Here is a 144,179-nt window from a genome sequence, read left to right as displayed (position 1 = left end):
TTTAATATTGCGTACAATGAAACTTTTAGATACCTTCAGTGGTGACTGGCTTCCCAAAAACTTTGGAACTTAAACAATAGAAGTTGAGCCTAATATACCAGTTATAATAACGAAAAGTAGTTTCCCTTCATGGAAGGACTAGTAAATATAAACTCTTATGTTCCTGACTGACTGATGAAAAGTTCATAAAGCATAAAGATAGATATTCTTGGGCATATTAAGCTAAAGATTTTTATATTTTCGTAGTGAGTATAGATTTGAAATCGGTCATTCTGAGCTGCGGGCGAAGCTTTTCATTAAACTAACTGCGCTGACGCATCGATATCATCGAAACGGCACTTGTATCCGAATAGCGAGATTGAATTCAGAACTAGGAAATATGTTAACTAAACTTTGTATGAACCAGTCAAGTTAAGCCGTTTCAAAGCATGGGCAACTTTATCCCGTTGATTTGATTGACCCGTGACTGTATTGGTACTTGGTCGATTTTGCTCTAAAATGCAAATGAATGTATCATGTAATGGAAATCGGGGCACGTACTAGCATTAGTTATTCATTGGAGTTCGGCCACATCATCATAGTCGTCTCCATGCATGTTTAGAATACTACAGAGATTGATGATTAATCGCTTTTTCTATTAGTGTCATTAAAAAATGTGGTAAATATCGAATATGATTAATATGTAAAACATAGCTTGATCTCGGTGCCAAAGGGATGCAAAGATAAGTTTGATCTTAAAGCTTAATTTTAAAAAAAGAAGACATAATGACAACACGGTTGACTGTAGATAAATATAAGTCCAAAAAAGTATTTGCTTACGCCTGCGGGGAAAGAGGCTTCACTGTATATTTGCATAACGGTAAATTTTCAAGCTGTCAATCAGCGGCAGTCCAAGTTCCTAAATTACGTCCATCCCGTCGGCCGCTTCTCTGCAAATTGTAGCTTTAATGGTTCCTAATCCGATATTTATATGTCCTAAAGAGTTTCATACAAACAATTCAATAGTTTTTTCTATATAACAAACAGATGCTTAATCACAAACTTTCGCATTTGTAACAACAGTGAGAATTAAGTATAAAGTAAAATTGTCTGCCAATTTTCTAAGAAATTAAGTACCTACATACCAAAGAATGTTCTAGAAAATCCGTACTTTTTTTTACTTAATAAACTTTATGAATATAGGTACTGAGTCTAACATCAAAGTTCATTACCTACTCGTACAAGAGATGCGAAAACTCATTTCTATTTATTTTCTTTATAACGAGTTTGTGGCTTCATTTGAATAATTAGAATGCGGTGGTAAAAATTAGCCCTACCTGTTGACTTCAAAGTAAAATGTGAATTCAGAAACATCCAAGTATGTAAATTGTGATTGATTTCCGTAAAATAATATATTAATTAAGTGTCATGGATATTCGCATGAACTTAGGTATTTTTTAAGAAATATGTATTGGTTGCAATTATAATTCCTAACGTTAACAACGTTATTCCGGTTGACAATTCAAGGATGGTATTAATTCATTTTTAAATTACCATCATTTATTAAAATGAATAAGTTATAATTCTTATTCGGTTCAAAAATCTTCAAATTTATTACATAATATTTTAATTTTTAAAAAGATTATACTTAAATAACTGCTGGCGTGTGGCTAAAAACTATTTCTATCATATTGAATAGAAAAACTGATCTTATCTCATAATAATTGTTATATCGTTATTTAAATTTCATAAGAACGACAATTATCAATTTCATTAATATTATATTGCATAAAAATTTGCAATTGTTTGATCAATGGCACCGACGGAGAAATCTTATTAATGTTACAATAGAAGATTAGCTCTATATCGGTAAATGACTCCCAAGGGCCCAAAGGGCTAAAGCATGCCTGTGATAAATTTCCACCGTGACCAGCATCAATGCCTCAAAATAAACTCTCGATTTTATCTTTTTCATCTTATTTTCTTCGTAAAGAATTTTTACAAGAAACACGTAGTAAAAATATCAAGAGACTGTTAAAAGGTAAATTTAAAGAACGTGTTTGAAATTATGAACGGAGTTCCTTGCGATATTTGCATATCGCCGTGGGAGGCGGCAGTTTTTACGCCGACCGAACTGCCAAGGTGTTACGTCTGTTTTCGCATTTTTTGGAACTATAACACACTTCGTAGTCATAAATTTTTGTATATTTTATATATACTTATATATATACATATAGAAATTTCCACTCCCATTTTTTTGTTTATAAGGATATCATTTTCTCATCAACCTACATACTTATCTACCTACAATACAATATATATAATAAGCAAATTGGTAATCAAAGTTCAATCGTGAAACAAAATATAAACCAATTCATATCCATATTTTGTTTCTTCAATGTCCAATTTTATAAAGGTTAATCGGAGAGAGTAGCATTACAAAATTTCTGAGTTGAGATTGAAACTTTACGGCGCCACAGTCATCAATTGCCACGTCACATTCATCAGTACTTTTTACCACTTCTCTAGTCCTACATTTTTATACCTAGCCTGAAACAACTAAATATATATCCATGTGACAATATTTATCAATTCATAGTAGATGGTTATAATCACATTCTACGTCTCAGCCATAATAGGTTTAGTGACCGAGTGCAATGTAACCGCATGGCTGCAGTGCTGCCATCTAGTTATTTACTACTTATTTCGTTTGAATACACCCCAATTTATCGTGTTCCTCTATTTATGAAATTCAGTCATTTACGCTGCTGCTTTTTTATACATATACAATATCATGTACACGTTAAATCTTCAAAACTTTCAACATTCACATCTTCATTTTTGTTTGCAAGTGATCATGAAGAGAGAGTTTTGTTAAATTATCCGATGATTTGTAAGCAATTCATTCCAAACTGCCCAGGATCGAATCACGTGGCGGCCGTATTCTCATGTATCAGATTATTTATTGGTTTGTAAATAGGTAAGACCAACAACGTGTAAATTATGACAATTTACTTCTTTTTCCTAGAAAATAGGTTAGATAGAAAACTGGTTACACATTCAGTTGTTGTAATGTGGTTGGTTTTCTCACAATGGTTTCCCTCACCCTTTGACACTCATTCATGGAATTTGCTTCATATTATTCAAACCACTCACAGTATATATAACATTTCTTATAAAGTATTTAGTCCATGTGCCGTGTAGTTCCCGGCACTAATAGAAAAAAGAATAGGACCACTCCATTTCTTTCCCATTAATGTCGTAAAAGGCGACTAAGGGATAGGCTTATAAACTTGAGATTCTTCTTTTAGGCGATGGGCTAGCAACCTATCACTATTTGAGTCTCAATTCTATCTTAAAGCCAAATAGCTGAACGTGGCCTATCCGTATTTTCAAGACTGTTGGCTCTGTCCACCCCGCAAGGGATATAGACGTGATTATATGCATGTAGTCCATATAATTATGGAAACGAACAGCAGACACCGAGCCGTTTTATCACAATTTGCAGCGCAGTCGCGCTCAATTGTATCACTTGTTTCAGCGACATATGCCGGGTGGCCCAATGCGTATAGTATATGTATTTCATGTATGTGCATTCTAGTCATCGAAATAATAACATAGATGATCAATGTTACGATGATTTAATATCAGTGTTATGCCTCTGAGACGCAAAATCCCGGGTTCGCATCACGACGAAGACTAAATCATCAATTAACTTTTGCTGATTTGGATGTCCATATCGTTCAGTACCTATGACTGTATTATTATACTATAATAAAATTCTCGAACTTTTTTTCAACCTATATATATATAACTAGCTGTGCCCGCGACTTCGTCCGCGTGGAATAGTTATTTTGGGCATCATTGAAGCCGGACTGAACTGAAGAAAAAACGGGACAAATTGTTCATCCTTGAGATGAACAATTTGTCCCGTTTTTTCACATTTTCCATTATTTCTTCGCTCCTAATAGTTGCAGCGTGATGTTGTATAGCCTTAAGTCTTTCTCGATAAATGGTCTACATACATACATAAAATCACGCTTCTTTCCCGGCAGAGACTACCTCTTTCCACTTGCCACGATCTCTGCATACTTCCTTCGCTTCATCCACATTCATAACTCTCTTCATACAAGCTCGGCGGTTTCGGGTACTTTTGACCTGACCCTTGGTCAATCAATCAATGGTCTATACAACACAAAAATAATTTTTCAATTCGAACCAGTTAGTTCCTAAGATTAGTGCGTTCAAACAAACAAACTCTTCAGCTTTATAATATAAATATAGATTTCTTTCTGAGAATCAGGTTTTTTGACAACCGCCATACTTAACATGACTGACTAAATTAAAAAATATTAAAATCATCGGTCCTTTTTGAAGAAGAATAGTTTTTGAGTAGCAAATGGACTTAAACTGAGGATACTAAAGACCAGCCGAACAATCGTCTAGTTGACCACTGATGGTTATACGAGAGAGGGAGAAAGGAATCTTCTGAAGATTCAAATACATAATTACCGGAGTTTGTGAGTCCTTCAAAAATTCGAACTTTCAATTAGTTTTTGATGAGAAATTAAGATTTTAATGAAAAATATTTTTATCAAATGCTAAAGGTTGGATAAAAGGAGACGATAATTATTGAGTTTCACGACCAACTGATTTCTCAAAAGAATCAGTTTTTTTTTACTTTTAGAGAGTTTAATTGCGTGAAGCGACATAATGCGGTCATTAGTCATTCAGATTTGGCGAGAATTCTTCAAGAAGAAGCATAACCACTGTATTCGTCTTTCTAAGACTTATTTTTCACGTTGGAAAATATTCGTTTATCATCGCACATTTTATATGAGTGTGTTTGACCTCAATTTAGGTACATGATGTTTATCAAGGCCAATTGGTATATAACGTGGTGTACACAAAGTTATATAAAGCCTATTAATTCTTGCTTTAACAATCTTTAAATTGTAACTACGATTACTTACAATATACCAGTTAAACATAAAATTACATGCGATGGAAATAGATATGGCTATAGAACTTCTATGAATCAAGTTTAGTAAACAATTTCGATCACGTACGCGTTTGAGTCTCAATCGCGGTTCGAAACTGAATTTTGATGAAATACACATACCTACCTACAAGTTGCAAGTTCGAGTAACAAGCGCTAAGTAGATAAAGTATGCAGTGATGCACAATTTGAAAGAATAGAATCGGAGCGTCGATGTATGAATGGATGAGCTACCTGAATAAATACAAATTGTAATTGCACAGGTTCAAATCGTTGTGCAATGACTATTGAAATAAGTAGATTTATACAATATTCACCATCTCTCTGAGGTTCGTCCCAGTAACGTTACAGAAGACTGATAAGAATTCCAAGTGGTTAATCAAGTAATTACAAGAAGCAACTCCCTACGTGTGTCTGTTAATATGAGAACCTGAAACATTTAAAATTTCATAAGACTAACATGAAATTAATTTGTAAAAAGGCTCTTTATTGGCCGTTGCACTAAGTAAAAGTCCAATTAATTACTAATTGAAAAATATCTATAGAAGGAATACACAAAGCATCAGCGGGAACTGATAAAATCGGAATTATTTTCATTCAATATCAACGACTATTCAGACGGATTCTACGGAAGCAAAAAGTGAGGGTAGGACTGGGATCAAGAGTCAATTACAGTGGACAATGGAGTGGACTGTCATAGTAGAAGCCGTGGCGAAATTTTTTTAAAACTATCATCAAATCCGGACTGCTGAGCTTAAGAAATTTGTTTGAACGAATTTAGTTATAAAATCGGAAAAAGGGCCGGTCGCTTTCTTTCCAAACAATTTTTTGATTGCTTCCTTATCTGTGTAACTTTGTAAAACGAAGAATAATTTGAAACTGTTAAGTTATAACGCTCTTCTATCAACTAACTATTTCTTATACTTAGTTATCTATGAGCATCAGTAGTTGAACGGTGTAGGAGCCAGAATTAAAAAGCGTTAAAATCTTACACTATGTAACAATAACTAGAGATGCAACGAATAGTGATTTCACCGAATACCGAGTACCGAATATCCGGCCGTATCCCTGGCCGAAGCGTCGAATATTCGGCGAGAGAAACACGCGTAACACGCAGCGACATGTCGCGGGACGGACGTGATCACGTGGTGGGAAGTGAGTGTTTGCTTCATTTGCTAGTAAATCGAGTCACAACATGCATAATTTACATTATAATTACCGAATTTGTGATTTCTTTAATAAATACATACTTAATTTTTTTCTTGCAGAAATCATTTTTCGTTTTTAGTTTTAACCGTTGGGCCGAATACCAAATAGTAGAGTACTATTCGGCCGAATACCGAATACTTGAAAATATGACCGAATAGTCCGAAAACCGAATAGTTGCCGAATATTCGTTTCATGTCTAACAATAACAACTTTCTATATTTTAACTTTGATTACTAACCGATGCTCTTACAGTAAAAAAACACATCGTAAGAAAACCTGCACATTCAGGCAACTAGATGTGATCCAACACGGGTTAGGTTTACCTGCAAAGGTTGCAGAGGTCAGACGGGATTCGGTTCGTGTAAAAACTTGACTTACCCAATTCAGAATCCATGGTCAAAGGGATACCCCGGGCTCCTCAACAGAGTGGTAAGGATGAAACCGGGACTAAAGCCAGGATGAAGCAGTTTGATTACTAACCGACCCTGACGTACGGTGACGTAAAGCAAATGTACGTAACTCAGAAATAATCTTTAGTAAAATAGCCGCGGCAGGATTAGCAGTTAGACCCATGTGCACCTTTTAACGGCCACGCTTTTTTGCCTCAGAAACTACTCCGCCTGAATATGTAGTGCATTTAAAATATCTCAACGTAGATGTGGATAAAACATCGATTATATAGAAATGTCTCACGCGCCGCATGCCGCCTTGTATTCCTTCAAAGTTTACAGACGTTAATTCGCTTTTTGTTCAAGTTTCTACCGAGCGCAGTGGGTTTGAATAAGATAAAGTTTAAGGAGTCGTCTTAAAATAATTAACTTGCATCCTTTGTTAGGTAACACGTAGATAAATGAACTTTATCGCAAGGCATACCTGTTTTATATTTCACGAACTTATAATATAAGTATGTTCGAAATTATAATACACTTTCGGACCTTACAGAAGACGACTCACAAAAGAGTTAGTCTACACTGGGGAGTATTTACATTGGCCTCCATTCGGCATAACAACGGAGCATATGAGAACCTGGTTACACATCCATGGACGTGGTAAGAATTTTGAACCGTAAACTCTTTTTCAATAACGAACATAACCAATTGCTCATCGATATAAGTTCTGAGTAATAAGAAGAATATTGTGTAACTTTTATTCTGGAAACAAGTACTTTGTGAAAATAGAAGAAATATTTTATAAATTAGTGAATACAACCTTAATGCGTCCGCGAAGCCGCGGGTAATACTAGTAGGTAATTTACATTTGCTCATTAATTGAGATTAAATTACTTGCAAAGTAATAACTCGAAATCTACGGAAGCTGTGCACCTGATGATATTCAGTATAAAAGGTTTTTTATTTAGTAAGCATTCATACAAAAACAGGTCCCTCCTACGCAATAGTATCCTAAGGAATTTATAAAAGTGTATAAAAAATAAACCTACATACAGTGTTTATCATATAACGTATCACATCTCTATCTCTTACGGAGTAAACAAAGTCGAGGCTTGATGACATCACAACAATCAGCGCGGGAAAAGAAATAGCCGTATTTTTAGGAAACAATTTAAAAGACGCCGAAAGACGCGCATGGGAGTTGAATTTCTAATCTCATTTAATTTTTGTTGATACATACATACAACCACGACTTTATCCCTTACGGGAAAAATACAGCCAATTTTAAAAAGACCACCACGTTCAGCTGTAAAACTAGAAGTTTGATTCAGATGGTAACAAGTTGATAGATCACTTGATAGGTTGATATTAACAAATAAAGAATTCCTACTTTCTTATCCTTTCTCTCAATGGATAAGAGGAATATATTTAAATATATCACAAGTATTTATAAAGATAACATTAATGCACAAACACTGACAACTCATTTTATTGATTGACTGGGTTTCTCATGCAGTTTGTCTGCATAAAAGCGATTTTTATACCTCTCTTTCCTCAATCTTTTTGACCAGGAGCTTAAAGTTTAGTCAGCCAGCTTTGTCATTCTTCTGAACTTTTATCCAATATCACTAATGAGTTTTTGGGCAAAGACTGGCTGTGTATGGAAAAGCGCTGGCAGCAGCCTAAATTACATGCAAAAAGCGAAATAGGCGCTGCTAGATGGCACGTCGAACACAAAATTGCAACGAGGGTGGAATAAATAAGAACATAATATTATATATTAAGGTTTATCCTAAAAAAAACTGTTTAAAGCGGTTATTTATGAATCTCAATTCCATTACTAAGCCATACAGATCGTGGTCTTTCAATATTTTTAAAATAGTCGGCTCTGCCTACCCCGTAAGGAAAAAATACATAATTATGTATGCATTTTAGAAATCTGCATTTGAAACAGAATTCTGTGATCTTAATAGGATCATCGGACTGTCTAGTATGTGGTTTTCCTTTGATACGCTTGCCGTTAGGCGCAATAGATATCACGTATACCACAATACCACAGACTAAATCTAGCTAGATTCCGTAAGTGGTAAAAGGTCAATTATTTACTGTTTTGGCACGTGTATTAATGTATCTATGTATATTACTAATATACATTAGTATATTACACATACTTGCTATGTTCTGAGAGCGAAGATAAAATATACTGTGTGCTAAATGCTTCTGCTTCTCTTCCCGTGCAGATTGTAAATGTCAATCAAGGGAAACACAAAAACTTAGGATGTTTATTTTAGGCGATAGGCCAGCGACCTCTCACTGCAACTGAACTTTAGTTTTTAACAGATCAAACCGACTGTATCTAGTCAAATCTAAGTCTGTGAATAAAACCGGTCTGTACAAATCTGATCAATTGATGGATTTCTAGTAATATCGCGTAAATTGGTGTAGACAATTCCATCATGGAAGTACAGCACTTAATTAATTAGTGCAACGCTTATAATTGTTCTCATCCAGTTTTGTTTATTTTACAACAATGAACAGGTCATTCAATATTTTGAATTAATTGCAATGTAAGGTAATAATTTACATAGATATTATTAACAATATTCAGAAAGGATGGGGAATAACTAGACTAATCGGGGACTTTTGGTGAAAAAGTGAGGTCAGGAGTCCAACAACTCTTACAATATATTCCATAAACTAGTACAATAGTGATAGCATGTTCCATTAAGTATATATTATCAAAACCCAGTGCCGACCGTCATATACATACATATATACCTATAATCACGTCTATATCCTTGGCGGGGCAGACCGAGCCAACAGTCTTGAAAAGACTAAAAGACTAATAGGGCTACATGAACTTAATAAGCATGTTTACACATAAGCCGCTTTTGACCTCCTTACCTTATGTACATAATATGTAGGTATAAAGAAAAATATACTGAAAATTGTTACTTACTTAAAAACTCAAAACAAAGCAGTTTACCGTTGCACCGTATCAAATGAGTTCATTTTCGTGTTGCCGGTTCATTTTTAACAACTTTCTACCTCCGTATATTTTGTGCCCGGTCATAAATATAGGCGGTATTCGCCATACACAACGTACCGAAATAAAGCGTCGTAATAGATTTTGCCGTAATGCGTCAAACAACAATAATTTATGGCTAGATATTTGGCAAGACCGCCCCGGAAAAGCGCGATAATTCTGTTGAGTGGTTGCAATGCTGAAGGCAGTGCATGCCTTTGTATACTTACATTGTTTAAGGAATATATTTACGTTAAGACCGCATTGTAAGCGATTAGAAATTAGCACTTTATAAACAACGTAGTTAGTTTAACTTAATTTTATTTTATATTTATATTTCACACTATCTTAATAAGATACATTCCCAAAAGGTAAAACTTATTGATATTGTCTAGAAAGTCGGCTTTGGGATAATACAAGAGTGTTATCGAAACAAATACATATAAAGTTTATATACCGAATATCAAAAGTATACTTACTTAAATTTCGGTAAAATTTGCCAAAATTGAGAAATGACTTAACTAGTTTTAAAATGAGCACTTTCATAAATTAATGAAATGTCAAAAGAAATCTAACACTCAATAATTATTTTTACTTTAAAAGTTTTATCAGTTTTTAATCATAACATTGCCAAAAGTGGCAATTGGTCTACAATTAATTGCAAACCTTATAGTTTTTCCAAAGAGTAATATTGACTAATATTTAATATTAGCTATGATTAAGTTGTTGTTTTAATCATCACAGTCTATCTATCATCCCTTTCAATGCCGTGTGGTTCCTGACCCCATACAATACAATCAAACTACTTTACTTAAATTTTTTCCATAGACGCCAAAATTATGACCAAAATATTAAGCATGAACAATCTAGTCTGGAAACGAACAAAAAACATAGTGTTTGAGAGTTGCTTCACCTTTTTGAGGCTTTTGTCTCTGTCTTTCTCGTCACGGATACAGACGTAATATTTAGATGTATGTATGTATCACTTTCCAATATTTTTTTGCCATGACGGAGATGTCGATATTCTACGCAAATCAGCGTCTATACAATGGAATCACACATCAATGATAAAGGCATTTTCATTTTCCATTAAAGGATATAGACTTCCGTTTTCTATGTTGTACGAGTATGATTTGATTGTATTGTGTTAGAGCCTACCAAATTATTTATTTATTAAAATATTCATGTAAAATCACTTTGATCTCATTTCATAGACTTTAGAAGAAATGCAAATTTTAATTCCAATCGTATGTTGCGTTTTTGTTTATTAATTTCCAGTCTCCAATTTCTCTTCGAACGCGTTCATAACAAAATGAAGGCGACTTTCTCTATTGAAATCTTCTCAAAACAATTGCTATAAAACCCGAAAGCAAATAGTACAAACTTCAATGGAAGTGCCATTTGATTTTGCAGCGCTCCCAAGCTCATTTAAAATCAAAGCCAGTCGGTGGAAACTAAAAAGTGATTCAAAACATTATCACGAATGCAGAGGCAAGTCGCAATGTAAACCAAATATTTGGGACAGCGAATTCACGGCGACCGAAAAGGAAATTTAAGAACTTTCATTGAACAACGAAATAGACCATTAAGCAAGATTATTAAAGAAAAATAAAAGTAATAAAACAAGTCGTGCGTATCATGTAGAAAAGAGAGGATGTTACAGGGTAGGGCGGGAAGGGCGGAGCGAGGGTTGGCCGCCAGTCGCTAGTCGACGTTCGCGGAGTCACTACGGCTTTCCCGAGGCTGAGCTTTCAAACTTTCCCTCGAAGCCTGTGCGCGGTATTTCAGTGTCGTTTGAAAATGTGATGGTCTCAAATTGAATGAACTTTGAATAGAGTGCCGAAAATGTCGCCACTCAAGTTATTGTTTAAAATATATCAGATTGTGTTTCTAACTTTGTTTATTATGTACTTTGACACAATTGTGAAGGGTCAAGCTAATAGCGAGAAAATACCCATCGGTAAGTGGATACCTGATAATTAAGTTAATTTTCGGAACGAACTTGAAGAAGCGCTTTCTGCAAAGTTACTTAAGACGGCTTAAAGGCTTTTGTTTTGTTATTACGATGAAAATACTCTTCGTTAGTTACTCCGACGGAAAAGTGGGCAGCGATTATAATTTTTTTTTATATATTAGTAAGACTTATTCAAGGAAACTTGATTTCTAGACTTTCAATTTCCCTAACGTTATGACTATTACTATTTATGATAATATTATGATATTATTAAGTTTGTTTATAACATACTTTTTAAAAATAATGCAAGAACTAAAAATAAATAAATGTAAATGCAAAAAAAGAATATTGACACCTCTTAAACAATAAAAAAATATTAATTGTATGCCACTTTTTATGTATATGGTACATTTGAGTAGTATTAAATGTGTAAGGTTTTTTTTTTATTTTTTGTAAAGACAGAACACAAAACCAACTAGACCAATTGATAAAAAAATTGTCACGACGATGGATTTATCTTTCATAAATAACAGGCTATTTTCTTCCCAAAATTCCTAGGAAGTGACATCTCGGAAAATTTATAAAAGTTTAAAACTGCTGAACTAATTGCTGTATTGTTAGAAATATACGAGCACAACAGCATTTCCAAACATTCGGTACTTTATATCAGCAATAACGGGTTCGATGAAACAGATTTAATTACCTACCTATTTCAACATTCCATTCATACTTAGTTGCGGTTGTTTTTTATTCCTACTTGAACTCAGATTCTGTACTAAATTATGAAATCAGGAATATTACATACCTACATACATAACATTTTTTACATACGCCTTTCTTCCGGAGGGGTAGGCAGAGAATAATTTTTTCCGCTTTCCACGGTCCCAGCATACTTCTTTTGCTTCATCCACATTCATATCTTTCTTCATACAAGGTTTTGGGTACACTTGACCTGACCTTTTGCCAGGATGTCCTTAGTTTCACTAAGGTGCGTTCGCTTGGCCTGCCCACTCCTACCTTTTCATCCACACTCTCCTTGTATTTTGTATCAGGAATAACCCATGAAAATAATTAGATTTTTTAATATACAAAACCTTATAACAAAATATCTTGATAATTCCATAAAAATATTGGGACAGATCGCTCGGCTTTGTCTATTCCTAAGCCCAATACTAACCATAACTAAAAAGGAAAATTGTTATTCCATTGACTGGTTAGGGCACGAACCCAGATCTTGCGACTCAGAGGCAAGCACTACACCACTACGCCTCTGCGACAGGGGCTTTTCCGAGAGAAATCACCGGAGGCGGATTAGTAGCACAGACTCCTTGGGTTCGATGCCAAGCATACCAAACCAAGCTTTCTGTCGCTACGTCGGGGATAAACGGTAATCTGGAGCGTTTATCCCCGGGATGAGGGCGTCAAATTGACACCGGCAATTTTTATGCTATCGAGTTTACACAAAGAGATGTAACGATTTGATTTAATCGTGAGAAGGAAGCCATTTGGAGTGTAACTCCTGTGGAGGAGCATTTGGACCAATTACTGTTCGTGTATGTGTATCGTCATCGTGTAGGTACGTGTACGTACGTACGTATCGCAATCTGTCTGATTCGCATGTGGTCCAACATGCCATTGGTCAAATTTGCGATTGACCAAATGCGCGGTCGGTCCAATTCGCGATTGGTCCAATTAACGATTGGTTATAACATAAATAATTATAGGTAAATTCGATATCTTGTGACTAAAACATTAACCAGCGAGCGATGCAGCGAGTGACTGAAAATAAGGCGAAAGTAAAAATGACAATTTTAGATCCATTGCAAACAGGACTAATAGCGAATTGACCTATTTGTGATTTGGACTTAATGCGTTTTGCACCAATCGCAAATTGATCCAATTGCGAATTGCCCTTTTTTATATGGCCAACGCGAATTAGTCCTTCCACGCTTAAACAGTTACCAGCACTTTAAATTGGGCTACTCTCAGCATACCTATGCCATAAGAAAGAATACATTTCACCTAGAGAATCTTCCTCCTGACAGAACCACGAAAGTTAGACGCAAATTGCTACCCAAGCTATCCACTTCTGTATCGTAATCAATGTGATACCTGGTTCCTAAAATGATGATTACCAAACAGACTATCTTATGTAGAGATTCTTTCTAATTACTAGAAAAAGAGTGCAGCAAAAAAGTAATATTTATGTATTAAGGATTTATTTCTAGTGCTATGACTGCAATGTCATAATAAAAGTTTATATACATACAAAATCTCTTACGTGGTAGACAAAATCCACTTTCAGTGCCTATTCTATTAAAAGTTCATAGAAACATAAATCTCAAAAAAACGCATAAAATATACTTTGCTGGCAAACTGTTGATTAACTAACTGCGACAAGGTTGCATTTTTTGTAGCATTTATGAAGTAGCTAGTTGAAGAATAAAGTTTCTAAAATTACAAGAATTCTCAGTAGTAATGAACCAATAAAGTACACAAATATTATTTCAATTAAACATTGGATTAATTCAAATATTTCAAGTTCGCATAATAAGACGTCGGCTTTGATTTCCTCGTGGCGACGCCAAATGAAACCGTGGGAGGATCAAAAGTATACAGTCCCTTTATACTTGCCAAATCTCTCTTCCTGATAGACACAGGGTTAGAAATCGTTTCCATATTATATGAGGCAAAGTAAATAAAATATTAGCGGCGATAAATCCATGTTTTGTGATATCTCGGGGGATATTATACAAATACTATGAACTGTCAATACTTAATGCGCCCATATACTGAACCGAGATCAAAAGTAAAAAATATAATCGAATTTTTTGTTCAACACGAGGATTTGTGCGGTATAATACCCTTATGTTTCGTTAAAATGTTTCGGATTATTTAATGCTTTTTATATATAAAAAAAATATATCTAATCACTTTTTGGTCTGAATATTCAGTAGAAATACCTATTCGTAAAACTGGGAGTTTTAATATGAATGCCGATCGAATATTTTCGTGTGCTATTCAAAAACGTTTTCGATGAGCATTGCACAATAGGTTTATCTTCTTGCAAAATAATCTATTTACAATTTCATAAGTAATATATAAATTTCTTCCAGAACTTTCATATATATGTATATACATTTATACGCTTGATCTATGACAGTGAATTTCCCGGGTTCGATTACCGGTCAGGGCATCATGAGAAACAAACTTTCTCTGATTAATCTTGGTCTTGGTTGTTTATCTATTATTATACATTATAGTATCGTTGAGTTAGTATTTCGTAACACAAGTTTCGAACTTATTTCGACGCTAATTCAATCTGTGTAATTTGTGCCATATTCATTTATATTCATTTATTTTTATACCACATTCACCATAAACAATAAAATTAATCACGTACACAACATTACCTAATCTCAAAGCTATAATTTAAGGAAGTTCGACAAGATTTGTGCTAACTGCGACACGTGTACTCGATAGTTGAGCAGAGAGATTAATGATACCGAAAACTTGTTGCGACTAACTAGGGAAGGGTCAGTTCAACTGAAGGGATTCTATTATTGCCCAAGCCTTAAGTATTATTTGGTAACCCTTTCGCAGAGTTTTTAAGATTGTACATTTATTTAATAAAAGCGTCCATGTCTCGTGGCGAAAAAAAAACCATATTGTTACTACGAACGTAAATCTGCCGAGTAGATTGTAAAAGTAAACCAAAGAAAAGCTTCTAAACTAAAGATTCTTCTTTGAGGCGAGGAACCTGAAATGTTCTGATCTCAATTAATGATGTTCATGATTCCATCATTGAGTCAGCCGACTAAACGTGGTCTTGATATATTTTGAATAGGGAACTTTTTCATAACACTCTCGCATAGGTACTCTTTGGTCCTGTAAGGTAAGTATGAGTAAGTAAGATTTTAAACGTATTATTTATATTTGTAGTAATTCTAAGTTGAACCCTAATGTAGTACTAGGTATGTAATACACTTTAACTGTACATAAACCGAATTAATAAACAACTATATACATATCTATACATATAATAAAACAGTAAAAATAAATATTTTGTCTGTACATTTAGTATTTTAGACTGAAATGGATAGAGGGACACTTAAAATGAATAATAGAAAGCAAAAATATTTTTTTTTAATTTCTTGTCTGTCTTTCTGTATGTATGATCACGATCTTCGAAAGTGCTGAACCGATTTACTTAAAACTTTCACCAGTTGCTTTGTTTCAACTCAGAAAACATTTAAAGTTTGTTTCATCATAATCGGTTCGCTAAAAAAAAAGTTATCGACATTTGAATGAACTCAAGGCATGAGTTTGCCGAACGAAATTTAAAATTCAAAGTCATTTATCATTATGCGACAGCATTATATCTACCTATAACATATAAATATAGTGAATGGCGACTAAGGAATAGGCTTACAAACTTGGGATTCTTTTTTAGGCGATGGGGGAGCTGCCTGTAACAGAAACGGATAGAAATTTTTTTTTTACCATTTTTTGTCTGTCTGTCTGGATCTGACTGTATGATTAAGATTTAACTCGAAATTTACGCGGACGAAGTCGCGGACAACAGCTAGTATAATATAAAATCGCACAATAAACAAAAACAAACAGACGTAAACAAAACTGATTAAACTAAACTTATAAACTTATCTTAAATTAAAATCTATTCAAATTTCCAACTAAGTTTCTTCTGTTCTCTGTGTCTTATAGCACATCAAGGCAGTTGCTACTCTGAAATTTCTGGGTGAGTATCCTGGCACGGATAAATATACTTTTATCCAAAGATACTTCCCTCTTGTCTTGTATATTTAGGTGTATGTATCAGGAACCGCTGCCCTCTGCAATTTTTTTCTTTTGGTCTCAGACACGGAGTGAACTGGGGTGGTCATAAATTAATATCTTAGAAAAATTCTAAAAAGCCGGAAACCACATATCAAATTATGAATTTTTGCACATATACATCAAACAAGAACTTCAAAACCTACTGTAATTTTTATAGAATATAACAAATTCTAAGGTTAGGCCTACTACTACCAGGTTACTTCCTACATCTATAAATTTATCGGTAATTTTACCTACGATAAAAATTTTGTATGGACTATAATGTACACTTGATTCCTTATAAAAATATTTTCATATATATCTTATAGTACAACATGGGTATCTACTTTAAAACGTGAAAATTAAAAAAATCTCCATTACGTCGAATGCAGCTGGAAAATGGAGTCTAATCCGTGTAAATACAATAACGAGTATTCATGAATGTGTTTCAAAAGGCATTTTATGCAAAATGCATAAGTGTAAGTTTACACATGACAAATGCAGCTCGAACCTCAGAACATTGAGGAGAAAATATTCGTGTTATGAAAAAGTTCCCTCTTTCATACAATACAGTTCTGGTTTAGTTTGCCTGCGCCACTAAGGCATATTCACACTTGTTATTTGAACATTATTACATCATAATGCTTACGCTATGCCCTTTACGTATATGTAGATAAGATTGTACTTAGATATCTGCACAAAAGAGTTTTATTTATTTTGATAACTATCAATATTTAAACGAAACTAAGTTTTTTACTAGTGAATGAAACATAACGAACATAAGAAAAGACTTACCGTAGGAAGCTGATATTTAAGTGCTCTAGTGAAGGGAGGATTTCTAGAAATAGTTTTGTAATAGGTGGGAGTAAGAGATAGGTATCTAAGACTGACACAGTTTAGCAAATGTCACATTATCATAATGTCAATATCAATTTACGCCCACTTGGAATTAGCCTCTCTGTTTTGTACTTTTCACATCAATGTCAACCCACGATTCTATTAATCTCCTCAAACTATGATGTGGGGTGTAATCCAGCAAAAATCAAAACCACTGGTCAAACTTCGCTATGCATTAATGAAAGATTGTCAAAAAAAATGTAAACGTAACTTTATATGAAATTGTTCGCAAGTCAACTCACTATTATACTTGTTAAAGTGTAAATCGGTCTTTAGTTCCTGTGTCCTTGTTCTGAAATATCTAGCCTGCACTGTGTTCTTTGATATACGACCGGAATTATTTCGGGCGACAACTACCTACAATACGGGCGCAAAAAGACTGCATGGTCATATAAACTGAGTTGTTTCGTGTACAACAAATTTTTGGATTTATTCGCGACTCTTTTTACTGGCTGTTTTTGACTTCTGTGGCTCTATACTGTTCCTTTTGGTTTTAATTTAATTGTTGAAATATTTTGTGTAAATGTTTGCATCATTTTTTAAATAATTTGGACAGTAAATTTGAATAAGGCTAAGAGCAATGTTGGTTTACATAGAAAACAAACAACTTGTAATTATTTCTGAATCTCACTCTTAGCTAAACGTGGCCTTCTTTTCACTATCGACTTAGTCTATGCCTGGGGGTTTATAAGCGTGTTATATTAATGCGCCTAAGTGTAGTTGATAACTTATTTGTTAAGAAACAAGAAGCAGGAGCAAGGTTGCTCTATTACTCTATTAGTTGCAATTAACCGGGTTCAAATCCCGGCCGGCAAATTCTAATTGACTTAGATTAAAATATGGTTGGTATAAACCAACTTTAATAGTTAAATTAATATCTTGCAACACAAATCTCGAACGTACTTTGGGGCTAGCTCGATCTGTGTAAATTTTCCCATACATATATACTCGTATTTATATTTATAACTCTGCATGCAGCTAACGAGCACGGCTGTCATTGCCATCGATTCCATAAACAAAGTGCGAAGTTATATAAGTGGAAATATCACCCAGATACCTGTTTAAGCTTCGGTTGATTCCAAACTTTTAATGGGAATTAGCAGTCGGACGTAGTGAATAAAATTATGTTCTATACCAGGTTTGTTGTCTCTTCACATATTATCTAATGAACAAAATTATATAAATTATTAACCGGTAAAAATATAGTTACCGTGGAATTCAGGTGCGCGTGTAGGTGGCACTTAATTCGCACGTGTAGTGAAGGTGGCGTTAAATCCACGAGGGTGAAACTGAGAGTTAGAGCTAATAAAATATAATAGAACTGGCTATGCCCGCGACTTCGCTCGCCGTAAAACGAAATCTGTTCACTGACAATCTCAATAATAATTTAAAAGCTGACTCCTTCGCCCTATAAATAGGGGAGGAATTTATGTTTTTTAAGTTAACCAAGCTAGAAAACAGATCTGAGAAAACTGAAAAGTAGAAACAACCAGACAGAAAATAATTCTAGAAATCACATTCATATTGTAGATATCAATATTGTTAAAGTACAGACATCAGTCAATTACAATTTTATTAAAATAAGCCTCAGCAAATATGAGATTCCTTGGACAACAAACCACAAAATTTTCTATGCGTTGTTTATCACAGTAGATGTTCTTTGAAGTGGAACTACATCTTACTAATTCAGTACACATACGAGTAGCATACAACACCGGTATGGGCTTACGTACGTTTGAAAAGTGCCTTAAAACCCAGGCAACCGTAACAAAATGCGTGAACTGCCAGCACAAATGTTTATTTGTTAGTTTCGATAATCCAAGCAGAATTTTATTTTACGGCCTCGCCTCGGTCGGAATATCGCACAGGGCATCGCGTAATTACAACGACTGCAGCCGGCTTTTACCAGTCTGTTCTCAATTCTCTCTGTACTTTTTTATCATCACCCTTTTTATACAGTGTAAAGTTAACCACTGTGTGGTACTACGCCGAGAGGGATGGAAAAGAGTTGATATAACTCATGATTGTGATAATAGAGTGCGCAATCAGAGAAGGAAGATAAATATAAAAAGTCTTAAACATAACATATTCTATTTCTGATTGTTGAGTGTTCTAACTTCGATGAAATTGTACCAAACTAGACAATCAAAATTTTAAATGAAAATCCCAAAGAACAATTTGGTTTTTATTACAATGTAAAAACCCGTTACAACACCATAATATTGATCAATAAAACAGAAATATTTTGCTCAAGATTAATTGGAAATAATTTTTCACTTGAGAAAATGTTTGCTTTCAAAATCCACCTTTTATTTTTTGACATTCGCATGGAAGAGTGTCCGCACTCTGTAATCTCAATTCTCTGAGGTATGTTGCGTTATTCATTTTCCAATCCAACTATATGTTTTTAGAAGAATGCTACGAATGCGTACATTAACTTTTTTTTTATTTGATAATAATTTTTGATGTAAATTAGTTAGGCCTTTAAATTTTATGTATTCCCTCATTGTTCAGAATCGTCGAGAACGTGAACATGACTGAATAATTAATGAAATCCGAGCTTAACGTTTAACGTGAGCATCGCGAAACACTTTTTATTCATTTCGTAGAGTCCGCACTGTAGGCTATTTACTGCTGAAAAAGTTCAATATTCTTTGTTTCAATTAGTTACAGATTGTAATTCTTCTAAAAAAGGAGTATATTTTTGGTTATAAACATACTAGCTGTACCCGCGACTCCGTCCGCGAGGAATAGTTATTTTGGACATCAATGAAGCCCTCAAGGATGAATAATTTTTCCCGTTTTTTTTTTCTCTTTCCATTTTTTCTACGCTCCTAATAATTGCAGCATGATGTAGTATACCCTAAAGCCTTCCTTGATAAATGGTCTATTCAACACAAAAATATTTTTTTAATTCTAACCAGTACTTCCTGAGATAAGCGCGTTCAAACAAACAAACAAACAAAATTCTCAGCTTTATAATATTAGTATAGATATAAAACTGTTCTACCCGGATTTACAACCTCAAGTTTATCTTCAACCATGTGACAAAACAAATAAAATAGTGACTTTAAGATTAAATTCAGGGTTCGAAGCCTTTGCGACTAATCCAGGAAAAAACCCATATCCAGACAACCAAATGCTAATCGTGAACCACGGTGGACAGAATCATGTAATACGAACTTTTTGTTCGGATTACATGATTCTGTCCACCATTCAGTCACCCACTACTTCCTAACTTTCCACTTCTGGACTGTAGTCTGAACTGACTCTTGTCTTCGTAAGTACAATGCAACCAGGACATTCAACGCCGGAATCGTGATGTATATACTCTGACAGCTTTATACTTATTTTTAACTTAATTGCTCTTATATGAATGAATGATGAATTCAAAGTTATTTATGTGTATGAAGTGAAAGAAGTGTGCAAAGACCGCGGCAAGTGGAAAGGTGTAGTCTGCCTGCTCCTTCAGGAAAGAATTTTTATTACAGATATAGTAGTAATTTTAAAGATCTAAAATTAGCATTGTAATTGAAACAAATCCAATATTTTCACAGATTACCAAACGACACTTTTTGGCATTTATCAAAACGTTCATTATTACGTTATTTGATATTGCCACAGAAAATATTACTGTTGTAAGTTATAGTTATATTTATTAATTATGTAATTACATCCTAAATATTAATTTTCCTCGGTGTAATATGTTAAAATTACACATGAAAAGTATTCATACAAAACTAGGATGCCATTTGTTTTCAACGAATATATTCATTTATTTCATTTGAGAGCTTTAAAGAACTGGTTATCCTACAAGAAATTACAATTTTCCGAGGTAAAAATGCAGGTCCGTTCATATCTCGGTTCAGCGTAGGTCAGCAACAAGCGGCTTTCAATGGCTTATAACAACCACTGGGCTACCTTATATTTTTTCTAGTTTACACAAAGAAAACACTGAAATTTTAACGTGGAAAATGTTTTAAGCAGTACTCACTCGGAGGAAATTAGTATTATTTTTAGAGCTTCGCTGTTTCTAGTTTACACTTAAGTTGCACTGATCATAACTCAGCATTAATATTTCGCACAGTAATCGGGTTATTGTAAGACAAGTATACTTATCTCTTCCCGTCTCTCTAATTTTAGGGTTTCCCTAGTAAGCCTTGATGTTTCGGGTAATAGACTTCGTTTAAATTTATTTTGTTCACCATAAATATTTTTTATTCAAAACACATATACATACCTATAATACGAAACATAAAGTTGTGTTATATGTGTGTGTGTTTTAATACCACCATATAAAAAAAAATATATGGTAAAAATAGAGCCTGTTCGCAAGACCCATTTTGGTGATGAAATTGAGAATTAGAAAAAGCATTTAAAATATTCAGACATACATATGTTCGCTACTTTAATCTGCGTAGCTAGTTAGCAAAAGTTAACCTTAACTACAAAGTTCAATATGCACCATTGAGAAATACGGGTTGAATCGGGGTAGGAAAATGTCGCTTCAAACTAGACGCCGCGAAAGACAAATACCGAATGCTGAGATACGTGGAAATCTCAATTGTTATAATATAATAGTTAGTAGTCTTTTAAAGTAGATATTGCATTTACTGACGGCCTCTTGGGCGCAATAGTAGTGAGCGTGTCTGATTGATCCCGGTCTAAGTACTAAAGGAACTTTTTCCTAATTGACCTGGGTCTTGGATGTTCGTTTATGTTTATAAAAAATTATACAAACTTTTCATCAACCTGAAAATTAATCATTTAAATCGACCTGGCCTCGATTGTTTTAAATAACGATCTTCCTGCATTTAATTTTATTAATTAAGGTTTCGTGCTTATTGGGCAGTTAAAATAACACATAAAATTAAAACAAACAAAGGTAATGAAAAACAAACACCAGATGGTTTTTATATAGACCAATTAATGAACAATATCACTTACCTGAAAGTGCCATTGACGCCTGAGTTAATGTACAAGTTCGTTATTGCAGCGATACCAAAATATTGTACTTTTTTCTTCTAAAGTACTAACTTCTACACACTCCTCCTTATGTAAGAACTAATTTTTACTAAAATGTTATATTTTCTTTTTAATTAAAGTAGTATATTGTAGATTGTTTACAAAGAGTAAAACTTAGCGCTAATGCCATGTCTACCAGTTCACTTTTGGGATATTGCGAATGTATTCGAAGGATATACAAAGTATTTTCTGGTTTCTATTACTTACCTTGATTTTTACTATTTTATACATTATAAATAGAAAACTTAAATAAAATGAACTCAATACAATTTGTAAATTAAATTTAAGTTTGTAATCATCTTTTTACTCTTTCTTTTTTATAAATAGTTTTAGTTTTACCTTTAGTTATAATTTGAGTTCATTTAAATTTAGTTTTATATTTATAATGTATATACAAACTAAATAGATTGGCTTTATATTAGTAATTCAAATAGATACAATTGTGGCTTACTAATAGCTGCTTAATATGAGAATTCAATTCGGAAATCATTACAACATTTTCGGCAAGTTATATCAGTACTATAAATAGAACATATTAATTCTATGTTGCTTTCCAATTACTTTTGACAATATGAAATATAACTAGCCAGAAAAAAACCTAAACCATTTCTATCTGTAACCTGTTGCTTAATTCAAATAGGCAATGCTTATCATGTTATTTCCTAAATAAATGATATATTTGGGAATTTCACAGATTGAGTTAGCCTCGAAGTAAGTTCGAAACTTGTGTTACTAATCAATCAATAAAAAAAGAGTACTGAAATTCAGCAGACTCCAATCTCTCAATCTCTTCAATAATTCTCAATGTTTACACTCACTCGATTTTAAATTATTAAAGAATAATATTGAAATTTTTTTATTTTGCTTACGCGACAGAAATATGTAAAACATAACAGTGAAATTGCGGCTTAACAACTTGGCTGCTAATAGGTTCTTAAATTCATTCGCAAGATTAAGAGTGAATGATTGCATTAAGCACGTTAACGTCACAAATTTAATAATGCAGTCAGGCTAACCTCCTTGTTCTTTTTATTAACCGGTGGATTACGACGCGGTCTTATGCTACTTTGAAACTATTATTTTTATGCTGATTAAGAAGCAAATGAAAATATAACCTGGCAGATATTTTATACCCACGCAACAGATAATTAAGATTTTTTAACAACAAAAAGTGTGTCATGTGTTACCCAATTATTTTACGTAGAATTTACGATTTCGATAAAGATATCTTCTTCTTCCTTACCTCTCTGGTAAGAAGCCTAAGATGCGCCTTTTAACCAGATATTTTGACATAGATATTATATTAACGTTACTAGCTAACATACAGCTCCATCCACGTGTACGTAAAATAGTATTTCACGTACCTGTGGATTTTTTTTTTGCAATAATTGGGGAAGTTAACTATGATTAACTATGATATTACAAAATTCCATAAAAAATTTACAGACTTATGCATGTTAATACATTATTATAATCTCCTTTTAAATAATTAATTCCACTTATATTCATACTACTTATTTCACAAAAAAAGCAGCTTAAAACATAATACGGAAATACTCGAATCTTTTCGTGTAATGCCTTTTGGGATCTTAAATAATGGAGTGAGTTATAAGTGAACGAACGCACTTCATCTCACCGTGTGAACACACCTGTTATTTTATTTTAGTGCTCCCCTGTTACCGAGGGGCATGTTCATAATACCAAACGTCATTCATACTACGGCAACTTTTATAAGGTATACATAAAAGAATTACATTTTTACAGTAGCTCAGTGGTTTTGGCAAAATAATTACGAAAACGGAACTATTTTTAAGTTGTTTTTGTTTAGTATTTGAAAAATTAAGTGATTTTAGTTTTAATTTAGTTGTAGTAATTAAGCAAGAATTGCTTTCATGATAAACAAGGGTATCGATAACTGCCGTGATGATTTGTGACGTGTGGTTCCCGGCAATTTAGAAAATAACCACTCTTTCTCTCCATTCCCATAAATGTCATTAGCGATTAAGGATATAGGCACATTAAAAAAAAAAAATTAAAATTCTTTATTGTCTTGAAAAAAATTACATTTTTAGAACCAAGGTTGGGCCTTTCTTTTAAGTTATATAAACCTGTGTTAGAAAGACCCGCTCTTAAATAATTAAATGTGTGTTATTTGTTCAACACATATTTAATTATTTAACATTGATCAACGAAATTTTAATTTAAAAATTATAATTTATACTTTTATCAAATAAGTAAATAATTAAACATTGAAAACATGACTTCGTCATTTTTGATGTCCACACAGAACAGCACACTGATATGACGCAAATAGAAACATTCAACTAAATTCTGTTAGAACCTAGAGCTGCTGTTTTCACCCTTTTTGCCGATTTAAATAAAAAAAATTGGTTTATGCGCCGAATGTAAGGATGGTTGTCAATATTGCATGACTCACTATGGGATCACCCATAGTGAGTGGAATAATCATATTTGACGTATATTTGCCACGGACGATAGTTAGTACATTCATTTAAGAATCATGTTTTATTTTTTATATGGAGCAGATAGAGCCAACGCTCTAGGAAAGACTCGAAAACCACATTTAGCGAGATGGCTTAATGATCAAGTTGAGATTCAGACAGTCACAGGTTAGTGGCTCACTGCTTGAAATAACGATTGCAAGTAAAAATCCTTTCCCTTAACGGACTTTTACAACTTCCGCGGGAAGAGAAGCATAAATACAATGTGAACGGGGTACCTTATTATTTACGTCACAAGTAAAAATTTTACTCTCAATTGAATAGAAGTTGATTCTGCACTCAAATCACCAGGAACAAGAGTACCTTTTTTATTGAGGATGTTTTATTCAACAATGCTCAACACAAAGAATAAAATTACATGAGTTTATGTAAATTTGGAGTTTAGTTTTTCTACCACAACTTCAAACGTTTATATTGCATACAATGTTTTCTTGAAATTAAGACAGATATTATTTACTATCAACAAACAAGCAAATTATATAAAAAATATCTCAAAACAAAATAAAACTACAACTTAATCTATAAGTTACAAAAATGAATAAACAAAGTTAAATATTGTCATACAATTTACATATTACTTATTTGCAAAACCACAAAGAGAGATGCAAAGAAAATTTAGGTGTCAGCAACGCACATGCTGGCTCACAATGCGCGTAATCTTCTAAGCAATTCCAGAATATAGATTTCAGAGAATGGACACAAATTCTTGTTATCATATCATATGTTCTTGTCTCATATATAAACAATAAATAAAATATATTTTTTTTAGTTAGCTGTTTGGAAGTCAATAAGTATAAATGATAAACAAATGAACGAAATCAATAAGTTTCAAAAACAAATAAGAGCATAGTTATCGTAGCGCATTACGTTTTATTTACACATATTTATACATAAAATTATTATTTAAAATTTGGGTGCGTAAAAATATATATTTTCCAATTTAATGGGGCCAGATTCACAAATATAAGACGAAGTCAGTTTACCATAATCACCATAAGGTAATACAGTATAAATCAAAAATATGGTTTATCTTTTGACGATAGGCTAGCAACCTGTCATTTTCACAACCTCAATCACATCATTAACCATGTCTACAGCTACAGCTGAACGTGGCCTTCAATCTTTTTAAGGTTCTGTTTACCCAGATAAGCGAAAAACGTGATTATGTACCTAAATTAAAAAAAAAAACTTCTATAATTTCATTATTTCCAGAGTTAAGCTATGCTATACACCCCTTATTGTGATTTAGAATGCGGCGCTGTGAATGCCCGTCGATAAATTAGATCTCAATCACGCAGCATGCATTACTTCGAACAACGGGCGTATCATTTTATCGTGGATTGCAAAGCTTTGTAAGTTTAAGTGACTTGTAATTTGGTTAATGAGGATATTAACGCATTCTGGGAATATTCTAAGAGAAAAGATTTGTGTTTTTTTTTTGTTCGTAACGAGTAAACTCAAAAAATACTTGACTGATTGATTTAATGATATTTGTCACAGAAGGGTACAGAATAAACCCCTGAAACAATTTTAATGTAATTTCGTATCTTTCGCAGGCAAAAGCTTATTCTTCAGAACTATTTGCACTCTTGTAAAAATGTGTTTAGAAATTTATAAATTCAACAATAATTTTAATCGCTTGCTTTGAATATATCATATAGGTTTTATTGTTTAAAGCCATCCAGGTGAAGGTGACCTTACCTAAGACCTCTGTCTATTCCGTCAAGGGTGAGGACGTTATGTGATGAGAGTATATTTTACCTTCTATCTCAACTTTTTGACCACATACGTCAATTGGTCTAAATGAATGATAATATATCTGCCCAATATCACTTTAGCCGGTGGATATGTTTCACTGCTATTATTAATGGGTGTCCTCCGTGGAAACGAAGGAGCGTAGGTTAGGGGATAGCGTCCATTGTTTATGCATGAAGTTGTTATTTATGACCAAATACCTCGGCCTCGCCACCGAGTCTGGGCGAAAGTCTAGAGCTAGGTTAACACCTAACTTTTTTGATGTATTAAACAGTTTAACACAATTCTGACCTTTTTTCCCTTATAGTGGCGCACTTTCGATTGAATTTTCAACTGTTTACCAAAAACATCACTACAAAGATTAGTCAGGAATACTCTTTATCGACATTGCATGAATAGAGAATGTTGATGAAGCGAAAGAAGTATGCAGGGATTATGACATATGAATAGGTGTAGTGTCTGCCAACCCCTCCGAGAGAGGGCATGTTTGTTTTGTTGCGTTGTTGAGCATTCTCTCTCACGCAATTTTCTTGAGGTTGCTTGAAAAAGGTTACGTATTTCAATAAGGCTGCCTTTTATGCATCACATAAGTTATAGAATATTTAATGCATTTATACTAATTGTTATGTGTAATTAAATGGAATTTAGTTAACTGCTTTCTTTAAATATTCACAAAATCTCTAAGGATAACAACACTTATTTGAAGTTATTTATACTTAGGCTAACTCCTACCACACCCACATGCGAAATGCTTCTATTCCACTGCAATGAATTTAGACCAAACCTAATGGGAAGACTAGGACTAGTTAAAATATGACTCATAGCCAAGAACAATCCAAATACGAATTAAAGTGACAGTATGAAAAACATAAAAATAACTAGCCAAATTCGCGGAGGGGTAGGTAGATATCCCTTACTCTTTTCCGACGTCAACATAAATCTACCTTTTTTATGCAATCTTGTCTGTTAAGATGTTCATAATTATGTCACTTTTGTAGCCTTTACCCACCAATCACTAAAAGACTGAATCGCCACTTCCAAGTAAGATGGCTTATAATGATTAAATTGAGATTGAGATAGTAACAGGTTGAGACCCGTGACCTAAAAGTTAATTATCATACTATATACATACATAAAATCACTCCTAGAGAACCAAGAACTAAGAGACTACATCTTCCTATGTACCATGATCCCTAGGTGTAACATGGGTGTAATTATATTCGTTTCTATCACAGGCACAGGTAGCCATCAATTTTGCATACATCAATCAGAAGGCGTATGCACGTGTAGGCTATCTTTGAATAAACAGAAATCTCCTACGCTATCAGTCCGATGTATGAAAAAATCTATTTTTTCATTGCTTTGTAAACCCACATAAAAAGAACTGACATAATCCAATATCTACATTTTCCTTTTTTTGCGTGTAACTAGTTTTCCTCACGCTTAACTTACTAAGATAAAAGATGCGTTTATTATAAAATTGAAGATTCTTACAAAATGACAGGTTGATAGCGTGATTTTATGTAGTATGTATATAACTTTATATTTTTCCCTTGACAGACTTTTACAATCTGCGCTTGAAAATAAGTAGCTAGCACGCCAGGCCGGAAAAAGAATTAAATGTTAAAATTTATAACTAAAAAAAGTATATAACAATTTGAATGATATACTTACAGCAAAAATATTTCCATTGGGGATTACGTTTGCTCGGAGTTGCTTCAATATTTATACCTTGTTTAACGTTTCTATCACGTTCTGGATTAAATTGTTTGATTTCAAGTTTCTCATTTGGATTATTATACAAATACTTATATTCTTCCGTATACAATTATTCCGTTGCTTTTTTCCGGTTGCGTCCTCCCTGGAGAGAGAACTGGATTCATCGATTAAGTTTGATCACTAAAAATTATCAAAATTGCCGTACGGTTTCCCAGCACTTTAGAATTTTTTGAACCCTTTCGAGTTTGTAATTTGAAAAATCCTTTCCTTTCTCCGCACAACGTTGTAACATAAAGCTGATGACTTAATTTAAAGTTTGTAGCTTCTATAGTTGAGTTCATATAAATAAGTTATTTTTATGATACAAATCGTAACAACATGCTAGATTTAGTATTTTTCGCTGTGACATTAATCCCTGTACCATTTCGAAATGAATAAGCTACCTTTATTGCTTTTACAGGAATTACGAATGTCATCAACACAGTCCATTTACTATATTATCTTGTATCCGACTGTCCATTTGTTTGAAAGGATTATAAATCCTTTATAGATTTCAATGGGCATAGTATGATTGTACATTTTTATTTTCTATTTAATATAAAAACGCTGAAATTATAAAAACCTCATTGAAGGGTACCTTTACTTACATAACACTGTATATAATCAAAGCAAGTTTACACGTAGTTAGGACGTAGTTTGAAAACCGAGCATCGCGCATGTATATTATACACAAAATGATAGAAGTTAGCATGTACATTGTACAACACACAATCTCAATTTTGCAGGCAATTAAAATTAATGATGTTCGCTTCTGAGAGCACACAACCTTTTCCAAAAAAGAAGTTATCTGTGATATTAGAATGTTCCTTAGAGCAGCTGTGTCTTCTTTATGACTTCTCTTAGCTGATATGATTTGTTGCCCTGAGTCGGCTGTCAGAAATGATCTCCCGTTACCCAGAAGATCAAATGTAGCGATGCTATCATTAATATCCTAAAAAGGAGCGAGCCCGAGGCCACCATAAACCATGGTCATTCCGTTCACCACTAAATACGATCGTTCGCGACAGCATAAAGCCATGCTTTCTGCAATTCTTTTACGACATAAAACAACCTATATGAAGTCACTGGAAAGTGTTTACCATTAAAGAATAGTTTTTCGTTTTTGCTATCTCTCGAGAGTACTACTTTCAGTCTTTGCAAAGATACCACTGCAGGAATATTACGGCTATCATCCACCAAAAATACATCAATTAGTTCCATCGCGCCTCTATTATGAGTCTCTTTTCCTTCTAGCTATAGTATTGGTTACTTCCTCGCCCCTCTGGAGCGGAGCCCGGAGTACGTCCTTGATCATGGATCCTGAATTGGGTGAGTCAGGTGTTTACACAAAGCGACTTCATGACCTTTGCAAGGGATCCTAAACCCTTATACGGTCATGGTTACATATCCAGTTTCCTAAACGTGCAAGTTTTCTCACAATATTTTCCCTCACCATAACATGCCATTCATTATGCGTGGAATACTTTCAATAATCGCATCATTGATCTTAACAGAGCACATTCGATATATAAGTTAATATATGCCAGACATAAAAAACCCAGACCCACGGGGCATGCCAATGGAAAAGCGCTTTCTTCCTAAATCATTTTCACTCCAAAGGACCACTTGTCTCAGGAGTCGGGCAATGCTCCTGCCCACCCTTATTCAGAACTTTATTTTATTTAGTTGTGATTTTACAACCTTCCTAACATCTATTTCTCTGTGAAAAAACTTTAGACAATCAAAGCATTGTATCTTTGAGTTACCTTTTACGATATCACAAAAGAAGTAGAGTGATTCTATATTTGTGCCCGAACTATGCACCGAATTACCACTAAATATAGTGTTTCGATCAATACTATAAATATTTTTTTCTTCTAAAAACTCGCTTATTGCTCGAAGTTATACCAGCTGTATGATTATATCCGACTACGAATATTAAATGCATCTTTTCACCCCCTGCAAGCGAGGGATGTAACTTCATGGCATTGTATTCATCGCTATTGTACAAGCCGTGTTCAATCCTGGTACGTTCATTGAAACATGAAAGCAACTTTATTTAATGCGCCGCAGTGTTTAAGTATACGAGTGATTCGCTGTTGCATGAACGAATAATCGTTAAAGGCAAATGCATCGTGCTAAAACAGCTCCCATTCGCCTCCAAACTAAATACACCGTCGATTTTTTAGTGAGCGCCAACCTACGCATTACTTATTGAGTTATTTTATTTGAAATTCTTACTTTTCATATTATTAATGGCTTTATAATACGGTTTATTAGGGCCACTCACGGTTTTGTCTATTCGCACGACGCTGTGCTTTAGTAAAATATTTCACATCCATTAAAAATAGATAACCTTAACACTTAAACGACAATTTTTTCGGTTGTTAATTTAATTTTCGATAAAAATGGCATAATTATACATTTACTATTTTTCTATTCAGAGATCCGTTTAAATAATGTCGAACCCGATCAAAATACCATACCATATACCTTTAAAGTGCCAATATAATGAGAATGAATAATTTTTATCTATTTGTGTTAAGAATAAGCTCTTTCCATATTAAAAGGTAGGTAAGAATAGTAGAAACAATTCGCTGGTGTATTCTCCTACAGACGGCTCATAAAAATACTAGTGTTGGATACAAAGCGCTTCAATATCGCGGGCACGGGATGATGCCTACGTGCCCTTTGAGTTTCTACAGGAGAACGGGGACTGGCTGCAAGGAAAATTTTAGCTTTAAAATATTCTTTGATATCACTTCTGAGGCTGTGATATTTGGTAACATATCTAGTGCGTTGTCATTTGTTTTCGTAATAGAGCGTTCTTTTATACATTTATATTTGGTAACAATCAAAATAATAAATTGAAATTTTATTTTTAATGAAGTTTGATAACAGTTTTAAAGTCTATCTGAGTATATGGCCAACACGGTTCTTCACCTGGTGTAGACTCCTAGAGTGTAAGACTCCTAGCACCTAATACATATTCCAGCTTACCCAATACCCAGTAAACCACTACGATTCCCGGACGTCTGTGCCAACAATCTTGCTGTTAAGGGCGACCAGTAAGTTGCTAACCACCCTTGCCACAAGGTCGGTATATAACCCTAGTGAGGCACTGCTTCATTAGTAAGTAATTCCATTTAAAATCTGGCCTAACTAAAATACACCAAGCACGTGAAACGTGAAAGTATACACCACAAAATGTACAGTTAAAAATGTAAATGTGGTAATAAAACACACGTAGAAAAAACAGCGTACGGTTTACAAAAAAAACCTGTGAGAACCCTCCGACTGTACTATCTGTTGGTGAAACTGGCAAAAGTGGGCTTGGAGTGGTCGCAACCTCGTTACGCAACACCACTCACCACTGAATAAATATAGATACGTTTCGGAAAAATCTTTGCCCGTTTACAAGATTATTTTTTACTTTTAGACTACATTTTTTCGCTTCAATTTTTTTTTCGTTTGAAAGTTATAAATCTGAATCTGAATGAATAAAAATTATTTTTTTATAAATCTAAACCTAGACCAAATAAGATTTATCAGAAAATAATTAAAAGTGACGTCAAATTAACTTGGAATAAAAAATTCCCGTAGCAAACATAAGCAATAATGACAGAAATTGTTTTGATACTGTTGATGTGTAACAAATTGTTGTTGTTGTAATATCTAAATGTTTTGCTGACATGGAAAATATTGGAATAAACCTTAACTTATTCTTCTTGGCGTGTCTGTGTAAATAATTCCTCCAACGATAGTAATTTTTTCCACTATAATAGTCTACCATTTTAACAGACTCATTAAATTATTAAACTTAAAATATCGCTCCAATAACTCAATTCGTTACACATTTAAGTTGCCCAACAATCTTATTTCCTTCCTTAACAAAATATACAACGGCTGTGAAGAACAAATATTTCAGTTTATCTTGTTATAGATATGTATTGCATTATATTTCTTTGTTTCGTGCACGCCTCTCGTTACTATTACGGAGGAAAATAACCAGGTATAGCGCGAAACGTTTCCCTTTTCGTTACACCTCCATTGTTCCTACTTAATTTTATACCTTATTTGAATAAGCGTGTCATTTTAAGCTTGTCAACAAAATCTTCAGCATTTCCTTTATTTGTACATACTTACGTATTTATAATCACGTACTTATCCCTTATATTGTAGAGCCAACAGTTATTGTATTTGACATTAATTGACAATGATTTGGAACATTGATCTTTACCGTTAATAAATGTGTGGTAACAATCTTGTAATATATTACAAGAAAATATAATTAACGCATATCGTATAAACTCGTGTCGTATTTTTTCTCAGATAGGATTTTCACTGTGGAACGTTATTGAAAATAAGTTTAAACATTGTCATTTAAAAAGACAAAAAATTGCTTTCATTAAAGATTAATTGGTTTTAAAATCATTTGGAAGATTAAAATCGAACACAGTAACGAACGAACGAACCGGTTAATACAGCTTGTACGTATAAATTATTCCAAAAATATTTGACTGCTCTTTTTAAGAGCTCTCTTTCGGAATGAACTAGGTTTAACCCATCGTAAATGTTTTACGTACAGGTATTTCATTAAATTTGAATTGGGAACCATGCGAATATTGAAAAGCATTTTTAAGTGGCAACACCAGAAGTAGTTAGTCGAATAATTGTTTTGCTAGTTGTCGACTACTACTATCTTACTACACACACCATAAATACTCTCTACTAATATTTAATGACTTTGATTAAACTAATTTTAATATGAAAAAAGAAATGATTCAATGTTCAGCGTTATACTCGTAGTGTAAGCGAAAAAATAATAATATCTGTTTATGCCTTTGTACCATCTCTGTCTCCTTTAAGCTGTTTTGTACATATGTTTTACTCTTATGATGTAAGGAAGAGTTTATCTATCTGGCTATCATTTATTTTCTTGCACAGATTGTTCATCTGTAAAATGTCATGGGCTAGCCACCTCTCACTATCTGAATCTCAATTCGATCATTAAGATTTGACCTTCAATTTCTTGTGAAACAATTAAGAATAGCTCAATCTCTTTTCCGTAGATTTCGCTTAAGCGACTTAGGGAATGCCTTTTGCATTTGTGCAGTTTTCATGGTCCAATCCAAGGTTATGGTTAAAAGGCGCACCCCGGGCTCCAGAGGGGAGCGGGGAAACCGCGACTAACGCCAGGAGGAAGGGAATATGTTTACTTATATTATTCTGGAATTCTTTCCATAATGGAATAGACAAGGAATACAAACGACCATGATTAGTTTTACTCAGGTTTTAAATTATAAAAAATATCGTACAACAGTTCGTGTTCTCATTCCAAAGATTTCTCTTTGTGAATATTTTCAATCAACAACTCAACTATAGAGCTGTTTTCTATTATCGAGCTAAAAATGCTTCTAGTCCGTAGATAAAATTAAATATTTCTAGTTAGTTGAATGTAAAAAAATATACAAATTCCATTCTATCTGTGTCAATATCAAAATCAAAGGATTTTTTTATTAAAGTTATACTTTTATTGACTTGCATACCAGTATGCCATACGTCAATTTAGGAAAATATCCATATAATATTTTAATTATAGTATCATTTCTTAGAGATATTTCCCTTCGTGTTGAAAGGGTCGGAAAAAAAACCATTCGTTTTGTTAAGGCATTTTAATTGTGATATATGTATGTCACGAATTCTTCCCACTGTATTTATTCTTATATATTTATAAACAAAAAAATATGTATTTTTTAAACGCCCGTCGCCTTTTCCATTTATATTTTAGAACCTAGAGCAATTTTACCGTTGCAGACAGCGATGCAAACCACGGTACAGCACCTAACCTCAAGCAAGACAGATGATAGCTCCGAAACGAGATAAAATGTCAGAAACACGAAAACCGTGGAGCGGATATTTGAGTACAATCATAAATTAATTTATGCCAGAATTATCTGATCCCCAGCCTTTAAGGAAATAGCAGCGTTTCGTGAAATGTCAGTTCGAAAATACCTTTTAAATAAGGTTTGTGTTTTCATCAAAAGATGCGGAGCAGCGATATAGAATGATGAAATAATATAACCTCAGTTGTTATTCCACGTACTTTAGAAATTCTACCATTTGGCATTTCTTTGAATGTATTCAAAGGGTAGGTTGTCTACCTCCTTCTACCTACCTCTTTATTTTAACTACTAGATAACTGTTCACTATTATGAAACCCGAATGTTAACGTAACAAGTTCTAAGATGAATATAATAACATGTGAAATTATACTGGTAATAATTAAGGTAGGTAATTTGGAGAAATATCATATATCATTATACTCAACAAGCGAGAAAACTTGATGTACCCGATTCTATATACTCCTCTCTAGAAACGAGTAGAGGCTGTTTCTGTGGCTATGATCCTAGATTGGGATTCAGGCTAGATATTTAAAGGAAGCAATGCAGCCTGACCTCCGCGCAATCTTTGCAGGGGAACCTAACCCATCATGGATCATGACTACAGTTGTATGCTTTACTGATCCCATTTCAGCTGTAGGTTTCTTCACGATGTTTTTCCTCACTGCCTACCGCACCGATATAATATATCTACATAATATTTAACTGTGTTCAATTTTATTGCACACATTCTTAAGTGGCAAAAGGTTACAAAATCAGAATAGTGCCACTTAATATCAAGGTATAATCCTACCAAAAAAAAAGAAACATCACTTTATGAGGTCTTCCCTCGCAATGTTAACGTATTACCATGTCAAATGCAAACAGGGTCAGTGAAGGGCTATCGTCACCGACCTGACCTTTGTCCCCGCCGCTACTTCAAGTCCGCGGTGACATTTTTTAAAGCGGTTTTTTCTTCCCAAGTTGGATTATTTTCTTTGATATATTCTTCATTAATTTGACATTCGTGTTTTATAATGAACCTTTTTGTTTTTTATTTGTATTTATATTTACATAAATGTAAGCAATAGAATTCATGCCGTCGGGTTTTTGGCACTTTAGAATTGAACCACTCCATATCTTTCAATTTGCCGTTTTACAATTGATGCCGTGTGGTTCCACTGGAACACTCCATCTTTTTTCCATGTATGCCGCTATAGGGTGACAAAGGGACATACACTTGGTATCCCTCTTGTAGGCGATGGACTGACAACCAGTCACTATTTAAATATTAATTCCATCTTGAAGCCATACAGCTGAACGTGGCCTTTCAGTATTTTCGAGACTATAGGCTTTGTCTTCCTCGCAAGGGATATAGTCATGACTATATGTATGTTTTTATCTGCACATATTTAGTATTTAAAAAAGAAAAGTAAATATTTATATTTTCGTCCAAATTATTCCATAGTTCAAAAATCACTTGGTTGATTTTGTTGAAAGCAATTTTTAAACAAATCTCCAAACATTAAAAAAAAAACATTTCATAGGTTTAATATAAAACATTTCATAAATAGTATGTAAGAGAAACCTGTTGATAAATTAGCAATAATTTCAATGAAATGTCTGCCTACACCTTTAACCTTTCGGAATTATAAATGTTCAGTTGTTACCTAAACAGTTTAGAATTAGAATAAGATTAATAGTGGAAAGTAGTCTAAAGTTTGCCTTGGCCCAGGTGGCACCAGGAATGTCCTCAAGAATATTTCATCTTTTTTATTTTCCAGGCTGAAAAAGTAAAATAATATAAACAAACCAAAAGATCGAGCTTCATCATATTTCAAATATGAAGTCACTCGTTTTGTAAACAACTCGTTATTTGTTCAAAACTAATTAATATTTCACTACATAATCATAATTTATAATTGTAGTCTATTTAATTGCTTTAAATTGTAACAACTTTTCTGAAAGCACCCAAAACATAACAAGCAATAAACTAATTTAACTATCCTTCCAACTTTAGCTCGTACATATCCAAAGTTATTTATTCCTACTAATGAAAACTGATTGGAATGGTCTGGTCACATTATCGGTTATATATATCGACAAGACATAAAAAAATGTAGATATATGTACATGCTGTGCAAGTAAATTCTTTAATGTTTATTCAATATAACTTAGGAAATACTAAACTGCTTAGAGTATAGCACTAAACAGGATTACCCAGATGTTTTTCTTACCTACTAATAGTCTACTGTATCGAATCATTTTTGTAAGGACTACTGCGTTATCTCCACAGAAATAGCATCAGCAGGGTTATAAAACAGATCTTCATTGTGTAAGTTGAAGTCTGTTCAACTGGTAAGAATGTAGGATGTGGTTTTGTTACGTCTTGTAATATGACATATTCTGTGGTTTTGACTGGAACTATTCCCAATACTTCCTCATATGCCTATAACTCTATATTACTTGTAACTCATACTTAATCAGACTTCATACTAACTAACTTTTGACGTAGAATCTTAGTTAAAGGAATGTTCCAACAATACACAGCATACCTGCACGGTATCTAAATTATCTAACTAAAGGCGGAACTTGAACTAATTTCGATCAAATGTACGGTATACTTGCTCCGTATAGACTATCATCAACCAAAGTAGAGATTCATGGAACTCGAAACTCTGAAACACGGTAATAAATTCCAGATGATTAGCTGCAGAACTGTGTTGGCTTTGGTGCTGCATAGTAAGAAAATTATTTACCTTTGAGTATTGGTGTTCTGATTATGATGCCAATGTAGTAACTTTCTAGCGTTTCATTGCAACGATACGTACAACAAACGTGGTCATAGATATTTTTTGGCAAAACTAAATCGAATTTATAACACTACATAAAAGTGATGAATAGTTAATTTCCCTTTTAAAGGTAAGTTTCACATTACTTTTATACATCGATTTCAAACATCTATTAAAGTCGGTTATTGTTTTCTTTTTTCTTAAACTATTATTTAGGAAGAAGTTTATAGATGATTTTTTAATTGTTGAAGTATATTCGTCTCAAAACTCTCTATGGGATATTATACCCTATTTTTTCTTCTATTAAAAAGATACGGCAATTAAGTAATGAATACCTAATGAAAATCATTATAGAAGAACATATGGGCCGAATGCAGCCTCCTTTTCGAAATTGATAAATAATAAAGACTTAGTATTTGTTTTGATTGCCAACCTTTGTAAAGTCAACGAACCGAAAGCAAATAGGAGAAAACTTTGCAATATAGTTTTCCTGCTGTTCTCTCAATTTCAGTGGAATGTTTCAATTTGAGCCACTTTTTTTCTTGGAAAAGTCACCTTCTACAAAACTTTATTTAACGTTTTCTAATCTCATTTTCTGAAAATACTTACGTGACCCAAGTTTTTGTGCTGACAAAGTAAAAATACGAAAAATTTCTTAAAACTTACGTACAAGTCGTAAAACTTTATTACTCTCGCGATGACACTATCGATAATACTACATATCTGTACGTATTTCGCATCTGGTATATAAAAATATTCTTTACGTGTTACTATTACGTTCATGTCATAAAAGTATGGGACAAAATATTATTGGTTGGAACTCTAGAAATAAATTCCAACAAAATTGTAAGTTCCTTATTATTTCTCATGAGAGTAACCTGTTGTTATTTAGAAACATCCTGGAAGATTAAAAATAAACAATGGTGTCTTATTTCTAACTAGATTAATATTAAAAGATAATCGATATGGTTGATAAACACAACATCTTGGATGCAAGTGTGTAAATATATATTCTAAGATTAGATATAATATTCCTTGAATACAAATCAAATCCAAATTGAAATACCATTCTCGTATTGATAAATCCGATGGTTAAGATTGAAAGACTATTGTGACATCATGTAGTCCTGGCCGATATGGAGCGAGACCTGTCTGGTGGGACTCTTAACTAATCAAGGTGATGGACGTGCGGTGCTAGCCTGCATTGCACGTGAACCGATTAATCCCGAGCAATACTAGGCGCGTCGCTACAGTTCGATTGTATTTAATTGATGACACTGCTCTACTCATTCCTTTGTGTCCGCTCAGTATTAATCTGGACGAGAAATGCCTATTATACGTAATGATCGCTATTTGGTACCATTGCAATGGACATTATTATCAAATTGCAATCGTTACAAACGTGTATATTTCAAATCCGACATTGTATTAATTTCGTAGGAAATTAATATAGTGCCTAAGTTACCTAAATTGCATTATTTTCGGGTACATATCTCATATGTTCATAAAGAGAATTGAAATCTTTATTTTTTTCAAATGCCCAACGATCTTCAGTGAAATACTATTTACTAAAAATAATCACATATTACCTTAACTTGATAAAACTAAAATTTCTCAAATCACCCTTTACCAAGAAAAATCTTTCAAAGTAGCCCACAAAGTTTGTTAGTTTTCCGCAGTATCAATTTTATTCTGATTTCGGCTATATAAGTACCCACGGACTATAAAGGAACCGAGACCAGCTCAATTGGACCTTATTATCTATACTAATATTATAAAGCTGAAGAGTTTGTTTGTTTGAACGCGCTAATCTTAGGAACTAAAAAAATATTTTTGCGTTGTGTGGCGACATCTCTACGCCACTCGCCACAACATCAAATCACACAACAACTGTCAATCGTCGCGAAGAAATTGACGCGCTCAACCAATAGCAGCGAAGAATCTAAATCGCGATTTCAGAAATCTCACGGATTGGAGCTATATATACAACCTCCGACACAACATGGTCGGAGCCGCGGTTCCCCAGGCATAACACCTAGCCTGGCGGAAGATCTTCCCTTTGGTGGCGGTCGAGCCGAATACAGTTGAATAGACCATTTATCGAGGAAAGATTTAGGCTACAACTTTTAACTTTTTTTTTTAAAAAAAAGGGGAAATTTCTTTCTATTATTCATCCTTGAGGGCTTTAATAATGTCCAAAATAACTATTCCACGCGGACGAAATCGCGGGCACAGCTAGTTTATAATAAAAGAAAACATCATGTTTGTTTTTGCGTTGAAATGTGAGAAGCTACTTGAGTTTCAAGTTCGTTAATAATGTTTCAGTACTTATTGTACTCATTTGAAAGTTAAGCTTTGATTCTAAAGTCTTTAATATGACCTTTTTTATCAGAATATATACAAGACTAACAATAAACAGGGCAGCTTTATTTTGGCGTTTATTAAACATACACAAAGTATCGATCCAAATGTTTTGCAATCAATGAAAAAAATTAATGTAGCAATGATTTAAAAAATCCCAGACTAATAAATAAAAAGCCTGAAATTTAAAGAAGAGTACTCGCCACAAGAAAGATATGCGTAAAAATATTAACAATATGGTTAACAATAAAAGATCCGTAAATCCGTTTTCAATATTTGTTTGTATTTCCTCTGAATTTAAACTCCACGGGATTATTTTTCATTTGGTATTTACGTAATATTTTGCTGTAAGTTTCCTATAATCGGATTTTAAGAGAGCTTAATTGAATTAAAAACAATACCTATAATGCACTATATCGGCGCAGCATCAGTCGAATATTTTGCCTATAAATTTTCCAGTTTAATTATACGAATTAATTAAGATATTAAATGACTATTAACAAACTCATTTGTATGGATAACCTAGGATAAAATTTTCATCAAAATATTCAAACTGAAATGAAGACAAGTAAATAGATGCTATGCTTAAAATAATAATGGCTATACATCCAGTAGCCTGAATTTACAAGTTTCTCAGAATGTTTTCCTTGGCGTAAGTTTTCTTATCGGTCAGCCATCATACTCATACATACATACATACATAAAATCACGCCTCTTTCCCGGAGGGGTAGGCAAAGACTACCTCTTTCCACTTGCCACGATCTCTACATATTTCCTTCGCTTCATCCACATTCATTACTCTCTTCATGCAAACTCGGCGGTTTCGGGTACTTTTGACCATACTATCATACTCATGTATACATTATTTTAGTACCTTAACCTCGACCATCGTCGCTAAAGATGACGAAAAATAATATTGCTCAGAAATCACTTTGCAGAACAGTAAATCCCTCACAAGTATCTTCACTCTGGCTGGCGTCATAAATTTTTGTCTGGCACATGCTCGGAAGTCCAATTTTGATTTAACTTTTACTTTAGGCGTTAAAGTGTAAAATAAATCCAGGAAAAGACCTGACACGTTTGAGATTATATAAATGTGATGTTCAAATTCCAAGTGCCGTGTGGTTCCCGGAACTAAAGAAACTTGGAAAAAACTTGGAAAGGAGACGGAGTGGTCCTACCACTCCGTCTCGTTTCCAAGTGGACTGTTGGATTTGTCTACTTAATTATATGTACGCATGTATTTTCAAATTATTCTTTTAAGAAACTCCATAAAAGCAGATTGTATAAAAGACCCAAAAAATTATGTCAATATATTATTTGGGTTACCGCAATTTACACAAACTTCTAATCTTCAGTATTGTTTGTATAATTGCGTAATACATGTCTTCAGAAATATTATATGGGGTTGTATATATCTGATGAAGATCTACACCTATCTGGGGTCGATTCCCAGCAAGGGATACTTTTTTTGCGATATTTTGGTGGTTTTTGATGTTGTTCTTGTTTATACTATTTTTTATAGTTTTTGTTCTGAGGTCCACGAATATTGCACAGAATATATACTTTTTTTATTATATTTTATTGCTTTCGAAAATTTACTATTAACTCCATTTTAGGAAACTATATAGTACGATGGTTTATCCGTTTGCCTTCCGTACTCAGCTTCGCAGCATTTGAGTTTGATATAATAATAAAATGGAAAATCAGCTCTTAAATTTATGAAGAAGATGATTATTATTGGTTGCTTTTTCATGGTATTTCTATTTTTACTACTTTATAAGGTTTTTTTGACGTCCACTGAGCACTACTCGGTCAACCAGGTATTGATCTTAATCAATTCAAACACTATTTGCTTTTGAGCTTTGGGCCTCCTTGCGTCTAAGACCCATAGTTCCTATGTCCGTGCGTGTCAGTGCAGCTAATAAGGGCTTGTGTGCCACATCCGCAAACAATCGCCACTTATTGGATCAAAGGCGTGTTAACTGAATATTGACTACGCTCTTGGCTATTACTAATGACCAATAGCAAGCGGAGAAGCTTAATACAATGTGCAAGGAAAGTACGAGATAAAGAATTACTTTGTATGTTTGATACTGAAAAACTTATAAATGCCAAGCGAGTTTGTATATTATTTGCTTGTTTGTTAATAAGGGCTTTATTCTTTATCTTTACTATTAAAATTTCACGGAATTAGCAAAATGTACTGTTTTCGTGGGATTTGGAAATAACCACTTAAATACAGTAGAAATAAGTAAAAGTTGGTGCGATTCACTGAGATATATCAGTCAGCATTGCCGTAAAAGTCAAATTGTTTGTCGAATAAACCAAGAGTCATATCAATAAAGATACCAGACCAAAGATACAGAAAAAGAATTAAATAATTCTAAAGTGGTTGGATCATAACAAGGTATTCCGGGTCGCCGTGGCATATTCATTCATTCATTCAAATCTCATCACTCGACCCCGCGTTGGCAGCATGATATGTCGTCCGAAGGGAAAAATGTCAGTGGGCATTGAAACCTCTTCCCACGTTACATTTTCTCTTTGCTTTGTTTTAATTTTAAACATTTTAATCCCCCAATGAAAACACGACAGGGTGTCAAAAGTTTGACGTGTCTGCCTGTAGCATCGTATTTCCCGAATGGATGAACCGATTTTGATTGCGTTTTTATTATTTTGTTTGAAAGGTGAATTATAGTCGGGTTGATGGAAAGTAATATAAGATTGGCAGCCTCATGCAAATAACGGATTGCACATTTTGTCACAACTATTTCAATCTAGACTCATTCAAAAAGCTGTGGAGTAAGTTGTAGAAACATTTATTTTTGAAACATAAAACTTGCTGAGAAACTCATATATAAAGTACCAGATTATATGTTTCATTTTCTAAACAAAGTGAACTAACAGTATTTAAACAAAAACTAGCCACTTTACTTTTAACAAGTACCAACCTCCATTGAGAGAACTTTCACCAATATGGATTAAAATCATGCAATCAAACTATGACAACGCTCTATGAATCAGAATAGATAATGTGGCACCGTATGTGTTTGTTGATTCCAATACGGAATTATTCATAGTATGAAAATAGGAAACCACGCATTATTTGATCCAATATTCCTTAATAATATTCATCACTATCCTGAATTGTGTTCCAGTTATGTTCTCTTTGAGAAGGCTCCATGTGTGATCATGATCTAGGAATTTAAAGATCAGGACTACCCTGACTTGCACCATTCTATTATAAGGAAAATCTAGCAAGTTTGGATAATGGGTTACATTGAATACTTGAACATGCAGGTTTCCTCATGCTGTTTTCCATCATTGCAAAATCAAATACTTATCTAATATATTCACGCTAATAATTTATATGTAATTTTAAAAAAAAGTTATTAATACATAGCAGAAATCCATTGATAATAGACACATTGTCTTAATTGACGCTAGGTCTGACAAAAAAAATTTTCTACATTTATATTATTTAAACAAAAATTTAGTCAGGACAACCAATTTCATTTGGCGTAACATTTTGAAAAATCGAGCCCAAGTGTTATTCCCAACTATATTTGTTTACACAAACCAGCCATCTGTTGATTGGATTCATCTCTTTATAACCTAGCCCTACAGTCCAAATGAATCTCCTACTATGAATTCAAAGCTGCATTCAATCAATTTGTGACAATATCAGTTCATTTAGAATCATTAATGTGTAACATATGAGCATGTTGGTTCTATCTAGAGTTTCCGAAATTCAATCTAATCTCTAAAGAAAAGAGGAAGTTAATTATTTTAGACGTGATTTGAGATTGAGAAGGTCATGTAACAGAACCAAAATGCTGGCTTAGCTTCGATGTACAGATTTGATTGTTAAACAAGATGAACGGCTTATTTTCATGTCATAAAAGAAGGACTTAATGAAATGAATAAACAAAAATTTAATGAAAAGTCAAAGAACAATTATACAAAGAAAAAAAAAGTTACCAAAATGAAGAACCACTTTTGGACTTTATTGTTTCATAATAGATAACCAACGCCCATTATAAATTACACAACACTACCTATAAGCAAAATCGATGTCATCATCATTTGTATCCAATGTATCGAAATTATTTTGACCTAAAACGGAAGCCCAAGGGAGATTATGAATTAGACTATTAAATGCACTATTGTTGGTGGCGATGATATCTAGTTCGCCTTTGGAATTATTGATATTCAACAAAGTTTCCATTTCAGCCGGGGAGCTAGATTGGCTATGGGTAATTGAATTTTGAATGAGTTTGCGTCGATGCCTGCTGTATTTCTTTACATCAGACTAGTTTGTTCTGATAGCTTTATTCACAAATATTGCTTACTTCTTAATCTTAATCATACAAAATACAGTCTGTTTGACACGATAGATGGACTTAATACCCTTTGCCATTTGTGTCATCAGTCAACCATTGGGTGAAGCATATAATTTCTATGTAATTTTAATTTTAATTAATGTAAACTATGAAATGGAATAAAACAATTTTATTTAAGTAATTTATTGTACCTAGTTCATATAAATAATCATTAACTCCGCTAATAAGTTTAAAACGTGCTGCATCTTTTCTTTTTTGACTTTCAACAAGTGAGTCATCATTTTCATGTAATCACCAGATTCTCTTAACGCTTTTATCGCGGCTTGTCTCGTTTTTGTATCATAGCCTATGTAAACCTTGGTCCAAAGCATTTTTATGATCATGCCGTCAAGTGTTTGCGGGTCGATTGTCTCTGATTTTACCTGAAAAGGTAAACAAAAAAAATAATTAAAACATGTTATTAAGATATTTTTATGATCTATTTAGAAATTTATCTCCAAATAACAAACGTTCGTGCCTTACGCGACTTACAAGAGAATTTCCGGAAATTGATTTTATAGAATCACATGTACAATTTTCTGCTTTCCCCACTGGACAATATAAAGTCAAAATTCAAAAGTTGAAAACGTCGAATCTTCACATAGTAAAATTTGCTTACCGTAACTGTATTCCATAATATGAAACATGGTATTAAAAATACAAAAATAACTTTACGGTCCATGTGTCACGTACCGTCCACACAAGTTAGAAAGAAACTGTCAGAAGAACAGAAGTTAAAATTTCATGAATTCACTAACATCCGTCTATTTGATGTCATTCTTCTTTCTATCGCCATTTGTTTGTTTGTATAATTTTCTTGGCAAACCATAACAACAATATGGTTTTTACGCAGAAGTTAACCAGTAACTGTTTATTTAGTAGGAACACGTAAGTAATTTCTAAGAAATGTACCATATGTCTCGGTATGGAAATATCCATCCTCCATCCATAATCCTTAAAAAACATTTGAATGTGTAATATCAAAGTCTAAGTAAATAAAATGCTCTTTATAAAGATATAGAATAAGATATAGTAAAAAGGATTGCTTCAAAACCTAACTGGTCCGTGGTAAATGTATTTAAAGCTAAAATAAGTGAATTCACATCATAATCTATACATACATATAAATCTGTAGAAGGGTTAATTCTGTACATTGAAAATAATGAAAAAATAAAAAGCAGTGGGTATTACTGAATCAATACCTACCAAACACAAATATGTGATAAAAAAAATTTTTGTCTGTCTGTCTTTCAGTATGTTCAGGCATCACGTGAAAACTAACGATTCGATTTCTATGAAACTTGGAATAATAAATATATAAATACGTAGAAAAAAAAAAATATTTTACAATTTATCCATAGACTGGTTGATCTGTAGAACCGCGAACACACGTTGCGTTACCCGTATTTGGGTCCAATATATATTTATAAGATGTCATTGTCAGTACATATCTACATATAATCACGTCTATATCCCTTCCGGGGTAGGCAGAGCCAACAGTCTTCAAAAGACTGATAGGCCACGTTCAGCCGTTTGGCTTAATGAATTGAGATTCAAATAGTGACAGGATGCTAGCCTTTCCCTTAGTCGCCTTTAACGACATCCATAGAAACAAGAGTGGTCCTAATAATAATAATTTAACTAACAACTTTCAATATCCATTGTCAACATACCTACAAAGCTCGCGCCTTGAAAATATTTGTTTGAATTCCGTAAATCACTACATAGTACAAAAGAAAGTCACTTTCTCTGTCCCTATGTCCCTTTGTATGCTTTAATCTTTAAAACTACGCACCGCATTACTAATTATTTGTACACATTGATAAGGTCTACACAAAACTCCGCGATGGTATATGTGTAATGGATAAACCATGGATAAACCACAACAACATTTTTTTTTTTGTCATTTTCACTCACTTTTTACGACAATGGCAAAGTTTGAAGCGATTTTAACCAATAAAGCATTATATTGCAAATATAAGCAAATATATTGTTGATTTAATATAGATCTAGGAGATCTAAAAGGTCCGTTACAGTACAAGATTTAAATGAGTATTTTCAAAGATATAACAGATTTAAAATTGCGGGAAGTAGCGCTTGCGGCGGTACTTGCCGACCGGGGCGGCGGCAGCGTGCCTATAAAAAGCTGTGAACCTTGTATATAAAGACATTCTATAATGTAATATTTGTTGTAAAAATAAAATACATAGTCACCGATTCTGTAGTATCAGCGTTGCACCCGTGCGAAGCCGGGGCGGGTCGCTAGTAGGTAATATAACTAAAGTTACAGGTACTATCGTGACCACAATGAATACGTAAACAAAAAGAATTGTGTTTTCATCTCAGGTTTCCGTCACAAAATTCTGTTTCTATTTTTCAGTAAATATGTGACATTATTGTTGAAAATTTTTCGTTTTAGATGCGTCCCTGGTCACGACAGTCAAAAGCATAATCGTATTTCCTATACCTGAAGCCTGCGTCATAAATCTGGTGCGAGCTTGGCCTGTGCTGTGTGACTTCAATTTCGAGTAAAATGATTTACATGAAGCTCTGCGCGTGACTAGCGCTGTACGAATAATGTTTGAAAAAGCTTTTTCAGTTGCATAGTGTTAGAGAATTGTCTTATGCTGTAGTGTAGAGCTCGTGAGAAAAGGTTCTGGCAAATTTTTACTCTAGCAAAATTCAAATCAGCCTTAGAAGGAATAGAAAAGGAGTTCCTCAAATACCTACTCGTTTATTACATAAAATATAATATTTTTTACTTAACTTCAAACTCAAACTTGAAACATAAAATATACACTTACATATCCAAGGCTATTTGCAAGGTAGTCGTAAAAATTATATTCGAAGCCAAACCTTCTGGCTCTTCTTGGAAGTAACTCGTAAAGCCGAAATAAAACAATTGGCCGAAAGCTCGAGTGGGGTTAACGAAATAAAACGTTTAATATTGCTGGTGAGCTCACTCCAATTGTTATTATAGAATCTAAAGTTAGTTTGACGAAATGTAATATTTTTTTATAAACTCACATTCTGCCTGTAACCACAGTGTTCCCGATTGTATTCTCAACAGTTATCTTTACTTATCGTTATCATTGTATGCAGAAAGGTTATTATTATATTCGATGAATATTGAAGGAATAACCTTATACGTACCAAAATTTTATACTTTTTAGTTTCAAATAAGTATGATTGAAAAATATTTATTTTAAAACGGTCTATGTCAATAATATTATATAGAAAAAAAGATTTGATTTTTATTGTGAACAAACCCAAAAAGGAAGTACTAGACCGTTTTTGATAATATTTGGTATAGACACAAACATAACACACAATAAGGTAAGTATTTTTTCTCGAAATTATTTCGGTAGCGAAGGAAAGGCTAGTCATAAATATTTTTCATCACTTTCAGATATTCAGGTCAAGTGTTATGTTATCAATTTACAATGTATAAAAGCAGTTATTTTACTTAGTTGATCCCTTCATCTTGACAACGCGACGTAACTCAATTTTGTCAAGACTTTCGTCAACAAACCCGTTTTATTAACACCCCAACCTACCAATTTTTGCCTCAGAAATTGTCACTTAGACCTGAAATATAGAATTTTAGGAATAATTCACACTTGCAATTCACACTTTTAACGACTAATATGGGTATCGATGTAGTGAATTTAATCTTAATTTGCACATGATTGGAACCTTTATTAATGTTTCTCATGTAAGTATTTTTACGTCTTTTGATATAATTTATTTTATATGTGTAACTACGCTACTTTATTTGAAACATCTTTGTGAAATAATTTGTTTGCAAACGAAAGGAAATAGGTAACATCAAATTATACCTTTAATGGTAATTTGAATTGATGTTGATTTCTCGGTACAGAAGATAATTAATTTCATAAGAAAATATTTGAATGATGAATAAATTTCATTTGATGTACACGTGTCTTACTTTACTCTTTGGCAGGATAAAGAACAGTAATAGAAACGATGTGATGTGAAAGAAGATTGTATTGTCAAGAACAAAAAAAAGGAATGCTTAAATAGTTTGGTTATTTGGAGAGGATGACTGTAAAAAATTGGATAAACAAATATACAAGGAGTGTGACTGGTAACGTTGGAGCAGGAAGAACTAGACGAAGGTACCTCAATTCCAAAAATAAAGGCCAAGAGTACTTTAACAAAAAAAAATAAGTAAAAGGATCTTAGCAAGTGTAAGGGTATCTGCCTACCCCATGAGGAAAGAGGCTTGATTTTTATGTAGGTGAAAGGCACATCGAAAGTAAGATATACATACATAACAATGTATGTATATCTTACTTTCGATGTGCCCTCCACTTTATCCGGTTCCCCGTGACGTCACTTAGCGGTAATGTTATTGACAGGTAAAAAAGTTGCTAAGTATTTCCGCCAAGAAAGTAGTATTTTCAGCAATATTTGTGTACAAAAAATGTTTAACATGACACTTTTTTTACACAAAATATAATTGCACAATAATAATATTTATTTTTTACAAGTGTTTTCTCTTAATAATATTGTAAGCAGTTATAAATAGTATAAATGTAGGTATACTTTAGTATAAATTTGACAACTTTAGACCTAATTTACTCTTAATTATGAAAAATCATACTTTATTTTCTCCTCCACTTGTATTGATCCCTTCATGATGGAAAATTAAGTTTTTACCGACTGGATAGGGGTTTATCTATAAAATTATGTACCTAGGTTATGATTTATATAGTAAAATAAATTTAGTATCAAACTTAATAAAGGGATAAATAATAATAAATATGTATAAGACAAATTATACAGATTGAGTTTATTTCGAATAAGTTCGAAACATATGTTGTCAAAAAAAAAATTTCACCATACGAACCAGGGACCTCCGTTGCCATTGACAAGTGCACTACCACTGCACCACAGAGGATAGGTTCTCGTATATATGTATTAGTTGAAAGTATTTCTATCTGCAATTAAACCTAACATTAAATGAAACAATAGCACTAATTGATACAGATAACACAGATAACGATCAGCTAGACTTCATTTGTAGAAATTTGAGGTTTCAGAGTTTTCAAAGAGTTAAAGGCTGGCTTTGATTAACGATACACCAAAGAGTAGGTAACTAATGACCACTTTACGTGTACGCTTCAGTTAATCACCACAAAACGGCCATTTGAAAATTCTGACCAGTGACCACCTTAATATGAACCTAGAAATTTTTGATTAGTTCAATTATATACGCTCTTTATAAAACCTAAAAGTATTGAGTACAACTTTTTTTGCAAAAAAAATTTTATTTCATTCTCCTGCCGTTGATCCCGGTTACATCCTCAGCTCTCTAGACAGAAGTCTGGGTACGTCTTTTTACACAAAACAACTCCCGTCTGACCTCCGTAACCTCGCAAGAGAACCTAACCAATGTGTGACCATGGTAAATACTGCATTAGATAAATGTGTCTATTTTCTTTGTCGTGTCGTAAAGACATTCGTGGGGAAAAGATGGAGCGATCTTATTCTATTAAAGTGTCGGCAAACATTGTATAGTACTTCTTTTCTAGAACAATTCTTTGGCACATGTTTTCTTTTATGTCAAATTTTAAAAAACTTTGTATTTCGAGTTTTATTAAGAGTTCTATAGAGTTTCAGATGTGTAGAAAACGCCAAGCTGGCGTTACTACGCAAAACATTATTGAATTGATCGTGGCAAGACGACTTAAGTAACCTGCCTATTCCTCGCGAGGAAAAAGCGTAAAATTATCTAAATGTTTATGTTGATTTGTTGTATGGCATAAAAATTAATCTACATCTGTTAAATCTAGAATCTCACCTAAGTAAAATGTTCATTTAACCAAAGGAAAATTTGAAGGCTGAATTATTACCATACTTCAAGCCGTTCTTGACGTCAAAATATTTTACCTACTGAATTCTATTTCCATCATCTTTTGATGCTCAATAAAACTTAATTGAAGCCTTCTTGGTGAGCTTAATTAAAATTTCGACGAAAATCATTGAACATTCGTACTTAAGACGATTGCGGTCATGACGCTAAAAATAAATAAATATATACAGGATTAATCACACAGATTGAGCCAGCTCCGAAGTATTCGTGTGTTCAAAGCTTTTGTTATGAAATACTATCTTTAAGAAACTATATGCCATAAGAAATAAATTTAAAACCTAACTAAATCACAAAAAGTTATTTTTCCACCATGATCAGGTTTCTTACTCAGGGTCTTTATTTCAGAGGCAAGAACTTAGGATTCCACTTTTGGGCGATGAGCTAGCAACCTGTCACTATTTCATTCTCAATTCTATCATAAAGCCAAACAACTGAACGTGGCCTTTCAGTCTTTTGATTACTGTTAGCTCTAGCAAGGGATATAGACGTGATTATATATGTTAATGTTGAAAATTATAAATATGCGAACATCTGCTTGTATATTTCTTTTTCATGAATATAGTTAATTATTTGAGAGAAAATATACATATATTGCTAATTTTTCTGAGAACACCTGCGGGAAAGGGATTTTTTCGGGCGGCGTTTATTTATTTGTATTATTTTTAAGTACTTCTGCACTAGTTTAAGTCCTCATTGTTATCCTACACACTGTCGTCACATCCGAGCACCTGGATATTTACCAAAGGCTTTGGACTCAATTCAAAGACACTTTGGAATCGCCAACATCAGATTACAAACGATAAAGTCCGAGAAGAGAAGAGAGAAATTCAGTGTCATGTATATGATTTAACAATGTACTCGTATCCTTTTATACCAGTCCTTGTTTGAAAAATCGCATCTTTTATGGTAAAAAATATTTATAAAATTTAGATAGATCTTTTTCTATGAATGCGCTTGAATAAGTAAATTCATTTAAAGAGATTACTACATATTTATTAAGATAAACTTAACTGCACAAAATAAACATACATATGTATAAAACGATAAATATATAAAATCTATGACAAATACATAAAATACAAAATTCAAAAAAATTCAAATTCAAAATTTTTATTCATTATTATAGGATATTATTATATCGCTTAATAATTGTCGTATGGTTTAACAACTTGGTTGACGTCAAATAAATTACTTAAAAACTAAGTTTACTGCCGCTTCCAAGGCGTCAGTGCAGAAGAAGCGGTAACAAACTGCACTGCAGCATTTTCATCAACAACGTCAACTTCACAATATTAAATTATACTTAGAATAGAATGTGGACGGGAGAATACATTGTTCACGGGAGATTTATATATTTATGAGATTTAATATTGAAAAAAGAAAAATATATATATATATATAATATGGATTGCCAATTTTAAAAAGATTTATGTACAGAGTGTACTGAAATTTTGATTTAAGTTCAAATTAAACTACAATTAATTACGAGGTTCCTGTGCCAAGCTCGAGCCAGATGTTTTTATCATTAAGATAATCATCAGTCCTATAATAAGCCTTCCCACAAAGTACTTTCTTTACATACTCTTTGAATTTTCGGTTGGGCATATCAAGAACAGACTCCGGCAACCTATTATAAAATCGTATACAGTTCCCCATAAATACACAATACACAAATATATATATATATATATATTAAGGTTACCAGCTCACTGTTTTTGCTTTTTTTTAAATTATTTATACAAATCTTGAATTGTAATTAATTAATCATATAATCCGAGCGTGCGTTTACGAAGCAGAGTGGCGTAAGGGAGACAAATGCACGGTTCTAAATAGAAGCAAGATGTGTCACATCAAACACACCTCACGCCAGTCGGGATTTCACGCAAATTTCAGATTTAACCATGACGACTGCTTACGAACGCGGTCACAGAAATGTCATCGCCGCTCTCAACATTATGCTTGTTACAAATAAACTTTGGCCTGTAATGAACGGTGTTACAGGTCGTGTTGTCGACGGCTCATTTAATTAGTACCTATGTTTTCGGCATATGTAGGTACGCTTTATTTACTGACTGCGCCCCGATGTGACACACAACCAAATTAAAATGATTGTTACAATGATTTTTTTCAGCCATTATCGGTGACTTGAACGAAAAGTTACTTTACATTATGAGCTAGTTTTTCAATAAATAGGGCGATTAGGTACTTGTGTCACAACAATTTTGTCACTGCAACACACACTACTACTTTAGTTATATTGAGATTTTACTGAAAAACTAGCCTTTAAAAAGTAACTTGGGAAAAGCTTTGTAACCCACTTAGACATTCAGTGACTTCGTTGCAACGTATCGCTCCATGCGTTCAAAGATTTACAAGCAGCGTCATTTATTGACCCGTAAATCTCAACAGAGTGGAACAGAGTTAAGAAGAAATGTTTTCCTTTGTTTGAAAAAAAAGTGACTCTAGACTTTTGAATACACTATGTGCTAGTATAAGCATGGAAGCATCGACTTTTTGCTTTAATTAAACTAGTTTTAAGACGTTGAAGCATAAAAATATCTTTTTAATTCTATAACACAACCCAGTTTGACAAGCGAATAGAAGCTCTAGAAGAACATAAAAGTTTAGACATAACAATATTAAAAATCTCGGCTTATAGCAAATGTCAACTTGCAATTAAATCTCATTATAAAATCCAAACTATTCCCTCTAAAATTTACGTTTTTCATTTTCAATAAAAAATCCCAGTTTATTAGCATGTTGTTTTGAGATTTGGTTATTAAACGTTGTATTTTTATTTGAGTTCTTATATATAAAAAATAAAGTAACCATACTAAAGCGTACTTTAAATTCATTAACATACAATTTTCAAAAAAATATTTCCTAGTTTTACAGTATAATATCACGTATCCGAGCTAACAGGATAAGCACATTAGTTTAATGTTCCCACGTATTATTACTACCCCATTGCGCCACCTCATTCAGGGTGAGAGACGTAATCTTAATCTCGCTACTACACCCTAGTCTCAAGTGTTCTGAAATAAGTTTCGATAAACAGATTTTAATAAGAAATTTTTTAAAGATGTCTCTAAGAAATTATGCCTTTAAGAATGTACTTTAATCGTAACCTAGTAGCTTTTAGAGCATCTTTATTTAAACCTGCACGACCAGTGTAACAATGAGGAATGAGTCGCGTCGATTAAAAATCTGACTTACTCAAGCCTAGGATCGTAGTCATAGGCGTCCTCCTCCTTATCAGAGAGGTGAGATTCAACTGGACTAGCGCCAGGAGAGTGCCGTTCGTCAAGCGACTATGTAGTATCTTTTATTCTATTAAGAAATATTGTCCTTCATTACGTACTCAAACAATGTTAATGTCCCATGAATAATATAACATCTTAGTGATGTGACGTCTATCTGTCATCTGTGACCGCAATCACATATATTCCCTGTTGCACCTGTCTGTCTCATATCCAAATACATGATTTATCATCTTTAATATAGCGTAATTAACAGCATTGCAATTCTCGGTGACATTTGCTCAATCACGCAATATAGGACTAGGTCAGTGATTGCTTTACCGGCTTGGTGATGCGTGAATATTGTAACAAGGAAATGAATACTCCTTATCCACTCCGGTCCATTTAGTAAAAACATCCATGCTTGTCTAAAAAATCAAGGGAAAGGCTAGCCACCTGTCACTTTTTAAATCTCAGTTCCATCATCAAGCGATGCAGCTGGTGTAGTAGTGTGGTCTTCTTTACCGCTGAGATATACCCCATAAGGGAAAATCAATCAGTAGAGATAACAGCCCTGGTATCATTTTTAGTGAAGTTCATGGAATCTAACTTTAAACAAATTGATATACTCGTACCATCTGTCAACCTGTCACTATTTGAATCTCAATTCCATCTTTAAGCCATACAGCTACACGTGGTATTTCAGTCTTTGTGAACTTGTTGGCCCTGTCTACCTTGTAAGGCATAAAGGCGCGATTATATGTATGTATGTGTTTAAATAGGTATGCAGTACAAACTAGAACGACGCTTCTATAAATTACATTAACGCGTTTTATTTTAATGCCGGACAATTATAATCTCTCTGTAATGCCATAAAGACATAATTTTAACTTATGTTTAAATCATCGTAAAGGGGATTAATTAAATTCAAACCCCTCGTTTAGGCATAAAGATGGCGGGGTGACATTCAGGACTTCGCGCCATAAAGTTAAATGGAATGTGACCGCAGCAACAAAATAGCGATGAAACAGAAAAAACTTATCGTGATAATGTAATACGTACAATATGAACCAAATATTTTTATAAAACAAGCTTTTGCCTGCAGTATCGTTATGCTATGCGAACCGTCATATTTCAGGGATGAAAGGTATCATATACCGTTAGTTCAAATAGGCATAATTTTAAAGTATTTATAATCATGCGGGTGTAATACTTTAAAAGTTGCTTTTTCGCATTGACAAGGAAAAGAAGGCAGAAACTACGTCTGAATCGAGAACATAACGTGCATTTGTACTCGTAACTGGTCAAGCGTACGCAAGAAAAAACTTATTATTTTACATACCATAAAATGCATAATTATCCTTTTGTACTGTTATTATTTTTAAACCATGGTTGGTAATGGGTTTTACCTCAGATCGGGCAACGGAATATAACATTTATTAGCCATGATTCGTACGTAACTAATACATAATCAAAGTATATTTTACTTGTAACGTGATGGTAATAACAAGTAGGAGTCGCTTAGAAATAAAAGCGACTTTTAACTTCTGGAAAAAAATTTAAATCTTAAAATGAAAATATGCGTGAGAGAGATGATTTACTTTACTTTTAATATCAAATTCTTTATTTTTTACTTACTGTCGTCAAATATTAGCAATAGGTAGGTATTTAAAACTACCTACTACCGCTCCCAAATCTAAAAGTGTAGAAAACGTACGGAGTGAACAACACTGCGGCATTTCCTTGAGCGACGTCAACTTATAAATAATTATATAATAAAAATAAATCAGGCTAGTGTGTGTTTCGTCCCTTTGATAAAAGCAAAAGCGATATTGTGAGCATGATTGATTCCAGACCCCTACTATTCAGTCATTAATGAGAAACCATTCGCTATCACTTTTCGGTTTCAGCCATGACAGATGATCGACTTGCCGATCAAAATCAATCTCGATTATTGACAGAGTAAAAACACATTAACGTAATACGTTGCGGTTAAAAATTTATTGCGAGGATAAACAGCTTTGATAAAGGTGAAAAGGGTTGGTGCTGGAATATGAAATCGCTTCCATTGCAGTTTTTAACACACTAATTAGGCTCATAATTCATTAAAAATTAAACTTTTCATGGCACACAAAAATTTTTAATGCACGTTTTTATAGTAATTTTAAGTGACAATATTAAAGCCCTTATATTCTCTGTTAGATGTATGCGTTAATCACGAAAAGTATTTTTTTCTCGTTTGAAATGTTGGAAAGACGATTATCTGAGGAAGGTTTATATCTAAATGCTAGCTGTGCGACGCAAGAGCGGGTCGCTAGTTCAATGTTCAATTTTAGGTTTTAGTTCATACTTGGTGTCAAAGAAATGTCGTGAGAATACATAATATAGTTTCACAATAGCGGGGAACTATGCGAGCGTTAATATGTTAAAAATTGAATATCTTTCAAGCAATAATATTGGTTTCTTTGCCATTTTTCTCTACCCGTAGCCATCCTCGTGAGTACGGCAGAGGCCTATTCCTCCGGAAAAAAGGTGTGGTTTAATGTATTTATGTTCGAAATATAAAATTCCATATTGAGAAATTTTTATAATAGAGGTAAAATAAGTATGGAAAATTATCAAATCACAAAAAATTAAACATATAAGTACTCGTATTACTTAGGGCAAAGTACGATAAAGAAACGTTAGTAAATTTATTGAAATCGAAATGTGTATTTATTGTATTCCATAATTCTATTACTTCAGATTTAGTATTCACCGTAAGGAGATTAGGGCCGTACAATATCGTTAGGGTAACTGAATCTATAGTTTAGTTAGTCAGAGCGTTACTGAGTCTAGACATATAATATGGCAGATAGTGGGCTTAAAGTTAACAGCTGCCTTTGTGACATATTCGCACCTGACAGCCTGGTCGTATTAATAATAACATAAACTCATTCGACTTAACTATGTTTTCGTTGACTGTGACGATTTTTTAATTGAAAAGGCAAAATCAGTACAGTATCAGAATTCGGAAGAATATATCTATACTTATAATAAATCTGTAGAGAGGTCAATTCGGTACATGGAATATATTTTCAAAATAACTATCAGGGGGTGATTAGTGATCGATACTGATGCCAAAAATGCAATCAGTAAAATTTTTGTCTGTCTGTCTGTCTGTCTGTCTGTCTGTATGTTCTTTATAGAAACAAAAACTACTTGACGGATTTTAACGAAACTTGGTACAGTTATTCTTCATACTCCTGAGCAGGTTATAGTATACTTTTCATTACGCTACAATTACTAGGAGAAGAGCAGTGAAAGGAAATGTTGGGAAAACGGGAGAAGTTACTTGATTTTTAAGCTTCCGTCGCGTGTGCAGCCTTAATGGTTAAAGATACAGCAAAACTATGTATAACGGAAATATTCTACATAAAATTATTAAAAAAATATCCCACGACAGCATAAGTCTATCTTTTATGGTTGACTCACAATAACACGTGTAATTCCTAATAGCTTAGCAGTTCGGAGATTTCTGATTATATTTCTTTACTCTGATGTTTATAATACCAATAACACTCACACTCATTCATAATTCTCAAAAATTAATATAAGTACCTATTCAATAAAAAAAGAATCATCGAAATCGGTATAGAAACACCAAACTTATACATGAATTAAAATACCTACCCTAACAAGCCATCGCGCGTAAATACTGAATCATGCTATAAGGATTATTTTTGCGTAACGGTTGCCGCGCTCGACGCGGCTAGCGGCGGCAGGGTATACCCTGGGCAGGAGGAGAGCGCAAGCTTCATGACCAAGGCAGCCAGGGGGAGACTTCACGCAGTTCTCTCTTCCAGCCTCCCCCTGAGGACGAAGCTCGGGCCCAAACGTACGTCAGATCCCGCCTCACGTTCGCGGCCCCGGCGTGGTACGCATTCTGCTCTGAGACCAACAGGAGAAGACTCAGAGCCCAAGAGAACCAAAGTCTCAGAGCAGTCGTCGGAGCCCCGCGCTACGTGAGGAACTCGACGATGCTCAGGGACTTGAAGTGGGAGAACCTAGATATTCGAGAGGGCGGACGCGTCATCACACAGCCACCTGCGCGGCATCGCGCCGCTGCACTCCGCTCCCTCCGGGCCGTCGGGTGAAACCCTCCCCTCGCTTCCTTGCGGCTGACGTCGTCAACCAGTGACGACGCCGCCTCTGATGGGAACTCCGAGTGTATGAAGACGTGAAGATCCAGGCCGTTACGGCCGCCCCATCGACCTGCCTACAGTCGTAGGCAGCGATGATGCCATTGAAGAGGGCCAAAAGCCCTGACCAATCTACTCCGACTCCACTAAGGGCGTATGGGAAGACCCGACGACGGCATGACAGTATTGCACAGGCGTTTCAACTTTATTTTCATTTCTTTTTCTTTTGTAAGTTGTAGGTACATATTTCTGGTTATAATTCTATTAGAATATTTTTTTTAGTTTAAATAGGCACTTAGATTTATCTATACTAATATTATAAAACTGAAGAGTTTGTTTGTTTTTTTTAATGTGCTAATCTCAAGAACTACTGGTTCGATTTGAAAGATTATGTTTGTATTGAATAGATCATTTATCGAGGAAGGCTTTAGGCTATATAACGACTAGATGCAACTATTAAACTATTAGGAGTGAAGAAATAATGGAAAATGTGAAAAAAATCGTGGAAGGAGCATCCTTGAGGGCTTCAATAATGCCCAAAACAACTATTCCACGCGGACGAAGTCGCAGGCACAGCTAGTAGATAATAATTTCGGTTTCTTTAATGCAGTAGTCCATTTTTATTATTCGGGGCTTTGATAACACAGACAATCTAAAAATACTTAGTCGCTTGCGCACAATTATTTTGTAAACAATCTTTGAACAGAACGTTAAACTGAGTTTTGGTTTTAATTGAAATGTTTTCCATTGAACGTCGTCGAGGCTATATACAAAGTAAGCCGCAAGCGAGAGGTTTGTATAAAATAATACGACCCGGTTCAAAATGGAATTGTTTCGAGCGGTCAGACCAACACGTGCGCCAACATTACATGCTGATAGCGTAAAATAATCCCTCAATCCGTAAAATAAACCATTCATTGCCGGCAGATTAATTTGAAACCCCGCTTTTGGTGCAAGGAACCAAATAAGGTTAAATTAAGTTTACGAGCCTATTACAATTTTGGTTAAATCAAATGCGTAGAATATTCAAAAAGTCTTGCCGTAAGATAAGTCTTATATTGAGAAAATTGTAGACTGTGCAAATCTCATAAGGTCTCGTGAGGGAAAATAGTATAAATTCACATAATTTAACCGTTTGGTTATATGTTTTATTATACAATTTTCCCCACGATAAATAGATATTTATCTATTTGATAGAAATTTCCTATCTGACATATCTAATGAAATTTGACTAAATCAATTTCTAGAGATTAAGTGATATCTTTAGACATTTTATAGTCTTAAATAAGTAATTAGAGTCAACTTTATCATATAAAAGAAACAGCAATATATAGTCATATAAAATATAGAGCTTTTATTTAAATAATACAATTTGAGAATAAACTAGGTTTCACCTGCGGCTCTTGTTTATCTGTTAAGAGGTAACAAATAAACATACTCATTTTTTTATTTATAATATAACATTAAATCTGACTCTGGCTAAAATATCCACCGACATCTGAGTAATTACAAACAATAACTCATTAATCAAAGTTCTATTCTGTAGTTCTAATAGTAATCGATATATAGAACAAAGGGAAACAATCCGGGCAGATCTATTTGAGGATAGACAGACGATGATGGAGCGGGTGTCGACTTCGAATGTGGTCGCTGTATTCCGTTATCATTCTATTCTCCCACGCTTATTTATTTTTATTAATCACTTGATGACTAGACGAACATACCTTGATCAGATTAAGGAAGTCAGGTCAAGAGAACCTGAAACCGCCGAACTTACATTAGTGCCAAGTGGGAAGATATAGACTTTACCTACTCCTCAGAGAAAGGGGCGAGAGTTTATGTATGTATGATGATTACATTCAGGTGATCGAGTACTTGATGACCTGAACGGAATTATCAGCCTAGTGTTGCTGTTGCTTAGCAGTTATAAGAAACAAAAAACTACTATCGTAGACATAAAAATTATTTTCTTATAAATAGGTATATAACAAAGGATACTAACATATTAAAACACAGTCCGAAGGGTAGGGACTAGAATTTTAAAATTTGGCATAATACTTTATAAGCAGCATAAAGATATTCCGATTTTTTTTACTATGATGAAAAACTCTTGTCCTCTGAATTTACTCGCTCTAGTGATATTTTTGATATGTTGAAATGTAACATCGTTTTAGACATTGCTAACGTTTTAGGTCAAACGGTATAAAGATAAATTGTGAATGTAAAGAAGACTAGGAAAACATTTTTCTGAAGTGTGCAATAAAATGAGTGTGTAATGAGGCGTGAGTATGTTACATTTGCTGCACATAATAAAATCCCCATATCCCGTCACGATATTCTAATAGGGTCGTCTTTAAGTTAACAGCCTATTATGTTATCCATAAACGCGTTATGCCTGCCTCTCAACGAAATCCCACTTTCCCAAGTCGTTACCAAACTCGAAAGTAACCGAACAACTCCCGAAAAATATCCATTTTACTTTAAGTATCTTCTCAAATTCTCTTAGTTAAATAACTCTGAAAGCAAAAATTAAAATATACATAAATTTGTAAACAAAAATCTTAATACATCCCTAGATATAAAAAAGAAAAGTGTTGCTCAAGAAAAAAACGATTTAAAGGATTTGCTGGATTTGCTTTTACCCTGGCGGCCCTTTTGGACTTAAGTTTTAAAATATATCTTGATGGTTAATCCTATTAAGTTTAAAACCCCCGTTTACCCGTCACTAAGTAAAGTTTCGATGAAGAATATTTATGTATGAAATATCTTTAAACTAGGTCGTTATACGAATAACAAACAAATATACCATTTTTATTTTAATACCTGTCTTTGTCAATATTACAATCATTACGTATTATAACGAGCAAGATACAGATGATCCCCTAATATTTTTATATCACGTCGAAAATGACGTTACCAGAAGCGTAAAACATCACCTACTCACACCAAACAATACTCGAGAGCGGCTCGCTCAAAAATATACACACACAAGCCATAATTTTCAATTTTCAAGGTGGATTTACTGGCGTCTATTACGCGGGATGATGAAAGCTTTGTTCATGTTTTAAGGGTAAAGAATAATTTGGCAAGCGTTACGATACACATAGTACTGTAATCTGTTGGAGTGAGCGCTCCTACGTCGGCGCCTTGCCGCCGCGTCGACGTATATCCCACATTTATTTACACGACAAAGATTAATTCTGCGTCATCCGACACATATCCAGTGGGCCCTGGACTCGCGTCCGTTCTCAATCTTCCTATACAAAACAACGGCGTATGACTACGCATTCTGTGTTCGCTAATAAACATCTAATGATCCTAATGCACTCGGCGGGTGAAGTCATTTATAACCACTCTTCTCTGTTACATAACTTGTGATTATGTTTTAGTATACAAGTTTACAATGACGTATATTTTGTGTTGTATTTTAATTGTCAGATTATTCCCATTACTAAAACGGAGGACAAGGTTTTAGTAATAAAGTATAAAATAACCACTTATAAAGTTTACTAAATTTCAAAATACTTTTTTATAATTAAGATACTACTTTTTATACGATAAAAGAATACTTAATAAAAGTTATAAGTTAATAATTTAATATTTAAGCCGCTTTACCCAGAAATTTCGGTTATGTAATTCGTCGGAATTGTTCAATCCAATCATCAAGTTCTTAATAAAATTATCAGGGTATTTCATGGCTATAAAGTTAGAAGTTATAAGGCATAGAGGCCCCTTTTTAAATAAAATTCTTATAGAGATCAATTAGGTATATAGATCTCTTCTCTCATACAGATCAGATATATAGATTCTTTTATGAAACTATGAGTGAGTAAGCAATCATTTTGGCATGTTTTTAATATCTAAACGCTCTTATGTGTTAACACGTTTGCGCTACATTATTCATAAAAAGACTATAAAATGTTCCAAACTACTTTAATACTCATACCAACAGAGGATAAAGATAATAATATCTATACGACACGCAATAATAAGATATCAATACAACGGAAGCTATACTCATTGTCGCTAGGGGTGCCTGAGGAAACAGGCACATTATTAATATAGCGATTGAGGGCGATACCAATAATTCAGTTGACATTAGACCTTGTCAGAACCACTGTTTAATCGCTTGTACCAATAAATAAGGGAGAGTAATAATTGTTTGATTGCCTTATTACGCGACGGCGAGAGTCGGCTTGTTTGCTCAGCGGATATCAATTACTCTGAGCTGGAAGGAATGTGCAAGTAATAATTTTTATTAGCTGGCTACTAAAGTTAACTATCTAGATGTGAAAGAATAACATTTCCAATAATGTCCCGAAAACACCTTTGTAATGTCTATGCAAATATGTTGTTTAATTTCAAAATATTATTTTAACCAACTAGATGGTGATCACTTTTACTCAAAAAAATACGATGCACATGCATATAATTTCCTGATAGGCACTCGAAGTCGCAAGCCACCCATTATAATATTACCATGAAAATTGTAAGGCGAAAATATTAGATTACATTTTTCAAAATAAAATAACAAGTGAATAGATAAATGACTTTTGTCTACAAATGAATTCACATAAATGAAGAGCTACGTTATCTGATCCCAGTGCTAAGCTGGAACTAGATAGTCAGTTGTAACAATATTCATAGAACTGAAACAGATGTTTGGTTGAAATTTAGTGATGAACTAGTAGATGTTGAACAGGTTTTAGTTTGTTTGTTTAGTTATTATTACGCATTCGATTTTAGTATCCACTGAACGGAATATACGCAGCAAATCTAAAAGGATTACATTCGTTCCCAAAACTGTAGGTACTTAATAATTGTTAAATTAGGATTTCAATGTTCATTGTATGAGTATAAACATAGTGTAACTAAATATTCCGTTTGTTTCCGGCAGATTACAAATACATTTTGGCCAAAGATAGATCTAATTATTTAGGGAAATTACACATTGAGGTTAATTTAGTAAATTTTGCTTCGGGGTTGGACTTCAGATTAGTAATAATACTTAAATGGCTGCCAAATATGCACAGTTGCATATGAAGATAACATTGGTTAGGAATACGTGAATAACCGGAGGCAAGGTTAGTAAAGTGCCTGCGAGGCAGTTCCTAGGTATGGAAGTGTACTCTCCAAACTTAGGTGGTTACTAAGGAAAGTTGGTTATATATAATAATATAATATATATTGCTTGTGCAGACTTGCCGAATTTGAGCCACAGTTCCGTTGCTGTATGTGCGAATTTGATAGAAGGATAATGCTGAGAATTTACTTAATATCAAACTTACTTACATAAGCTAAATTCTAAAATTATGTACAATAAATAAAAAACCCTTAAGTTAAGAAGCGTAATAGCTGAAGAATGAGGAACAACTGCGAGAAGAAAGGGAAAGAGATTAATACTACAACATAGTTCATTCATCGATGTTTCTTTATAAATTTAAACGGAACTTGTTCAGTGGTGTAGGTTGAATGTGATTGGCCTAATTGCTTTGAATATAAAGGGAACTACAAACAACGTTGCTGACAACGCGGTCGCATATTTTTAGTTAACGTATTGAAAATTGAAATTCCGCGCGATAACTTCCGATGCGAAAATAAAAACTGGTATAAATGTTAATAAAAATCGATTTATCATATCGAGTGTGTAATAGCAAATCCCTGAAGCAATAACGATTTGTTCCAAAGCTTGGACTATAAATCTATATTTTTCTCGGGCCTGAAGCTATAAATTTTGCACCGGAATACTATACCGGCGTATCCTTACAAAACAATAAATCTCCAATTCTGTGAACAGTACGTATTTACGTTACAGTGGACATGATGCTTTTATTTAATTACAGTCTATCTTCTTTTGTGGTGCTTTATTTCTGTTCAATTTTTTATGTATGAAAGTGAAATGTTTCGTCTTGATCTCTCATACTCGTAAATAGAAAATATCGTATCATATTTTAGCAATATTCGTTAAAACCTAAAGAAATCTTTGTCGAATCTTCTATTTCATTTGTATTTTCTGAAGTTTCGTTTGATCAGAAGATTATCCAAAAATCAAAAATATATTCATAAGTCTGTTACTGAAAATTTTATTGTAATAAATACCATATCGAGCACGCGGATTCGACCGCTTTAAAAAAATTCCCTTTGTACTTATGCGTACTTCTTTCTCACTATAAGTTTGCCGGTGATAGGTTCAGTAGTATTGACGTGAAATGAACACAAACAAACATACTAGGTTACATTTAAAACATCTTAGTATGAATTGTTAAATTACAATGATTTTTCGTCTCTCTTCAGGTGTCGTTTTTGATCAGAACACGGAGGAGATTCAAAACGCTTTCAAATTCGCCATGATGCAACACGCGAGCACAAACCGTTCCCGCCTGGATTTCCAGCTGTATGTGGACATCATCAATACAGCTGACGCCTTCAAGCTGTCCAGACTAAGTAAGTAGAAACAGAACTACATCTGATGTCATATTTTTGCAACCTTTTGCCGCCAATCCTCACTAATAATAAAGAGAAAAGATTTTTATTCTCTCTTATATTCGAATAAACTCAAGCACTGATTTTGATGAAATTTGGTACACAGATAGAATAGATTTTTAGGAATGATATAGGTTTTTAACTGGGAATACCCACGAGAGCGTAGCCCCGCACAAGACCTAGTGGAAAATAGTGATACTCGTTATATTATATATAATGACTATCTGTGCCCGCAACTCCGTTCGCGTGGAATAGTTATTTTGGGCATCAATGAAGCCCTCAAGGGTGAATACTTTTCCCCGTCTTTTTCACATATTTCATTATTTCTTCGCTCCTTATAGATGCAGCATGTTATATAGTCTAAAGCCTTCCTCAATAAATGGTCTATTCAACGCAAAAAGAATTTTTCAATTTGAACCAGTAGTTCCTGAGATTAGCGCGTTCAAACAAACAAACAAACAAACTCTTCAGCTTTATAATATTAGTATAGATATTGATTTATGTGCTACATTGTTATAAATGTTCTAACTATGTAGCACATAAATCTATATCTATATTATATACGTTTGTAAGGCACTATTATCGAAATATAAAACTTCTTATACAACCGAGTAGAATATGAAACAAATAAAGATAAGACTTTAAATCAAATAATACTGCTGTATTGAAATATCTTTGCACAAACTGGGCTGAGAAACTCGAATCTGCTGTTAGAATATTATCCTCGTTTGTCACCCTGGGGTCGTGTGAGGGGTTTTGACCCCTCCAGCAGCTCCAAGCGATATCAGACGCAATATTATGATGTACGCTTACTGCATACTTATAAAGTAATCAGTATATCAAGAGTATTGGTACAAACCAAATATACTGTTTGCGCACTACCTCAGCCTTGAGCGCCTACATTGTTTGTTGCGATACCAAATTGGAAATATTATTAGGAATAGTATATTAAATTTACTAGTTGTGGCAGCCGTGTGTAAGGAATATTGTTATCGTTAAAGGTTATGCTGAGATGTTGATTAAATGTTCAGTAAATTTTTTACTTATTGTTGTTTTACCAGTACCTTGGTGTTTATTAGTTTTTATTCAATTCAAATGGTAACATTCATATTGGTTTTAGTGTATTGTATTAGAAAGTCAAGTTTTGTCAAGCATCTAAGGATGTTCACTACTTATAGTAAGCCACGTCATCATCGTCCTGCCGCTAGGACCTATCCTTATCTCTGAACAGGAGATCATGGTACGTCTTTCCCTTCAACCCTGAATTAGTTTAGTCAAAAACGACTGCAATAAGAGCTCCACAGTCAGTAAAGGGAAACCATGTCCGCCTTAGTACCTCATAAGTTGTGTTTTTTTTTACATAATATGTATACGAGTAGTACATCCTCTGAAACACCTGAAATTCCACCACCGACGCCCTTTTGTATGAACCAGTGATATTACTGTAGAAGTGTATAACCAATGACGTACTAACATCATTGGTTATACACTTCTTACGTTATTTGACTAAAAACTAAAATAAAAACAATAACAGTCTCGGTTGATATTATTTTCTTAATATAATTGAATAATGTTACGATCATTACAAGGTTGTAGAAAACCTTTCAAACCGTTTAACTTAGTCATAAGGTTCCGTTCTTAGAACAAGTTTACACTAAACAAAATCGAAACTCAAAAATGTTCGTAAACGTGTTAAAGTAACACAAAAAAAAACTAACGTTTTTGTTTATATAAGTAAACAAATATATTTCTAACGCAAACACGTTCACGGTTACGCATACGGTTTCCAATTTAATTAGACAATTCTCGGAGTCCGTATTTTAACTTGATTGTAATCACTTCATTGGCTTCTAATTTTAATTTTTTCCTTAAATCAAGAAAAGGAAGGCAAAAGAGCACGTTCCCGCAAAGCCGAATTATTCGGAATTCCGAAAACATTTTGGGATAGACAAATTGTGTAACACTTCTAATTTATCACGACCTCTTGATTGGACGACCGCCTGATCATTTGTTAAGCAAAAAAGTATTTTATTATGTTGAATCAGTGTTTAATTTTGAACTGTAACTATGAAGACATATGACCACTTTCTACATATTTCTACATTCATCAATCTTTTCAATGCATGCTCCTCCGTTTAGAGTAAAATAAGGGATTTACCAATTAACTAAAAATCGTTGTTTCACGGTATCACAGCAACAGTAACAAAAGCAACTTTCATTTAGAGGTGTAAGGAAAATGTATAAATAGTAAAAAAAAATATAACTTGTCAATTCAAATCTAATAAAAATAATATTAGGTATGTACTCTGTATTTACTTTCACCCTCGACACTTACGTGAGATATCAATATGTTTAGAATGTAAAAGTTTTTTAATAGAATAAATTCTGTTACTATTGAACACCCTTTATCTCGTTTTTCCCTAATATTGTTAAAACCTGCTTGAAAGCAATTGCGTGTTCAATGGAATTTAGAACTAAGCGCTGATGCTCGTCTGAATGTAACAAAATGAATGAAATATATCTAATACTGTATATATTTATTTAAGAGATGAATAGGGATAAAATTTACATTTTCAAAATTATAGTCTGCTTGAGACCGAAAATAAACGTTACTAGGAAAACATAAGCATTATTTATATTATCTTTTATAAGTTTAAGATACTCTTAATAACTTACGTGGACTAATAAAAGCTATACAACAATAAAATAGCGTTGTTCACAACCCTATAAAGGAGAATCTTCAAAAATATCCGAGCAATGTTTAGAAGTAGCTCAGGGAGTTCAATTTCCTTTCCTATTCCGAAAACGTTTTCCGTCTAACTCTTTTGATCGCGTGATTAGTACCTGGCAGTACTAACCAACAAACCAAAGTAATCTTTAGGCGCTTTGGGATTAAAAATCGAGTTTCCAGGCCGGAATTTTTTTACGGAGTTTCGTTTAAAATTGCGACTGAAAGATAAAAAGCTTCGGCGTCGTGGTCCTTACAGCGAACTGTCATTGGGATCATTATTCCGCGCATTCGACAGAGAAGGCTTTATGCGCTTTGTATATTGGCGTCCCGCTTTTTCGTAAGAAGAATGATAGCAATGGCACTCCACAGAGTACCACCCCTGATCAAAACACGTCTGAGACTAATGACGACGCTACGAATTTTTATGGCAGTTTTCGTTCTTCAGGGACTACTATTTGTTCACAGATATCCGTTGAATTTTCACTTTTAAAGCAGCCATAAAAAGTCAGAATGCCCAAACTGTTGATACTAAAGTGATTTTATGAGTTATGCTGTTTTTACTTGGCAGGAACTTTACGTTAAGTCTTTTCTAAAATTTCTGAATAAATTATACCTAATTTTAAATCGTCACGCGTCCATGTTCAATATATATTTTCCAGGCTGGCTGAGTAAGAAAAAATACTGACCGAGATCACAGTACATTATGTTATACAATATAAACCAGTATGTTTTGTACTTCAGTCAGCATCATAAGAAACTTAAGATATTATATACTTTCATTGATCAAAAATGAACGGTATATAAGTTAAATCAAATCGCTATAATATTGACATCAATATAAATCCACGCCACAAACACTGTCGGCATAAAAAAAAGTAGTTACCCCAGGATTCAGCTTCGAGTAAAGGCGTATATCTGTTTGATGGCTTTGAACGCCGGTCGAGTGAAATCCAACTGAAGGCTAAATCGAACGGTAACAGCAGCCGCCAGGACTAAGTTGTCGAAGAGGTAATTTTGTAGGAAACGGATTTACAAATGTTAAAATGTTATTCGATTTTTGTTTAGCTTTGACGTTTGATTATTATTACTTTTTTATTTTGTGAGTAATAGAAGGTGTACAGCGTAAGCGGACATAGTACTTAATTCTTTTTTTTATATAAAAATTAATACATAATTAAGTCAAAGTTCAAACAGAAAAACTTGACCCGATTATTACATTACGGAATTACTTGTAAACACCAACCACCTACAAATGCTAAATATATAATAAAATTAACTTTTACTACCTATGAGTACGTCAATAGTTATAAGAGTTTTATAAATTGTAACCACATAAAATAAACATCAATTGAACTATGTATATGTACTTAAAATATGAGCTTTCAGATCATACTATTAATAATTTAAGGTAATTATCAAATATAAATTAACTTACTGAGCGATTAACCAAATATACAGCCCAAACCACAGGGCATATGCAGCTGAAATTTGTTAGATAGAATTTACAAATTTCATTGACAGACCCTAAACACATGTTAAATCAATAAATCATGCAATTAATAAAATAATATCAACTTAAAAAATTGTTCGCCAGTCACTTCACTCCTGTATTCAGAGATATACTTAACGAATACCTATTAAAAATTAATATTGATTAACCAGTCAATATAAAATGACGAGACTATTGTACTGGCCATAAAAGCAAAGCTATGCGGGAGTCGAATTTTCAATGGGAATTCCGATTCCTTTTATTCCATTCCTGGTTAAAAAGCTGACACGTTCGATGATACCAACAGGTGCTTTTCACATGAATCCATTTAACTGTACAGTAAGTAGTATGAATGACATAAATTGAGTTAACTTCACTTTCAATACTGATAACACTTTTGTTGCGCAAACGTCTTTGCAAACGTCGTTCTTTGATGTTTTGAACACTTTTTTTACTTTTCTTTGTCTTACTAATCTTTTTATAACGAGTCCACAATTTTCAACGGGTATTCCGTACATGCAGAAGTACATTGTACATCATGCCAGTAGAAGTAGACAGATTTTGTACATAATTTCATACGCGGCTAAAATAATGATGAGACTGAAAGTTAAGAATTTACCAAAATGTCAAACGAAAATTTTTGAAAAGCAGATTCTAGTATGAATATACCTATGAAACAAGATGACTTCTAAGTGTACATCTAGGCTAAATCTTCAGATACAATGGTACAGGAAATAGCTCGTAATGGAACCTCGTTTTGTACATAGATGTCTGAGAATGGCCGGAAGGCGTGCTCCTACGTTATAATGCCAAGGCATTTGAGCTCGCCTTTCACAATATCTGTACTAAATTTCAATCAGAATAAACACGTTAATGTTTATGTACTACCCTACGGTCATGTACCAATGAGTCTTTTCTGAGTTTAACTGTTAACCGATCGTCATACGTTGAGAAAAAACATCATTAGAAAATCCTGACGCATGTTCAGACAACTGGATGTGTAAAATATGAGTAAGGTTTCGTGCAATGGTCGCGGAAGTGAGACGGGAGTTGTGATGTGTAAAAACTTGCCTTACAAAAGATTTGACTCTCTGGAGAAGTAAGATCGCGCCAGTATAACCTAACAGCAGAGGGATGATGATGATGGACTACCTTAGTATTATTGCTTGGATTTTTCCTTCTTTAGAAGGTACACCCTTCTGAAGTACAGAGACAAGACTAAGATCAAGTACCTTGTGGAAAGGTCAGTTTATTATTGTAGTGCAGTGTTATTTGGGATCTTTTTATTAAGAAAACTTAGTTATTTATAGGATCGTATCTTTAAAAGTTCAACATTCAATTTCCTGAAAGAACCGGTTTTCCTCACCGTAAGAACATCAGCTATACAGAATTCAACTAATGAACGAAACTCAGAAAAGAGTAATTGACTCATGGCCGCAGCGGGATTCAACCTTGTACCTCTCGAGTAAGGAGTCGGATATCCTTACTATTCTGTCGCCGATATTAATTTTATAACAGTTTGCAATATATCATTAGCAGAGATAGATGAAATTTTGAAGAAAAATTAAAGAAGAATACTAATAGAGAGAAATTATGACATTTACGCTAGTCAGTAAAAGCTTAGCTAGTTTACGTTGTATACAAATTTAAACATTATATTTTTATTAGTCGTTTTACAAATTACCAAAAAAATGAGAATGGGTTGTTATGTTACCCACAACAGTACAACTCACATAAGTCAAAGTGTTTGATCTCTTTGCGGATATGACGGGATCGTATCGAGCTCGTATATTGTCCTTTGAGAGGCTATTGACACTGCCATTCAAATACGGCAAAATTCAACACATTTTTGAAATGAAAGTTGAGCATGAAACAAATCTACATAAATAATTTACGTAGGAGAGCGTTACATAAAATTTATAATCTGTTTAACTTGGCTAAAAAAATTGATGTAAATATGTAATTATAAAGGACACAAATTGACTTCCTGGCATACCAACTAACTAGGCAGATTCCATGCACTAAGAGGAAAGAAATTTAATATATTGTTTTATGCGGGCGTAACTAGTGAATATACTCGTACTAATAAAACAATACATTAGCGCAAAAGATTATAAAATACGCACAAGAAAAAGTTTCCATCGAACCCACCTGATTACATTAGAAACGCTTGAGAATCGTCGTTTACACATATTTTTTAGTTAGTACTACGGAATCATTTGCGTAAAATGTGTACAAACTGGTATGGAATAAGCATAATATTTTGTAATTTCGGCAACAGCAAGTCTGGCGGGTTGCCAGATTCAATTTAATCTTTGTATGCTGTGGTCACTTGGACCTGCGTCTTGCCAAGGGCCTCACGTAATTAAATTCTCCCAGTACTCCCGTGCACACCACTCGCATAAAACATATTTAACTGTCAATTTAATCTTTATTAGTTGCGCAAACAATAATAATGAGTAATGCTAGCACCACTTGAGGTGAGGCGAAACCTCATGAGAAAACCTAATTCTAAATCTCTTTACATTGTCCTTTTAACATTTCTTCTAATTACTTTCACTTCTGCATCGTAGTCAAAGGCAGGCTCGATCGAAGTCTGCATATGATCAGTCTCGGTTTAATAAGGAATGATCTTGTTCCAAGTTTTTTAGCCTTAATAACTGACTTTATTTTTTGCCTGGAATCTGCAGGTTGACACGTGACAATGGTCCTCTGCAATTGCCAGGAACCACCCGGCAAACATCCATGGGGAAGAGATTGAATTTCGTAATACTTAAAGATTTCCAAACACTGAAAACTTGAACTTTTTTACGGATTTCTTTCCCAGTTTAACAACTCCTTACAAGGTGCCACAAAACACCCCGGCCAAAGTTCGACAGTCATGTAGCGGTGCGCAGTTACACGTGACAAATACTAATTTGCCAAACTTGCTTGGCACAATCCCGGCAACGCGATAATTTGACAACTTCAAAGTATCATTTAGACACTCTTGTCACCGAGCAGATGTTACAAGGCAGTGGTAAATAAATCAGTGCCCGGCTAAAATCTTGAGTGAGTCGCTCGTTAAGGCCGCCCTCGCAACGGGTGAGAAACTTGCCCCTCCAGCCTAACTTCGCCTATTAGTTTGCACCGTAGAAGATATAATAAGCAGGTCGTTGCTTTCTCTTATTCGCTAACTTTATTAATATTTCTACACACAGTCGAGCATCTTGCAAATACTCGTATTTAACAAATGTGTCTAGCATTATGAAATTTCTTGACTTCAGCCTTTGTTATAGGACAAAATTGTAAGTTTCAGATAAATAAAACGTATAATTAAATAATTGTTTAGTTTACACAAAAAAAATGAGTGTAATAATTTTAAATGACCTTTAATTCAACAGTTTAAAAGTAAGAATTAATTATTATTTTGATATCCAAATAATACAATTCTAGGTAAGTCAAGTTAAATTATAATATGTTCAAATTCACTCTGATAGTTCAACATTTGCCGTAGACAATCACTAAAACCAATTTGTTAATTGAGATAATGCTACTAAAATAGTAATACACTACATCTTATCTCACTATTTGCTTCATTAGGAGTCCGTGTTTATCCGCTAACACGTACGTCATTATAATTAAAGCACGTTTGCGACTAGTGTAGTTCAATCGATGTTATAATTACCTACATAGACACATTTAGTTCGACACGGCGGCGAACTATTAGTTCTAACTTTTGCAGGTAAGTAACTTCTAGTAAGTACTCATTGATATACTCAACGCACAGTTTCACGTCCATTTAAGTGAGAGTTCAATTTTGCTATTATGCCTTAGCTGTCCACTTTAACAAGTTACGGCATTCTTAGTTTTGGAACCAAAGTCTCGCATGATATTCCGACACAGAACTATTGACACACATCATTGAATTTTCTTTTTTTAAATTCTGCTAATGTTAAATGGAGGTGTCAGTTTTTTGGTAAAAGCGTGGTCAGAGTTTGTTTTCTGTTATCATGATTAGATTAGACTGTGACGATGATTACTCTACGATGATGATGACTTCTATTTTAACAACAAGAACAAGATCGGAATATAGTTATTAGTTGCCTGAATGTGCCGGTTTGTGTTACTTACAACTTGTTATTTAATTTAAATGCATAAGCAACAATTATATGGATTCCGGGTGGTTTCCGGCACCACTACAAAAAAGAATAGGACCACTCCATGTCTTTCCCATGGATGTCGTAAAAGGCGACTAAGAGATAGTGTAAGCCTAACTTGGGATTCTTTTTTAGGCGATGGGCTAGCAACCTGTCACTAATTGAATCTCAATTCTATCATCAAGCCATATAGCTGAACGTGGCCATTCAGTCTTTTCAAGACTGTTGGCTCTATCTACCCCGCAAGGGATATAGACGTGACCATATGTGTGTATGTATGTATATGGATTCAACTAGAAATAAATTCCATAACTAACTGTGCCCGCAATTCCGTTTGCGCGCGGTTTGCAATAAGTTTTTCTTTCATGTAAAAGGTTTTTCGATGTAAAAAATCATTGCTCCATCAGTTTATAAAATAATAAATTTTAATTATTAGTAGCAGTTAGAATATAAACCTTGTACCTCTCGTACCTTGTAACAAATAACACTTTAATCACTTCACAACCGGCGAAATTTATCCAAGATCGTTATATCTGTTGTCGCATAATAGTCACATTGTCTTCACTTGATACGCCTCGCTACCAAAGGCTTCTACAACTAGGAGAATATTCCGCGTTCATTAGTAATGCAATACCTTTATGTGCATATTTAGCATCTTGTTCAGAACAGTTGAACAACACCGATAAAAATGTTTTACATACTTAGTTACCCGAGATAATAGTGTTCTCATGCTAATAGCTAAGTAGTTACGGAATTGTTCTGAAAAATAATTTTTAAACAATTAAAAAGATTGTCTGAACTACGAGTATAGCGAGCGATATTTTTTGTAGTTTAATCAAAAGCGAAAATTAAATAAAGATGACTACAGTTAACAATGGACCAATATAGAAAAACAAAGGATTATTTTAATCTGATATAGGGATCCGGTAGGGATCAAGGGATTAAAATAAGGAGAATGACAAATCAAGCATTGCATTTGAATAAAACAGTTTTTATTTTCTATTATCAAATACAAATTTTATGCAGTACTTAAGATATATTTCTACACTTTCAATGAAATACGTTTGAGTTCCGATCATGCAGTTAGGTTATTCTCCAAATAAACAATTTTAGCAGGTAGAACTGATGAGTTCCCTAACTTTGTTTGCAAACTCAAGAGATATGAAATACCAATAAATCATTCTGCACGATATTAAGCATCCGAAACTATTGCATGCTCATTGAACAGACTGTCCTGAATATGGTTGATCATTTTTGAAGTTTTAAACTCATTAACATTGTGTGTGTCACAGCCGTATAATTTGTTTAATATCGAATCTAAATCAAATAGATTTTAATTCTGTTTAATATAGGTATTTTCCAAAAGAAACACTAGTTTCTTATGTTAGGTCCTCGAATTGAAGTATTCTCAATTTAACATCCTTTACAAAACAAACGAACGTGAAGATGTCGTCAAAGTTTTTTGGCACAAGAAGATCTCGATACACACAATAATAACAAAGGCGAAGAAAAGCGTCAGTGAATCCCTGCGTATAGCCAATACCCAACAAAGGGACTTTGCCGGAGATTCTGAAAAACTCGAGCGCTCATCACGTTTTATCTGTAAAAAAGAGGACGGATCTCATTCGATATTCAACTAATAGTATAGGAAGGTATCTCCATTGCATAGTTATTGAGAGAGGCAGTTATTCGGGGTGCTGGTAGTATGGGCCTCCTGGAATGTTTACGGCATGCGTCCTGGCGATATAAAACCCGGGTCGGCTGAGGGACTCGTAAAGCGTATCCTTGGAGGAACAACATATTGTGTTAGATTGCACTTGGCGAGTTATGCATCGTGCTGTACTTGGTATTGGGTGTTGATTGCTGGATACAGCATTTATCTTGTAAACGGGAGATGTTTTGTGTACCTACATTGTGAAGTAGGTGAAATAATAATAAAATTCAAGATACATTAAGAGTATTTAATAACTAGATTTCGAATAAAAATGATATAAAATAGCGAATAATGAAAATATAAAAATAAAAAATGACGAACTTACATTATCTCCAGGAGAGATAAAAGGATAAGTCTGCCGATGTGCATTATTGTATTAATTTTAAATAAGGTACATATTTACAAATGAACAAACGAAATATTATATTTAGTTGCACCAAGCCATTTTTATTTTATCACGTATTAATGTCATCCATGGTTATAGGTGTTCGCTGATGAAATTCACTGCATAGATTATTCATTAGAAATTATATAGCAGGACTTAAAAAAGATATCTCGTTATTCTATCGTGTTTATTTGCGTTATTTATTTTTGCTAAAAAGAGGTTTAAAACACTAAATGAAGTTCCAGATAAGGATTCAGAAAGGCGTTGGATGCAGGCCGTGCTAAATACATAATTCATCAGAAAATGCACAAAAAACACGTAATGTGTAGAGAAGTGAAGCTTGTTGAATATTTATCTCTCAAGGAAACTAATCGTTAAGCAATAACGGACAAAGGAAAATTATGAACGAGTAACAGGAGGAAACTTATTGCAACATTACACAAATAATGTGCATAACTTACCAGAATCAGCCATTTCAGGATCAGAGGAATTGGTGAAATATCAAATTATGATATCAGCCGAATATAATTCTTACAAATATAAAGCCACAGGTGTGTACAGTCTTCCGCAGGTTAACTTTACCCCCATGGTTTTGGTTTGTATGAACAGTATAGCAGTGTATCATATTTGGCAGTGCAGACGACTGTACGTAAAATGATTCACTAATGTGTGAACTAAAGTGTGACAGTATTAATTTTTATCGGTAAACTTTTTAAATCTACTTACCTTAAAATTATATTAATTTGTTTAAATCATCAAATAACATTTTAAGTCTATATTTATGATCTTGTGCAATAGGAAACAAAGATGTTTGCAATGTATGTTATCCGTCACTATCATGTCGATTCCCAAAGGCAACAGCAGAAATATCCTATTTCCTACTCATAATAAACAACCTACTTGTAACTTACTACTAATATAAATGTGAGAGTTTATAAAGTTGGGTGGATGTCTGGATGTGTGTGTATGTATATATATCCTCCATTACGCAAGAACGTTTTTTTATAGATGTTTGCAGTAAAATAGCATTGGAATAACAAAATATGTTAAAAATTATATGTATTGAAGGCAGACAAACTCGCAAAGAACAGCTAGTAAGCAAATAAGGTGAAGTACACTGTTTACAAACATTGCCACCTGACTATACTTAAGTATAAGTAACTATATAGTGAGGGAATTTTATATCCCTCAAACAGTGGCTTACAACCGTCGGTGCGATTTTAATTAGAAGGTAGAAATAGAGAAAGGTCGAAGTTGAAGGTAAAAGGAATGTGAAAGGGATGATATGGGTTAAAAGAATAAAACAGTTGAAATTCCAAAGGATAGTGCTAAATGGAAAGGATTTGCATCGCTGAACCTAAGGTAAGCAAACCGGTCACGGATCTATTCATATCATTTTAATTGCTTTTTGTTGAATCAATAGTCGTGTGAATGATTGATGATGAATACTTTCTCTTCATTTTAATGTTATATGTTGTTTGACAAATGCAATACTGATAATAATTTTATGAGTGCAAGTAAGGTACTACTTTCTACTGTAATAGGTATCATTATTGGTATATTTGAGTTTTTGTGGCATGATCAATTGATGTTAATGTGAAGTAATTCACATAATGTTTAACTTATTATAAAAATGTTATGCGAAATTACGACTGTACTAAAAGCGTTAAGTCTTAATTTCCTTTCAAACATTTAACTGTGTCCTTTCCTCATCTATTGCCTTTAGATGTTCCGAATATATTTCCTTATCATTTCTCCATCTCTTCATGTACCCAATTGTGGAGGTCCAAGTGGTAGCTTAGCTTGGAAGACCCACCTTTCTGCATACTGGTGGAAGACGTGGCCCGCTACTTCCACCACAGATTAGCTATCGTATTTACTTCTTATTTTTCTTCCTGGCGTTAGTCCTGTTATTTCCTTACTACTTTGGAGAAGATCCCGGATTGGATATGGCACAGGATTTTATACTCATCTAAACTAACTAACCCTAATAGAAATAAGGTTATGCCATATCCAGTTGCCTTAAATGTGCCAATTTCATCACTATGTGTTCCTTTCCCGTAAAAGCATCGTATTTCTACATCTAGTATCTACAACGAGACTTCAAATTATACCATTAAAATTTATGGAACCCAATATGAGTTCTATTGTATAGTAGAAAGCCTCTAGTATTTAACATCTAAGGCAATGATGCGCAAAAGTACGAGTTTGAGAGAGGTATTTAGCCGGCTAGTAGAAACCGCACATTTGGCGGACGCAGTGAGGGTAATTTATACCGACTATCCGGCAAGAACGTGCGCTCTTCTACTATAAATTGTTAGTCATGTGATCGTAAACGTTTGATCAGCTATTTTGTACGTGCCCGCTATCGTTTGGTATCGTCCTTTCTTTAGTTGTTAGACTACTTACCCTAATATATCTACCTCTACAGACCGGTGATTCTGTGATTGACACTTGACAGTTTAAACTGCGATAGGTTCTATAAAAATTCAGTCTCGCAAATACTGAAAGGCCACATTCGAGTGATGTGAGTTGAGATTCAAATAGTGACGGACTATCCCAATCCCAAGTTGCCTATTATGACCGCACGAAGTGCCGGGAACCCCACGGTATTGATAGTCGTCATTACAATTTTTTTATTACCGTCGTTCGCCAACGAGTCTTTATCCATATCTAGATTGCCAGCGCGAATTGAAAAATTAGACTAATTAGAGTGAAAGTTACTTGAGTAATATATTAAGACTGTAATTTAAAACCGCAAATTTGGCGTTAGTGAGTTCGCAATTTATATCGGCCACTTAAATGTGCGCACCTGTACTGTAAATTGTGATGTCCTTACTCAATAGTCGAAGACTTAAGCTGAATGTTTTTAACCCATCTTCTTCTCAAATGTCCAAAATTGTGTTATGGTCCGAATTTATTAAAGCAGTAATTATATCTTCATAACACTTATTTCGTCAAAAATCAATTTTAGGTTATCTAATTGATATTCGACATTATATTTATTAATTTTCATCCTTTTTTTTTACACGTTTTCATAAATAAATTGGGACAGACTAAATTTAAAGGTTTACATATTGTATTGTATATAATAACCACAGAGTTATTTATAGCCTTACGAGTACAAATATATTGAACAACATCGTACACTCCAGTTAGGTATATATTGTGCATTTGGCTGAGCGCATGGCTCCATATACAAAGACCGTTAAGTTTAACTGATGTAGTCGTAGAAGCCATGCAATTATTAGGAATAGAAGCTTTACCCAAGCGCTGCGGAAATCCGTATGAAATAAAGTTGTAACGTACCTACAATAGACGATTGCCATAATTCCTATACCCATCAACGAAAAAAATATCAACAAAAATAATGTCAATACCAAATGATCATCAATTGGATATTATTATCTTGGTTTAACATACATACATACATAAAATCACGCCTCTTTCCTGAAGGGGTAGGCAGAGACTACCTCTTTCCACTTGCCACGATCTCTGCATACTTCCTTCGCTTCATCCACATTCGTAACTCTCTTCATGCAAACTCGGCGGTTTTGGGTACTTTAGACCTGACCCTTTACCAGGACGTCCTTAAATTGATCAAGATACGTTTAACGTAGGTACAAATTTTCTTCACCTCACCTCACCCCTCTAAGGAGGAGACCAGGGTGCGCCTTTGACCATGTTCCTCTGACTGCGTAGGTTAACTTATAACACGAAGCGCCTACCGTCTGACCTCCTCAACCTTTACAGAGGACCCTAAAATACGCACAGAAATACGGATAGGTAGAGAGTACATCTCTCCATTTGCTTCGATCTCTCTGATACTTCTCATCATCTATTTTGGTATACCTTGGCTCAACATTTCAAACTCAATAAAATTAATGTATGATTTAGTAAATAAGCTATTCAACTTGATTTGGCACACATATTACTTGTGTACAACGATTTTGAAAATAATTTATATACTGTACCTAAATCTTATTTTTCTAAGCTAAAGATGTTGTTTTTGTATTACATTATAATGATATTTGTAGCAAATCATATAAATGGCATATCTCTCTCCTTACACCGTTAATTTGACCATAGAAAACAATTGGAATCCATAATCTTCTCCGTAGGACACACATCAAGCCTGGACTAGCAATTCAATATTCATGCCCGTCTTAATTAATTACCTATAATTAAGATAGGCATGAATTCATTCGCTTTGGAATTTATGGTCCTTCAGAATTTAATTTTATTATTCAATCTGAATGAACATGACCAATAAATATCGTATCATTTTATCAAGAGCGTCGGCGGGAACCCAGATAAAGGTAACAGTGATAAAACGGGAATGGTTTTGTATTCTATCTAATCCTACTAATATTGAAATCCGAAAGTTTGTAAGGACGTGTGAATGTGTGTGTGTCTGTTACCATGACCGCAAAAACCACTGAACGTGTTTTCATGAAACTTGCAGTTATATAGCTTAGTTATTGAAATGTCTCGAGAAGTTAACATTTTTAAAGATTAAAACCGTACGAAGCAGGGCAAGGGAAGCTATGATTATAATTTAGGATGTTTACTTCATAGTTATGATAATAGGCAGACCCCACAAACTAAATAACGTACTCATAGTTTTTCATTATAATTTTGGGTTAATTTATTTGATTGGTACTCAAATATCAGGATCATATTGCACAAGCGGTATATTGAGTGGCAAATATACACCAATAATTATATTAATTACCATCCGTCCGTTCCGTCCGTTAGTCCGTTGGGTAAAAATTGTGGATCAGACGGACATCTCTTTATCCAAATATTATTGATATTATAAGAGGAGTGTTTATTACTCTTTACGCAAAACTTTTGATGATTTTTCGTAAAACTTTTTAACATGTAGCTTAGACATAGAAAATATTTGAAGGCGATTGCAGTCGCTGGTTTTTCATAAAAAACGTGATTGCGTGATCTTTGTCCGTATTTCACGTCAAAGCCACTGAACCGATTTCCATGAAATTTTGCAAACATGTAGTTAGTACCCGAAAGAACATAGGGCACTATTTATGTGGGCGGAGTCGTAGACAGAAGCTAGTTATTATGACAATACAGATAATTATAACTCCCTGAATGAATAGACCGATTCTTATTTTACTCCTAGTCCAATTTATCTTTGAAACATCATAGAACTCTGCTAGCAATGAATTGCTGATAGAGAAAGCCAATCGGAAATTTAGAAGAATTCAGAAGGCAAAATATACGAGTAGTTGGAACATTAGAAAATATAGAGATCATATATTTTGAAAGAAAAGTTTAAATAAATAAAGCAACTCAAAGTAGGTAAATCAACTTTAACAAGAGAATTTGAGTCGCTGAACAGTGAACGTAAGCTAATGTTCACGTAATAATATAACATACTTGTTACCTGTAGTAATTGCAGCTCATGTTGTCACGCCCGTCGCTAGATGTTGCTAATTAGACTAAGATGGCTGGCAGAGAAGGTAAATTATATGCGAGGGCGCATTCAATGCGTTTAACAGGAAACTTAAAACCGACTCCTGCAATATGCATAGGAATATGCTGTAGGTATTTTCAGGCATCTGCGCATAATATCAGCATATGTTTACCTTTATTTTAAGACGTGCGAAATTACGTAATTTCTTTTTGATCTTCATATGTATACAAGTCCAATAATATTTTTAGAGTTGTTTAAAATTATGAAGTGATATTTATTATAGTTTTGGTTACTCGTAACATCTATCTGGCTTAGATATTAAGCATCTACGAGATTATGCCCAGAAAGTAAATTATAATATTATGTCTAATAATAATATTTCTGGTTTAAGTTGATCGTCAATATTAATTGCCTGGCTAAAGAACGTTTCGCACTTGGCTGCTCTGCTCTCAAATGATTATTATCCCAGCCTAACATTTTTATAGAAACCGCAAGATTATATTTCAGCACAAAATTTCTACTGCACAAAATTGGACTTTGGCCAATTTTATTGAAAGATTTGGCTCACAAATCGACATAACGTTAATCAGCGTTATACTCACATCTCTAAAATTGACGTTGTAACCGAAATTAAAACAATGGCTAGTTAATCATGATATCGATTCGTTCAGAGTAATGTTTTGACTTTTACAAATAATATTTCAGCACCAATATGACCACGTTAAAATCCTGTATATCCCGTCATATTGTTAATAATCAATGTAAGCTTTGAAATTGCAATTCAAAACTTACTTTTTGTCGACTCCAACCCTTGACTACTTCAAACGTATGTAGTTCAAAATGGTTATTAAGATGGTGACTCACCTCTTTCCACTTATCGTAAGCACTCGATTTTTAAACTTGATTCGTTTCAACTCTTATCACCACACAGTGCATTAACTTATCAACAATATTCAAACTGAAACATAAACTTATATCAAGCTTCAAATAAAGTGTGTTTTGCAAATGGAACTAGCGCATGAATCTGTCACAAACTACGGAAGTGACTTATAATACAACGATATGACATCCGCCTCAAATAGGGAAAATCATACAATACCTCAGGAATAAGTTCATGTCAACTTGTGTGACGTGTTTGATGGAAAAATATATTTACGCGGAACTTTTGGCGTATTTTGATTCGCCATATTCAGATCTGCTCCATTTCGCCCATGTCTTACAACATTCTCGATGAAGTGACTACGGAATCAGATGACTTCTGAATCAGTACTGACAGCGAATACCAGATAAATTATAAACTACTTATATCATATTGTGAAAAATGTAGATCATCTGACCGATATCGAGAATTCAATCCAATCTTTAAGTAAAGTGATATTGGCATTGCACAATGCACAGCATAGCAGATCTGGAGGCTACAAAAGCAGCAACAATAAAATGCATCGAAAAATTCCCATTCGTATTCCTAGTCCACTGATATTAAGTAGAAAGCCGACTCACTTAGCTAACATTTTCTGGAGCTGTAATTGCTGCTGTCAGAAATACTCTTCAAGTTACAATCCATACTAATATTGTAAACTAGCTGTTGCCCGCGACTTCCTCCGCGTAAATTTCTAGTTGAATCTTGATCATACAGTCAGATACAGACAGACAAAAAATGTTAAAAAGAATTCTCTATCCGTTTGTCAAAATACTAAATGTACGACAATTTTTACCATTTAATAATATGTAATATTTTGATCTTCAGTTTTTTTTTAATAAAATACTCAAACAACACAAAAATAATATTTTTAATAAAAAAATATCTTGTTTATGTTAGGGCTCGAACTTGGACCAAATTGAGATTCAAATAGAGATAGGTTGCTCGCCCATTGCATAAAAAATATTCCCAAGTTTTTAAGTCCATCCCTTAGTCGCCATTTACGACGTCCATGGGAAAGAGATGGAGTGATCCTATTCTTTTTTGTATTGGTGCCGGGTACCACACGGTACTAAAGTAGACTAACAAACCAGAAATCTTTTTACGTGAGAATTACGCATGTTATGAATGAATCTGTGTATTTGTTTATTCATATTTCACGTTAAAACTATTGAACCGCCATGATTTTTTCCATACATATAATGTTGAAGTTCCTGTTTTAAGTACATAAAGTGTAAATAAATAAATAAGTAAGTAAAAAGAAGGACGCGGAGGTACTTTAAACGCGGGCGAAGCCGCAAGTGAACTTTCACGTAAGAAATAAATGAATAAATATATATATATAAATAAGGTCAATACACAGACTGAGCTGTTGCTAAAGAATTCGATTTACAAATACTACCTACAACAAACATGACAAACAAACAAACATATACAGAGTATTTTCCACATGACTCGGCTAGGTATCATCTCGGTATCATGACTCACAGGCAACACAGGCCGACCGAGATAAGTCAGTCAGCAATTCAGTCAGATTGTAATAATTTTCACTTGATTTGCAGTCTATGTAGCAGCCAGTACAATTAAATTCTCACAAGCGTACGTTGAACATCCAATAGCAGTCTAATAAATCTTTCAAGAGCGTCTTCGAGTCTGCTTGCACTACATTTACTAACTGCCTGACTGAACTACGAGCATTTGTTTTACTTCTAATGTATGTGAAATCTATAAACCTGTATTTATAGTTAATCATCTAGTAAAATTTAAGGTTTGTTTCTTTTTTAATGTATGTGAAATTCATCATTCATGAATCAGAAACTTATTAACTATCATTACATTTTATGACTTTATGCGATAGGGAAGCCTACATTAATACAATAACATATACCTACAATACTTGTAAATTAATCCAGAGTATAAAACTTAGTCTCCTTTTTCTTGTCTCTGTCACTCCACAAGAAAAGCGGAGGAACTCCTCTAGTAGGTATATTTCATTGGTTTAGTTTCAAAAAAATCGGATGAAGCTGCGGGCGTACTCTATAACAGACAGAACTCAAAAAAAAATATTATTGCCAACACACAATATTCATAAACTTGAAAGTCATCAAATATTCATTATTTACGCAGAAAACGCCATATTATTATAGTTTATGCAGTATTTCCACACCATGTCTGAACTGAACTCGGTGAATGCATTAAAAATTAAAAGGAACTTTTAAACAAATTCCGGTCTATGATGAAAATAGTTTTATGAAATGGCTTTCTAACTGCCAGATCGGTCTGGTGAAGTATTTCTTAACAAACAAAGAATTTACATACGTATATAATTATTATCACGCCTATATCCCTTACTAGGTAGACAGAGCCAACATTCTAGAAAAGACTGAAAGACCACATTCAGCTGTATGACTTATTCATAGAATTAAGATTCTTGACATTGAGAGTGACATGGATGTCGTAAAAGACGACTAAGGAAAATGTGAATAATATTGGAATTCTTCTTGTAGGCGATGGGCTAGCAACCTGTCACTATTTGAATCGCAGCCATACACCTGTGCGTTTTAGTCCTTTCAAGAATTTTGGCTATGTCTACTCCGCAAGGGATATAGACCTGACTATATATACGTATTATATAACTAAGTAGTAGCACTAGCAAAGCACAAGCAAAAATCCATAGTTGCTATGCTACTTAGCTGTAAATAAATGTTTATGAAACGGACTCATCTTGCAACAAACAGCACAAATGTTAGATGAAAATATTGCGTAGAATAATTACCATGATATAGTAGAATAATAGACCATGCAGTAAGATAAATAAAGCCGGCTTGCCATTTCCAGTTAGCCGTCATTTATTAATAGAGTTCGTTTCCTCCAAATTTACTCTGATGTGAAAGGATTTTTAGAAATTCCAGTGAAAACTGAACGAGGAACGGGAGATAACGGGATGTTTCGTTTTACGTGGGCAGAGCCGCGGGCGTTCCCTAGTGACAAGGTAATGAGCTAACAAAAACGTTAATATTATTTCTGAAGAATATTTGAAAACATGAAGTAAAGAAAAAGAGAAAAGAAATAGATGTAGTTAATAGCACTTTAGAGTCGACAAGTAGACGTTCCAATATTTGCTAAAAACTCAGGATACATGAAAGGTGTTTAAAAAGTTATAGTTAAATTGTAGGCACGCACAAGGATGTCCAACAAAAGAATTATATAATTAATAATTATATACTTAATTTTATAAAAAATATAAAATTACGGCTGACGTCTATCAAGGAAAAGATTTCCGCGCACATAACAATACACAGGAAAATCCTTTAGGCTTCTATTGGAAAACTGCTTGTACATACGTCGTACGTATGTACCTACGTATTTGATACTTCTAAATCAATGTCGTATATATTTAGAAGCAGATATGTAAGAGAGAGACAGTGAAATGGGTATATAAGTGCCGAAAAGACAAGTTTAAAAAAATTGGAAATATAAAATACTTAATATAATATGTAAAGGTTTTAATTTTAGATATATTGCATTAATTTTCCAAGGATTTTGCAAATTAAAAAGTGACAACACTATCAGGTTTCTTCAAGCAAATGGAAAACGGTACGTGTGAGTGTTGCTTTTAAACCTGCTTTTATTCATATTAATAAAAATATAACAATTTTTTTTTAAATAAAGAAACCGAATTTATTGGTTTCTGACCAAACTTACAAAAGCTTTTAAAAAAATGTGTTGCGGACCGTACAGGTCAGTTATATACATACAATATTGCTTTAAATGGTTTAATGACCAGACTCAACTATCGCCTGATCATCTACAAAAGAATGTGCGCATCTAATAAAACATGTTGTATATCAGGATAATTATTCTCCAAAGAGAAAATTTTAAAAAGATAATCATACATTACGACTGAAAAATGATTAAATATATATCATACAAAAACTAATTTATTTACCCAATATAACATACATAACCAAAAAGACAGGGCGAACTCTCAAGACTCGAAAGATCCGTTTGACTGGCTTATAAAATATCCTAGCTTAAATTTCGCCGAGAAAATCTAGCAATGGTCACATTGATAAAAATTATTCTGAACATGGAAAATCTGATCGGGCAGTGTGAAAGAGCCATGTTACCGCGGAGAGCCTTGGTAATCCTTGCCTGCACTTTTGCCGTTCGTGTAATCTAAAATCGATGAAATGCTCTCTCAGAGGTGGTTACGTGGATCCATTTTTAGGGTTCAGTATTTTAAAATTAACTGACCTTAGTCTATGCCCGCATGAACGATAACTGCGTTAAACGATAAAACGTAGTGTTTAGTCCATTCCCGTGGGATAATACATATAATTTCGGATAAACATGCCTTTGTGGACACATCTATACTGCCCAAACAATATACATGCTAAGGTTCAGATCCCTACACTTAGAAATTTTTGCTGTAAATTATGCCTATCAGGCTGTCATTCTCATTATTTGAATTGATAATTATTGATGACCTTTAATCATTTCCATGTTATATCTGTTTCATCTTTTCATTTGGTAAAGGTGACATATTGTTTTATTTTATATTACATAGCTCGAGAACCTTATCATAATATTTCCGGAATTAAAAATCTATGCGTGTCCTTCTTAGTGCTTTAATGTATGTCCAATATTTAATTATTTTTAGGAGGAATTATTTTTCAGTCTTCTCAAGACTATTGGTTCTGTCTACCCCGCAAGGAATACAGACGCGACTGTATGTAAGTTATTTATTCACTTATTCTATTTTGAGATGTCTTGCAAATAAAATACGGAACTCTAGGGAAACACTCTCTGCCGCTGGCTCCGTTTTACGCAGTTAAAACACAAAAATAACACAACACTGCCACCACTTTGGAAAAGTTTTTATAGTTTTTAGTCAATTAAGCTGATATAACCTGTCGCCCCTCTAAAGGTTTGAACTAACAGATGCAAAGTTATGTATAGAGGACTTTGCTCTGAGTACCGACATCAACAAATTTGTTATGTTTGTGCTTTTATGAATAAAACTTTGAATCATAAAAGCACCAATTGGACCGCGAAAAAGAACTTAAGATATTGAAGCCCAAGGTTTAAAATATAAAAAGCTGGCTTGATGTATGCTTGAAAATTCTTTACAAAGAAAGGTACTGAAACAGCAAAAAGTTAATATTACAAACAACAATAAATGGCAAAATGTCATAGTTGCGTCTGCTTTGACTTGGAATTGTCAGGTTCTTATAACCGTAGCTAGTTATTTCTAACTTGTTTATAATGAGAAAAGTTTGTAAAGAAAAATGCTAAGCGTATCCGTATCTGAAAAAAATAAAAGTGAGATTTCTTTTCAGCGGGGCTGAAAATAGGTGCCTACCCAGAATTTACTTTTCCATTTATGCACCCCAGTAGCAGATCGTATTTTTAACCTCTTCATAATTAAGACTCTTTTATTATTTATGAAACCATTCAGGTTTTTTAATTTTTAAGAGTGTTATGAATTATTGAAAAAACATTGAATGCGAGTTCTTATTCTATTATTTTTTTCGCTTTTGCATGTTGTTTTATTTCAACGATAAGTGTTTTAAACCATTCCAGCTACCTAAGTATTCAACTTAAGGTGATTAACCAAAGCTTTTTGATAGATTTTGTTTGTTGATTTAATTTAGTTACAAAAAATTTGCAGATTTTTAATTTAATAAATACATACCCCACATCCCTTACGAGGAAGACCGATCCGACATTCGCGAAAAGACTTCGGCTAGCAAGATCTAATAGTGACATGAATTTAATGAATTTTTAATTCATTCGTACAAAAAAGTTAAACATCAATGTTTGTATGTTTAAAATAAAAATATGCTTTTAAATCTACCAGGCGCAAAAGAAACTGTACTGCATCTAGAGGCAGACTGTCCTTCTAAGTGTGAAACTAAAAAAAAGAATTTCAAGGCCCGACGGATACCAATATCCGTAAAGAAAATGGCTTGAACTTGGGTGCTTCATTAACATTCCTCTCCAGATGGCTAACAAAAGAAAACTGCTATGAACTTTTGCAACGCTCATAAGCACTCACAATTTTAAGTAAACATTCTGGTCTTATGAAGCGGCTGTAATGTTATAGCATTTGACCGGTGACTAAGCGAAAAAAACCTTCACTTCACTTACATACTCGTACATAAAATCATGCCTGTTTCGTGTAGGGATCGGCAGAGGCTATCTGCCACGAACGCTTCAAGCTTTCGTGCTGTCAAGGTCTCCTTTTTAAGGTATTATTAACCTGAAATTTCAATAAAAGTTCCCCAATGTATCCCATTACTTGAACCAAGATCAAAATCATAATTTATTTACATTACTGAGTGACTAACTGACAGATAATATACAATTGAACAGCACATTTAAATCTTCTGGGCAAATGAAATAGAAACTTGACATTCCTGGAAAGTGTACGGAACACTAATAGAGAATATTCTGAAATTTTCACGGAAACGAGTTATATATGGAAATTATAGTATCACGCTTACGTAGCTGCGACCAAAATGTTATAGTTGTGATAAATAGGTGTTTCACTACATACACGTGATTGACACTTTTTAATATTCAATACAATAAGAAACAAGTGAACTTTGTAGTCTCCAGACAACCAAACAAAGAAAACTGCTATAAAGTTTTGCTACACTCATAAGCACTAACAGTTTAGAGCAAGCATTCTGAACCTGTGATACCGTGGCACGTGACCAGCATCTCCCCCTCCTTCCCCCTCTCCCCGTGGACCAGCGTATTTTCTTTTTTAGGGATATCAAACACACTTAGAAAAACCCTTATAAGTGAGGCTATTGCAATATGTCACAAGAAAAATGTAAAGCTGGTTTATTGTTCATTTATAAAGGTGATGACAAATACTTGAAGGATATTTATGATACATTTTTAAATGCTATGGTGGAGTCGCAATCACCAAATAATAAAAAAATATGAAGAGGATGAAATTTTTTTTTCTTTTTTAATTTTCAATGAATAATCATCACATTTTTAATCTTCTTACTAGACATTTTTTTCCCAGTAGAAATTTGTCAAAAGCCTTATATCGATGTAGTTATTCTACTTAAAATTTGAGGAAGTAACCCAAATAGCAACATAAATAAATAAAGTTTACCAAAAAATATCAGAACGTACTCTATCCAGAACTAACAAACACTTCAAGTTTGAAACTTGAAAAATTGTTATAATATAAATATTATGTTACACCGAAATCTTTGTTAAAAATAAACTTAGGTATCTAAAATAAAAACTTAAGCAAAACTGAAAAATATAAAAATTTGCATTAAACTATCTTGTTAATATTTAATACAGGTATACTAAAATCAATTTATATGTACCTAAATTCAAAGACAAATATTCTCACATTTAGTTCTCCTCTCCTCGTAAGTAAGCTCGCTACCCTGTTATTATTTTATCACCAACCGCATCCATATTTCAACAGGAACACCCTACAATATCTGGAAGCCCTGGGTTCGCTAATGCGTGCGTGGAAGGAAAGCCGATTGGTCCCACCATCCAATATTCCCAACGGAACTGACACCGCAATTGAATTAGTTATTTTACGCATTGGTTTTGTATTCTTCAATACACAATAATTTAGGATAACAGATATGCACATATTACGACTTTAGAGGTTATGGAGTAGAAAGGGTAGCAATACACACCAAAGAAGTGTTAAAGAGGTCTGAAAAGTGCCAAGTGGAAATCTATAGTCTCTGCCTATCCCAATGGGAACCAGGGGTGATGGTATGTATGTATTTAAGAAGTGTTATGTGTAACCTTTTTGACTTGTATAACTTTTGCTATCATCGCAGGAAGAGAATAACTGTCACACGCTATTTATTCTTCAAAAAGTTTCTGGAAGAAAGAAAGAAAAATTGTTGTTACCTTTTTCAACAACATTTGTATGTCACTTACGCAATCCACACCATCTTTTTCTCATAGTGCTATCAACTAGAACAACCTTGACGAAAACCACAGACTGCAGAATCTGCGTTACCTACCGCTTTGGAAACGGCAGTAGTTTAATTAAAAGTTATTTTAACGTCAATAAGCGAGAGACAAGTTCTGCTTAGTTCAAAGTATTATATACGAAGACTGTTGCTTTGTATGTAATATGTTAGTAAACTGAATAAGATTGTACAGAAAGAAATAAATTCTGAATATTTAATGTGATATTCAATGTTTATTTAAAAATAAAGTAACTATTTCATTTTTGTGACTCACGCGGTCCTAAATCGTAACTCGGGTGTGACCAATCAGGGGCTATTCACGAGGTTTGATAAGGTATGTCTTATATATTTTCTCTCTCTATCTCTTATAAATAATAAAAATAGAGAGATGATAAAAGATATGTCTTGTCAATGTTCGTAAATAAGGAATGAGTCAGGTTCAACCTTAAGAAGATGATATTATCGAAACCATGAAATATTCACTTTTTTTATTAAGCTGACCAATGTTATTCTATTCCGTATCACATTTATTTCATTACAATAACATCTAAAGCGATAATGTCACTTTAACATATTTACCCGAGCAAATAAAATTCGAGTTTCTGTACCACACAGCGATTTCTAAGAGCTTCGTGTTTCTGAGAAATATAGGTGCAAGCGGAATGAAATATGAATATACGGAGAAAGCACAGGGCCTTTGTAGAACAACTTGAGCATCAAATCAGTACGTCCCGAATAGTTCAAACATCTAACTTGTTACAGAGATTGTGTTATATAGTAAATCTATTGGGTATTGCTATTATTTAATACTTATAGTTTTTCGCAAAAACAACGCGTTTCGCAGAAATGAGCCTCATTTCTATATTACAGATACCTTTGTTACAAATTGTGGTAACGGTTGTGAGTGCTGAATTAATAAGACAACAAACAACCGCCGTGTGGTTCCCGGCACTTATATAAAAAATAATAGGACCACTCCATCTCTTTCCCATGGATGTCGATTATCAAACTGATATAGGTATAATGCTGTCGTACAATGATAAATGACTTTGAATTTCAAATTTCGTAACTTATTTGCAGGCAAACTCATCCCTTGAGTTCATTCAAATGACGATAACTTTTTTAGTGAACCGATTTTGATGATACAAACTTCAAATGTTTTCTGAGTTAAAACAAAATTGGTAAAAGTTTTAAGTAAATCGGTTCAGTACTTTCGGAGATAAGCGTCATCATACATACAGACAGACAAAAAATTAAAAAAATTGTTGCTTTCTATTATTCATTCTAAGTGTATTATTCCCTCTCTCCATTTCAGTCAGAAATACTAAATGTACAGACAAAATATTTTTACTGTTTTATTATGTTCTTACGAAACTAAGTTAACGTAAATGGTAAACCGTTTTTTTTTATTTTGGCCTTAATAATGAGAAACAATATTTTTATTTAATACAGAATTTTTGGAATAGTTTCATAATATTGTGAATAACTACATTAAAAAATCATATTTAGACGTGATGAAAACTGATTTTCGAAGCAATATAATAATCATCAATACTTTATAACATACTCGTATTAAGATATGCTAATGACGTACACACATAATATGGCACACACATTATGTAATATAGTTTTAGTGTCACAAGCGAATTCATAAGTTTACACCCAAATAACTCATTCTGAATTATAAAATTACCAAAACCATTTAAATTCATGGTGCGAATTAGATTTGCGATTAAGTTATTTACACCAGGTCGGTATGAATGCAAATGTTAGTTTAATCTTAGAGTTAAGAAGCATCCTTTATAAATCATGACCGTTACGGTAATAGCACTTTATTATCTCGGCCTGTACACTGTTCCACTGTGAATTCCAGTACGAATTAGTATGCACTGTAGCTCTCGTTCCAGTAATCTAAAATAAAGTTATAGTTTGCAGTTACGCTGATACACCAACCAGAGAATTGTGTTTAAACGCTTAACATACATAAATGTGACCACGGCTGTTTCATAAAAGGATATCCATAGACGACATTTATTCACTTGCCACAATCCCTGCATACTTTTTTCTTAAGAACGCTGTATTTATCCATTTAACTTTATGACAGAACCATATAGAGCTGAACCCGCCATTTACATGGTTTTGTAATGAAAATGATGATTCGAATGTAATTATGCCAAAAAGTATAAGTAATAAAAATTGTGTCCTTATAAATAAAAAAAATATATATTATATAAATAAAAAAAAATGTGACGAAATAAATCACAGCATTTCGAATAGTTCCCTGTTGGGTCAGTGATTTTTCCGCTCCCTGCCGGTAACCACAAACCGCAAATTCGAAAAGTGAAGTAGGTATAGCCAAATGGCTCCACTGCATTTTAAAGATAAACCAGATTAAGCTATAAAGGAAAAATCTCCTTTTCTTCCCGTTCTCATGGAAATTTCGAAATATCTCTTTTAAAAGCTCCCCAACACTTTCCATGTAACAACGCAAAATTTTGACTTCTTAAATCCAGTAGTTTCTGCTGTGCGTTGTCTATGCGTTAGTCAGCCACTCATTCACTCCGTTAAGCAAATTTTTAAAACCCATTGGTATTGACGCACAATTGGATACTTACCTAATACATTTATTAGACCACGGAAGCTTTAAAAGTAGAAGATCATTAACGTCACCGTCACCGTCAAGAAGAAATACTTTATTTCTGAACTCAGTGATACAGTAGTGTATGTAAACGCATACATTAAATTACCGTAATAAGCTTTTTGCATGTTTTTACTATAAATTAAGACCATTTCTGACTGGAGGTTCGTCCCAATTGAGAAAACGTTTTCCTCGTCTTCAATCCATTAATTTCCCTTCCCAAATGAACATATTGAATCCACACGAATTCAGATATTTGTGCCCTTCCTCGAATAAACCGATCTTATAATACCTATCGTAATCCTATTATAATGCTTTAACGGTTATTAACTTATATCTATATATATAAAACTCTTCCGTTACTGAGTGACTGACTGACAGACAACGCACAGTCGAAACTACTGGTCGTAGACAGCTGAAATTTGGAATGTAGGTTCCTTGGGATATGTAGGGGAGCACTAAGAAAGGATTTTTGGAAATTCAACCCCCAAGGGGGGGAAAAGGGGTAAAAACGTTTCTATGAAAAATCTTATTCCTTGGGTTTATAAACTTGAAACTTGGCATGAACACGTACATAGGCAAGTAAATATGTTTGACATTATAAGTTTTTTCAAACTACCCTCCAATCGTGATTTAGGGGGTGCGATTGGGTGACTGATTTATTAACGCACAGCCGAAACCGCTCGGTATAGGAGTCTGAGATTTTGAACAGAGGTTCCTTTAGTAACATAAGTGAGCACTAAGAAGGGATTTTTGAAATGTCAACCCCCAAGGGGGGGAAACGGGATAAACTGAGCCGGGGCTGCGGGAAAGTTCTAACGAGATGCCGTGGCCCCGGAACGCAAAGGGCAACTGAAGGAACGAGGTGGGTTTTAGTCAGTAAAAGTCTGACACTCCCTTCCGTTCCACCCAGAGCAGGAGAGGTCATTTGATGATTTCCCATCCTTAAAAAAAAAGACTTTGTATGACAACTTTCAGTCGTCTCTTTAACATACATAATTATGTACATACATGCATAACATTAATAACATCACGCCTTTAAATCCCTATTTTGTGTTAACACTACCCATACAAACAGCTACGAAATTTGTCCGCATCCATTTTCACCTAAATTCTTAACGTTAATGAGATTTACTTTTTATTATCAGGTCAACCTAATAGCCTCACATGTACGTATAACTTCGTAAGAATTTTCTTTCAACTCCTAACCGTTGAGGAGTTGTACCTTCCATCATCAGCTCATTCACATGGGATGATGACTATCAGACGCAAATACTTAAACAGATCTATGAAATTGTCAAAAACGTAATTGCCTGTAAATTTGAGGTTTGCCCTTGATGTCCCTGGAATACCATCATCAGATCCTGACTAGGTAACAACGGGACCAACTTGAAAGTATACTCTACCGAACAAAGAGTTGTCTCGATGCTCGATAGATGGCGTTGGCATCGAGATAGATCGCGCTATGGTTTCGTTACCGTCATTTAGCTAGGTAGCGTAAAATATTCTAATTTAATTACACGTGGGCGAAGCCGCGGGCGGAAAGCTAGTTAATAATAAAGCACATAGCATGAACGTGCTCACATTTCCTGATTGTTAATTTGCAATTAAGTAAGTACCTATACCAAAAATATAAAACCTCCTTAAAACGATTTTCATGACACTTTGTGTGACTAATATAATTTAACATAAAAATACACGCTTCAAACAATTTGATCTCAATCACAATGTACCATAATTTTTGAATGAGTTTACATGAGTAAGCTGATTATTAATCAATTTTACAAATAAGTTAAGCAGATCCTGAAATACAAGCTCATTATATTGTTTTCATTATATTTATCAGTAATCGGGCTTTATAAAATTCGAACATTGTTTACAGCATTTTCACAAGTCGTTCTTTATTGAAATTGTACAATTAACTGGCTGAAATAAATGATTTAATTTTAAACTTGTTTATTCCGTATTTCGAAATCTTTCCATCCGTTCCGAAATATAAATAAAAATAAATATGAAAGAAATTTATTTTATGAAACTATCTACTTGACCAATTTTCAAATCTATACTAATATTATAAAGCTGAAGAGTTTGTTTGTTTGTTTGAACGCGCTAATCTCAGGAACTACTGGTACTAATTGAAAAAAATATTTAGCGTTGAATAGACTATTTATCGAGGAAGTCTTTAGGCTATATTACATCATGCCACAACTATAAGAAATAAAGAAATAATGGAAATTGTGAAAAAAACGGGGAAAATTATTCATCCTTGAGGGCTTCAATGATGCCCATAATAACTATTCCGCACGCAGTTGCGGGCACAGCTAGTAGGATTCAAAATAAATTTTACTTAATAAAATTTTATTTCTTTTCATCTATTTTTACATTTTGTGATATGTTTTTATTTTTTACAAAAAGAAATTAGTTTTTTTGATACAAAGATGAAGGTATACTTTTATTTGGCCTATTGTATAAAATTCAGGCTATTTTCATTAAATATTAGTGATTTGAAAATCAGTTCCGTGCTTCAGGATATAATCTAGCTAGATCTACAAGACGGGAAATTTATGAAAAGCTACGATGCCAATTCATATTAGACGGAAATACAGCAAATTAAGATGCTCCTCCATCGTGCTACCAAGGCTGGAAATGAAATGAAAGCAATAAAGGCCTTTTATAAGCTTTTATTCAACTTGCACCAAATTGTTAAATAAAATGTGTGTAACAGTCTATTTTTCTTTTTCGAGTGGAATTATTTTACTCAGTTTTTGAGAAGGAGAGAGCTGATATTTCATATTGATATTTCAGGTTTACATGACATTGCTTTTATGTCAAACATATCCTGATGATAGTCGATCCTGACTTTCACTTCTCTAAACTGAAATATATTAACGATCATTAATAAAACAAAATAAGATATACAGGGTCATAACAAGTTTTTATATAACGTATCTCTCATCTACATATCCAGAGAAGAAGCGTGCTTTAAAGTTGTGCATGGCATAATTATGGAATTGACAGGTTACCAGCGCCCATTGTCTCAAAGAAGAATCCCAAATTTAGATCGTATCTAAACAAAAGTAAAAAGACGTGATTAGTGTTGGCAAACTATCGACAGTTCACTTCGGATAACATCTTTAATATACACAGGCCTACTTATAGCGGCAATACTAGCGATAATACTGGTACTCAAAATTGGAACATCTGCTAATATTTTTTTTCTTTCACAGTTTGCGACCAGTTCGCGCGAGGCGTGATTGCCATGCTCGGCGCCGTCACGCCGGATTCGTTCGACACTCTCCACTCTTACACCAACACATTTCAGATGCCCTTCGTCACGCCCTGGTTCCCGGAGAAGGTACTGATACATATATATATTTTTTGTAATAAATAGTTTCCCTTAGGTCTACGTCCTTCTATGGTTCAGATAGAGGCTAGTGGAGGGAGAAAAGGAATGTCTTTGCCCAACAAAGGACACAAAATATGCTAGAAAAAAAATTACACAGATTGACAGCCCAAAATTATAATATCGGATTCTTACTCAAATAATCGCGTATGTAGAAAGGAAATGGATGAAAAAAGCTCAAGAGCGAAAAGTATGGCATGCTATGCTTGAGGCTTAACATTCAAGATTCGATGAAAACGGGCTGAAGAAAAAGTAGAAGACCCAGGATAATCATATAATGTTCTTTCTTCATCATGAGCAGGCCGAAGATCAGAACTCTGAACTCTCTGAGGAGGCAAGAATGGTATTTATAACATCAGCACTAGCCAAATCGTGTGCTTACTTCTTTACTCTCCTTAAAAATAAATAAGTAGGCATGGAGGTAAATTGTAAGTAGGTACATTACATACGGTTGCTTTGTTTTTAATGTAAATGTAATCTTTAATTAAAAAACATAAATAAAAAATTACGAGTAACATTTGTAAATCAAAAATAGCAAAAATCTTGTGCCTATAATGGAAATAAAATGGGAGACTACATTTCAGTGAGTGGTTGTTCGTTCATACCGCTCGAACGTCTTGAAATGACAAGAAGTCCTCGAAAACTAGGTCGCAGACTATTTCACACCGTTTGCGTCTTTATTTAAAAACTGACACATGATTAAGTTTTATTTTTTAAAGACTACAAAGATGGTCAAAATAAAACATTATACCAGTCTTACTTCCACCCGCGGCTTTGTAGCGTATGGTTTTACTAATGTTTAAGCTTAACTGATGTAAAGTTTCATAAAAATCCGTCTTGTAATTTTCTCATACAAGAGTAATTAACATACATCGTATAAAGTGTGACAATAATATTCTACAACACCCAGTCGGTTTCGCGTTAAAAAATCTCAATTCCATCAAACAGCATCATACGAATGTAGCATTTAACCCTTTTCAAACCTGTTGGCTCTGTTTATACCGTAAGGGACAAAGACTTCTTACATACATATAATCATGTATGTAAGAAAACAAAACCTGCATTATTCATCTGGGCGATACAACTCAGGTTAACAAAGTGGCATCAAAAAATAGAATACTCGCTGAAAATGTTCATGTGAAGCATAAAACAATTAATGGAAAAATCATTGGAGCGGACGCACCGTAGCCGACTGCGAAGAACTCCCGTCGTACCAATAACAGATGTTTCAACTATTTTTTTAACTTTTGGCGAACAAACTGTTTTTCAAATGAAATGGCTACCCACATATCTTTGTTGAGGTGGATGATTGAAGAATAATATTTTATTATTTTAAAACTTTACAATATTCAACATCCTTTTGGTATTTATTCTGGGTCACGTAGGTACCTTAGAAGGGAGCCTTGGATCCAGTTTCATGAATGTGCAGGTTTCCCCGCAATGTTATTTTTTCTCGACTAGCAATCAAACGTAACTCAGAAAAAATATACTCTGCGCTATTAATTATCAATATTAATGTTTTTTTTTATTGCTGACAGTAGATGATTTTTTTTATTTATTTATTATTCTTAGTAATATGTCCGCTTATTTTGCGATACAACCATAGAAATGGGAATAGTGCAGTCTATTAAATTATTTCAAATTCTATGAATAGAACAACATTCAGTACAGAAATTGTAGTTGATATGTATTTATTTATATATTATATATATTATAATCTAACAAGGTACAGCTGTGTGCAATTTATCCCATAAACATCTTAAAAAACAAACATTCGTTAAAAAGGAAAATTTTGAAAATACTGTGAAGCAGATTCCTGGACAAAAGCAAGTAATATATATACCTAGCATTCTTATAATATTAAGTAAGTAGTTATACAAAGGTAACTTGGGTGTTGCGTTGGCGTAGTCCCGGCTAATCTTCAGAACCAAGGAAGGATTTGTAACAATCTGCGTTCCTACAGGGAGGATTTACTTCCTGTGCAAAAAAGGTCCATATTTGTTTAAAGCCATACATATCTCTATCAAGTAAAAATATTTTTCTATCAAACTAGGTTACACGCAGATTTTTAATATTGATCACCATGCGTAACACGTTTAGGCTGGGCAATTTTAACGTGTTACTCCGCTGTTCGATTAAGGATAATTTTTTTACCAAATATCAAAGCCATTTTTTACATTATGTTCCTTTGTTTACTTTCCTTGTTATTTTCTCATTGTTTAAGGAAAAATAAAGGTTTTTTTAATGTATCATAAATTTTAATCGTCGCAGAGTTAAAAGTTTTTTCTATCTACATTAAATTAATAAATCGTACGTTTGTACGTAAATATAAACCTTTTTACCTCTTTTATGATAAAGTAAAAAAAAACATTTCAATAGACATAATAAAATTGTCTCAACTAAAGTTAAAATTAACAGACACAGAATATGCATAAAATCATAAAAGACCACGTTTAATTTTCTGAGACAATGACCAAGTCTTAATTAGGAAGTACTTACCGCATTTTTATTCTTTTATAAAAAGTAGAAAGTCAAGCGGTAGAAAATGTGGACAAAGGTCTGGAAACATCGAAAACGGAATTATCTTGGAAAGACCTGCAAACTTGACCTTTCACTGAAAGGGTTTGTTTGGAACAATTATACAAAGTACTGGTGGTGTAAATCCCTTTGAGACTTATTTAATAAAGTCATAAAATACAAATACAGCCTGACTTTCCAGAAAAGCAAGTTGATAAGTACGTGCACAAAGAGTGTTTATTTCCAAATAACCCTTAGAAGAAGTAAGAAAAAAAGAAATATTAAATATCTCAAACACATGCAAAACAATTAACTTAGTGATTATTTAATAAGGATACAAAATATGAGGAATTATTTTCTGCTGGAATGACAGAGTTGTTAAAAATGTTTGATATTTATTATAAAATCTTAACGTCATATTCATTACGTTTCATTTCCATAACAAGATAACTTACTTTTGGTTAACTCATATCTATATACTAGCGCTCCCACAACTTCACTTACAAGTCTTTTAAACTTCTGAAGATGTAGCCTATCTTCATACTGAACACTGGTACAATCAGTTTCTTATAAATAGAAACAAATTTTTGGGCTCTTTACATTTATTTATTCCTTTTCCCTTATATTAAATTATATTTATTCATATTTCTCTACTGCAGGTGATCCCGCCCTCATCAGGACTCATCGACTACGCAGTGAGCATGCGGCCTGACTATCACCGTGCGGTAATTGATACCATCACATACTATGGATGGAAAAACGTTATTTACATCTACGATTCTCATGATGGTACGTACTCATGCTTGCTTTCACATTTCCAAGGATTTACTTTTCTATGTTTTTTTTTCTCTTTCTTATCGTCGCGGTTTCCCGGTTGCACCCTCTTTGCACTTCAGATAAAATAAATCATAAATTGGTAAATTTACCCATTCAATTTAAATTCCACTCAGGAATATTCGCATACTTATGTATACAAGGGTTGCTTCCGAATTTTTTCCCTACTTTGAAATCGTTAAACCAATTTCATCCATCATTGCATCAAATGTAGCTAAGAACCATTTCGATCAATGAGCTTTTTATTTAAGAAAAGCATTTAAGTTGATTTCGTTTTTAACAGGCACATTAATGGAACAAAATATAATCAATGCTTAGCCTTTTCCATGTTAACATCTAATAAGGCTAAGTATTATAAATTATAATTATAGTGATATAACGTTCCCATTTTGGATTTAAGTGGCAGTCCCAGTTCTGAATGTGAAAGACCTACGTTAAACACCACTATTCGATCGTAGGTTAAAAAAAAGGTAAAATAATAAAATCAGAAAAAAATTGAGCTCAATTGTAGACGTCGTCAGTTTTCAAGAAGATAAACAATTACGCTAACTTATACTGCGGCAGACAATGGCGCTTGAGTTTTTTTTTCGCCACTTGTGCCGCAGGAACCATCAATCAAGCGATCAACTTTTTGTTCGCTTTCCTGTAAGAAGTTTACTTACGGTCAAACATATTGTGTTGTTTGGCGGTTGGTTACGGATATAAATTAACCAATCTGAGGAGCTGAGGTCCAGTTATTAGTAAATAATGTGTCTAGAAATGTGCATCAGACGTTTCTTTTCTTTTCATAAATAAAATAAGTTTTCCCAAAAATAAGCAAGATTCAATAAGTAAGGTTAAATAAATTTTGGTCAACCTTATGCATGCGTACCTACTTATAAGTTATCCGAAGTATTCAAAATAAACAAAATAATAAATATTAATTTCAAACCAACAAAAGCTTAAACAGGCACACCTAAATTTAACATTAATTTAAGAAGATGAAGACAAAACTTAAAATTAAAGTCAAGATCAACCTGCCAACAACGGCGAGGGTTTAACTCTAAAGTGCACGAGATTTTACTGCGAGAAAATTTAGCGCTCGGTCCGCGTTTGTTCAGTATCCTGATTCGTGACGTCCCAATTTCCTACGAGCCTTTAAACGCGAATCATGGCGCAGTTTAATATCACATAATATTCAAACTGCTCGTACGATTTTTTTACTGTATTAAACGATTACTTACCTTTGTCAATGAATAGCATGTGGTTGCCGGCACGTTAGAATAGGACCTCTCCATATTTTTCCCATTGATGTCATAAAAAGCGAAAAAGAGACAGGCTAATAAACTTGAGTTTCTTCTTGTTGGCGATCGGCTAGCTACCATTAAAATCTTAATTCCATCATAAGCCGAACAGCTGAACGTGGCCTTTCAGTTTTTTCAAAACTGTTGGCCATGTTCTGTTAACCCCGTAAGGGATATAGACATGATTATAAATATGTGTGTATATATGTATGAATAGCAATTAAACTTTAGCACGGAAGTTTGCTCGACAAATCGATTGCTATTTATTTAGTACCTAATACTATTTCTATGCTATCGACTTAGGTAGGTACCTATTAAATAATTGAAAAATGTTTCTAAAAATTACGAAGGTAGTGCATAAAATATTAACATACTTAAGTTTAATATTGAACACCTTGCCTTTATATACTTATTATTTAAAGAAAATAAACAAAACTATACCATAACTTTGGAAACATTACAGTGCAAACCCAAAATTGATACTAAGTTACTTTGAAATATAAAATACAAACAACATACATAATTTGCAGCATTTAAATTTAGCAGATATATTTTTCCCTTCATTATTATTCCTCAGTGAGAAAAGTATTAAAGCGGGTAAATGTTACGCCTTTATTTCTGAGGCAAAACGAAGGCGAGTTTTTAAAATGCCGTCGTCTGGAATGTTAATTCTGTACAATATTTTCAACTACCTTCAGCCGTTTTATGTCCGAACGGAAAATTTGTTGTGTATTTTGGGATTTTATCAAAACCGGGCGCACGATTTTAGGATGCCTTGTAAAGGAAAACGAAACTTATATTGATTGCACTAATTTTCTCAGAATTAAAACTTCATAGAATTACAGTATTGAATCTTCTTTATCACTTTATGTCTCCATTGCCCAGAACGTAAACCTAGATTTTATAATTTTTGAGATTACTACCTAATGATAAAAAAATCATGGTTACAAATTTTATAAAATAAAGGATATTTAAAGATGATAATTTGGTTAAATCAAAATCACCAACAGAGCTTACCCTTACATATATAAAAAAAATACTATTGAATCAAATTAATAATTCGAACTCCATATTCTTAAAAGCAAATTAGCTCACATATAATTCATTTTGTGGTTGAAAATACGCGTGAAATGAAAACGTATAGAACGATATGAGAATACCAACCCAGTAATGTACCGAGCTTACTATAATGAGCATATTTGGTATTCACGTCGTGTAATTCTGATTGAACGCTGTGCTGACGAGTGGTGCATGATGTTTACAATGTAAACGCCAAATGAACGTATAAATAAGATGTTTCCGTTAGTCATAATTTCCGTACATAATAAATCATTATCATGATATGTGTGTGTGTGAAGATTTCCTTGTGTGCATTAGTTTGTATTGTATTTTAGTAGACAATCCATTTGTAATGTATATAGACAATTTATTTGTAATGTATTTTAGTAGACAATCCTCAAATAAATTTAAGATTCACACGGCTAATTAAACTTAGTTATCAATTTTTCACTTTAGTGTTTTGGTGAAATTAATGTTTTGCTTGGTGCTTTTAGCGAGCTGAAAATTTATGGGGATAATAGTAATTAAGTGAGTTAAAACTGAAAGTGAGAATTGGGTTTAGGATCATTAACTTCGTTAATAAATAAAAAAGAATATTTTTACATTTTCACAGCAACGAATGTTATTTTAGAGTTACCAATAGATATAAGACAGCGCTTGCTGGAAAAAAAATGTTACGAGTATTCAATTTATTTCGCCCCGGAATTCATAGAAACGTTAGTATTTTGAAACGTAGTTTCTTTTTAGTTTTGTTTTAATATGTTTTTTGTTTTGTTTTCACATGAAAAACTCTGTGTATAGAGCTATTTTTCCACCTGAATATAAAAAAATACGTTGTACTCGTATTTATTTGTAGTTTTACTTGATTGTGACTTTTTACAGTTAATTTATAAGTATTTCGGGAAATGATATAACATTTCAACTACACTCAATATGAAAACAAAAGGAAATTTAAAAAAAAACAGAGGCAAAGTTTTGTTTTTGTTGTGATTTCTAAATTATTCAGTCATTTCTTTAGGATACCATAACATGAAGCGAAATGGGAAATTTTAATTGAATTAGTTATAACTTATCTATTTATTTAATAAAAATACCATAAAAGGATAGAACCTTAACTACTTTGGTTATCCCAGGTAGGGCCGTCGGAGGAGACGTGAAATTCATTTCGTGTCACAGCCACCTTCAACGAGAAAGCACTTTGCCAACCGTAAAAACCATTTACATATAAAACACGTGAAATAGAAACTTACTTTCCCCTATATTCAATACTGACATGTCTTACCTACTTTCCCACATGTATTCATTCAATATTTTTATCTTCGTATATTTTTAAAAGTAATTTTATATTGCTTCTGTTATTATAATTTAAATTGTAATTATTATTAATTATTTTGAAATTTGTTGTTAAGTCTAATTTTTTTCTTAGCGATATGTACTGTAGGTTTGTGTATAAATAAACATTTGACAATTCATAACTGAGACGCACAAAAATATTAACTCTTTTGCTAAAAATAAATACGCTTTTTACTTGCTTTCGTTAATACAACTCATCTCAAAGAGACAAGAATAACTATATTTGTGTAAATGTAAAACCTATAAGAACTTCAAACCCGCTTCTACTTAATCAGGGATAGTTTTTTTTAAACACTTAAATATCTTATCAAAGTTTAATGAAGATAACATTAAAAAACTCGCCCGTATTCTGGCGGAAAATAAAAATAATAAAAACTTCATAAAAACTAAGTACAGATGCCTGGCTCGATGCAGATGCGGCTCTAAGGTGGTTGTAAAAAGACATTGGAAAAATAAAAGCAGTTCAAGTGCATTTTCTATGGAAAGATTGGGTATGGATTTAGTTTTTGAGTGACAGTATAATGTTGAAACGTCGACAATAGGAAGGTATGTGCGCAGTGAATCTGCATAATTAACAATATATCTTAAAAATGTATAGAATAAAATTAAATTAAAACCCACTAATTCCCGTTCCCATGGGAATTTCGGAAAATCCTTCCTAGTTATACGCTTCATCACCCAAAGAACCTAAATGCCAAATTTTAACAATCTAGACATAGCGGTATATTAAGGCTACAATAAAAGAAAAAAATTAGTTTGTCTAACATTATGTTGGTTATTCTTTCACGCAAAATGTACTGAATAATTTTGGTGAAACTTTACAGTAACTTCATAATAACACATTTTCCTATACAAGACCTACGCTACAGGCGGACGACATCATATTTAAAGTAAAAAAAGATAGGTAACATGAAGAATTATAGATAAAATAGTATTTGTGTAACGATACAATTATAAATTTATTGCAAAATCAAAATCCAATGGCTATCACCACTAAATAACATACACTTTCTTTTTATTAATCTATAAAAACTAATATCAAACATATAGCTATTATAATTAATAAATATATTATAATAATGACGGCCTCTGTGGCGCAGCGGTAGTGCGCTTGTCTGTGTCACCGGAGGTCCCGGGTTCGAATCCCGGACAGGGCATGATGAGAAACGAACTTTCTCTGATTGGCCTGGGTCTTGGATATTTTTCTATATAAGTATTTATGATAAAATATAGTATCGTTGAGTTAGTATCTCGTAACACAAGTCTCGATCTTACTTCGAGGCTAACTCAATCTGTGTAATTTGTCCCGTATATAAAAAAAATAAAAAAAAAACATATAATATATGTAACGTTATCCGAATCATTTTACTGACCAGTCTGCCAGTTCTTCATACACACTCATGACGCGTAAAATACTTGTTTGCAAATATTTTTCCAATCCTACAGTGTAGGTAAAATACAATACATACATAATATAATCACATGTTTATACCTTACGGGGTAGATAAAGCCAACAGTCTCGCAAAAACTGGAAGGCCGCGGCTGTATGGCTTGATGATAATATTGAGATTCAAATTGCGACAAGTTGCTAGCCTACAAGAAGAATCCCAGGTTTATTAGATTATCCCTTAGTTGTCTTTTACGTCATCCGTGGGAAAGAGATGTTCTTATTCTAAAGTATTGAAAACCACACGGCACAATGTGTATAATACAAATAAAAGCAAATTATGTCCATAAGATGCAAGATATCAGAGGAACGAAAATAAAGTGGATATCAGAGCGAACACAGATCGCCCGATACCCTAGTACCCTCTTCACTGGATCTGTCACATCAAAGTCTATCGAAACGGGACACTAATTTGAATACGCACTCTTGTTATTGAACCCAAAATTAAAATGTATCTCGGTTTCTTCTAGTTCTTTTACATTTTCGGATCATTAGTGACATTTAATAACCCTATTGTGTATGTAGGTAGGTACATAGTTTCGAGAATTTGTAGTAATCTGAGGATTATACTGATAATTGAGCCAACAAGCTGAACGTGGCATTCCAGTCTTGTGTGGATCTGTTTACTTCGTAAATAATAAAGACGTGATATTATGTTTTTACTATGAATGGATGTATCACATTACTCGTATTATCAGCAGATCAAGTTTGAAATTTTAAACCAAAACTTTAAAATTTAATCCGCATTCTATAAAAGTAATTTGCTAATTATTATTTATTGCAGTGTAAAGTTTTGCAGACAATTATAAAACCACAGAGTTGAAATGGAATTAACTGAAAAATTAACTAAATTGTTAATTAACTGAAAATAATTATTTGTTCATTGTAATTATTATGAATTAATAAAAAGCATTTAAAATGTTTTTAATTTACTGTTACTTGTTCAGCGATTAAACGCATTTGAATTATAAATGTCTTATTCTATCTACATTACCTATTCGCTTTTCTATCAGTTATTGTTGGGAGATAAGTTTTACGAAAATCCATCGAAACACCTGGACCGAGCTTTATAAGCCAAACTATAGCACTCCTCTTTTTATCAAAAGAAAAATAGCTCTGCAAACAGCGCGGTGCGGCGCTTGGCGCCTGTTTCTCGCGAAGTGTCTAAGTTTAACTTTTTCATTTCTAGCCAAAGTGTGATTGAGTCGAGCCGGTATGCGCCACTTGAAAGATGTTTCGTTCGCAGCGAAAAACCAAGATCCAAATATTTTCATACCAAGAGGACTTTCTATCAATTTCGTAAATTCACTTTATTCGAGAATAGCTCACTCCGCGTTTAAAAATTTATATTAAAAACGTTTGCAATACGAATAAGCGATAGAATAATCCAAGGTATTTGTGACGTAAAACGTTCGTTTGATTTTAATACGGCCTGCCATTTCGCAAGATCATCGTTCACTGAGGTCATCATTATCGGCGTCGATTACAGTTCCCTGCTGAATATCAGTCGTTAGCAGTTTTAAATTTCTCTCTATTCAGAGCACGACCACCCTTGCATTCAATTTTGTCAACAATTTTTCTACACAAAGAAGTCTGTTTATATATAACTTACGAGAACTTGTTTGAACAGGTCTCCTTTTGATATCACATTTGTCCCTTTAATCTCAAAGTTTAATACGATCTGTGTTGACCTTACTATTCCTACCACACATTTTCCTGATATTTCACAGGCACCGAATAATTAATATTGACTAGAAATATCAAAGGAGCTCACAGAAGAGCGGATTTAATTACTGTCTTTGTTCTAGAATATTATAATTAAGTGAATCACATTCAGTCATTTGCGGTACACAAATGCAAAATAGCAGGGCATGGACGAAACAATGCTAGGTCGGTATACTTATACTTAACATAGCTTTGGTTTACGGTAGAACGTGCGCTTTTAAATTAAAAGAGCGTCTTATTATTATTATGGAATACCATTTTAAATACAATTTACTTGGAAAATTGTGTTGTATTCGTAAATCGTACTACCAATTCAGTACAGACAGAAAAAGAAATCGAAGATTGATTATAATTAAGTAGGTATTATTTTTTAATATTTAATGTATAGTTATACCTAGTCCGTCGGCTGTATTATTTCGCGCAGATTGAGTCGAACAGCTGATTGTGGTCTTTCGGTCTTTTTAAGACTTTTGGCTCGGTCCTCCTTGCAAGGAATATAGACGTGACTTGACTTCGCATTCTTCTTTAGGCTAATAACCTGTCACAGTCTTAATTCCACGGTAGCCCTTCAAGTCTTGAGACTGCTGGCTTGCTATACCTCATAAGTGAAAAAATACATGATACACACATATTATATGTACATATCCATACTAATTTTATAAGAGAAAAGTTTTGTATTGTTGATTATAATTGATTTTGCACAGAGATAAGATCCCCAAGACTAAAATAGGCTACTTTTGAAATTCCCACGGGAATGCAAAAAACGGGAATTTAAGTTCAAAGCGGACGGAAGTGCAGTTAACAGCCGCCTACATAATGTGTATGTGTATATTGTTCACTATAGTAATAACAACATTGAACTTAGCACATACTCTGCAAATATTAGGCACTCTAAGTGGGAAGGCAATAACGGAATAGCGCTATCGCGATGACTTCTTGTCTATTTCTCGAATGCCTTTTGCATTCTAATGGGTGTTCTTCGCTGCCTCGGTTCTTACTTACCCCCTTTGTTAAAACGCAAACCTCGTTTTGATGAGAGGGCTAAAGGTTTCAATGTTAATATCTCGAGAAATTTTAAACACAAATTAATTAGAGCTCGTTCGAGTTGAAATCAAAAGTACTTAACCAGTGCTTTAATTATTGACAAAACGATTGATGTTTAATATTATATTGTAAGCTTGTATTATTTTTGTTTTACTTGTATAGTAAAGCATTGAATGGTTAACTTTAAACCTTGGAAACATTTCAAAAATACATAATGGTGAGAAAGAGCTATAAAATTACAGACAAATATACAACAAACAAAAATAAGAATTTTTGTGTAAAATCGTGTTTTTGTTTTTCTTTATCAACCGAGTTTATATTTTCAATACTAATTTTGACAAACTTTAACTACAATAGAGCTGAGTCACTAATAGTTTCAGCTACAACGTCAAACAATAAAATTCCGAATCATCACTATAAATTACTAACGGTTCAAAACTTGAGAATATGACACCAAATAGACGTGCGCGAATCTCCCTAATCGCCAAACTTGATACACGCAACAATGGTTCACCCATTGTGGCAACATCCTGTATTGTGGGAACAGAATAGGATGGATTTACGGAACCTACGAATAAAACAAGCCGAGATCTCGAGTCAGCCAAGTAAATGCCTTTGTAATCACACTGCAACAGCCAAATGTGAAAGAAGGTTCACAATTTGGATAACATTTTCTACATACGTAATGTGCAATTTTCCTTGTGCTCTTTACGTAATTTTCTACTAAGTAGTTAATTTACTTATGTAGAAACAAAAATAAATTTAAGCTAAAATAAATACCATCAATAAAGATATCTAAAAATGGCCGTCGCGGCATGGTACCAAAGATGGCGGCAGCGTTTCCTCGCTGTATTGCTATGCTGGTAAGTACATGGCGTTATTTAATAATTGAACATAGGTTATTTTAATATTAAAATCATAAAGGTGTGAAACTGTGGTGGGCGTAATAATTTAAAATTATCTATGGTGCCCATTATGTTGAATAATTATACCAAGTAATAAGAAATCGAAGCTGTATTTTTATAAATTACAAAATACTTTTATAAATATATTTAAATTTAATTAGCATATCTTTCAACTTTATAATACCAACGTTTTAAAACAAAACTAGAAAAATAATTTGATTTTCAAACATCTAGTTTCAAATAGTATTTTCTTAGAAAAATTTATGCATTGCATTTCCAGTATAAGTCAGTGGTCCTGGAGGTAGGAACGGTTTTATCGACTTCCAATTTATTCAGCGAATTTAATGTATAAAACCCGGGTGTTCCGTTTCTAACCGCTTCGCCGGGGATTCTGCTATAATGAATTTTATTACTACAGCGCAAAGTTATGCCGCTCAATTTAATTTCATATAATAATGATCTGTGGAAAGTGTTAACGGTTGACCGAAGGCTTCAAATTTCATTACGGAGGTACTTCCTGTCGCTATAAAATTTTGTTGGTATTTAAACTTCTTTTAACCTTAATTTTACAATCCAAATTTCCTCGAAAAAGGAACACTTCCGTTGGAATGTAGCAGGATTTATTATTAGCTAATTATAGTGTTTTATATTGCTAATTATATAGGCAATTGGAATGAGTAAAAAGTAATCACTTGTTCATATTGAACACTTATATACATATATCTTTTGGTTAATTCCTACAGCTGATTGAGCAGAAACCAATTGCTTAAGCCAACTCTAGCTAAACCATGCGACAAAACAATGCACACACGTGTTTTGGGATATCATCAGAAAATTTATGTTACAGTAATGGTTAATCTTACCGACTTACGTACGACTTTTACACGTATCCTATTCATAATAAATTATTCAATTGCCATGGATATTAGAATAATACGTTGCACTAGTAACTAAAACCTACCTCAATTTATTCAGATTATTTTATGACATTTTATTATATAATACTTTAATATTATTCCGATTTATGAGATATGACGCCAAACGAAGCGAACTTTTACCGAAAATTGTACATTGGTATCGTTAGTTCATCTCTGTTTTTTAAAATTGTCGATCATGGAAATAGTATCTTTCAAACCGACTGTATTCAGTTTCCTGGCCTTTGATAAGACCACAGCTTAATGCGGTTTTGTGGTGTCATCTCACAGCGAGCGTCAATTACAACCGTTAGTCTATACTTAGTTCGATAGCGTTGAGAAACTAGTCGACGAGCCGTGAAAACCGCAAGTAAAGCTGGCGATGCTACACTCGGATGGGGGATTTTTGACCCGCGACTCAAATAGAGAGTAATAATAAATAGAAATAAGGAGGGTATAATATGTTTAGTGTACTGTTTATTTTTGCAATTTGCGCAGTTTTTAGACAGAGCATAAACTCAAGAGAGTCCTTAGTTCCTCACATAAATGTAAAAGGATTTAGAAAAAGAAAAAAATACATAAAATGACAGAGCTAATTTGAAAGAGTAAAGAACTATAACTGCACCGAATATTTTGACGAATCGTGTTGCTTAACACATTCGCAATTATATTTTTTTGATTTGATGATTTACACTTTGACAAAGTTAAGAAATGAAAAATTTAAATTATATAATATTTGCATATTTTACATGTACATTCCCTGTATGATGTTATCTTAAAGCAGAGAGCAAAGAAAAATTACATTTGAATACATTACGAAAGCATCTTCGACACACTTGTAAATTCTCAGGATCATCAAATTAATAACATTGGAATCACATTACTTCCTGAAATCACATTAATAAACTCGCCCTTAAGTCTCCTAGGCATCATTAAATGACCAGCTGGGTTCGTTGGATTAACGTGTCATTCAAAGGAATAAGGTTACGAGGGTCTGAGATTGTCCCCGAAAGACATTTATTCACTTGGTACTTCTATATTATGTAATAAACCTTTGTAAGAATCGCTTTCTAATATATTTACATTGCTGCCTAGGTTCTATGTAGTTCTTGTACAGCTTTAAGAACGTATTATATTTTTATTTTCAAAAAGTAGAGTTTTATTTTGCATAATATTTTTAACGATTTATAGGAAGGAACCTTGTTATAAAATACCTATAGCTTCTGCAAGTTTTGTCTGTTAAAGTTTTCACGCGAATATAACCCCAGGCGAAAGTTAGTACGGAAATAAAAATTAATAATATGTTTTCTATATTAAAGGGTATGTGGAGAGGATGAATGAAAGCAGGTTGACTAAGCGGATATACAAGGAGAGTGTGGAGTGAAACGTCGGAGTGGGAAGACCTAGACGAACGTACCTTGATCAAATTAAGGCCGTCCTGGTAAAGGGTCAGGTCAAAAGTACCCGAAACCGCTGAGCTTGCATGAAGAGAGTTATGAATGTGGATGAAGCGAAGGAAGTATGCAGAGATCGTGGCAAGTGGAAAGAGGTAATCTCTGCCTACCCCTCCGGGAAAGAGGCGTGATTTTATGTATGTATGTATGTTTCTATATTAAATAAACACTTGGTAAAACATAGGTATTATTATTAACTTATACTATATAACTTCAAATTTACATAGGTATATTACCTATGTAAAATTATGTATGGTAAATTTTCATTACACAGTTTTAATTTACCAAGTGTAGGGTTGTAATGTTATAGATAATACAAGACTCATGTTTCATTCATAAAGGGGTTAGCGATAACAATATTCCTATTTTCGTAAATTTTAGGAAAGGGAATTCGTTACGTGATAAGATTAAGGGATTAGTGCAAATGCTTTCAAAGTTACCGTGTTGGGTACCCACTTTTAGACGTAAAGAAGAAGCATCATTAAAGTACTGTCGGCAACGTAAACTTTAAAATACGTCATTAATTTTATAACATAAGGATAAATATATCAAAAAAAAGACACTGATGGAGCTAACCATAAAATAAGCTCGATATTTTTTATAGGATGTTAATTTAGCTACACAATTTCTTCTTGTCTTCTAAATATATAAAAAAGACACTGATTGACATATCAATGCACAGCCCAATCCATGTAGCATTATACGAGTAGCATGTATTTTCCTTTTATGAACTAGTGGTGCACTAACAGGGGATTTCCCGAAACACACGCGGTTACTTTTTACGTTTAACATGGCCTTACCAAACACGAGCCAGAGTTTGAAGCAAACATACTTTTTACAATGAAAAATGTTTTTGCCAATAGAATTTATATTAAAATTAAATAACTAATTAATAGGCCTCTTGCAGAAAAGGGCTCATGTGTCTGTAGGCAACTGTACAATAAAATTATAATTCATTGTTGTTATTTAGCTACTAAATGTTCCTGTTTTGTAAACTTTTTGACAAAACATGTTGTGCATACCTTTATGTAAACACTTTGTTAATCAAATTTTAATTACATTGAAATGTTGTTGTGAACTGTGATATATTTTAAAAGTAAATCCTTAAATATGAAATATTAGGTATACATTATTATCAACTGTTTTTTTTGTTTGATGATCAAAAGTCTTACAACTGCGCGCCTTAGTATCCGACGTTTTTGCTTTTCTATATCATAATGTTATGGAAAATGGATGTGTTTTTGTTTTCGTTGACTTATTAGAATGTAACTGCATGTCCCAATAGTAAGTACTAATTACCTTTTTGCGTTACATTAATCTCATTCACTTATTCCAAAATATGTTTTTTTTTCAGACAATTTCTTAAGTTCCTGCTTTCCGTCGATAAGTAATGTATTCTTTTCATTGCATAGTTCCAACATCACTAGCGAAATATACCTATATCTATAGGTAATTGTTTACGCCACGGAAGAATCGTCTTTGACAAATTTTCACCCCACCCAGTCACGAGCGGGTAGCAATTGACTTGTTGGCCGTTGAGGCTCTATTCATCTCGCACAATATAAGAAAAGACGTAATGATGACTGTAGAAATCACGTCCAACTAGCAACAAGGCCGGAATTCCGCCGACTTGCCTCCCCGCTCTGCAGTAGATAATTTTCTTTACAAAAAGAAATGGTCTTCTTGCCTTACGTTTTGAACAAAATTTTTAGTTTATCGCGACAGTTTTTTCTGTTGAATGAGTGTTAACGAATATTATTATTATTACTCTCTAATTGGTTTTCTATTGCATGTGGTATGATTGAAAACTTTACTTGTATATTTTGTATAAACACCTTGATCTTTAAAAGCAAAAGCTGGTAATGCAATAGATGAAATAAAGACCATTTTTAACGTACTCGGCAACTTTTCTTTGACTAGATATTAAATCTTATCTCATAAATACATGTTGGTAAAAATAAATAAAAATACCGTTCGAGTTCCCAAAAAGGCAGCCTGTCCATAAAAAATCAACAAGTTGAATCTCTTGGGACTTTCAGTATACTAAGTACCTATCAAAATATCTTCTAAGCTTGCCAATCGTTTCTGTGCTGGACTTTTAAAGATAAAGACAAACTTTTCGATTCGAATTTGGCAGATGCTACAAAAAGACCTTTGAAAAGTTAGTGTACGATGGAGCAACTACTCGGGAGCTAACTCCAAACATCTAAAGACTTTAGTAGAATGAATCTACTTCTTTAAATTTACAAGAACGACTGTCGCTAATGTTATCGTATCTAACTTCTGAATTACAATTATTTTAAATCTGAATTTATAACAGAAGTTTTTAGCTATAATAAGGCAAACTAAGTACATACATACATACATAAAATCACGCCTCTTTCCCGGAGGGGTAGGCAGAGACTAGGTACCTCTTTCCACTTGCCACGATCTCTGCATACTTCCTTCGCTTCATAATTTTCGGGTACTAAGTATATTGTAATCTATTTGATAATGACTGTTAAGTGTTGAATAGATTGATGAACTGACGAGTAGAAAAACTATGGACATTTGGCTCGACTCCAAACCATTTTGCTTTGAATTCTCTCGAACACAAATGGTATTTAGTTTTAATACGCTCGTTAGTATGTGATGTACTCACATACATAATATTATAACGAAACAGTGTTTTTGAGTATTTTGTCTCAAAATAATATGAAAGTATTATTGCAATAAACCTGTGAATATCAAAGTACTTTAGCATGGGTTTGAAGATATTATTAAATTTTTTTATTTGAGTTCGGGTTACTAAAATTACAAACATACATAAAATCATATCTCTTTTCCGGAGGGGCAGGTAGACACTAACATCTTTCCACTTACCACGACCCCTGCATAGGTCCTTCGCTTCATTCACATTCATAACTCCCTTCATGCAAGCTCGTCGGTTTCGAGTATTCTTATAAAATTATCCCGGCAAAGCTTGACTGCGCTGTTTGCATACCTACTCGTACCTTAGATCACGTCTAAATCCCTTACGGAATAGACAAATCCAACATTCTTTACACTGTTTGACTACATCTAAATTTGTATCTACCATATCCTAGCTATTTTATACAATATGTTATTTTTATACAATAAGTAGTGTAATATGAGAAAAGTCGTTGAGGTGTAATAATTTGCGTCTGAACGAGCCATGAGTGTGAAATAAAAGTTTTACTGGTGCTATCATAGGAAGTACTTCAGGGAATTGAGGCTGTAGACAGCTCGCTGGAACGTGTCCTCACAAAGTATGCGGGGAATATGGTTTGTAAGAAATACACGGTGAAAATTGCATCTTCAGTGCGACATATTATAAAAAAAACTGATAAAATGCGAGTTGGACTCACGCAATGAAGACCGCAAAGTTAGATTTTTTCTTGACAAGTACAGACCTGAGTGTGAGATTTGTTTTTATCCTCTACTTCTATAACTTTATTTAAAAAAAAGTCTTGACCGATAACCAGATAAACGTTACAAAACTAACTATACTGTAAATATTAATTTTTGGCTTTGAGGTAATGTCGCAATACGAGTATTATTTGGCTTATTATTACATCGGGATTAAAAACAAACTTTTCTTCTTTTGTGTAGGTACCCTAATCCTCTTCAAATAACATCTTTTAATTCTTTGATTGATTTCCAAGCGCTCAGTACCCCGTTCTCTTACAATTTTTATGCGATCAATAATATTTCAACAAACAACCAATCTATTATAACAATATATCGCTAGAAAATCCATCGGTAATGTTCTAGGTGTGAAAAATAGAAAAGGGGACATACATGTTATGAAATCGCAATGAGCCGCGCGGGAGTTTCCACTAGGTTTATAATTTATCCATATATAGGAGTTTAGATAAACTGATCATGCTCCAATTTTGAAAAAAAAAATGCTTATCCTTCTACTATTAAAAATCTTCAACTTATATTCATATAACTTTATTATTTTCCGTGATCTTTAAGTTAGCTTTGTCTATGTAAAGGATAAAGATGTGATATGTGTATATTAACTAATTCATTGTTGCTTTATCGATAAGTCTGCTCTTGTACCTCATAGTCTGTTTTTTATTTTCTCTCAGTGCAATAAAGAGTTCTATCTACATACATACATACATATAATCACGTCTATATCCCTTGCGGGGTAGACAGAGCCAACAGTCCTGAGCGGACTGATAGGCCACGTTCAGCTATCTGGCTTTAAGATAGAATTTTTTTTTTTTTTTTTTTTTTTTTTTTTTTTTTTTTTTTTTTTTTTTTTTTTTATATATACGGGACAAATTACACTGATTGAGTTAGCCTCGAAGTAAGTTCGAGACTTGTGTTACGAGATACTAACTCAACGATACTATATTTTATTATTTATTATAATTATAAATACTTATATAGATAAACATCCAAGACCCAGGCCAATCGGAGAAAGTTCGTTTCTCATCATGCCCTGGCCGGGATTTGAACCCGGGACCCCCGATGTCACAGACAAGCGCACTACCGCTGCGCCACAGAGGCCGTCAATTGAGATTCGAGCAGTGACAAGTTGCTAGCCTATCGCCTAAAAAAAGAATCTCAAGTTTGTAAGCCTATCCCTTAGTCGCCTTTTACGACATCCATGGGAAAGAGATGGAGTGGTCCTATTCTTTTTTGTATTGGTGCCAGGAACCACACGGCAGAGTTCTATCTACCTATCTAATTTATTACTATGACATATTGGAAACTACTTAAATTTAGAGTGGACTCGCCCTGCCGTAGAGACGGCCGCGGCTCGACAAATCCTGCGAGCGCCTTCATTACCCACACGTCGACCCACGTCTCTACGTCTTCGTCACGGCTTCAATCTTTTCGCGGATATTGCTGAGATTATACTCTAAGAAATCCCTGTCGAACTTAGGAATTTAACATAATTCTAGCGAAACGTCGACATAGAAAATATCCGCGCACATTAAAATTTTATTGAGCCTAAATAGCAAATGTTTTTTGCACGAGGTCGTAATAAAATAAATGTATCCCCTAAAGGGTAAACAGACTCGAAAAGTGGCCACTGGATTGCTTAATGGTGGAATTAAAATGTTATTCTTCTTTTAACATTTAGTTTTTATATTATTTACAAATGGCACTGTCTACCCTGTAAGGGACAAAGACGTGGTATATGTACATAAGAAAAACATGAGGCCGACAAATCTTACGAGCGCGTTCATTACCCACACGTCGACCCACATCTTCGCGTCTTCGTCACGGCTTCAATCTTTTCGCGGATATTACCCTTAAATTATGACAAAAGCGCCAGATCGCTGCATAATGAATCCCCCTTATGATGAATGGCCTGTTTCAGCTACCATTGACATTTTCATCAAATATTTTTCATGTTTTCGCTGTGTCGTCTGCATTTATATCTTTTTTAACCGTCTTCAAAAAAGAAAGTTGGTTCTTAGTTTAATAGTATGTAGGTATGTCCGCGATTAACTCGTGGTTCGCTGAAACGATTTAAGAATAACGCTGAACTGTTTTAGATATGATTTTCAGAAAAGTGTTTTTTTACACTTAAGCTTTAGAAATTTTACTGGCTTAAAAAAAGGATCGATTGGAAAATGTTTCTCCTTTTATTTTAACAAAATACGAATCTTGTGTTTATAAGAGTTTCCTTTGATTGACTCTTACGAGCTGGCATACAATATATTATTTCGTCACTAACGCATCAGCGTCCATAGAACAAGATGGCGTGATCCTATTCGAAAGGGAACTAGCTATTAAACTTAATTATGGTCGGTAATAACATGGTACTTTATAAATAAATAAATAAATAAATATAAATACAAAATTGTTATAAAAATAACATTCATTTTGCAAATCGGAAATGTTTTGTATACACGTAATATAAGGGCGAGTAGTTATTTAACACTTTATGAGCCAACCTTTACTGCGAAATCCTATTGTGAGAAACTCGAAACTCTGGACCAGTATTTTAACTATTTCTATGGAAACTCCCGTAATACCATATTATGCGTTGGTTCACAATGTTGGTAAACTAATATCATGTTACTACTTTATGTGATTTGTAAAATGAAACACACAAATACGAACAAACAATGTTTATGTGAGGATACACAAGTATACCCTAAAGATTTTTTTACTCACTTTTACAGTATCACGTCTCTTTTCCGGGTTAGGCAGAGACTTGATCATTTCATTGCGTCCAACATCACACCGTACTGAATTTTCGTTTCAGTTATCATAAAATTTTTCATTAAAGCTTATCGGTTAGGACTTGACCAGGACGTTCGCCTAGGATTTTAAATGGTCATAATAAATACGATTTGTTACTTTCATAATTTTAAGAAAACTTGAAAACTGTATTTGTTATATGAATAGGGAGCCTCTTTTTGTTACATACAGGCTATACCCCTATACCTAGATGAACAAACAGAGAAACCTCAACGGTCTCAGTAGGTCTGTTGAACACCGAAACCTAAAAATTAGATTTAAAAATTTACATTTTATTTCTTTGTAGTTCAAATTTTTTATTGTGAGAAAAGGTTAATACACTTATATGTATATATACACTTTCTATATACAGAAGAATACAATTGTAAATTACATTAACTTACTGGCAACATCGTGTAATTCATGTTGTGTGTGGGTGACGGCCAGCTAACGTTGAAATCAGCAATGTAGACAGCCCTTTGTGGTTAAATCAGCATTCCTTCTAATTGATTGCACTACCTTTATTTACAATTAAAGGGTTAAAAACAAAACAAATAAAATTACATATAATCCAACGACTCAGTTTATATTTTCGCTATTTTATATGTACATTTATCAATTGCACTGTAAGTATTATTAATCGTCGTCTCGAATTATAAATTCGTCCCAATCAGAAAGTCTAAGTAGCATAACGCCAAACAAAGTGAAATTTCCAAAGAGCAATCTATAATCTTAACTAAAAGGCCAAAATCGCATACCTAACTACTCATGTACTTATACCACAACATAACCTCTATAGATCTTAAAAAAACTATTGAAAATATCAAATGTAATACAAATAAATAATTTCCAGCATAAGCGTTTTATAATTACAATTTTTTATAATTCTTTACATTTCTACTATCCATTACGTGAAATTACTTTTAGAAAATACCACAAAAGACCATTCGTTGAGCCCGATGTTCGTTCATTCATTAATTTTTAGTAAGGATGAGGTGAATGATACTTAACCGCCTGAATGAAAAACATAATTTATGCACACCCTAATAATAAATCCGAAATGGCCATAACATGAAAAGATGCTCTATCGCAGTAATATTTGAAAAGGCAGTAAGTAGGCCATAAAACGAATACCTTGAGAAGTTTACAACTTTACTAAAATGGCTTATTTAACATGCTTATTACATCTATTATACTTTAAGATGAATGATATTTTAAGCAATGGACAATTGAGTTCGGCGTTTTTCTTATTCTTAATCATAATACAATCATAAAATGAAACAATTAATTAATAAATTAATTATCAAGGAACAAAATTATGCTAAGGTCGAAACGGACCTTCATTATTTTACGGTCAAAAACTGAGATCGCAAAATTATACGGTTACATTTATCCAGTGGACTGTTACCACGACCGTGCGGCCCGAATGTTTATTTGACTGACCCAATTTACATTTCCAAGGAAAGAAAAGAAATGCCGTGTGGTTCTTGGCACTTAAGCAAAGGACCACTCCATCTCTTTCCCATGAATGACGTAAAGGCACCGACTAAGGGAAAAGCTATAATGAACTTGGGAATCTACTTTTAAGCGATGGGCTAGCAACCTGTCACTATTTGAATTACAATACAATTGAAAGAAAGAAAGAAAGAAAGAAAGAAAAATATTTTATTTGATATCACAAACTTAACTATACTAAGTAACAGATTTTACAATTATTAAGTTATAGTCTTTGCGAGACTGTTGGCTTTGTGTACCCCTTAAGGGATAAGGACATTATGTATATGAGGACATTATGGACATTATATATAAGGAAAGAAACATCTAAAGTTTTTATTTCCCAGGTCTTCTCCGATTGCAACAGTTGTACCAAAGTCTGGAGCCAGGGAATGCTACATTTCGAATTTCGAACGTGAAAAGAGTAGGAAATGCGACCGACGTGGTGGAATACCTCTGTGCGATTGAGAAACTGGACCGCTGGAGTAACAAATACGTGGTTCTTGACTCGACCACGGTGCTGGCAAAGGAAGCTCTTATACTGCACGTTCGAGACGTGCACCTAGGCAGACGCAATTATCATTACTTCTTGAGTGGTTTGGTGAGTATTAGCTTAGTTTTTAATTTTAAAAAGTTTAAAACTGTTAAGATTAAATTTGACTGTTTGACCCAAATGTTAATCTTAGGTAAATTCGGTAACAGGCTTTGCTTTTGCCTGGACTAAGATGAATTTATCAAGTTCTTGTAGACCTAGGCAAGCTCAAAAGCAACCAAAATAAGATAGGTTCCGTATTTTATACACAGATTATATAATTCAGGAAACTCTCCTAAGAAAATCCTAGGACAACATTAAGTTTTCGACTAAGCATTAAATTTATATCAGTCAATTAAACATGAAAAATATATCTATAGAAATGTACCTACAGTCCTACATCTAACAATATATTTTTTCTTTAAAAATCGATCCAAGAATTCGCTCCACGGGTCCGGCAACAGCATCCATGCATACGTGACCTGCAGGACGCTGGCGGTGATCCCTTGGCTCGTTAGCGCAGACGCCGCTGAATTTCAACTCAGACTATAGATACGGCCCGAGACGGACTATTTGGAGCATACAAATTGACTGTCTTCACTTATTTGTGTCTATTCCCCGCGATTCTTTACTTTACATAAATATTCACTGACAAAAAATAAATATCTGGTGGTTATACTTTTACTTGTTAGCGGAGACGCCGCTGGATTTCAACTCAGACTACAGATACGGCCCAAGACGGACTATTTGGAGCATACAAATTTACCGTCTACTCCCCATGTGTCTTTTCCTTGCGGTTCTAATGATTTGCCTTCAAATTTCAACTGATAAAAAAGTGTTACCATAATCTTTTTTGATTGTAGTTCATGGTTACACTAGCTTTCACCCGCGGTTTCACTGGCGTGAAAAGTATCCTATGTATCAAAGCTGGCGCAAAATATCAAGCATATCCCTTCAGTGATTTAGCTGTGAAGAGATAACAAACAAACAAACTCACTTTCGCATCCCTGTCCGTTACTGGCTACGCCCGTTCCTAAATTTATTCTAAATGTCTATATTTGCAACTTTAAAATTTTATTCCCAGAAAAACACTTGAGCGATTAATTCAGTTTCGATGTATGTGGTGTCTAACTGTCACATTGAGACACTATTTATTTTTCGCTGCACACTTATAGAGTCATCCCAGGTAAAGCATGAATAATAATATTATGTTGAGATGTGATTGAGTTTTTTTGTAAAAAAAAATCCAAACCTTTTAAATTGGGAAGTTAAATAGGAAACTGTTGGTACTTTGACTGGCTTTTATTTTAACGACGGGCTTAACTTTTATAAATGATAAAATATTATACATAAATAAAACACAAAGGTAAACAAATGAATGTGTAAAAGATGTTACGTGTACGTCAAAAAGGTATAGTGAATTTATTTCTTACAACATTTGTTACCTTATTTACTTACTAGAGGCCGCCCGCGACTTCGTCCGCATGGAAACCCTATCAATCCCGCGGGAACTCTGGGATAAAAAGTAGCCTATGTGTTATTCTGGGTAGCTGAAGCTACCTACATACCAAATTTCATCGTAATCGGTTCAGTAGTTTTTGCGTGAAAGAGTAACAAACATCCATACATCCATACAAACTTTCGCCTTTATAATAGTAGTAGGATAAATTCATTGATTTACGCATTAATACTTAAGTTCAGGGCTAAGTAATGTGATCCAATCCTTCCTGCTGTTATGTCTTCTAACTAGTTATAAAATACCTAATAAATTTTCGGTGTTAAGATTACGTACATAATAATTCCAGTTATACCTTTGCATTATGACAAAAATAATGTATCCTAACAAATGTTGTACATTTCTTTGTTATTTATACAACTAGTTAAACGACGCGAATTTTTTTACAAAATTGAGGATATCTCAAGAACGACTTAGCCAATTTTGATACCCCACCTTTTGGATTTCATTGAAGATCTTACATTCCTTTTAAATTTCATCAAAATTAGACCAATTCCGAAACTTATTGTGTTGTGTGTACCTAAACATTCAAAAGAATGTATTTGATTTTTGGACCAAAGCGAGCTTATTTTCGTAGTATGGTATGCACTGGAGATAGCTTCGCACCTCGTCTTCATTAGTGTATGGAAGGTGAACCAGGTATCTGCTAAACTGTGTGTATTAAAAAGACAGCATTAAGGTAATCACAATTTAAAATTGGGATTATACTAAGCCTAAAAGAAATTTCTTTACAGGTGATGGACGATCGATGGGAGAAAGAGGTCACCGAATTTGGCGCAATTAACATAACTGGATTCAGGGTCTTGGACTTTTCGCGAAAAGTAGTAAGGGATTTTGTGGACGTCTGGAAGAAGGAATCTATTTCGGTAAGTTATTTTCCATTAATTTCAGATTTCCATGGTAATATAATGTGCCTTTAATAACAAGCAAAATGATATTGTTTCGGGTGAAGTTAGGGTTGAAAAAGGTTTCCTAATTTCTTTATAACAATCAGCATTATAAAGCAAAACACCTAATATTTTACAAGTATGTATATAGCCACGTTATATCCCTTGCTTTGATAGCCTAAAAGAAGAATCTCAAGTTTATTGGCTTTTCCCGTAGTCATCTCTTACTACACATAGGTGTATTCTCATAGGAGAAAGATATGGAGTGTTCTTATTCTAAATTGTCGGGAACTGCATGGTACTACCTAATAATATTTTTATTAAATCAAGGATATTTAATATGAATCAATCAAATCTATATGCCAAATGAAACAAACGTCAGTAAATTTAAAATCATTTGAACTCTAAAGTTATACCAAAAACAATTTCACTTGGTTTAATATTAAAATATTTTGAACGTAAAATAATAGGTTTCAGTCTTTTTCAGACTCTGTCTACCTCTATGTGATTGAGATTCTTCCACGTGAGCCCAGTTAGTGCAGATAGGTCACATAAAAGACTGGGTCATTACATATTTACGTGATGGTAATATAAATTTGCCAGAAACTGAACAATTTTCCTTTGAGGCACGTCCTAGAATCATTATGAATGTCTAATTACGAATTCAGCGAACGGACTGCTTAAACAGTCTTTTTTAAAAACATCTTCCCGATGGCATCCTGTCGAATGCTGCTTACTTAATTTCCTTCAAATCTGTTTCCAAGGTAATTCGGCTATTGAGAAGTTTTATATTCAAACCATTTAATTAAACTTACAAACGGAGGGTAGACAGCGCCTACAGTTTCTAACAAGATTGAAGGCAAAAGACATGGAAGCTTGCACTAAATGCTATAAACCTATTCGCCTTTCAATGGAAAAGAGATGAAATGGTCCTATTCTATAGAGCCGGAAACTACACGACAATTATCATATGGTTTCTATTTAAATAATACTCTAGTAGAGGAGAATGAACGGTGAAATGTATAAGGTAAAATAAAAGCTAAAGCAAGGAAGCATACTACTACAGACAACAAAACAAAAAGCGTGACAAATACATGAGATATTTAGAATTTAGAAATGTAGAAGATATATTTCCGTAAATTGGGACAATTAAAATATTATTCACAATATTAAAGTAATTAATAACTCAATTACCGCGACCGGATGATAAGCATCAACAATACTTATTATTAGTCGTTTTCATTACAAGTTATAGAACTCGAAATAGACCAGACAATAGAAATGCCACATAATATTTATAGGAAAAAAATATGTCGTCATCTAAAAACTTTCGCAGTTTTCTGCGCAATTGTAAACCTGATAATTAAAATTCTCTCCCGTTGTAAAGCTCAAAACTAGAACTCAACTCAATCACAGACAGTAGTGATTACCATCAGTAGCGACCACTCATTGACCAGTACTTAATATTTTCGTACAGTTATGATGTGAGTTATAAAATTCACAAAGGCATACTAGCTAAAAACGGCTATAAACTAATTTACTCTTTTCCAGGCGCAAGCTGCCCTTATGTATGACGCAGTCCAAGTTCTGGTTGATGCAATCTTTCGTCTCCTGCGCAAGAAGCCGGACATCTTACGCAGCACCATGAGACGAAATGCTAATCTGAACACGAGTAGAGCGATCGATTGTAACCCTAAAGGAAAAATCACCCCATACGAGCACGGAGACAAAATTTCAAGGATGATCAAAAAGGTAAACGAGTAAAATTCTAATATGTTATGAAAATTTTAATTACGTCCCAGTTTCACGTCAAGTGTACCCTCTTGATGCCGGTTTATCGTTTAATCTGTGGTCAGTGGATATAGTAAGCGGCTTAACTAGTAACTTTTCATTGCTTCGAGCATCGGCTTTGTAAAAAATTCTTATTTTTTTCTGATTAATATGGTACCAAATAAATAGTCCGGTCAAACAAATAAAATAACAGTGAAGGTACATAAATTGCATTGAAAACATTTGGAATGAATCTCAGAAACGGTAGCTTTAAGGAATAAAATATTGATATATTTTTAAAGATAATATTTAGATTTAAGATTTTTTTTTGTGATTATTTTACAGTAAACCGTTTTGAAGTGAATAGCTAAATACTGTTGTTTTGACCTTGAGTCAATTTGTCATACATAGACCAGCATTATGGGAAATTTTTGGTGTTGTTTTTAATTATGTTTTGAACAAATTTTCTTTTATGTGGACAGAAATTTACGTACCTTAGAATGTCAAGATTGACCAGACTAGTATAATAATTTTCTAATATTTGAGATAGCTAATAATGTGTGCAGTCTCTAAAGAAATATAATTCTATGTTAGTCTTAACTGACTAGGTCTTAAATTTCCCAGTTTTATCAGAAGTTATGTGCAAGTTAAAGCCATTATTATATTGTGTATGTGCCCGTACCTCCTTCCTATATCTCACATTAAGTTTTAACAGATGTTGAAACTGTTTGTTCAACTTTTACTGCTTTAACTTTTATTCTTTAGAGCAATTTTTAACTTTCCGTGGCTATTGCGAATGATTGATATCATTACGTACATTGAGTACAAAATGGCGGGCGATTGTTTCGATATTCATGAGAGGTCGTAATGATGACACTGTATATGTAAAATTTTACGATGATATCGTACCGTATACGATGCACATATAAGTATACGAGTCAACAACACACCTATCCCATGAGCAAAGGGATACTATTAAATTTGACGTCTAAATGGTGCGCTGCGAACTAAGTACCATTTCAAACGCAAGAGCACAGCTAATAGAATTATAATGTAATTAATTAAGAAACCCGTGCAAAATAACGTTCGTTCAATATGCACCTCGCTGGAGGTTTTTCTCTCTCAACCTTCATATTGTTACGAGTATTAAGCTTTTGTTCTTTGACTATGAAATAGTGAGAATGCATGCCGTGTTCTTGTCTTTGAAGTTAATTAAATCACGGTATTACTGTCCCCAGGTATACTTTCTTTGTCTCGTTAAGACTACTTTGTAAATAAAGGTTGAGACTGAAATACGAAAAAGTATTCCAACATATAATTATGTATTCTCAGTATTTTATCCCAGCGGTAACCACAATAAGTGTAATCCACAGTTGGGAAAAAATTAAAACTTTTTCCGAGAAAAAGTAGGAAAAATGACGTACCGGTTAAATGGCAAGTGTCCTCCCTTTGTGGGAAAATAAATTGCAAAACGACAAGTCGAGTAGCGGCGCTTTACTTAAGGTATGTTTACACGGTGCGAGCTCTCGCTGTATGACAACTAGTTCACCAGTAGACTTGCCTTATTGATAAATTATCTAAAAAAGACAGAAGTATTAGACTTTAGTCTAAAATTGTGTTAAGCGGTCATAATTATTGATCGCATTGACTTACAAGTTTAACTTTCACAGCTGAATTACTGACCAATGTATTGTTGTTTTACGTACACAAAAAGTAGGTACGCGCAATAAACATTACACTTTTTCGCAATCGGGTAAAAATAATTTTGGCAAAGAGAAATCTTTTTTCTTTTAAGTTGCAATACTCATATATTTTATTGATGGTAGGATGGTAGCTGATAATTTTCAAATTAGATTTAAGGGTTCCGTACCTGGAAGGTAACTTATTACAAAATCTCTGCTGTCAGTCTGGTCACCACGCTGTATCTCATAAGCCGTGATAGCTAGAAAGATGAAATTTTAATTTATTATTTTAATCAGTGTTTATTTCTTTCATGAAAACTGTAAATCAAAACACAACAGTGTTACAAATATCAGTAGTTTCAACCACATTTTCTTAGCTTATATAAAAAATTTGAGTAAGTTATATATTTTTGCTTATTATTATTACCTACTTATTGTTAAATAATAATGATAAATAATAATGAATACATGCTTACTTTCTATTTTGCAAGTTATTCATTAGGAACTGTATTATGTTTATACGTCCGGGCTGGGATTGTGGTTGTAAAATTTCTGGAAATCATTACAGCTCACCTGCGGTGGCCATAAAAACTCGGGAACAATGGTTGGCCGTACCTACACAGTATAATTGACAATATTGCTTACTTTGTACGACGACGTATACACGTTCAGGTCAACGAATATAAGACTGTCCATTGTATACGGGATATTTTCATTATACTTTTATGTACATGCATTAAATATATCTTATGTGATGATATATGCCAATAATTGAACTGTTTACGCCAATGTTCAATTTCTTTGGCATATTATATTAGTGGGCATTAATATTTCATAAACCTGTCTACCCTATAAAGTCTACACTGCTGGTGTAACTGACAAAGCCTGTTGTCAAACTCGATAATTGCCTTAACCTTAGAAATTACTCAAATAATACTTTCTAAGTTGTAATTTTTTTCTAACTTAAATACGTTTGTTTTCCTAAACCCATAGAAATATGAATTGTATTTTTATACCGAATCCTTTGCGTAAATCTAATAATTTTCTTTATTCCCATCAGTATGGCCCTCATCACATTATTGTAATCTGTATATTTACTTTTTCTTATAAACATCTAATCCATGTAATGCAAAGAAGCTGTCCAATATGTCCAATATTATAAATGGCAGATGAACTATCTCCATCAGTGATATGATTCACACCATACAGTTACAACATGTTGATTACAGAAGCCAAACCAATAGAGCTCAGTGTTGCCAGCACAATGGCTGACTAATAGCAATCAGTTTATTACGATACACAACTAACTATGAATAGGCAATGTTCGATTAGTTACACGAACAGATAATCCACTTCCTCCTTTACCCGCCTATCCAACGTAGTGGTAATGTGATTGCCACTGAGTCAGATTCTAAGATGGAAAGTTATCATTTTCAGATTGAATTTTGAATGTAAGTTACAGTATCGCTGATTTACTACGTCGTTATATCGGTCTGAAACTAACTTTGAGGTTAGCTCTAACAAATTTCCTAAACACAGAGTTATCTAGCTTGGGATTTACTATCTATAAAATGTATTCACTCATTATTTGAGTCTCTTGCCACACATTAGCCACTTTCAATATGTATGGCTATCCGCGATGCTTCCAGCCTTCGAGATACACGTCCATTGCTAGTTCGATGACGGGTTAGCTGATTGGTGGTTGGATGTATTTAGAATTACTTATTGTTAAGTTCTATTGTAAGAAAGAGTGGAATAATATGTTTTTAATTTTAATATAATTTACCATGTGAGAGGTGTATACCTCTACCAACCCATGGTTCTACCAACCCTCTAGTTGTTAGACTTCGGAATCACGAAAGGAATGATCTGCTTTTGCTTTCACTTTCTCTAACAGCGCACCATTACAAATCGGATTTAGGATAATTAATAACTTTTTAGCTGACCTGAAGATACACACATGTTACCCGCGCACTCAAAAGCTAAGCTGTAATTCTGTTTGTCAGTTTGTTTTTTAAGCAAATTAAAGTCTCAAAATTTTTGTTTGTAAGTTAATATTACAACTTATGATAGTAAAAACAATTTAACATACATGTTTCTTTTACTAGCTGCTTACCACACTCTTTTAGAAGTCGGGAAAGAGAAGTTCATGAATAATATTTGCGTTATCTTAACTAATGAGGCAGGTAACGTACGCATGTTGTATGACCTTAGTATTTTGGGCAACCGCAGTTTACTGAACCCGTCGTATTTTGTTTTACCAAGTTGGTAAAGACGCCTTTTCACTTACACTTTTTTCATTCTTGAAAATTAATTCGATATATAGGGTTTAAAAAAACCCCTATTTAATGACAAATGAATATTCAATACATAATGTCATCAATCAATACAAGAAATTTGACTTAAAAACACATTAACATCACCACGCTAGAGTTTAAAAAAGCGCACTATATTAACATTATTACGTAACTCTTGTAGGTTATTTGAGTATCGTAGCGATGCTGTAGTAGTGTCGTTGCGATGCTGTAGCAGTGTCGTAGAAATGTTGTAGCAGCTTCGTAGCAATGCTATAGCAGTGTCGTAGCGATTCTGTAGAAGTGTCGTAGCATAGCTGTAGACTCGTGTATCTTTACACATACAGTTAGGTACATAGAAAAGTGATTGCTTTATTTACTTCTTGTAGTTATGATAAAAATTCTATCATCTTTATCGGTCAAGAACATCTGAAAAACGACAAAATCTTTAATTTTCAAAAGCGAATTTCACGTTGAATTAATGAAACAAATTAAAAATAACTATACCACACAATATTATCATATTTTTACCGTGCAATGTGAGGAAACAGCTTTATTGGGTCAGAAATTTGTTCGTGGAATTCACAGCAGCACAGGTGTTGAAAACTGCCGGTGTTTTATATCGAGTGTGGTCAGACCTGTTCTGGGGGCGATTAATACTAAACCCCGTCACGTCTAATTAACTAGCTGACTGACCCAATGTAAAATCTTTCTTATTTTTTTGCGTCGAGCGTAAAATTTAGGAGATATTATAGATTTTTGTGTCTAGATAATGTTGAATTTTTTCTCAAATTATTTGAAATATTTGATGATCAGATTTATATTTGCAATCAAATCTCATATTTTGCAGTGCGAGTTGGATACCAGTCAATTGTTATACATAGTTTATGTGATACTGTGATACACTTTGCATTTTATTAATAAGTGTAGAAAAAAACATTAACAAAATTTAAAATTAAGTAATTATTTCTTAATTCAATGCTTTGAAATCTAATCATTTGCATTTTGTATTATCATTATCATACTCGTACTATATAAATTAAATATTGAATGTGTTTAGCGGGGACTTGATTTTAGTATTATAGATTTCAGCACTAAGAATTGAGAAAAATTTTACTTATTTTAAAAGGTATAAAAAATATAACAAGCTTTTGCCCGAGGCAAATTTCTCACGGAATTCCCGAAAATTAATCCTTAGTGGACACGTACGTATTATATTGTCAAATTTCAACGAAATCCGTTAAGTGGTTTTGGTTACGGGCTGACAGAGAAAATACCAATAAGATATTGTTAACAATATATAATTATAAAATTGAGTTACATTTTTAATTATTTTATTTGCACTAAGGGATATATTATTATCAAAAATATTTTAAATAATATAATTTTTAAAGTATGACGTAGTATCTGCCTGCCCCTCTGAGTAATAGCCATGATTTTATGTATATATGAATACAGGTATATTTTATTTATATTATTAATTGTAAATTAAATTGCTTTCCCAAAATCATTTTTAAGTTTATATGAGTACTTTCCATACATTTATAAAATACTTCCTTAACGATTTATGACGAAAGTTGGGATTAATAGGCTTGATTTTCAAAAATATAATAAATTATTTTTTAAATTCCCACGGGAACGAAGTCCCGGTCAAAAGTTAGTGTTAAAATAATATAGGAATCGTAAATCAGGACGTAGGCCGGCCAAATTAAAGGTATCTCCGTGCATTCAGTATAACGAGATTACAGGGCTTACCGTAGGATTATTTATATTTGTTTCCGATATCGTAAACTTAATTAGAAAGGATTGGTTACTTCCTCGTTAGTTATCGTAATTTAAGTTAAGCTTTGTTTTCTAAAAAGGGGAATACATAAGAAAAATTGTAGCCTAGCCTTCCGCCTAATAGTCTTCAGTTTAGTAGCAAAACTTTTAAATTTTAGTCTTAAGTTTAGTAGCAAAACTTTTAAAAATTTAATTATGGGACATCACCAACACCACTTAATAATTAACTTTCAATGACTTTCCCAATATCCACGGGAAGAGGAGCAGCTGTCTCACACTATGTTTTATCTTGGCTACCAGACCTTGGTTTTACTAAGTATAATAAATCGAAAGACAAAAGCCCTTGTTTGCTTCAGACGGAGATAGAAGGATTGACTGGCACCATCAGGTTCAACGAGGAGGGACACAGGAAGAACTTCTCTCTTCAAGTCATGGAATTGACCGTCGATGGGGACATGGTGAAGGTAATTGCTCATACAACTTTTTGCTTCCTCCTGTCGTTAGTTATATCCTCACAACCCTGGAGAGCAGCCCGGGGTTCGCCCTTTACCATATATTCTGGATTCGGTGAGACAGCTTTTTACACGAAGTTATCAACTCCCGTAATGATTACATATCCAGTTGCCTCAATGGGCAGGTTTTGTCAAAATATTTTCCTTTACCGTAATAGCATCGGTTAGCACTTAAACTAATACACAACTCAGAATAGTGTTATTGGTATATGACTGAAATAGGATTTGGACTGGTGCATCATTATACTAAATAATGAACTTACTAACTTCATAATTTTTTATAAATATATTTTTAAAAGCACATAAAAGAAACTTTTCAATACATCACATATTATACGTAATTGTGTGATAAGATAAATGCTTTTCCGATTGGTAATTCACGATGTTTAACAACACTAACAGAGTTACGTGAATACAGATTAAACATAACTATTGGATACATGCTGATTAACAAACTGGTAATTATATTAAAGGTTAAACGTGAAATACGTTCAATGCACTTTCACGGTGAACACGATGAAATTAATATTATGAAGCGGATTGTTCAATCAAAATATACGTACAGACAATTATTCCAAATTTCAGGATATGTTTTTGATATCGCTATTACAAAATATATTCAATACAAAATATTTGGGTAAATGAACTTAATAGATATGTAAATTTGAAAACAATAATTCTCTTGTTTGCTTTATAATGAAGTGTCAAGAATACAAAAAAATCATTAGGACTTATTTTATGCAGTCATTTTGCCACAACTGTGCAATGCATTAAGCTTAAGCGTGCTACGCACTAACGATACGATGCGATAATCCGCGATTATAATGACTTGGTCGCATCGGGTCGTGTCACAAATGCGTTACAGATTTTATTCTTGCGTCACATTCAAATGTGCCGTATCTACATACAAACTACCAAAATAACATACATTTACTTTATCTATAGGTAGCAACATGGCACGACCACAAGCGGCTAGTGCCTCTAGTTTCCAAGTTTTCACAGTTGAAAACGGCAGATATATACAATAGAAACAAGACGTACATTGTTTCCACGATCGAGGAGCCCCCGTACGTAATGAGGCACAATCCCGAGGCCGGGACTAACGACCCGTACACAGGATTCTGTGTGGACCTCACCGAGATGCTCGCGGAAAAGTTGGAAATCAAATGTGAGTAAATTAGATCGAACTAGCTTTCACAGGAGGCGACGTCCATTTTTTCTCCTATTCCCCATTTTTTCGCACACTTCGTGACACTGACACTGAGTAGGCATTGTATTTTTAGATATGGTTTAAAATGAAAATCTTCCCAATCATTTTCAAGTAAAGAGTGTGGCGTCAGGCAGGTCGTTAAAACTTATAAGTAAAAATAATACGTAACGAGCCCCAGGCCTAGTAGCATAGTGCTGGAGAGTGTAATTGGAAACATTAAAAGATATTATGTACATATATATTATATTTATTTCGAACTTTAACTAATTAAAGTTCGAAATAAATATAATTAGTATTATGATCTTAATGCGCTTGCCTTATAAAAAGACTTACTTTATTAACAACAATGCCAAAAAAACATAAGTATAAAATGTTAAGTATATGTTGTAATTAAGTGTATAATTTGGAATAAAAACATTCCTAAAGAATTTATTTTGAGGTCCTTTGAAAACTCAGTTTCCTAGGTACTAGAAACATTTACGAATTCCAACAAATTTAAGACAATGTATTCCTTTTACAGATGAACTTCGAATCGTCAAAGACGGTAAATATGGAAATGAAAACCCTAAGATCACGGGTGGATGGGACGGAATGATCGGTGAACTATTGAAAAAGGTAATTTTGTAACGTTGACCTGAAATATTACGTTTTGCATTTCAAGCCATTGAATTGATTAATTTTATTGAAGTCGCGATTTCTTCGTTTCGATCTTTCCTTTTGTAATAGGTACCTTCTATTTTTTATACTATGAATCAACCACAAATAGTCTGAATTCGCTCAAAACTTTCATTAGAACAATGACTTGGTGAACGTGGCAAAATTGACAAACTTTTTAATTACTTAAGTCAATACAAGCAAAGTATAATGCTACATAAATTGAATAACTGACGAAACTCGATGAAAACGTTTAAAAACTTTACCAATTCCAACAAATAATAAAAGGGGACGACACGGGCCTTTTATAGTTACTGCTTTCGATATTTTCGCTACGATAAACCGAACTTAGAAAAATATCAAGAGTTTCTTATAATACCTCTGTAAATGGTTTCCCTTTTCATGGAAACTTCCTTCGTATAAATCTTAGACGTGTGCCCTTATCGCGCGCATCTATAAGTTAGTGCCTAATACATGTGGAAAAAAATACCATGGAAACTCTTATTTTCTGTTTCCTCAAGCTGTGAGGAAATCTTTTTATCGTAGGTATAACCAAACGATATCCTTTATTGAGTCAACTATAATGTTATATTTTTGTTCCTTATATTCGAATAACAAACATTAATTAACTATTATATTAGCTTGGAACGGGAAAGCAAATGATTCGTGAAAAATCTTCGGCTTGGTCGCGTAATGTGCATTGAACAGAATACCACTATTTGGCACCTTCGTTTACGATCCACCTGGTTCCACTCGGATGAACCAAGGGTCTTTACCTGTAGCAAATTTCCGGGGTGGACTACATGCAGTCTTTCTCGTCCTTTGTGCATCTGTCTTCTTGTGCGGATTATTGGTTGGTGTTCTTCCTCTTAGTTTAATCTAATTTTCGTTTATTTTCATGTGGTAAATACCTATCATGACCAATTGGTCCACAACAAAATTTGAATTCATTTAGTTTTTCGTATTGTGAAGATAATTAAATAAACTTTTTTATCAGTCAGACAGTCCGATAATACAATTCCTTAATATATTAGCTCGCCACTATTCATTTTTTAGTTATGTACAGTTAAAATCTCAATCAAGCACTTCAAATGCTCCAAAATTAGCTCTTTCTTTCATCGTTACAAACTTAGTAGGTAACTTTTTACTTAAAGCTAATAAATATATACCGAAATGGCTGATTTTCGGAAAATCACACATTCAATTTATCAATTTGAAAGCTCAAGCGGTCACCCTCTTGACGCCAGGGCACGAGCAAATGACGGTAACATTACTTACCCTAAATTAAGGTATTCACTTATAGGCCGCAATCTAATAAAGGGGACGAATTTCATTAAGAACCTCTACATGACCACTGAGAGAGAAGCCTCGTAAGTTAAGACTGAAGTAAGAAACAATAGATTGTTTATAATGTTATATTTATTTTCTTTAGTATTTATTTCCTTCTTGCGTTCATTGCAACTAGATTAAGTTAAAAAAAGACAGCCATTCACGTGAAAATATCAAAATATGATGTTTTCAGTAGAAAGTGCGATAGTTAGCAACCAAGGTGTGACAGAAAAAAGTTAATTTAATCTAACGCAAACATTTTTTATGACTTAAGCCGGAGACTGGTCTCACGGGAATTTAAAAAAATGATGTAACTACCAGTAGCCTTGTAAGTAAATGTATTTTTCTGACGTATAAACTATTATTACTGAAAAACTTTTAGTAAGTTTTTACACTTTCTTTCAAAAATCTTTTAAAATTAAAATGGATTGTTTATTAATAACTTTTGTTCATAGGAAGCTGATATCGTGGTAGCTCCATTGACGATAACTTTAGAACGAGAAACGGTGGTGGATTTCAGCAAACCATTTCTGTCATTTGATGTGAAGCCTGTTGCGGGAAGTCACAAGCAGGACACGTCAATTTTCAGCTTCATGTTGCCTCTTTCTAAGGAAATATGGGTAATTATTTTGCTTAAAGTAGAGCCGGTTTGATTACCAACCGATGCTTTTATGGAAGCGTGGGGTATAAGTTTAAATTCTACCACGGGTCCTCCTGGCTTTAGTCCCGGTTGCAACCTCTCTACTGTGGAGAGGACTCCGGGGCCTTTGACCATGGATCCTGGTCTTCGGGGCCTTTGACCATGGACCCTGGACTGGATGAGTCAAGTTTTTATACGAAGCGACTCTCATCTGAACTTCGCAGCCTTTGCAGGGGAATCTAACTGGTAAGGGATCCATCACGGTTACGCATTCAGTTACGTGTAGATACCTGTACATTCAAGCAACTGAGTGTATTGCCATATTCCAATATGAGTAAGGTAAAACTTCGTCTTCAGCGAAGTATAAATGGAACCGAAAGTAAAACCAAAATAACACAAAGGATACTTGTTTTATCACAATGTGATTTGGTTACTAAAAGTAAAAATACGTTTACTTACTAGTACTTATCTAAGAAATGTATATGTCAGAACATGGTATTCTTGAATCAAATATATTCAGTTCTCCTTTGACAGACTATGAGTAAACATCGCAGAAATGTTTAGTACATTTATTTTGTCAAAGAAATATATTTTCACTCTAATTTTATTTCCAGCTTGGCATTCTATTAAGTATCGTCGCAGTAAGCGTCGTTTTATTCATTGTATCCCGATTTTCACCGTATGAATGGAGAATGATTTCTTACACGGATACCCAGTCTTCTTCGGATCACTCTGAAGTCGCCACAACCAAGGTAAAACTATGATACATAAATAAATAAAATAAAATAAATATGTACGGGACAAATTACACAGATTGAGTTAGCCTCGAAGTAAGTTCGAGACTTGTGTTACGAGATACTAACTCTACGATATTATATTTTATAATAAATACTTATATAGATAAACATCCAAGACCCAGGCCAGTCAGAAAAAGTTCTTTTCTCCTCATGCCCTGGCCGGGATTTGAACCCGGGACCTCCGGTGTCACAGACAGTGCGTACTACCGCTGCGCCACAGAGGCTGTCATATATTTTTAACCCTCGCAAATGTAGAACTAAACAAGTCTTTTAAAAATCTTACTAGAAAAACGCTTTTCAGAGACGTTCTCGCGAAAATTCTATAATATTTACGTACGAGCATGGAAAAATGTAAAACATCTTGTTTGCTTAAACATAAGATGTAGTTTCAAAGAACGAGTTGAAACATAGTTCACTATTATTCTGAATAATTTTTCCTAAGAAATGTGTCAGACACATCACGCCTTTATCCTTTACTTGAAATTCAAGAAAAAATGCAGGATATTATGGCCTTCAAGAAGAATTCCAATTTTACAATATTTTCCCTTGATTGACAATTACAATCTGTGGGGGGAGGAAAGCAGCTGTCTCACACATTGAGTTTGTTACTACCAAAGTACGAGGCTACCAGAGTAGATGCTGTAATAACTTGCACTACATTTATGCAATTAATTAAAATTATATGCTAAAACCTAATTGTTAAGGGTCTTTTTTCTAACGACTTACTTTGTTTCAGACGACTGTAGTTAACGAATTCAGCTTCTGGAATTCTCTCTGGTTCTCTGTGGGGTCATTCATGCAGCAAGGAAGTGAAATTGCACCAAGGTCAGTGAACAGTTCTTTTATGATGTTTATATTTTTTTAATTTAAATGACAAATAGCTATATAATATGAATATCTAAATTGAATGTGTAATATGCGGTGAAATTAAATAATACGAGTATACTTCGATGTATTTAGTGAAGTTAATATTAACATAAAAATTCATTTATATTTCTGCAAGTAGAAGCCATAAAATAGAACTATAAGAAGTTATATGAAATATCTTAAACGACCTAAGTTCGTAAATAAAAAGCTAGTTAAAATAGCAACCACTCTCGTTTTTAACAATAATGGCTAACGCCTTTTAAATTTTCTTGTACAATATTGAATTCATACAGCGGTTGTTTAACACGAGGAACATATTATGTATGTATTTGCTACACGAAATTGCTATAAGAAGCATTAAATACTATTCACGCTAGAAATACATAATTGCCACGTGATTCACAGGTCTACATCAGGACGAATAGTGGGCTCAGTATGGTGGTTCTTCACTTTTATTGTGATATCTTCGTACACTGCAAATTTAGCTTCCTACCTCACACTCGCCCGGATCGCGGAGCCCACTCAATCATACGAGAAAATCGCTACATGCCCTGAGGTAAATAACACTTTAGCGTGTACTCGTAAATAAAAAGAGCTGTAAAAACACTAAGTTCCCAGCACCGTGGAGGCGGCAGAGAAAAGAGAATTTTTCCTTTTAAAAACTGACATCTATTGAATTGTGCCTTCCAAGACGCCTGTTACTTTGAGCTGAAACATTTGAAATATTATAATTATAATAAACAAGTCTTTCCCCACATAAATGTTAAAATTTATACTGCAACAATTTCAATATCAAAATCCTGTATAAACATGATGTGTAACGTTGGAACACAAACAAGAGTTTATAAAAGACCTTTCTTATCACATCTTAAAATTACATTCAGTAGGCCACATCGGTACAAAAATGTTATGTTTATCTATGTGACACATTGTAGATTAACGAAATTGCTTTAACAAACTGAAAACATACCAAATATTTTGGTCAGTAATTAATTGATTCAGTTATTTATCTTAACTGACATACAAGTGTATTGTAATATTCTACCGAAACTTCGATGCATTTCTGAGCTATAAGCAATACCTTTCAATTTACTCAGGCGCCTCTCTTATTGATGCTTTCATTTTAAGCCATTAGTCGATTTCTCGCCGCCGCTTGAGAAATATCGTGTACAAATTATATATTATTTGACGTATTGCAGCACGTAGCAAAGCTAATAATCTTTAGAATTCGTATTCATAACAGCGAGAAGTGCAAAGTACAATTGAAACTTCTTTCTTTAACTCTCCACCTCCATTTGATCTTTGGTGTCTGCCGTATTTTTATGAAAATTAATATTTTAGATGTCTAGAACAGACATACATATAATAAGCTCTTGATTCGTACCTATAACATGATTTTTTATTACACACTTTATTTGTATTTTATTTATTTATTTCTTAAATCATCTAATACTATATTTAAATTATGAAAAACGATGCATTTTACACTTTAATAATAAACCTTTTATAGGACACTGCTGAAGTTCAAAAAGGCGTTGCTATCCAACAAGAGAACGCAGTTGATGAGCACGGATGGTTGGCATACCTGATGGATAAGTCCACCAGCACGATCGCCGGAACTAATTCCCACGGTGGAAATGACTTCGGCTCACCTTGCGAGATGCTGGTCTCTATGACGAGTACAGGAGTCAAGGATTTTGCTATCGCATTGCCTAAGGGATCTAAATTGCGGTGGGCATCTATACATTTTTTTACTATAACTACACGCACTCGCGAATTTGCTAAGCGATTTCTTAATTCGGCGACGCGAATATTTGCTATTGTAATCTAATACTCTAAAAATAATGTTTTTGTAAACTTATGAAATACAATTGAAAAGTTTATTTCTAGGGACGGAGTAAATATTGCTTTACAGTCCATGAAAAATAATGGAGATTTGCAAAAGCTGATACGGAAATGGTTCACAAAAGCCGAATGTAACGTCAATGATCCGGTTGGTACAAATTTTTTAAACGTAAATTTTTAATAAGAAACCTATCTGAATGTGAAAAACTTCAACCAATTGATCACTTAAATTATTGTCTTTATCGTATTCAGATCGGTCACATTCGTCTTTAAAACGCACATTTATTTGACAATATCTAAACTGTCCTAATCATTCACAGGTATTACACGGTACAGAATTGACCTTGAATCAGGTAGCAGGTCTATTCTACATGCTGCTAGGAGGTCTTGTCTTAGCTTTGGCAGTGGCTATGCTCGAGTTCTGCCAACATGGCAGAGCTGAGGCGGCCAGGGCCAATGTTCCTCTAAGAACGGCCTTGAAGGCGAAGGCCAGGCAGGCGTCTCGAGCTGATCGGAAGAATGCACCGCAACGTACACCACAACGCGAGCAAGACCGACTTGGATGGAACGGCGGCGCTTTTGGGGTAAGCTGTTTTATGCATTATGACGATGTAAACACAAATGAAATGCCAAATAGATCGCACAGAACATGAGAGAGAATCTCAATGGTAAATTTAAATCCATTAAATCAATTAGTCATTAAAATACACCACCTTATTATCAACATGCTCATTATAGATGTTTTATTAAAATTAATATAAATAATTATAAAAAATTGTTGTGGATTTGAAACAGATTTCAATTGAACTTTTCATTCAACTAGTCAAATTTTGTAAATAAAACAACCTTCCTTGCAGCAATACTACACCCCGGCCAACCAAATCGGCCAAGAAGAGACGGCGTTACATGCCAGTTTCACACAAGTCTGATCCTCAAGCCGGGACACTGGCACTCTTCGCCGAGCGTCCCACTCTAAACACATGTCAAGCTCAGTTGACCTGTACCAACTGTAAGTTGGCAAGGACTATCGACAAAAGATCACATTCCTCAACTCTTGCGATATCAAAGACGATCATTAGAACATCTTCCTCAACTTTAACATAATTTGAATGAGAATCATTTTGATCGAGAGGAACTTTAACATCTACTTTTGTCGATACCAACTGCAAACTAAGCAAGATTTCGACAAAATATCATTGTTCCTGCCTCTAGGTGTGGACAACTAGTTAACATCGTTTGAAAGAGAAAAAAAATGATTTAGAGGAACTTTAAGACCTACTTGTATTACTTATTTGTCGATTTTAACTGGAAACTGACCAAGATTATGTTCGAAAAATCAAATCGGGTTAACCCTTGAGGGACTATATTTGACTAAATTACAGTCAAGAATAACCTAATTTCAAGACGACTATTTGTCACAACCAAGTGTAAGAATTCAAGATTGTAGATGAAAAATTAAGTCATGTTCCGCTGCTCTCGATGGACTATGTTTAACTAAATCCATTTGAATCAGAGTAATGACTGAAGGGAACTTTAACACCAGTACTAATTTGCCGCGAGTGTAGCTCGATTCATTGCTAAATTATTTACTAAGTGTACTCTCATAGTGTAAAAAGACACTTCAAGTGTGATTACAATATTAGGAAACATTAGTGAATTTTAAATTACAATGTTTTAAATATAAAATATAGCATAAACATCCTTTAAAAAAAATCCGCTTATTCCTTACTTTTTTCAGTTAGTCAGCTTGTAATTTTTTTTATCTCCAACAACATTAGACACTATCTGAAAGATTTTTAAATCATATCAATATGTTCGGGTATTTTATCATCCATTTAAGACCACTTATTATAAATGAATGTCAAATGACAATAAATCCATGTTTTATTTCCGATCGAAGCGTGTCTTCATTAAAGACAAGATATTTCCTTTATAAACTCTCCACCTAGGGAAGCCCACCGTAAACTCCCTTTGTATGTTATTTTTAATTTCTATTTCTGGTTTAAAATTATTTGCTTGTTTGTAGTCTACAAAATCACTTTAAATGTCACAAGAAAGTTAATTACTAAAAACTGTTTTGAACAATTTGCAGAAATATTCTTTCATAATTTCAGCTTTATAAATTTCTTCTACTCCGGTAACCTGGTAAATACCTAGTAGATAAATGTCAGGGTCTTTTACTACATCTTTAGTGAGTAAAACTTTTCAATTAGACAACATATAAAGTCATCATACTAATAAGTATATACCTGATAGGTTATAGAGTTGTAAGGAGTAGGTAAGATACCGCTCAGTATTATACAGGATGTATATTATTTCGGTTATTAGTATAATTACCAAATAATCGCAACCATTATTAATTAGAGTAGCTCATTGTCATTGTATACCAAAACATAGAAAATATTGCATGTTCTATGTATCTCGATTTACTATAACTAATTATTTAAAAGATACATTCTACTAAAGACCCACTAATATATCTACTTACTATTATTAGATCATTCAAATGACATTATATCGTCGTTATATTTACAAGATATCTGGGTGTTACTGATTATTAATACAATTTTATGATAAGATTACGAATTCAGGCAGTATTTAACATAAGTTATTACTAGTCTTAGGTATGTAAATTTATATTAACTAAACCGGAACTTTGTTATTAATTTTTATATCACGTTCATGATTTCTTTCTTTTTAAGAAACTTTTTACTATTTCTTGGAACGTGTTTTGAACCAGTTTAACTAGTATTGATATAATTATACTAACTGATTCTAAACTAAAAAATATTTCAATTGTAAGTTAATGTGTGATAAATACTAATTAGATAAATTATCATTAGTATTTTGATTGGAGGAGAAAAAGTGGAGCAAGTGAAAGAGTTTGTATATCTAGGATCAAAGTTTACATCAGATGGCAAGTATGATAGTGATATTGAAAGGAGAGTGAACGCGGGGAACATGGTGAATGGAGCTTTGCATGCCTTTATGAGCAGTCAGAAACTATCCAAAAAGGCTCGACTGGCTGTGCACAGAGGCGTGTTGGTCCCGACATTAATGTATGGGAGTGAAAGTTGGGTATGGCAAAAGAAGCATGAAAGCAGAATAAATGCAGTGGAAATGAGAGCGTTAAGGAGTATGATGGGTGTGAAATTGAGTGACAGGATAAGGAACAGCGTGATAAGGGAATGTTGTGATGTGAAAGAAGATGTAGTTACAGGAATAGAAAAGGGTATGTTAAGATGGTTCGGTCATGTGGAGAGGATGAATGAAAGCAGGTTGACTAAGCAGATATACAAGGAGAGTGTGGAGGGAAAGGTCGGAGTGGGAAGACCTAGACGAACGTATCTTGATCAAATTAAGGACGTCCTGGTAAAGGGTCAGGTCAAAAGTACCCGAAACCGCCGAGCTTGTATGAAGAGAGTTATGAATGTGGACGAAGCGAAAGAAGTATGCAGAGATCGTGGCAAGTGGAAAGAGGTAGTCTCTGCCTACCCCTCCGGGAAAGAGGCGTGATTTTATGTATGTATGTATGTATCATTAGTATTTTAGATAGCCTAACTTTATTGAATAAGATAAAAGTGTTGAAAGATTTCGGCTTGGATTTGTGTATTTTATTTTCTTTTTATGATGATAATAATAACTATTGAAATTGTTAAAAAAATTGTCCAAATTATATCCAAATGCAGTTAATGATTAAGAATGTATGTGGAACTTTACTTTGTGACATGAAGCATGTCACTTAAGAAATATAATTACGTTTTGATGATATTATAAGTATGTTTATTTTTCAATTACTATCGTTATGCCACTTATTTATTTCATGTTAACGAGAAAATTTTACAATCACAAACAACTTATCTAATAATATTAAAATAAGATATTGCCAAAGGCACATTTAAATCATATCAACAACTTCACAATGTAAAAAATGCCCTAATTTATGTACTAAACCATGTTGTATTTTCGTTTACACTTAGCTTCTATATAAATTATGTTTCCGTCCTTATTGTTCTAGATAATTTTGTTGCTCTTATTGCTCGAAATTGTTTGTGCCAAAAAAATGTTTCGTAGAATAAAAAGAACAAACCAAAATCGAAACAAAATTTTCACTTGGACTTTTGTCATAAGTATATATTTGTAAAAGGTATGCGGTGACGTCCGTCCCTCGTTGAAGGCTGACCTTTTCCGGTTTGGTATAAAATGCTTGTAAAATTAACATTTGAATATTAATGTAATTCAACTGTAACAAGTTGACCTGACACACTCATGACTTAAAGTGTACCAATTAAGAGAGCAAGGTGGAGTACACAGCTAAAGAATAATTACGTGGAACATCTAATTGCTTATTACCTAAATATTACTTTTAAAAATAATATGTACCTATGTTTGTTGAAAAACAAACGTAGATGTTAACTAAACAATTTACTAAAATAACTTAATAAATCTAAAGTATGCACAGCAAGCGACATTATTTAAAAATGCGAAGATTAAGGAAAATATTGACATCTAAGTATAAAATATTTGCAGTGTGTCAGGTAATTATAAATATAGAAATAACGTGCAATCGTTTCGCTAAGCGATGAAATCTGTTATCCAAAATATTTGGTTGCCGTATTCATAGCTATGCTTATAGCATTAAGTACTATTAAGTTAAAATTATTCTTCGAACGACTGATTTACATAATCGTTTCATTAACGTAGTGCTTAGGTTTAGGATATATTTTAGTATTATGACGTCGGGCGCGTTTTAAGTAATTTCATGATGATCCTAAAAAATATTGTACTAACTAAATAATATTTCAAACATTGTATGATTGATCATTGTGTTACTATAATACACTTGACTGTTAAGTTAGTGTCACAATTAATCCGTATGTCAAGTTTTATGTATAAATGTTTGTTATGATATACCACAATAAATTCAATAAATCACATATTGTTCGTTTTATTTGCACACTCGCCCTTTGTTTTGGTTATATATAAACTGTTACATTAGTCAATGATAGTTTATTTGTCTGTTTATGTAAATAGCAGAGTATCAACCAACACGTTATATTTATGAATTTCCAGTCTATTCAATAACACTTGATGACGTGTTTCTTTTTTATAACCACCTTCAAATAAAAAGGTGGTTCTCAGTTTGACACATGTATGTATATTCCTTAAAAGGGAATAGGAAGAGTAGACATCTTGAAATTCCCACGCGGGCGGAACAACGTGCATAATCTAGTACAGCTAATAAATAAAGACTAGGCAATAATTGTGTTGAGTACACACAAAATACGCAAAGATAGCGGTGATGATTGTCACTGAATAAATAATTTACCCTCTTCCTTACTGTTCAAATATGTACTAGGTGATTTGAAGGTCTGCGGGTTTGCGGTTTGCGAAATGTAAAATATAATTTTCACATACCATCGACATTTTCCAAATAAAAGTACATACATAAACTCACGCCTCTTTCCCGGCGGGTAGGCAGAGACATCTTTCCACTTGCCACTTCTTTCGCCTCAGCCACATACATACTCGTAACTCTTTTCATGCAAGCTCATCGGTTTCGGAAACTCTTGATTGATTTTGCCACGACGTCCCATATTTTTATAAAAGTATATTCTTCTTCGTCTTCGTCCGCCGCTTCCGTCGTTTTTAGTGAAAAAATTGCATAATGTCCTTCCTCACGTTTTTAATTTAACAGGCAGATTATCTTTTGTATTTTAGTAGGGCAATATAATATGTCAAACTACAATACTGTTGAAAAATATAAGGAACCGCAGAATATTATTATGAATAGCTGTACCCGCGACTCCGTCAGCGTGTAACTCCTTGTTTGTAATTAAGTTAAGAAATTGCTTATTTTGTTTAAATCAAAATATAGTTTAAAATACTTCAACGCAAAGCTTCCGAGTAAACTATGTTAAGAGTTGACCCGTCCGGCACGTGAACGTAAAGGTTCCTAGAACTGCTAACCCGGGAAAGAACGACGTATAATTGACCATGCGAGAAACAACTGACACTGAGATCTACTCCAGCAACACGAAAAGTCTGTCCTTGAGCCTTACCGTTACGCAAAAATAATAATCCTTATAGCATGTTTCAGTAATTACGCGCAATGGCTTGTTTGCGTATTTAATTTCATATACCTATAAGTTTGGTGTTTCTAAACCGATTTCGATGATTCTTTTTTATTGAATAGTTACTTATATTAATTTTAAGAATTACGAATGAGTGTGAGTGTTATTGGTTTTATAAACGTCAGAGGAAAGAAATATAATCAGAAATCTCCGAACTGCTAATCTATTAGGAATTACACGTGTTATTGTGAGTCAACCATAAAAGACTTATGCTGTCTTGGGATATTTTTTTAATTATTTTATGTAAAATATTTCCGTTATACATGATTTCGCTATAGCTTTAACCAATAAGGCTGCACACGCGACGGAAGCTTAAAAAATCAAGTAACTTCTCCCGTTTTTCCAACATTTCCTTTCACTGCTCTGCTCCGTAATGAAAAGTATACCAAGTTTAGTTAAAATCCGTCAAGTAGTTTTTGTTTCTATAAAGAACATACAGACAGTCAGACAGACAAAAATTTTACTGATTGCATTTTTGGCATCAGTATCGATTACTAATCAGCCCCTGATAGTTATTTTTAAAATATATTCCATGTACAGAATTGACCTCTCTACATATTTATTATAAATAAATAGATTTGAAAGTAGCTCTTTGGAAAGTAGTTTTCAAAGTCTATGCTACAAATAGCATGAAATATACTTACATGCTGTGAAATAATTAGCTATAACTTTATACAATAATTTGAACTGAAACTAATATCATACTCGATTCAGATTCAAATAAGATACCTACTTAGTTGCAGTAATAATTTATAATATTTTTTTATTTTTTTTTTAACGAAACTTTGATTGCGATCACATGTCCTTTGTTTTCTAGACGCAAAATATATTTTTAATTGGTTTTAAAATTGTATTAACACTGTGGTTATAAATGTATGTTTTTCTTTTTTTTCAGTCTGTATCTGTACGTTTTTCTGTGAGAATTCCTAGAAAAAAATAGCCTCTTTCGAACTCGGATCTTTCTCATTATCAAAATCTTTGCAGCAGTTTTGCTCTGAAAACGTTACAGACTTTCACATTTATAATAATTATCATTACTAAAGTATGAATTAGTCGAGTCATGTAATACCAAGAGCGTATAACATGCGTGTAAGTTTCGCACGTACTACAAGGCTATCAACCCACGTCCTCCGCGTTACAAATAGTATTATGTCAATAGCTGTGTCAGTAATCTGGACGGATAGGATTAGACATGAATTCACAGCAGAATCGAGTTTAACCACGGTAATATGATTTGCATAAACAATGCTCGCTGAACCGTTGTAATTTAATTATAACTACGAATAATGGATGTTAAGAAATTTATAAAACCATTAACAATATCCACGAAGAGCAGGGAAAATCAAATTTATCCCGGTCTTAGAGAATGTATTAAATATTAAAGCGATGTAGGAAGAACCGTCAGCAATGTTCCCTTTTAATAAAACTTTTGGCTTTTGTTTCCTTAATTGAAATCAAATTTCAGAATGACACAGCTGCTACATTGGAAGACCAACCGCTTTTCGAAATTACTTTATCTTTTTGGAATCCCATCGCTATAAAGCAAATGAGATGGAATTATGATAATTATGCAACAAGTCTTACTACTAACTACTTGGTAGGTGCACGCGAGCATCGATGGTCGAACGGATTTAGATACCCGAATAAAAGGCATCGTAGGTACACAGGTTCTAATCCTACCACGTCTGTGTAACAATAACTCGTTTCATAGTACTGTACCTGCAATAGGAATTAGAAAAACATCGTGAGGAAAAACTGCATCCCACATTCAGATACCTAGATGTGTCATGGTGTAACTATGAAATATGGGTACAGGAAAACGTATCCTCTGCACAGGTTGTGGTCGGGTTAGTTGAAAGTATTAGATGTGGTTAGATGGAAGATCGTGGTATAAGACGACCCCGAGCTCCTCCCCAGACATATCAGAGCAACTTTGGCTAACGCCAGGAGAATCATTATGACTTTGTTATTACCTGTACCTATTGTATATTTACTTCTTAAATTGCGGATACAATACAAAATAGGCCCTAGGCTTGCTTAACGTAGATTACTCGTATTTCGGGAAACTGAAGATATATGTAGGATGTAGACTTTTAAAAAATGTTGTTAGAAATTTCGATAGAGTGCTGGTCAAAAAGTTTGTCTGAAATAAAATTTTATGAGCTGTATTTTGTATGGAACTACTCTTCGGTACTGCTATGGACTCCGGGACAAGTCCGGACGCTGACATGATGATATTGATGACAACACGAGGTCATTAATCCCGGATAATCGACGTATTAAACAGTACGTTGGATTGAAGCCAAACCGAACTTCGTTTTAATTATCACGCACTGTCCGCTATCAAGTTGATGCCGGTCAAGAAATGACTATAAATTTACTTTAATAAATAATTCACCACGTGGTTTCACACTTTAGAATAAGACCTCTCCATCAAAAGATAAGAATTTACTTTAATAAATAATTCACCACGTGGTTTCACACTTTAGAATAAGACCTCTCCATCTTTTGATGGAGAGGTCTTATTCTAAAGTGTGTTCCTAGTTCCTATTCATATTAATAAAGCATCTAAGGAAATAAGCAAAATCATCTAGTGCAAGCTTCCATGCTGGTCTTAGTAAGGAAGAAAATAGTCAGTCAAGGGAAATAACTTTGTGTGAGAATTATTATTTTAAGCTAAAGGCTAGTCATCTGACGCAATCTCAATCTTAATGCTATCAGATGAATGAGACTTTCAAGTGTCTTCGGGACAAAGAGCAGTACTTCATTCGGTATGAACTAATTCTTTACGTTTCTAACCATGTAGGTATGTGCATGTAACTTGGATGGATATATATATATTCTATTGCGCAGCAGATATATTATGTTGTTTCAAACGATCACTGACAGTTTTTGATCTCATATTTGTGGATTTCAAATTTTACCCAAATAAAATTGGCCAGTTTTTTAAAGCTCGAAGTGTCAACGTGCACGCGTTAGTTAGCAATCAAAAAGTGCAATTTAAAAAAAGCCTGTAAAATTGCCATTAGCATTTAAAAAATAGATAACAAAATCCATACTTCTCCTTTTTTCATAATGAAAA

The 144,179-nt window shown here is 33.6% G+C and overlaps 1 protein-coding gene across 1 annotated transcript; it reads left to right on the top strand.

Moving 5' to 3' along the window:
- Nucleotides 1–63,359: 63,359 nt before the first annotated feature.
- On the top strand, nucleotides 63,360–135,892 carry LOC106133838 (glutamate receptor 1-like). The gene is made up of 17 exons (XM_060953808.1): nucleotides 63,360–63,531; nucleotides 94,229–94,356; nucleotides 97,581–97,710; nucleotides 116,994–117,247; nucleotides 119,429–119,560; nucleotides 121,133–121,333; nucleotides 127,466–127,573; nucleotides 128,567–128,789; nucleotides 129,352–129,446; nucleotides 131,270–131,434; nucleotides 132,069–132,206; nucleotides 132,988–133,076; nucleotides 133,524–133,674; nucleotides 134,629–134,849; nucleotides 135,009–135,111; nucleotides 135,284–135,547; nucleotides 135,821–135,892. The coding sequence occupies exons 1-17, from the start codon at nucleotides 63,360–63,362 to the stop codon at nucleotides 135,890–135,892; spliced, it is 2,646 nt and encodes an 881-aa protein (XP_060809791.1).
- The last annotated feature ends 8,287 nt before the right edge of the window (nucleotides 135,893–144,179 follow it).

This window comes from Amyelois transitella, chromosome Z (assembly GCF_032362555.1).
Source record: "Amyelois transitella isolate CPQ chromosome Z, ilAmyTran1.1, whole genome shotgun sequence".
In the NCBI taxonomy this organism is placed as follows: Eukaryota; Metazoa; Arthropoda; class Insecta; order Lepidoptera; family Pyralidae; genus Amyelois; species Amyelois transitella.
Note: the sequence above shows the minus strand (reverse complement) of the source record. Positions and strands in the feature narration are given on the sequence as shown.

Excerpts from the sequence above, each read along its gene's own strand:
- LOC106133838 (XM_060953808.1), top strand. The coding sequence starts at position 63,360 with ATGATTTTTCGTCTCTCTTCAGGTGTCGTTTTTGATCAGAACACGGAG. Across the intron at positions 94,357-97,580 it reads CGCCCTGGTTCCCGGAGAAG|GTGATCCCGCCCTCATCAGG; the intron begins GTACTGATACAT and ends TCTCTACTGCAG. Across the intron at positions 131,435-132,068 it reads CTCTTTCTAAGGAAATATGG|CTTGGCATTCTATTAAGTAT; the intron begins GTAATTATTTTG and ends TTTTATTTCCAG.